Source organism: Daktulosphaira vitifoliae, unplaced genomic scaffold, assembly GCF_025091365.1.
Source record: "Daktulosphaira vitifoliae isolate Bord-2020 unplaced genomic scaffold, ASM2509136v1 Scaffold_4, whole genome shotgun sequence".
Taxonomy (NCBI): Eukaryota; Metazoa; Arthropoda; class Insecta; order Hemiptera; family Phylloxeridae; genus Daktulosphaira; species Daktulosphaira vitifoliae.
In genome coordinates this window covers 30,797,144-30,917,198 of record NW_026099575.1, presented here as the reverse complement: position 1 = coordinate 30,917,198, position 120,055 = coordinate 30,797,144, and the positions used below count along the sequence as shown (strand labels likewise).

General features: G+C 25.6%; 3 protein-coding genes and 3 long non-coding RNA genes across 9 annotated transcripts in view; 5 read left to right on the top strand and 1 right to left on the bottom strand.

Annotated features, from left to right (window-relative positions):
- Nucleotides 1-8,710: 8,710 nt before the first annotated feature.
- On the top strand, nucleotides 8,711-20,236 carry LOC126903519 (uncharacterized). Its single transcript, XR_007703521.1, has 3 exons — nucleotides 8,711-8,832; nucleotides 10,040-10,177; nucleotides 20,134-20,236. It is a non-coding gene; the product is annotated as an uncharacterized LOC126903519 (long non-coding RNA).
- A 13,445-nt stretch (nucleotides 20,237-33,681) lies between these two features.
- Nucleotides 33,682-39,920, bottom strand: LOC126903517 (uncharacterized). Its single transcript, XM_050681691.1, has 3 exons — nucleotides 39,781-39,920; nucleotides 35,176-35,285; nucleotides 33,682-34,730 (listed from the first exon to the last, which is right to left on the bottom strand). Exons 1-3 carry the CDS (start codon nucleotides 39,784-39,786, stop codon nucleotides 33,833-33,835), a joined length of 1,014 nt encoding a protein of 337 aa, XP_050537648.1. The 5' UTR covers nucleotides 39,787-39,920; the 3' UTR covers nucleotides 33,682-33,832.
- Nucleotides 39,921-40,031: 111 nt separating this feature from the next.
- Nucleotides 40,032-44,304, top strand: LOC126903518 (uncharacterized). Of its 3 annotated transcripts, none has more exons than XR_007703520.1 (4): nucleotides 40,032-40,258; nucleotides 40,676-40,719; nucleotides 42,897-43,307; nucleotides 43,374-44,304. It is a non-coding gene; the product is annotated as an uncharacterized LOC126903518 (long non-coding RNA). The 3 variants fall into 3 exon arrangements; XR_007703519.1 differs by having other exon boundaries at nucleotides 40,032-40,349; nucleotides 43,246-43,307; XR_007703518.1 differs by having other exon boundaries at nucleotides 40,032-40,349.
- A 9,448-nt stretch (nucleotides 44,305-53,752) lies between these two features.
- On the top strand, nucleotides 53,753-90,870 carry LOC126903971 (unconventional myosin-IXb). 2 transcript variants are annotated; one of them, XM_050682569.1, is made up of 19 exons: nucleotides 53,753-53,903; nucleotides 58,080-58,257; nucleotides 83,587-83,868; nucleotides 84,571-84,863; nucleotides 86,185-86,356; nucleotides 86,425-86,597; nucleotides 86,659-86,818; nucleotides 86,889-87,005; nucleotides 87,061-87,308; nucleotides 87,373-87,669; nucleotides 87,748-87,921; nucleotides 87,989-88,178; nucleotides 88,249-88,420; nucleotides 88,897-89,108; nucleotides 89,173-89,371; nucleotides 89,439-89,599; nucleotides 89,860-90,077; nucleotides 90,301-90,400; nucleotides 90,487-90,870. In XM_050682569.1, the coding sequence occupies exons 2-19, from the start codon at nucleotides 58,080-58,082 to the stop codon at nucleotides 90,642-90,644; spliced, it is 3,504 nt and encodes a 1,167-aa protein (XP_050538526.1). In that variant the 5' UTR covers nucleotides 53,753-53,903; the 3' UTR covers nucleotides 90,645-90,870. The 2 variants fall into 2 exon arrangements, with proteins under 2 accessions (XP_050538526.1, XP_050538527.1); XM_050682570.1 differs by lacking the exons at nucleotides 53,753-53,903; nucleotides 58,080-58,257 and adding an exon at nucleotides 77,576-77,936.
- On the top strand, nucleotides 74,074-76,734 carry LOC126903973 (uncharacterized). Its single transcript, XR_007703643.1, has 3 exons — nucleotides 74,074-74,743; nucleotides 74,803-74,900; nucleotides 74,978-76,734. It is a non-coding gene; the product is annotated as an uncharacterized LOC126903973 (long non-coding RNA).
- A 15,524-nt stretch (nucleotides 90,871-106,394) lies between the features above and the next one.
- LOC126905892 (fatty acid synthase-like) overlaps nucleotides 106,395-120,055 on the top strand; it is a 16,065-nt gene continuing 2,404 nt past the window's right edge. The window contains exons 1-27 of the mRNA XM_050686013.1: nucleotides 106,395-106,825; nucleotides 109,543-109,770; nucleotides 109,837-109,989; nucleotides 110,474-110,848; nucleotides 111,792-112,030; nucleotides 112,115-112,537; nucleotides 112,605-112,727; nucleotides 112,788-113,018; nucleotides 113,141-113,330; nucleotides 113,393-113,622; nucleotides 113,696-113,833; nucleotides 113,936-114,108; nucleotides 114,174-114,318; nucleotides 114,421-114,534; nucleotides 114,642-114,750; nucleotides 114,866-115,117; nucleotides 115,179-115,355; nucleotides 115,618-115,772; nucleotides 115,841-116,014; nucleotides 116,090-116,395; nucleotides 116,461-116,915; nucleotides 117,012-117,135; nucleotides 117,208-117,384; nucleotides 117,456-117,635; nucleotides 118,136-118,915; nucleotides 119,158-119,403; nucleotides 119,486-119,950. Of these exons, the coding sequence (XP_050541970.1) occupies nucleotides 106,822-106,825; nucleotides 109,543-109,770; nucleotides 109,837-109,989; nucleotides 110,474-110,848; nucleotides 111,792-112,030; nucleotides 112,115-112,537; nucleotides 112,605-112,727; nucleotides 112,788-113,018; nucleotides 113,141-113,330; nucleotides 113,393-113,622; nucleotides 113,696-113,833; nucleotides 113,936-114,108; nucleotides 114,174-114,318; nucleotides 114,421-114,534; nucleotides 114,642-114,750; nucleotides 114,866-115,117; nucleotides 115,179-115,355; nucleotides 115,618-115,772; nucleotides 115,841-116,014; nucleotides 116,090-116,395; nucleotides 116,461-116,915; nucleotides 117,012-117,135; nucleotides 117,208-117,384; nucleotides 117,456-117,635; nucleotides 118,136-118,915; nucleotides 119,158-119,403; nucleotides 119,486-119,950 (6,366 nt within the window). The 5' untranslated portion in view covers nucleotides 106,395-106,821. The remainder of the gene's footprint in view (nucleotides 106,826-109,542; nucleotides 109,771-109,836; nucleotides 109,990-110,473; nucleotides 110,849-111,791; nucleotides 112,031-112,114; nucleotides 112,538-112,604; nucleotides 112,728-112,787; nucleotides 113,019-113,140; nucleotides 113,331-113,392; nucleotides 113,623-113,695; nucleotides 113,834-113,935; nucleotides 114,109-114,173; nucleotides 114,319-114,420; nucleotides 114,535-114,641; nucleotides 114,751-114,865; nucleotides 115,118-115,178; nucleotides 115,356-115,617; nucleotides 115,773-115,840; nucleotides 116,015-116,089; nucleotides 116,396-116,460; nucleotides 116,916-117,011; nucleotides 117,136-117,207; nucleotides 117,385-117,455; nucleotides 117,636-118,135; nucleotides 118,916-119,157; nucleotides 119,404-119,485; nucleotides 119,951-120,055) is intronic.

Below are 120,055 nucleotides of genomic sequence, written 5' to 3'. Positions count from 1 at the left end.
GTAAAGTTCTTCGGGCTAATTCCAAATAACATTTTTAAGTTGCATTCGTTTCTTACGTCAAATTGATATTACTTAAGTTAAACGCGACGAAACTACTCAAAATTAAATATTTTATGACAACGTGTTCTTCTAGATCACAACATTAACGTTTATAGCTATTAATTTTTTTAATTATCTGTTTTTAAATTTATTTCACATAAATATTTTTTCTGTATTGAAATAATAAGTATAAGCTAAATAACTTTTGAAAAATTTAATAACCCATGAGTTATTAACTATTTTCGCATATTTAAAAGTATTAAACTATGTCAACAAATAAAATAATAGTGCAGTTGTATAGCCAGAATTTCATAATAGAAAAAGGGCATAGTAAAAAATATACAAAATTTCAAATTTTAGACCTGTTTTTTTTTTTGTTAATCACTTTATTTTAAAAACGAATATTGCTAACAATGAGGAGAGGCATGGCATCCTTGCCCACCTTGTTATACTGTAATATTAAAAATATCACTATCATAATTAAATGTTGTAAAACTATAAAATGACCTATGCTTGATAAAATATTAAGTTGAATTATTAATTAACTAAAAATTCTCATTAAAAAAAACAAATAGTTAGTTTTTATACAAATAGTTTACAAATTATTTTAGTAAAATGAAATGAGTAATCATTAAACTTTAATTATGTAATAAAAATTAAATAGCTAATTTTTTTACAAAAGTAGACGAATAAAAAATATACTTTTCTAAACTAAAAAAAATATTATATACCAGTTACCGAAACAATGTAATATTCTAATATTATGAAATGAACATGCGAAAGCGACAAGTCAGGTTTTTTGCACTTCCTGTAAATTCAACTTGTTGTTAACAGTAACTGACTGTTCTCCATTTTACAGTAACTAAGAGATAACGTAATTAAAATAATTATTGCCAATATTTTTTTGTGAAATGAGATTGAAATCTTTTCTATGAAATCCATTATAGCCTATTAAATATCAGATACTAAAATTGAAATGAGTAAAGAAATAGTTTATAACTGTGTCTTGTTTACACTCAATGATTACTTTGTAAGTAGCATAATATTTTTTTTAAAAGTGACCTTTTTTCCAGAAATAAATTCTTCCATTCATCAATTATATTTATAGCTGAAAGTCAATTGCGTGATAAAATAAGTATCTCATTAGGAAATTTGTCGAAATTTTTGTTTCTAAATACCTTTTAATTGCTTTAAAAAAGAATCATTATCTTAATCTATTCAATTGGCCTGGTTACGATTAATACTAGATTGGTTATTTGTCAATTAATTTTGATGAATTTATGAATTGCCTCTTTGTATAATATATCAAATTAATACTTTTTCCATTATCATTAAATAAAAAACCCAGCACAGGGGGGTCGCGGCAAAGTGATGACGTTGCATAGTTGGATCAAGTATAATGATATCTGACAGTGATTAAAATCACTATCAAAAAAAAAAACGCTTCGATGGAAATCATTAGATAGTTTTTAATTTTAAAAAATTGATAGATTATTCCAAAAGCTACATGATCTGCTAGTTCCTTTAATATCCTGATTAAGATAAAGTATGTCGAATGAAACACGGATTATTAAAAAATATTATATCTCATAAAAAAATTATGTTGATCCATACACTTTTCAAAAAATTATAGCATTATAAAATTAAAAATGTAATAAAAAACCCAGCACAGGGGGGTCGCGGCAAAGTGATGACGTGGCATAGTTGGATCAAGTATAATGATATCTGACAGTGATTAAAATCACTATCAAAAAAAAAAACGCTTCGATGGAAATCATTAGATAGTTTTTAATTTTAAAAAATTGATAGATTATTCCAAAAGCTACATGATCTGCTAGTTCCTTTAATATCCTGATTAAGATAAAGTATGTCGAATGAAACACGGATTATTAAAAAATATTATATCTCATAAAAAAATTATGTTGATCCATACACTTTTCAAAAAATTATAGCATTATAAAATTAAAAATGTAATAAAAAACCCAGCACAGGGGGGTCGCGGCAAAGTGATGACGTGGCATAGTTGGATCAAGTATAATGATATCTGACAGTGATTAAAATCACTATCAAAAAAAACGCTTCGATGCAAATCTTTAGATAGTGTTTAGTTTTAAAAAATTGGTTGATTATTCCAAAAGCTTCATAAACTGCTAGTTCCTTATTAATATCCTGATTAAGANATCTGCTAGTTGAATACAGTGACTATTTTCATCGTGAAGACAAAATAAAGTCTGAAATTTTTTTTTTCCATAATAAAGTATATTACATTAGATTTAATTTAAGATATAAATAAAAGTGTCAGACCTTCCGGAACACTTTCAAAATTTAAGTTGAAAAAGTAAATTTTTTGTGAAAAAGTAGTCATTTTGAATTCCCCCTGTAGGCAGGTAAAAAGTCAGATTTATAAAAAAAATATACCAAATGATAGGTAAAGACATCAAGCATCTATAAAAAAAAAAATTATATTGATCCATACATCTTTAAAAAATTAATAGCATTATAAAGTTAATAATATATAAAAGAATTTTTTTACAAAAATGGTATTTTTTTTATTAACTTTGATGTCTGTTTCACCATGAAGATAAAATAAAGTCCGAAATTTTTTTTTACCATAATAAAGTATATTACATTAGCTTTAATTTAAGATATATATAAAAGTGTCAGACTTTCCGGAAACTTTCAAAAGTTAAGTTGAAAAAGTTCTACTTTCTACATGCATTTTTTAAATTTTGAACCCCCCTCGTATATAGGGAAATGGTCCAATTTAAAAAAACATAATGTCGAATGAAAGATGTATATAAATAATACTTCTCATGAAAAAATTGTATTGATACATACATTTTTCAAAAAGTTATAGCATAATAAAGTTAAAAATATAAAATACAAAATCGAAAATGTTCACACAAATAGCATTTGGTGGCAATTTTCACCGTGAAGATAAAATAAAGTCCGAAATTTTTATTTTCCATAATAAAGTATATTATATTACATTTAATTTAAGATAAAAATAAAAGTGTCAGACTTTCCGAAACATTTTCAAAAGTCAAGTTGAAAAAATTAATTTTTTGTGAAAAAGTTGTCATTTTAAATCCCCCCTTGTGGGCAGATAAAAGGTCAGATTTATAAAAAAAATATATCAGATGATAGGTAAAGACATCAAGCATCTATAAAAAAAAATTATATTGTTATAATCATTATTGAAAAATTTATGATATTTTTAAGTAAAAAAGAATTGAAAAAATTTCGAAAATTAGCGATTTGTAATTTTTTTTGAGATTTTCCCCATTTACGGATAACGAGGGAATTTTTTTTCAATTTTTGAGGGTAATGTCTTCAACTAGATACGATTTGTGATCTTTTGACGTATCATTGAAAGAAATCGGTTCGGTGAGAGCTGAGAAAAAGTGGTAACAGACACAAAAAAAAAATAATAATAATAAAAAAAATAAACACATCTTAGTAAAACCAATACCTTATCAGCTTCGCATCGAAGCTAAAAAAAACGCTTCGATTCAAATCTGTAGATAGTGTTGAATTTATGAAATTGGTGGATTATACCAAGAGTAAAATTAATTACTATTTATTTTATTATTCCTGATTAGTAGTTTTTTGATTTAGAAGTATAATATATGATTAAATATCTATTCAAGCAATTAATATATAGTACATAACCTAAGCTTTAATTTGATATATGTTAAAGGACACAGTATTTCCGGAACATTTTCAAAAGCTAAGTGAAAAAGTTGATTTCTGTAAAAAAGTTGCTATTTTGAATCCCCCCTGTAAGCAGGTTCAGTGTTAGATTTTCAAAAAAATGATATCAAATGAAATGGAAGTATTTAAGGTTTCAATATAAAATAAATTATGTCGATTTATTCATTTTTCAAAATATTATAGCAGTTTTAAGAAAAAAATTCCAAAATTTACAGATCATAAAAATTGTAATTTTTTGAAAGATATGTGCATTTACAAGGAACAAGGGAAATTTTTTCAATTTTCAAGGGCAATGTCTTCAACTAGATACGATTTGTGTCTTTTGACGAATCATTGAAAGAAATCGATTTGGTGAGAGCTGAGTAAAAGTGGTAACAGACATAAAAAATAATAAAAATACATCATAGTAAAATTTTCTCATAGGATAGCCAATTGATTATCAAAGTCAAAAATTGTATACACACATATTTTATTTTTTAAATCAATAGTCACAACTAAAAATTAAGTAAATTGGCATTCAAATTTTTTATTATGATGATATTAATCAATGATTTATTTTAATTTATACAGAATTAAACTTTTCTTTGTCCTCATAGTAGAGTCTTTATTGTTCTTGATCTTTAACTATTACATTAATACATCAGGTATGATTATTATCATTTATTGAGTAAGATCAGTTAACCAATAACGAAAAATTGATTTTTTCTAAATATGATTTTTATTATAAATATTATTTGTCAATTGTAGGCAATTATAAAACAAGTAATTCATAAAATTTTTCTAAATAATACATTATATTTCTTACTTAAAATATTTTTAATTAAAAGTCGTATGTACTATTATAACACCTATGAAGATATGCTATCCTTAGGATCATACTCACCTACATACAGGAAAAAGGGGTAGCTAGAGAGCTTAGCTCTCAAGATGAAAAATTAACCCTTTTAAAAATAAAATTAGAAAAATATATACATAGTGATGTATAAAAACATTATGGTTGAAGAAAAATTAAAAAAATTGATTTAAGATAAACAAAAATTTTATACTGGTTGCCCCTATGTGTGTACCTCCTCCCCCACAATTAGTCCTGTATAGTAAGTGTGAAATCATAGTTTTCTAATAATAAATAGAATGCAATTAAAGAAGTAGTAATGATGATTAGTCTATTAAAATTTTATAAGCATGTTGAAATTTAGTTTACATAGACATGAAGTGAACAACTCGTCTTTGACCTGGCAACCACATAAATCGACGAATATTTTGCGGCGAACCCAACCGTTAAGCTAAATGACAGTGAAATTAATTTATCACTTGCTCTAATAAAACGATATATTAGACATTTAAACAAATTACCAATTAAAAAATCTTATGTTTTCTTCCCTTTTCTCCCCTTAATCCTAACTACTTGGGATCAACTATTATTTATCCTAAAATTCCACTCGACACGATCTCACACATTTAAATCTATTTTCTCTCATATCATTCACGATTGACACCACACCTATACTCCTTCTTATATGTTCCTTAACCTATCTTTTCTAGTTTTTCCACTCTTCCATCCAAGCATACTCATATGTGCTAGACTCATTCTCTGCTCCATTCTCTTGTCAACCGCCCAACACTCTCAACCAAACATCATAGCTGGTCTCAATACAGTCTTACAGAACTTTAAAAAAAAATGTACTATTTTATTTCTTCAAAATAATTATTTTTGAAGTTCAAGCGAAAAAAATTATTAAATTAATGTTTTTGCTTTATATTAAAATTATAAATTTTATACACGATATAAATACAAGTAACTAAATACATAGGTAGGCCTGTTAGAAACCCAGTTCATAAACCATGATACCATATCCATAGTGTTATTATCTATAGAAGATAATTAATATTATGCTGATAATAACCATAACAAAATTATAAGTTTTTTTATATTGCTGTTTCTTATTTATTTTACATACAAAATATCATTATCACCATAGTTTCTATTCCTTCTATTTGGGATCGGCAATTTGACGGAATTTTCTACCAACTATCGACCTGATCAAATTTCATTATGGCTGAGCGAAACAGTATAAAAAATATCAAAAACTTAATTTATATTTTTACTTAAAAGTTTTATTTTTTTTAACCTTTTAAATTTGATATTCAGGGTAGTAATTACTAAGGCGAGAAACCCTGATGTTTACATAGCCAGTACACTTGAAAAAAATCAGATGACTAAAAAAAAGATTATAGGATTAGTATATTTTGAAAATTACTCTCTTTAAAATGTTTTGGGTACGCAACTGCTAATTTGACTTATACATCTTTTTTCATGGAAAACTTACCTTGCATCTTACCTTATGCCTAATGGAAGAGAGAAGATAACGAATCTACGGGAAAAAAAAAATGTTATTTTTAAGATGTATAATTTATCTAATCATTAATTGTTTGTGTGATGTAAAAATAAATTCATTAATAATATAAGCTAATTTTATATTTGATTTTTATTTAAAAAATCATATTTGTCTAAATCATATAATTCAAAATATTAAATTTTAAATATTTAATGTTTAGTAATAATAACAATAAATTATAATTTATTCTAGTTATAGTATTTATTAATATTATTACTATTATTTTTCTGTTGTCGCAAGTTAATTTTCAATGAGATAATTATTTAATTAAATAGCTCTATAAAATTTAATTGGATATAGGAAGTTTGTAGATTTAATTGCTTTCTTTTAAAAATGAGATCCCCTCGTAATCGTAACTGTTACAATTTCATAACTTTTTATGATTATTACCATGATGTTGTGAATGTACACAAACAAACACGTTATTGTGACTACATGGTTTAGCTAAAATTATATTTTAATTATATAATTTTATTTTCCGATATAAACTTCTCACGTTTTCCTTTACTGTAAAATAACATAAAAATATAATCTCATTAAAACACGCAAAAATGATAAAATATGTCAAAAAAAAAAAAAATTAAGAATTTTTCTGAATCTTTTGGATATCAATATTGTTTATTTTATTTTTGTTCTTAGATTTTTCATGCCAAGTTACGATATACCTATGTGTTTATATGTGTATAATTTGACAATGAGCTAACTTCAACAACTAATTTTAAATTTTTCTTGAGATATTATTTGATTAGTTAAAAATTATGTAAGTGGATATGATTAATAATTGAGCCTTATTTAAGGTGTAATTGTTGCAAGTATTAAACATATTATATAATAAATATCTGCCAACGTTTTCTATATTGGTGATTTATGCATATAAGCTATTTAGATAAAATTAATAGGATACACAATATCATTTCTACGTTATCAATTAAAACGATTAAGTATATTACTTAATAATTTTAAGGTTTGGTTAATCAATAACAAGTAAAAATAAAACAATTGCTTATTCAACTGGTGGTTATAATAATAAAATAAAAATAATAAATTAAACTTCAAGTTGATACATGTTACGAGTAGTAAAAATTATTAAATAGCATGCTTAATATTTTAATTGCTCATTTGTGTAACAGTGTACATGTATATTTCGTTATAAATTATAAGGAAATGTAATATTTCAACATAATTAAAAGTAATTCAATTATTTCAATTATATTTACTTAATTTTTATATTAATTTATGTACATATTACAATTTTGTTTAATCATATATAAAGTTTTTAACAAAACCTCTAAATTTTATAATAAAATCGATTCATTTTTGACGATTATCGCTGGTTTGTTCTGTAGGGTGGATGAGGGATATATCCTCCCATAAGACACCATATAACTACCACTTAAAATATTATGATAGATTTTAATTAAATTTTTATTAATATAATTTAGTTATCATAATTAATATTTGTTTTTTTTTCGATTTTGTTACGTTATAGTATGATTGTATTTATAATTATAATTATTAGACAATAATATATATATATATATAAATAAAAATAAAACCATGATTGTAAATAAGACCTAGATCTTAAGTATATTATAGAACTTATCTATAATAGTGGTCATAATATTATTATCTATGAAAAACAATAAATATTATGCTGGTAATAATGACAACGAATTTAAAAGTATATTTATATTGTTGTTTGTCATTTATTTTACATACATATTTTCTTTTTCCAAACTAAAATTTTTAGATCTATTGTGAACCAATATGGCAAGTTACTAACATTATTGGTAAAGCTGAGCACTAACAGGTCAGAAAATTTTATTTAAGTAATTTTTTGACTTGACTAGTAATTTTTAATACATAATAAGTTTCTAACCTAGGTTGAATTTCACATTTAAAATAATTTTAATCTAACACGTTAATAATAAAAATAACTAGTTATGTTTCCATTTTTTAATTTTATGTTACGATTTCGAATTGAAGTAGTAGTTTTATTAAAGATTTACCCGTTTACCGATATTATTAATAGTGTCATAACGATAAGTATGCGTCCGTACATGATTTTTCTTTCTTTTTTTAAATTTTTTAAATATTAGAAATATTTTAATAATTTTATAATATACACATATAATATATATATATATATATAGGTAGTAATATAAGTAATGTACACTTTTTATGTTGTGTTAATATATATGTATATATGTGATACTGTCATTTTGTTAGTTTATATTTTTATTTTGCTCCACATTTTTGGTTTTATGTTCTAAAAGATTAATAATTGACATTCCAAAAAATTAAGATTATTATTTATCTACTTGGAATATTTGATCAAATTAAGTTATTTAATTTAATTTTTCAATTATCAATAATTTAAAATTTATATTTAAACTATATAAAAAGTAACTTCTAATTTCTAATCTAATTTAGTTACTTTTTCAACAAACAAATTTAGATTTATTTTTAAGTAACTTAACTTGAATAAGTAAAAAAATGACTAACTTTTCCAGCCTTAAGTATAAAAAAACTTATTTTATATTTTTATCCAGCGTAGTATGTGCTAAAGCGAGATACCCAAATACTTGCATAGAAATCATATTCGAAAAACACCTGATGACTAAAAAAAACATCATACAAGTATCATATTTTGATAAGTTCCTCCCTCATTTAAAACTTCTGGGTAAGCTACTGATTATTGTAATCTACTACTTGTCAACATATGTTATATTGATAACATTAATTTAAATTAAAAGCATATATTTTTTTAAGATTAATTTTAAAACAAGCTGAAAAAGTGTTATACTTTTGCAAACCGATATTATTTTTGTTGGTACTGAATTTTTTTCTTATCACATAATATTTTATATCGTCATAATTCGAAAAATATTCTTGAAAAATGATTCTACTAATTTTAAAATGAAGAATAGATAAAATAAATACTGTAACGACTTAAAAGACAATATTTCGAATCAAAATTTAAAATGTCATTTGTTTTTGATTACGTTTGATTATAAATATCCATTTAAATCTCAAATGATATCTGTTTTAAAGAAAAAAGTTTATAGCCAGTTCTAAACCGATTATCAAAAATTGATAGTCCAAACCATAACAATATAATACGACATTAGAGTAAAAGTTTAAAAAGGCGATGTTCAATATCTAAATAAATAAAATATAATGTTATGTTTTACATTAAGTCACTGGAAAGAATTAAAAGAAGAGGGAAAAAATTTTATTATCGACAGTCTATTGTCAATATATGTCACTATATAAACTTCTTAATTTGATTTTCTTGCCGTTTAACGTATTTATGTAAATGTATACTACGTAATATCGCGTAACTGTAGTCTTCGCCTTTATTACTAGAAGTGAATTCACATTTATTTAACACATAAATAACTTTTTAAGTTGTTCACAAATGGAAAGTGTACAAATTTATAAATAATAGAATGTCTTGATAATTATTAAAATATATATGATATACATATATAAAGGATTTAAAGAACTTTAAGTTGACCTTATTATTGAACATCTTTCTTGCTTAGATCAATAAAAATAAACATAAATGCACTAAAGTACCCTAAATTAATAGTTGTGAAAAAATTGAAAGAGGTGAAATTTTTATACATTTTTTTATTGTATCTAATGGTATTAATCATTCAATTAGCACGATAATGGATTAATATTCAAATATTATTATTAATATACTTCATAAAATTACCAACACTTAATTATTTACATTTTAGCGATCTGTCATACTACTTTTATTACTTCCATTACCATTTTTTTTATTATTTTTATTATTTTGAAGTACACTTTAATGTTCCCCAAGATACATACTTGTACATTTTTATACTTTGTTGAGTATTACATAATTCCTCTTGCAGACAGTTCAAGTAAAAGTATACCGAAAGAATAGCTGCGGAAGACAGATATCTAAATTAATGAATCACTTATGAAAACTTTGATATCTATATTATACCATTACAAATAAAGATATAAATAAGATATATTAATACACCTAAGTAAGTTTATTTTAATATTCAATATTTAATTATCTTCCTTCCGACAATAAGTAAAATTTTTGATTTGTTTATTAAAAATTCAATACAAAAATTTAAATTATGCTTCAATTAATTATGTATAAATTGTAATGTATACATAATATTTTTACATAAGCTAGTCTAATGTAAGTGTAATTATAACGCGAGAAAAAACTGTTAATAAGACTATTATCCTCATGAAATTTTTCTTTTTAACACAAATTTAGATTTATTAGCTCAAGCTACAATTTAGTTCGCATTACACAGTTATAAAGTTTATAACTATGTAATATTTCAACACTCACAATATACAGTTTATATTATAAACTGTATATTGTGAGTATTGAAACGAAAAAACTAATAAAAAATTCATGTCGGTTGACTGTTCTGTGCACGATTAATCGTCGTTTGACCACGACGAAAACTATGTGGAGCAACGTGACACGTAAAATATAAACTAGTGATGAGTTTGGCTATTTCCTAGAAGTTGACCTTGAGCGGAATATTTTTTCTTCTACATCGTGAAAAGTAAAAGTGAATAGGAACAAGCGCGTGCAGATAAACAAAATAAAAACTGATGGAATCCGAGCCATCGGGGTCGAGATGGACGTGGTCGACCGCAGCCACTGGCCGGACTTCCTTAGCGGTCGTTCGGAATATCATCGACTGAATTGCATAACTTTTTAGATTTACTATAATCTTGATTTTCTTTCGTTGTCTATCGCGTTAAGTGCATATAATAATATCGTATCGTAATGCCTCTAGCTTGGGTAGGCGTACACTGTTATGCAACTCTAACAAGAAATGGTCGACTATACAGAAACATAATATTATAAATTTGTTACTCTGTGATTTTGTATAAAATTATCATGCGGTTCAAGACAGGACTATACTTCCAGTCTGTAGAATGAAATTAGTTGCGAAACTTCAATACATTTTTACTGATTGACGGTGTCCAAACTCTAAACTGATAACAACATGATTGTAAGGTTTGCTATCTATAAGTTTGTATATTGAAAGTTGATTCAATTTACGGAAGAGGTGTATAAAGTAGATTGCAACTCTTAAAATATTTTTACTTAAAACTTGCTAAAAATAAAATTATAAACTATTACAAATTTGCCTTATTTTTATAAAAAATAAATTATTATTGTATTATAAAAAGGTAGACCATATTTAATAAAACGCCTTTTAAAAATTTTTCTTTTTAAATTCACCATAAACATTTAAGTAAAAATGAATGTTAGTATCCAAATTATACACTGGGTTTTCTGAACAAATTAAAAAAAATAAAACTATTGAAAACTCACAGTATTTTACATGACAGTGTTAGAACTTAGAAATTTTCAACGCTATGTTATTTTTTCAACGAATAATTTTGTCAATTAAATTTAGTAGACTTGAAAATATTCATTTCGATTAGAGTATTGCATAATATAATGTATTACAATGATATTCGTTTTGGTCAAAGTGCATAATATCTAAATATTGCTACAAAAAGGACTTACGCTGTAGCTCAAGTACTACGATATTGATTTTCAAAAGACAATTAATATTTAAATAGAAAAAAATAATTAGGTGAATTAGGGTAAATGTAAACAAATGGGGTAATTTTAAATACATTTTTTTTTTTAAATATTCAACTGATTTTATTTTAAATTAAAAAGTTCTGGTCCTTATAGGCGTTGTTATCATATTAGTAGGGTCTAGTTTTAAAAATTCGTGGGTACAACATAATTCAAAACTCTGGTACACTAAATAATTATTACACAACAAAAAAAGTCAGAAACCATGACTATAACTATGTTGGAATATATACGGGTGATTGATTTACCCGTTGGTCACTAAATTTCTCCTAAAATAGTATTTTTGAATATAAATAGATATATTATTTTATTTAGTATTAATTATTTGTTTATAAGTTGTTAAGTATTTTTAAGGTTTTAGAAAATCTTATTAATATTGTCGTCAATACTTTATTGTCATAATATTTATTTTTATTATAATTTTTACCCATTTTAGTTAATCATTCAAAATTTTATTTATTTTATTATTAAATGGCATACGACTAATATTTATCAGGGTCCCCTTTCCAGTATGCCTGGTTTGAAATGTACCAAATTTTCTTCTATAAATATGTTACTGCATATTTGATGTAAGTTCAAAATAAAAAGGTGTACATTAATCCAAAAAAATGTATCTACAATTACCCCAATCGTTTACAATTAAATTTTTACACTGGAATTACAGAACTTATTCTCCAAATTAGTGGAAATATTGTTTACTATAAAAGTATAGAAAATAATAAAAAGATCCGACAAAATACATAAGCACATTGGGCTAGGAAAATACTAAAAATAACATCAGACTCTGAATATTTAGATATTTTTAAAAAACGAAGACCATCGTGATTTTATTGTGAGTAACAGTGCAACGGGAGCGGAATGAGTACTTATGGTTATTAATTAAGTTAGATTGTGGAGGGATTTGTGTAGCAGGATAAGCATTACAAATAGAGGAGAAATATGTCGTGAAAAGATTTACTATTTCTTCAACGTTACTAGCTGTTGTATCATCTAAATGTAATGAGATAGGGGAATTGTTTAAGTTTTTATTATAGGAAATCCATTTCTACATTTTTTTTTGGTTCAGCTACAATACTAAATTCTGTAAGGCCTAAATCTCATTGAACACATTTTTTTAAAATAATTTTAATATTTAAAAAGTATAATATTTTTCCAAAGTAAAATTTCTAGATATTTTATGAACCAACATAAAAAGTTTCTAACATTAATGATTAATTGATTAGGTGCAAATTTAGTTAATGAATAAATATGCATTCTAAAAAATAAGAGCTTTAGATTGAGAATTAACAATTTTAAATATGTTATCCCAATTAAATAAATTAAAGAACAAATTAATTGTAGTATAGTTAGTTTTATATGTAACTTTAACTTTAGTGTAATAAAATTATTAACAGTATAATTCTGTTTTATATAATTAAGAGAAGTTTTAATGTAAGTGTGTATAACAAATGATAAGAATTTTTAACATTCTTTGAAAAATTTACCAAAATTTATAATATATTTTCTTGATATTATAATTTTGTTAGATAGACAGTACATTATACATACATGTAATATGATTGAAACAATTTCTTTTGTTTATTATTAGAGTAATAAATAATCACCACAATACACAAAAGGATGAAAACTTTTAGTAATTTCTTTATCATCATCCATGACTGCACATTTTACAAAATATTACTTTGGAAATGTCTATACTAATTGTACTTAAAACTATGCTATTAAACTTTTTTAATATTTTTATTTTTACGATTTCTTAACACGGTTTAAATGTTTAACTACTGATGTGTATAATATTTATTGACATAATGACGTATCTGGCACTGAGTATATGCTATTTGACGAATGAGACTAATTAATATGTTTGACCATCAGTTTTCGATTAGTTATATTACACTATCGTTTCCTACTTTCTCCACTGGACTTGTATCCAGATTAATAATTTATATCGTTATGATTGATAGTCTAGTTAAAAAATTTTCAGCGTTAACAGAAGTTGGGAATTTTGCCAAACTAATATGTTGTTTTTACTATTCCATTACTTATTATGTATTTTTGTGTTTGTTTACATGTACTTCGTGTTTTTTATTATATTATTGCATCCTTTACAATTATACTAACTTGTTGTGAAAAGTAAAAGCTAAAAATTAGATATAAAAACAGCATATTTTGCTTCAAATTCAAAGTATTTAATATGCACATAAATTTATCTAATGACTTTATAAAAATATAACTTTCATCAAAAAATGTTATTTAAACACTATTAATTATTGAAATTGATTACTATACACTTATAAATGAACATTATTAGTAGTGGAAATGTTCGCTATTAAAATCAATATTGATATGTATGCTTAACTAAATTCATGTTTATTTACTTTTAAAAAATTTTTATTGTAATATAAATTTTTTTAGTTGTCAATCCAAAATTTCAATGTGATAATTAGTTTATTTTATGACGTAAGGTGTAATATTTTCATCATAGAAATAATTAAAGTAATCGATAGTTCACTAAGTTAATAAGTACTACTTATTTTTAAGTAGTGCTTAACTCACCTAACGCATACCTTCACAATCACTTAGAGTAGCCACAAATCACTTAGAGATTAATGAATGCTCATTTTGGTGCATATACAATTGTGTACTTTTAGATATAACTTAAGTATAAAACTAAAACAACATTTTTAAGCTATTCTTCACCTTAAGCAATAATGTTTATAATATATTATGTTGTAAAAATTTATAAATATAAAGTCCAAAATTATATTTACTTTCATAGGCTATATAATAAATAGCCTGCATATAATATATTATATTATATGATTCGGTCAGTAACGTCACGTAGGAATCGAAAGTCCTGAGGCTACTTCTATTACGAAAAATAAAATGTTATGCCCTTAAATATATTTTGGGACAATCAAAATAACACATTCGGCTGAACACGTAATAACTTTACTTATAGGTATCTTTAATCCCGACTTAATTACCTTACTAGACACTGACATTTACTACAACATTAAATTTACAAAAGCCAATATTAAAAATATTTTCAGTAATAATCTTAAGTTTAAAGTTTATCTGTCTGTCTATTTTATATTTCTAGTGAATATCGTATGAAATATGCTTCCAACATTCAATACATTTTTTTTTTCTTTTTTGACAGTGATACCATAGTGCCATTGTATCATAATTTTTTATCATCCATAAATAATTACAAATTTAATTCACAACTTTGTAATATCGTTTGCGAAATAAAGCATAGTTACTAGCAAAAAAATAAAATAAATGTATTATTCGTGCGCTTTAATTATTATTTGATTAAAGCTACTCCATATTTATGTATTTTGAACAAACATATAAGTTAGTAAATCTGTTTGAAGCTAACAAACTACCAAGTATGATTTAAACAATTCAGAGGCATTATTCTTTCGGTGTGCGTTGTAATACTAAATAATTTGAAACGTCACTATACATAACAGTTAAATAATAGTATAAATAAATTATAGTCATAAGTGTTGTGTTATTGAAGTTTAGTCATCGTGTATAGATGTATGTAGATGATGTATTGCGACAACTTTCACTGCAAGGTCGTTCAATCGCCCTATACTATTTTTGCTGTTAATAGTTGTTCTGTGGAATGCTAAAGGAGATGAAATTTCATTCCAAGGACACCGCTGCGTGACAAAGTATCGAGATTGTTATATCTATGCAATCATCTTTTATAGTTTTTTAATTTAAATTTAATTGGCCCTATTATTCAAACAGAAAACAATGGTTGCAATTAAGTTTATTTATAAAAGGCACACATTAACTATAGGTCAATTAAAATAAAATATTTTTTTAAATTTACTTAATTATGATAGTAAATAATAAAGAAAAAAAGTTTTGAGAGTAGCTGAAGAGGCTGCAAATTCACTCTCTTCTAAAATTTTAAGAATGTTTAAAAATTATTGTTATAATATGGATATTGCTGATAATGTCTTAAATCGAACTAAAATATCTTTATTTTATACGCTTATGTTTTCTTAAACTGAGAATTAGAATACTTAACTTATGAGGATACTAGTATATACATAATTGATATTTGTAAGACAAATTTTTTCATATTATATGATATTAATTTATAATTATTATTGAAATATATAGAATATTTATATTAAATAAATGCATAATATATATGTTAGATTATAAGTTTGAAACAAAATTGAAATAGATTTTGGTTTTTTGTATGGATAACATTATACACTATTATGGTTCATTCCATTAATGTTTTCTATGTTATACAAATAATAAATAATATAAAATTTATTATTTTTTGAGAATTTAAAAAATGACTGATATGTGCATTAATTTAGCATAATGATAATGTACGCATAGTATATAGAAACAATATCAACAATTAATAAAAATACAAGTATTATAGCAACTGTCTAGTATTAATATTCGTTATGTAGGTGGTTTAACATTAAATTTATTATATTATAAAATTTTGCGTTGTTTAATACATTTTAACTTACAGTAATAAATCATATTCAGTCGAAAGTAATTGTTTTCTCCTTTAATTTTTACGTTTATGCCACATTATATAACTTATTCATTAAAAATATGTGAAGTTTCGGTGGTAAAATGAAATTGCTATATTTTTATACTTTCATTACAACCAAAGATTCAAAATATATTTTATTAGTGTTTATATATAGTAATAGTCGTACTTAAAAAAATTTTTAGCAGTAACAACGTAAGTAACATGTTGCTAGAATGTTAGATAATTTGTTATTTAGATATTATAATGTTTATAAACTAACCTGAGAAAATATTTTTGAAAATTTAGTTTATAATAAATGAATATTAAGGTATTCTTACATAGACAATTTTTAGTTAATTATCATTATTCTTTAATAATGCTATCAATTTTTTTTAATAAATAATTTTTAGCATAAATACGAAGCTAAGAAAGTATTAATTTTACTAAAATGTGTTTACATTTATCTTTTTTTTTTTTTGGCGTCTGTTGCCTCAATTTTTCAGTTTTCACCATTTTTAGCTTCGATGCGAAGCTGAGAAGGTATTGGTTTTACTATGATTTGTTTTTTTTTTGTGTCTGTTACCACCACTTTTTCTCAGCTCTCACCGAACGGATTTCTTTCAACGATACGTCAAAAGATCACAAATCGTATCTAGTTGAAGACATTACCCTCAAAAATTGAAAAATTTCCCTCATTCCCCGTAAATGGGGGAAACCTCCATAAAAATTACAAATTTAACAATCGCTAATTTTAGAAATTTTTTCAATTTTTTTTACTAAAAACTGCCGTAACTTTTTCAAAAATTAACATATCAATATAATTCTTTTTTATAGATGTTTGATATCTTTATCTATCATTTGGTATATATTTTTTGTAAATCTGACACTTAACCTGCCCCCAGGGGGGATTTAAAATGACACCTTTTTCACAAAAAATTTACTTTTTCTACTTAACTTTTGAAAATGTTCCGAAAAGTCTGACACTTTTATTTATATCTTAAATTAAATGTAATATAATATACTTTATTATGGAAAAAAAAAATTTGACCTTTGGACTTGTCTTCATGGTGAAAATGGCTACCAAATGCTATTTTTGTGTGAAAATTCTCGATTTTATTTTTTACATTTTTAACTTTATAATACTATAACTTATTGAAAAATGTATGGATCAACATAATTTTTTTATGAAAAATAATATTTTTTTATAATCCCTTTTTCATTCGACATACTTTATCTTAATCAGGATATTAATAAGGAACTAGCAGATCATGTAGCTTTTGGAATAATNCATACTTTATCTTAATCAGGATATTAATAAGGAACTAGCAGATCATGTATCTTTTGGAATAATCCACCAATCTAAAGATTTGCATCGAAATCTTTTTTTTTTTATAGTGTTTTTAATCACTGTCAGATATTATTATACTTGATCCAACTATGTCACGTCACCACTTTGCCACGACCCTCCTGTGCTGGGTTTTTTTTTTTTGAGGTACGTTAATATAGCAAAAATTATATTTAGTTAAATATATTAACCTCAAAAATTGGAAACATTTCCTCGTTTTCCATAAATGGAGGAAATTCCCAAAAATGATCATTTTTAAATTTTTTACTTAATACTGTCATAACTTTTTGAGAAATAGATAAATCAATATAATTTTTTTAAATACCTTTAACGGTATTTCTCTCTTATTAAGTATATATTTTTTTGAAAACAGGACCTTTTTTCTGATCAGAGGTAGCAACTTTTGCATGAAAAGTTAAGCTTTACTTATTGACTCTCGAAAATGTTTCTAAAATACTCTGTCCTTTAAACATATGTCAAATCAATCCTCATGTTAAATACTTTAAGTTACAAAAAAAATTTCTTGATGACTTGTCTTCTATAACGACTGTAATAAGTATTTATTCATGTATAATACTTATAAATTATAAAACTAGTTGGGATAACAGAATATAAATAAGGAAATAGAAATTGCTTTTGGAAAAATCTAGTAATTTATTTTAAAAATTTAAACACTATCTATAGATTTGCATCGAAACTTTTTTTATGATAGTAATTTTAATGACTGTTAGATATTATCTATACTTATTCCAACTTCGTCGTGTTTCCACTGTGCCGAGTTTTAATTACAATTTAAAAATATCCCAAAATATTTAGAGGTTTTATGTTTAATTATACTTAATCAAGTAAAAAAAACGATAGCACAGTGGGGTCGAGGCACAGTGTAGACAAGGCATAGATGGGACAAGTATAGATGATATTTGACAGTGATTAAAATCACTATTATAAAAAACGCTTCGATGCAAATCTGTAGGTAGTGTTTCATTTAGAGAAATTGGTGGATTATTCCAAAAGCAACATCAACTCTTATTTCTTGGATTATATCCTAAATAGTAGTTCTTTGATTTTAAAATTTAATATATGAATAAATACTAATTATAATTATTAAATTTAGTATGAAATTGATATTCAATAATTTAATATTGAAATTTTAACGGAGAAATTATAAAAATAATAAAGAAGTTGTATTTTTCTTTATTTTTACGTGTATAAAAATTTAAAGGGCTTAATAAAATAAATTTCAATAAAATCTGTTTGTTACTATAAATAAATGCACTGAACTACAAGGAACTTTCATCAGAAGCAAAAATATACCATTCTTAATAAACTTTTCGCGATGTTTTTAAATCTGCAATTAGACTTTTTCTATCACTTCTAAGTTTTAATATTATTAAAAATTAGTATTTACATATAAAAAATTCGCATCGAAGCTAAAAAATTGGCTATTTAAGCTAACTCAAATTTAAAAATTACTTTTTTGACTTTAAAAAAGTAAAAAAAATTTAATAAGTTTAATTTCTTATGTCTTATGAACTTTATTCTATGTCAATTAAATTATATAATATTCATGAAAGTCAATATATTCTCCTAATAAGATATTTTAAAATAAAATAAAATATAAAACCTAGAATTTTAATAGAAAAATAGCATATTTTTGAATAAGGTAGCCATTTGCGAATAGAAGATAGATCGTCGGGACAAATTTTTTTTTTTCATTTTATAGTACATAAAATAAGCTTTAAATTGATATATATTTAAAGGACGCGGTATTTCTGGAACATTTTCAAAAATTAAGTTGAAAAAGTTAATTTTTGTAAAAAAGTTGCTATTTTAAATCCCACCCAATGACCAGGTTAAGTGTTAGATTTCCAAAAAAATTATATCAAATGAAAGGGAAATATCTAAGGTTTTAGTATAAAAAAAATATTATGTTGATTTGTTTATTTTTGAAAAAGTTATGGAAGTTATAAGAAAAAAAAGTTAGAAAAATGACAAAATTTACCGATTTTTAAATTTGTAATTTTTTTTGATATTTCCCCCATTTACGGGGAACGAGGGAAAATGTTTCAATTTTTAAGGGTAATGTCTTCAACTAGATACGATTTGTGATCTTTTGACGTATTTTTGAAAGAAATCGGTCCNGATACGATTTGTGATCTTTTGACGTATTATTGAAAGAAATCGGTCCTGTGAGAGCTGAGAAAAAGTGGTGGTAACAGACACAAAAAAAAAACACATCATAGTAAAATTAATACCTTCTCAGCTTCGCATCGAAGCTAAAATATAAAATAAAAGTTTTGATAATGCGTATTCATAATATATCATACATATTGTCACGAGAAATTTTTTTGTAGATTAATTTTTTGTTTTTTTATGAAGTTTTTTTACTAAAAGAAATAGTAAATCAAACTATTATTAAAGAAAAATATATTCATATGCATTATGTATCTACTGAAAATTGACATTGAGTTTTATTTTATAGGATTAGTTTAGTAGAAACTATAGAATATAGTTCATACATTGTGTGTTATGTTCAACTACGTGCTTTGTATTTTCATGTCAAAATTAAAAAAAAAAAAAAAAATATCGTTTGCGAAAACAAAAAAAAAAAAAATTGTTGAATATCGCTACAATCGATATGATTTTGAAATCTACAACTTAAGGGCANGAATCAGAATGTAATAAAACTGGAAATTTTTTACAAGATAATTAGGTTTGATATTAAATGAAATTATAAAATAATAAAAACTCTTGTACCTACTAAATGTTGGCATTTTTATGACTGATTAAATATGTTTAACATAAGTTCGTGTTATTTTATATGTGCACTTTCTCCGTGTCTACATATGAACTTATTTCACCCAGAGACGCTAAACACTGAAGAATCATAAGAGGATCAAACTTTTTTATTATTTCACAAATTACAATAAACATAGATTTTATGACAGTTATGCATAAATTATTATTCATGAAGTACTTATTCTTTTATAAATAGGTTTGATTTGTTAGTAAATATCTTTTATATTTTTTATATATTTAAAAATATTAGAATTAAAAATGCATTTTATTGATTCTCTAAAGTGTCATTTATTAATCTATGCACAAATATGAGTAAATTTTTCAATTAGAATTTATGGAATTTATTTTATTTACAAATTATACTATATAATATGTGTTTATATATAAAAATTAATTTGCGATTAATCTTTTATTAATTTTTTTAGCAAAGAGAGCAGCAATATTTTATCATTCTATTGTTAAATAGAATTTTTGTTTAAATGTTTTTAGCGTATGGTTTATAAAAATTGTTGTTCTTAACGTTTCATTATGCCGTAAATAGCGCTTTCTTTATAGCCCAACTAAGTGATTAAATTGATAAATCAAGGATTATATGTGTTTTATTAATACACTATGTCTAAAACATGTTATTCGTACTCAAACAGCATTATACAATTTCACCGATCAATCGAGATTTTGCCGAAGGCGCTTTTAAAAATGTTAATTACATCATTGTAAGTAAGAGGCAAGCATACTGTGGTTCTTGTTTTTTTTTTTAGAAAAAACACTGTTATTTTTTTCAACTATCTTCCAATTCACGGGTCACTTCCTGTACAGCTCGAAGCGATCATGAATCTTCAATGCGCTCATTTAAAAGTACACAGATAGAATTGTGAGTAATCTTATGTAACAACATTGGAAACTGGGCGCAACATTTACATTACACCGAAAATCATAAGGGACTACTGGTTACCCTGTTCTAACATCTTAAGATTTAACGAATACCCATAAACTACTAAGTAGAAAATAGATCATCTTTTTAAATGACAAGAAACTCAATTCGATAGAATATTTGGGCAAATATTCTTTAAAAACGTATATTAAATGACAAAATATTTTTCAGATCATTTTAAACTTAATTTTTGTATTTGTAGCTTAATAAAACATGTTTAGTAAATAAATTTGTTGAAGTTTTATTAAATAAATTATATTTATCATAAATTAATTGATATTAAATATTGTTCTTAATCGAAAATTATTTTTTGATACCATATATGATTAACTATATATTAATGAAAACATATTTATATAACTTTTTTGTGTCTATTTTTTTGGCTTCATCTTTCTTATGTAACTATTATCTAATAATTAGGATTTCGAGGAAGTAACTTTTTCTCCCGCGGCGTTTGTGATTTTTAATTATTGTAGTTTAAAAATTTTTGTTCTAATATTTTACTTCATTGTTAAACATTGACACGGATATTTTGATTTTTTAAACTAATCTTCTTGTTTATCCTTTTATTATTTATTGATGATATTATTAAAACATTATTATTTTTACTGTCTTAGACTTAATTAAATTAATGATGATCTGATTTATTACAAGCAAAAAGTCCATATTGCTTTGCAGTTTGTATAACTAATGATATAAATTTCAAATACGTAAATAGCTATTATTAGAGATGCACATACTTGTCTATGGAACCACCTTTATTTTTACGACTGAAGATTTTTTCATAAATATTTTGTTACGCAACTTTTATATTTTGAGGGTCATATAATAATCATTGTAAACACACTAAAATAGCTTTCAGGTTCTGCGTTACACAGGTCATCGAACTATCTAATGAAAATTAAGTATATTCCTATTATATATATATATATCTTAAATGTTACTGAAGAACATAATTAAAAAATATACGTAAAGTTATGATTCAATAAAATAATTTATAATCTTTTTATCTATTTTCTTTGTATTTAACACTACAGGTTACTTAATTATGAAATTGTTCATGATGATGGTGAGTTAACTAGTTCCGTAACCAGAGGGCAGTAGAATGCTTCTAGTGAATTCTTCTTTAGTGGTTTTGTAATAATATAGTATTTATTAAGACCGGATTTAGGAATGTAGGGATTCAGTTTAATTCTATTGACGAACAAATAATAGCTTCAAAATATTTTGTCTTAAATTGTTCGTAAAAATTATAAATAAAACAAAATGTACTTAATTAAGTATGGAGGCCCTTATTTTTTTATTTGAGACTAGGTCTCCTAGTATCCTTTAAAAGAACAAGGTAGTTATTACTAATTTATAATTAGAAATGAAGAACATGAAGGTTTAAATTTGTACCCCAATTTTTATTTACTAAATTACATGAGTTGTTTAATATTGTAAGTAATGCATCTTATTTTAATATGAAAATATACACTCATAATTAACAAATTAAATCCAAAGTATTTAATACAGTATATGTTTCATTAATTCTATTAACAAAAATTAAAAAGGATTTTAATTAAGCCTCAATTATATACCAAAAGTTATTAAGATAACTTTTTAAATTTTTTTTCAATAAAATAATAATAAAAATTGTATTTGAACTATTTGACGTCAGTTCTTACATTGATTAGACAGAATATTTACACAATCTGTCATCCTGACGCAACCTCATTATAATTAAGGGAGCCAGTAAGAAGCAAAGTTTCAGTGTTCAATTTTTTAGATGGATGGCCATACAGAAACTTAAAAACTGATTTTAACCAACAACATAAAGCGCTAAAGCAGCGACTGAATTACCCCAAGGTACTACACTACACCCTAGTCTGCTTATATCAGTCAGTATTAATAATAACAATATTCACAAATGACTTAAGAAAAGATGATACACAAATAATAATAAAAATATTAGTTAGACGAAAAAAGGTTCATGGGCTTGGCTTAAAAAATTTGTCTGTAGGAGCTATAGTCTCATATTCTACTTCATAATTTTCAAGAATAGATTAAGCAAGAATCATCATTACCACATTTCTTTATCTTTCTAAAACATGTAATTAATTTGTGAAGATACTGAATATTTCTTTCTTGACAGGCCCATACAAACGACTCTAATATTATTTTTATATTACTTATGTATAAGGAATAAAATTAATTTATAAAAAAAAAGAAATTCAAAAACAATGAATTGATATTTATAAATAGCCATTATACGATGCAATAAAAATATATCATATTTAATACAGAGAACATTCATTAATAATTAATATTCTCGAATATATTAAAAAAGGAATTATTTTTCTATGTTATGTGGTTCACGAGAAAGTTTGAATGTCCAGTTCAGTAATACTAGCCGTTGCGCAATCTCACAAAGCTTCTCTTTTTTCAAAACATTTAACTTGCGAATAACGTCTACCACTGATAGATTTATTCGTGGTAGTAGCTATAGAGAATTTTCAAAAACAGTTACTTTTTAAATAACAATAGGTTGTAATTTATAACTACTACTGTCCAATCAATTGGAAATACTCACTTCTGGTTTTACTTAACGTGAAAGATAACTAATATGTAATATGTACTATTGTTAATAACAATATACAACTGTTTAACTTGAGGTTAAGTGTTGTATTAAAAAAATTTAATCTTGTTGACTTATTAATTCAAATTGCAGTATTGGAGGCTAAAATTTAACGCAGTCCATTTAAAATTATTTGACCTGAATGCAGGTATATTTTCTGTAGAATTTAAAACTGATGGATGTATACTCATCATACGATTTACCAAAAAAAGAGAAACATTATTTCCGGCATGACTTATATTGCTAATCGAAATAAACGACTGTTAATCAAAATATCAAAACAATTGCATGTGTCTTATAAAAGGCATATACGTTACTAATACATAATATATACATTATTGCATACGATACATATCTTATAAAGTAACACTGGTCTACAAGGTATAATTTTATCAAAGACGAAAATATACTTTTCTAAACAGATTTTTCGCGTTGATTATAAACCTACAGTTAGATTTTTTTCTATCAATTCTAATATATGAGATGATTACTAATTAATAAAATGATTATTTACACATGAAAAAAATTATTAAAAAAAATAACGAATTTTTTTTCAAATTATTACTTATTTTGATTTTTAATATGTTCGCAAAACTCTGTGTGAAATTTCGGTCAATAATATCACTTTAAACCAAATTTTAGTTACTTTAAATTTGATTTTTATGAAAGTCTATAATAAAACAAGTTAAATTTTTTAACATAATTTTTTTGGCTCAACTTTAAGTTTGAAATTAACATCATTAAATATAAAATTTTATGAAGATTTAAAAATGGTGTTATATAGAGTGATATGTGGTTAAAAACTTAAATAACTACTACTAAAAATAAGTTTATGAGAAAATCTCAACATTTCATTAGAATCATTATTTTAGCTTCGATGCGAAGCTGAGAAGGTATTGGTTTTACTAAGTTGTACTAAGTATGTGTTTATTTTATTTATTTTTTTTTTGTGTCTGTTACCACTTTTTCTTTTCTCTCACCGAACGGATTTCTTTCAACGATACGTCAAAAGATCACAAATCGTATCTAGTTGAAGACATTACTCTCAAAAATTGAAAAAATTTCCCTCATTCCCCGTAAATGGGGGAAACCTCCAAAAAAATTACAAATTTAACAATCGCTAATTTTAGAAATTTTAGAAATTTTTTTTATTTAAAATTGCCATAACTTTTTTAAAAATAACCAAATCAATATAATTCTTTTTTTAATAAATGCATGATGTCCTTACCTATCATTTGGTATATTTTTTTTATAAATATGACTTTTTACCTGCCTACAGGGGGAGATTTAAAATGACAACTTTTTCACGAAAAATTAATTATTTCAACTTAAATTTTGAAAATGTTCCGGGAAGTCTGACACTTTTATATATATTTTAAATTAAATCTAATGTAATGTACTTTAATTTGAAAAAAAAAAATTTGACCTTTGAACTTGTCTTCTGAACTTGGCTACCGAATGCTATTTTTGTGTGATTTTTCTCGATTTTATATTTTACATTTTTTACTTTAAAAGACTATAACTTTTTAAAAAATGTATGAATCAATACAATTTTTTCATGAGAAGTAGTATTTATATACATCTTTCATTCGACATACTTTTTTTTTAAATCAGACCTTTTCCCTATATACGGGNTATATATAGACCTTTTCCCTATATACGGGGGGCTTTAAATATTAAAAATGCATATAGAAAGTAGAACTTTTTCAGCTTAATTTTTGAAAGAGTTCCGGAAGGTCTGACACTTATATATATATCTTAAATTAAAGCTAATGTAATGTACTTTAATTAGAAAAAAAAAAATTTGACCTCTTGACTTGTCTTTGTGGTGAAAATGGCTAACGAATGCTATTTTTGTGTGAAATTTCTCGATTTTATATTTTACATTTTTTACTTTAAAAAGCTATAACTTTTTAAAAAATGTATGGATCNATTTGACCTCTTGACTTGTCTTTGTGGTGAAAATGGCTAACGAATGCTATTTTTGTGTGAAATATCTCGATTTTATATTTTACATTTTTTACTTTAAAAAGCTATAACTTTTTAAAAAATGTATGGATCAACATAATTTTTTTATAATCCCTTTTCATTCGACATACTTTATCTTAATCAGGATATTAATAAGGAACTAGCAGATCATGTAGCTTTTGGAATAATCCATCAATCTAAAGATTTGCATCGAAACGTTTGTTTTTTATAGTGTTTTTAATCACTGTCAGATATCATTATACTTGATCTAACTATGCCACGACACCCCTGTGCTGGGTTTTTTTTTTTGCGTTAATACTGAACAAATACTTTCAATAAAAATCATAGTAATAATTATTATGTAACTTTTGATGTTCTAAAAGATGTTGAAATTTAAATATTTAGATTTTAGTTAATTTTTAATCATTAAAACAAATAATTAAATTATTTGTAATAAAAATTATTGTTTATGAGACTAATGAGCACATAATTTAATTCATAAAATTTTCTAGATGGCATTATATTTTAAAAATGAAATAACATGATCATTTGATCTAGAGTATACTCTAAATTAAATTATATTGATAATTCCTTAAATATTCCATAAATATTGGCCGCTTAGGAAAGGTTGTATGTCGATACACATTTTTACTGTCCCACAAAGTCTATCCATTAATCTAGGTTGTTATATACCCTATGTTTAAATGAAATACAAAAGATTACAATTTAGTTTGATTATAAGTTACTAGAGAAAGTTGTAACTGATACAATTCTCTTATACTTTAATAATCATGAATCGATTTTACACTTTTACATCATTAAAGCAACTAAAAAATTTATCTGATATGAACTTTTTAACATTATTTTGATAACTCTATAATAATTATTCATCATTTTAATAAATATAATACGTGGTAATTTTAATCATATTTGAATGATTTAATTTAAAATTATTACTAAAACGTGAATCTATATAGCATTAATTTAATATTATTGAAGATAAATTTTTTGTGTTGCATTCCGCAATCAACTTTCGATTTTTATCACGAGTAGAATGTATTCATTAAAAAATGATAATGAATACCTTGGCCATAATTATATACTAAAATAATAAATACTTACATATTTGACTTTTAATATAGTCTATCCAGAGTTAATGACTATTTTTTTGCTCGTATTTTATTCCTATTTATTGTTGAATTGGAATAAAATATTGACCTGATTGTAATTCCATTTTTGCAAGCTAAAATGATTATTTTACTTGAAAAAATACAGTTCACATTATACTTGTANTAATCATTTTAGCTTGCAAAAATGGAATTATTCCATTTTTGCAAGCTAAAATGATTATTTTACTTGAAAAAATACAGTTCACATTATACTTGTAAAAATATATGAAATCGAACGTTTCCTCTTTAAACTAAAATAAAGTATAATAAAAACATAATAGGACAATAATTTAACATTCAAAAACAAAACGATATTATAATATTTATGGAAATGTATTTAAAAGTTGTAATAAATTTGCAATTATACTATCGAAAATATTAATTTGCAAGTCATTTTATAATATTTTCATCAAAATGTAAAATTAATAAAATAATATTTAAAATATACAGAATAATACTTTTAGTTACATTTTTTGTTCAATGAACCAATTATAAAGTATTTTCCAAATTTATCCCCTATATCTAATAAGGATAGGGACTTAATTTATTTAAATAGAAACATACATAATTAACAGGCTCCGATTAAATAGGGGTCCAGGAGAATGGTCATGGAGAAATCTATGGCCCATGAGTAATAATAAAACACGAGTGATTAAACGCTAAAACGATACATTTTTTTCATTATAATTTTTATCGATAAGCTTGAATTTTATCAATGAATAATACTATATGAAATGCCATTTATTGTTTTATTCTTATTTATTATGTTAACACAAGTCAATTGTGTAATTATTTACGAAATAATTAATCAATAGATATATTAATGATCTAATAAAAAAATTAAGACGCTATTTTTAGACATAAGGGATGTAAATTAAAACTTTAATGAACTAAACATTTAGTGTTTTTTTTTTAATCGATAAGATGGAACGAAAAAAATATTCTCGGTTACGGGAATTTTCTTTAAAATATTTTTTTACAGATTATTATGAGAGAATATATTTAAAAAAAAATGGAACTAAATAATTTCTTGAAGAATGTTTAATTAAACTTTAAAGTTATTTAAATTAATAAATATTTATCGAACATTTATGATGGAAAAATAATCCTCTTTTACTTGCTTGTAAGTACTTGCAACTGACTTGGCTAACCCGTACTAGCGGTAGTATTTGCTGACTAACTACTGATTTAGTATTAGGAGTCAGTACTTTGCTGTCATTGATGTGAGAGTTCTAAGGTAATAGTGAAAAATCACCAGTACTGATCTGGCAGTACGGAAAAATGTTATCATTCTAGACACATGACAGTATTGGTCCAATACTGGTAGCCTCTTTACTGCACCAGAACTACTAGTACAGGTGTAGTACCGTGACAATTGATAATTTCTGATAGGGTAGAGTGGGTATGTTGTGCAGGTGGGTGCAGCTCGAACTGGTGTATATTTATATTGTATACTTCAATCATGCTTTATGCCCAGTGCACTGGGCTATGTCCATAATTATTACTCACTTTATGTATAAATGTTTGTAACTCGATACATACTCAATCTATAATTATAATCAAATCATTTTTTGGAAGAAAAGTTCTAAAAACGGTTATTTTAATTTAAAAAAAAAAAAAGTATCATTTTTTACTATTAAAAACAAATAATATAATTATATTGTAGTCTAAGGATATATTAATTATAAAAATAAAAAAAAATTACACAAAATATTTAGTAGATCAAATGTTATTAGATATTTCAAAACATCGTGGATCTATATATATATATATATTTAATTATTTATTTAAATATTTATATGAAAGCTATTTAAAATCAACGCTAGAGGGCTTTAAAATCTAGATCTTTTTAAGTAAACAAACTGGAGAAATTTGATCTTATGCGTCTATGTATATTAAGTATATTTTAGTCTCAAAATAGTATCTAAATTTAAATAGTAAAAACTGGTATACATATATTATATTACCTTAAAAAGCTAAAATAATAATAATATTTTTATTTGATTTCAACAAAAAAAGGGTCCATAAAAAATTCAAGGAATTATAGTAAAAAAATAATATGAATTGGCTTTTAAAACATCATTTAAATTATCACACCTAGTGTTTATCAAGATCATATATTTGTGTTAATAATAATAAAAACAATAATAATGACTAAAAAACATTTAATATTAAAAATATATATAGAACAATATAAATAAGATAATGGTTTTGTTTTAGTATCGTGTTTTTCAATCTTTAATTAATAATTTATATTATCGATTAATCGTTTTATTCTATACTGCAATGATTGTAGTGTTTTTTTCATGTAATTTATTTTTCATCTAGGTATCTTAACAACAAATAATAATATACTAGTTAGAAAAGAAAGTGTTAATATTTCAGTTTAAAATATTTTAAGTACTTTAATACTTCATGTTTTAAGTGAAAGATCTGAAGATGTATCTTTTAGATTTATAATTTTTTTTTAATTCATAATAAATTATTTTAACTATGTTTAGAATTTATTTGTATATTTTATTGTATAATTTATTTATACTAACATATTTAATTGAAAAAACTTTGTCTTGGTTACACAATAATAACAATAACAATTAATGTAATTATAAAAGCTGAAAGTATTATAAGGTTATTGAATAATAGTGTTTCAAATAAACAGCAGGGCTCGGATACTTTATGCGTATATAATGTATATTTTAGTCATTCTGAGTACATAAATAATGAGTAGATATCCATGTTAGTTTGTCTTAACACTAAACAATGTGTGTTAATTAGAAATTTAATTTTGTGGGACGTATGATGGATTACTTCTCGTTAGAACAAAAAATATTCCTGTTTTACTGTATACATCTAAAATAATTGTTCACAGAATTAGGTGTCTTAGAAATGGTTCAAATAAATTGTATAAATGCATAAAGTTTAAAGTTGATAATCAGCTTTAAAGTTTTGATTCAAATTAGATAAAGCTTAGAATTTACATGTGACGGTATTACTATTTTTCGTATAAAATCAAAATACATTCTTCATAAATGAAATTGTTTAAATTGAGTGGTATTTCATATAAATTATAATTTATAATCTAGATTTAAATGATTTAAAGAAAAAAGAAATTTTATTGTAAAAAACATTACGTAACAAAATTAATTATTTTAATATATTTCTATAACAAAGAAGTTGAATAAAAATTGATAAGGTTATCCTTTTTCTCAAGTTTCAAAATGGAAAATAATTAGCGGAAATAATGAAATGTCAAAAAATTAATCTCTCAGTTGCTCTCCTTGATTTATCATTCAACATCTAATAATTGTTTATATGGTTTATTCATTGGATAATAGAAAAGAAACTCACTCTATTTTCAACCGATTATATGGTAATCTAGAAAATGAATGGATCTCAATAAAAAAACATAGCCAAGTTAATTTAAATAATTAATTTAAGTTAAGCTAAATAAGAACAATGCCGTTAAATTAAAATGTAATATGAAAAAATTATAATCTTAACTCAGTTTTAAAAAAGTTTATTTACTTTTTAAATCAGTTTAAGGATCTCATACAGTGTGATATTTTTTCTTTCCAATTTCCTAATTTATGACTAGAGGCTTAACCAATGAGTTCAAACATTTTTTCTGTCGTACCTTAAAAAAATTTAAAGAACTATATGTATTGTTATATGAATATATTATTTAAGGCGGGAAAAAGTTAATTTAGCCTTACTTCATTCTAGTTCGTTGACAAATAATTCTAATGCATTTTTCATCATAATTTAAAGTGTAAATATTAGCACACTCACACACAATATATTATTCAAGCTATTTGAGAATTATTCACAAATTCGAAAACAGGAGTGGCCTTAATAATAATTATTTTTGTCACATAACAATAATAATTTTATGTTGATTTAAAATATCACACTAATATTATTATGTGAATAATTGATATGACATCAATGTTGTGCATATTTTATGCCAATCTATATTAGTATTATAGTTTATAATCAACCAAAAAACAGCGTTTTAATATTTATTGGATTATTTTCATTTAAAAAAACATATACAAGCATATATTTCTACGATATTATTAATTTTTGTTTGATGGTTTTTATAAAATTAAAATTAAAAAACTAAGTTATTTCAATGGTAAATTATACTAATAAAGTTAAAAAGTTAATTAAAAACATTATTAACTAGTTAAGTTATGAAGTTAAAAAAAATTAACTTTTAAACTAATTAATGCTTATTATTATCAATATATATATATGCTTCATTTATTGAAGCGGAAAATATTGATCTTCAAGATAATTATGATAAAATAATGAGATTCTCCAATTCTAATGTTCGTACTAAAATGCTAATTTTGCAATGAACCTGATTAGAAGACTATCATTGAAGAAGACTTAAACGCTCCGGAGTAATATTACATAATATAATCTAAATAATTAAATGGAAATGCTGATGAGAGAATGGTCTACCTTGAACTTCGACATGCTTCTTATGCCTAGACGGCAATAATTGACGAGTTAAAAAAAAACCAATATGAATTTAGTAATAATCATATCCTACGTGTAGACTAGTTAAACTAGTTTCTCCTCACATCTTAAATGTCCAATATAACAGACATCGTCGTGTTTTTGCTATCACGTCATATTAATTGAACTGATCGCACAGACAAAGTGAATATTTGACAGGATGTAGTGATTTCAAACATTAACTCTCCAAAATCATAAAGAAATATTCTAGATTTGATTTCAGTAACGAGTGTCAATTATAACGTGTGTTATTGTCATTATTATTATTAGGATTACTTATTGTATAATAAACAGAGGAATAATCGATGTTACAGTGGCCATTGTTATTGAACAATAAAAAAAGAGACCACACGTTGGTTTTTTTACGTGGGGACGTCGAGCTAGTTGGACTTCACCAATTTGGGATGAGAGCCAAAATAATTATAACAGCGCTGAAAGAGGCATAGATAACGCGAATAAATATACGTGTTAAAGTGATGTAATAACGGTATTGTTAGTATCCTCCCACGATTGATGAAGTGGACGGTGTTTGTATATTTGTGTGCTATATGATGTCAGCAATGCAAGTAGTAAGCACAATATTGTGTGCCCACTCGGGCAAAACCCGAAGAAAGTCGGAAACACATGAGGTCACAGACGTATTACGTCAAATCGTCCCTATAACATTATTATATCAATTATATTACACTACACTCAGTCGAATTTTTACTTAGAACTATTACGAAATAAACATAACCTTATTTTTATACCTGCTGCTGTAACTTGATTTGATTTAAATTTCATTTTAATTACCACTTCGTTATATGGTACACGGATTTGATATCATTAAATAAAATGATGATTCATCTGATGCTGACAGAAAACTTCATTTACCCTTCATTGAGTTAATGTTAAAATTTTAAATTAATATTACATAAAAGTCAAACAAGTCTCATAAATTGTTTTTATAATTGTTAACAATATTCTTACGGTAGCTCAAAATATTAATGATAATAATAGTTTTAATATTATTAAATTATTAAGTGCAGATGTTAACAATTAATTTTATTTGTGTTATAACGTTAATGTGATAAAAAATGCCCAATCTAATAAAAGTATTTAAATAACTGTGTGTATTGTAAAAAATTTAACTTAAACATAATGTCATAGTAGAAAAATAATTTATAATACTATATACTATTTTTAAATCTTTTTCTATTCATTAGCCAATAATAGATTAAGCTTTTTTCTGAAGTATAATCTTCATAATACCTTTAATACCTATTATATAAGTAATCAAGTGTAATATCATTGTTTGAATCAACTAGTACAATTCATACACTGATACGACACCATATCTAATGAAAATAAATTATTATTAGAAAGTATATATTCTTTTTAAAATTAAATACTTATACTACATTTAATACTATTATGCAATCTAATTGCAATTAACTTTTAAATTCTTTAGATCAGTATTGCTTGTTTTTATAATCTAAGTTATTGAAGATTATGGTTCAACTAGGTTAGCCTGGATTAAAACAACGTGATATCTGGGGCCTAAGTGAAGCCTTTGTATCATTGACTTCTTTTGAACTTAATATTTTGTGTTACGCTTTAACAAAGAATTCTATGGCCTCCAAAATTTTTAGCCCAGGGGCCAGGTTCTCTTTCGATTTCCCATTAATCTATACTTATGATTGGGCATCATAAATGTTAACTTATTAAAACTATTAACAATTAAAATTCTCAATTCAACAAATTACAATAAAGATGTAACAAATAAAATTGTTATTTAGTTATAACAATACTTGCATTAACGGTGTACTAATTTCATCAGATAACAGCTATTGCTTGCGTTTACTTTAGTAGTGTACCATCTATCGGTAGAAATTTCAATTTATCCTTCGTAACACTAATACGCAAACTTTCGCCTTTCACCGATGTAAATTGTACAACACATGTGACAAATGTATTGTATACACAAAATAAATTAGGAGTAATATTTTTAAAATAAAGATTATTAAATAATTAACTAAAAAATAAACATTTGTATAATGGAATTTTATAAAAAAAATTAGACAACACATAGAATACAAAAAGCTAACAAAATTATTTACAAATTGCTGGTATAAAAAGTGATTTGATGAAAGGTAACTCTTGATGGTCCTATCAAAAATAAGTTGTTTACAAATTATTTTTTATGATAACCATAACTATCACTGCTGCCATAATCGCTTCCATGTCCATACTCATGATGATCATGGTGTTCTTCCTCAACCCAGATTTTTTCCCACACTGGCTTGTATACTTTTTTCCATACTGGTACTTGTATTTCTTTCCAAGCGGGTATTTTTACTTCTTTCCATTCAGTCTTATATTCAAGTTTCTTTTCTGTAATCCATTCTTGTTTCTTTTCTGTCCTCCAGATTTGGACTTTTTCTTCTTTCCATTCCTGTTTTTTTTCTGTTATCCATTCTTGCTTCTTTTCTGTTCTCCATATTTGTACTTTCTCATCTCTCCATATTTGTTTCTTTTCAGTTACCCATTCTTGTTTTTTTTCTGTTTTCCATACCTTAGTCCATACTGGTTTCCAAATCAACATTTTTTTCCATAAATCATGAGCAACATATTCCCAACCATGATTGTCTTTACCTAATTGTTTTGATCCGGGTACGTATTCTTTAACCCATTCTGGAACGTAATTTTTTTTCCAGTCAGGTACTTGAATTTCTTTCCAAATAGGCACCTGGATTTCCTTCCAGTCAGGCACTTGAACAATTTTCCAGTCAGGCACTTTAATTTCCTTCCAAATAGGGACTTTAATTTCTTTCCATATGGGAGTTTGAATAATTTTCCAGTCAGGAACCTTCACTTCCTTCCAAATTGGAACTTTAATTTCTTTCCATATTGGAACTTTTATTTCTTCTTGTGTTGTTTTCCAAATCTCTTGCTTTACAGTTTTGTAATCTTGTTTCCATTCTTCTTTCCATGTAAGTTTTTTTTTCCAGTAACCATGTGGTTCTTCATGATGGTGGTGTTCATAATGGTGATCATAACCGACTACGTCAGAGCCATAACCTGCGTCAGCACTAAAAACAAAGTGTTACATTTTTTAATGATAATATAATAGAAAAATGTTTTTGAAAAATTCTACTTAGAATAAGGTATTTTGTATGAATTTTGTTTATTTTTAGAGTAATTAAAAAGAAATGTTTTGTGTTTAGATTCAATATAAAGTTGAATTGAAATATGAATAAGTCTATAAAAGTTTACCTATAATTAATGTTTAATTCTTTAAAAGCTGTACATTTATAATAAATTATAAATAGATGTAATTATTATATTTTAGTTCATAGAATTTGTATAGAAGTAATATAAATTTAAAAAAAATTAACGTATTCATTAATATTACAGTTATTATTTAAAATATAACACAACATTAAAAAAAAATTATAATAAGGTTATTTTGTTAAAAAATATATAGAACCTAAATGTGTTTAAATTTAATAACAAACAATATTCTAGACAGCTCACTGTTTTTTTTGACGTTGAACAGGTTCTAATGATTTTTCTGGTGCTGGTGTAGGTAAGCATACAACAAGCGATACTGCTGCAATGGCAATAAACATTGATTTCAGTAGCAGCTGAAAAATATAATTTAAAAAACTTTTATGTTTATATAAAAAACTTATTTGTATTGTTTGATAAAAACTAAGAAGTAAGATGTTTCGGTGGAAAAAAAGGCATCTTTCTTCTCTTTCTTTGAAAACTACACCACTCGTCCAAGATAATTTGATGATTAGATATCCTACCTAGTGGACATGATCATTGGCTACATGTACTGGTAGTATTTAATTTAATATTAAGAGCAATCAGACATGTAACATGAAAGAGTCTATGAATCTCCGCCATTATTATTATTATTATTTTAATTTATCTTAATGTAATATGTTTAAATTTGATTGTGTCAAGAAGAGAAATTTTCTTTGAAATTTAAGAAAAAACATTTTTCGTTTATGATTAAAATTCACTAAACATTTTTCAAATAAAAAATCTAAAAAAGTGCATAACTCTTTAGAATGATGTTAAACCAGTTACATTCTATAAACAAAATTTTATTATAATTGTTATTAAACTAATGTAAGCACGCTTAATCATAATACATTTTTATTATTATACTAAATGGTCTTTAAGTCTATTAATCCTGATTTGAAAAATATTTAAATATTTTAAAAATATGTATAAAACAAAAAAATAAGTTATTTTAACTATAAATATGTTTAAATTAATATAAAAAAATGTCACAATAATTTCATATTTACAAATTAACTATAATTTATAATTTGTTCAATATAATAAGAATATATCTCTAAATGTAAATTTTTATAATTTTGAATATACAAATAATATTCTTGATTGACAAGTAGTTATATAAAAATAGTACATAACAGGAAACTATAAGTTTTTGCACATTAAAGCGACTTTAATGATGATTTTATCTAAAAATTATACAATTTCTTTGAACTATGGGAACTAAGTATGAATTAATTTATATTATATGAATTAACATAAAAAAATATAGATAAACATAATAACACGACAAACACATAATGATTTGTATATCCTATTTGTATGATAAAGTAAGAAACAATTAATGAACTCATTGTAACTATTTGTTCACATAATTTGTGAAAACTTTTAAAAAGAAATTAAAAATTAATTTATTTTACATTTACATGTAGCAAAAGTCGGCTTGTCTTTTTATTAAAACTCAATACAAAATTATCGGACTAATCTATGTGTTGAGCTTTTGCAGTTTACATAGTTTTAAATAATTTACACCTAAATAGTCAATTACATATAATGAAATAATAAATAAAGTTAATTAGTTATAACCAAGAGTATACCAAAGAACGTATTACAATGGATGTCAAAAAGTAAAAAGTAAAGCATAAAATGTATGCTCTATTTTTTGTCAAACTTCATCAAAAAAATAAATTAGTTCAGTCATTGAATTCGTCATCCCTCTCTCCAGTTTAAGACTTACTACCCTTCCCGGAGTATCAATAGGTAGGGTACCTTTTCGGGGAAGATCGCTATGGCCCTTAAAGGGCTGCTAAATCATAATAATAATAATTATTATTATGAATAGTACAATTATTGTACTATTCATTTATGATCAAATAATACTTGTCAAACCAATAATTTTTTTGTTGACACAATAAATAAAATTATTTGTATGATAATATTTTTATTCTCATAATAAATAGGTAAATAATTAAAAATTGACAATTTTATAAACTAAATTTGTATAAAATTGAACACAAGTTTACTCTATCAATTAAATTTACAACAGAGTAATAATTTTGTTGATTGAAATAGTATTTTTTTCATTATAGCGACCGTGTTATTCTATTATTATTTATTTATTTATTTTTAAAAAAGGGTTCATGTTCATTATGTTTTGTACAAAATAAATCTATAAAGTTGATTACATTTTATTACCTAATGTAAATAAAATGTAAATTTATAAAAAAAAATAATCATAGTAAAGTTAATACCTACTCAGCTTTTCATCAAAGCTAAAAATTTTGATACAAAACAAAATTTTTTACAGTTATAATTAATAGCGATAAAATAAATTAAAGTTAAAAACAATCGTGGATTTAGAAGAAATTTTCTTTGAGGGAAAGTGCATTTAACTATTTCTATTAATTTGAGAATTATTTTTCAAAAAGAGCACCTTTTTTTAATGAATACTACTAATTTGGGAGAGAGCATTGTGCCTATGGCTCCCTCTTGTATCAAAGTGAGATTAGAAAAAATAACTGATATAATTGACTCAATTACAATATTTAGCTACAATTAATTTAAAAATAGTTAATTAGTTTGTTAAGTTGATTCAATTGAATGAGTGAGTTCATCTAATTATTTATAATTTGTTATCGCTTTATAAACCGTAAATTCGGTTGTCCTAACTATGTATTTTAAATTTAGTAGTATTTATTAAATTATAACATCACTTGTACATAGTATAATAGCAATAAAAAGAGTTCATTAGGTGTTATTTTACTTTCAAATGGTAAATATCTTTGTAAATTGGTTTTAGATAACATTATTTGAGTAAATTACGAGATATAAACTAGGGCTGCTTGTTTCTTTATGAAAAACCCCTTACTAATTACTTTCATTGTCAATTGTATAAAAACAAACGATAGATTAGTATTATTAAAGCATTCATCATTCTCATATTTTATGAATGAACATTTTAGCATTGTCTAGAGTTAAGCGAAATTTTCTTCTGTTCTATTTGTACTATTTCTTCGAACGAAACGTAAGTAAATGCTTAATAACAATATCACGAATTGTTCATAGTTGATAGATTATGATGCAATGAGATTTTGTTTTGTTGGTATAGTTGTTTAATAGTATATTATTATAGCACTACTATACTTTTTTGATGAAACTATTGAATGAAATTGATCGACTTCAATTTCATATAAATTTGAATTATAATGATTTCATTCAATAATATTTTCTTATTGAAGAACTTGAACTTCATAAAAATTTGAATGTGTTATTGCTATTAAATTATTATGATAAGAACAATTTAACATTCTATTTTAATAATAGTTGTCATTTTATGTGGGTGTAGATGATGATGACTAACAAACATGATAAGACAAAAAATTCAAGGCATTTTACAGTGGATTACTGCCAAAAATATTATGGAGAACGAGATTGCCTAATAAGAAAATAATATGAATTGGGACACGTTTTATTGAAATAGATTCCATAAGACAGATAAGTTAAAAAATGCGTCTCTTAAGGCATATTGACTAACACACAATATATAACGATGTAATGTTAATGAAATGCTAGTAGAATAGTAGCTTCATGGTTATAAAGTATGATTCATTTAAAATGTCTAATTATAATTCAAAATTAATGAATGATTAGAATAAATATATTACAGCAAATAAACCTGTTCTAGCTGATCAACTGATAATAAAACTATTGTTTGAATGCTTTAATTATAATTTTTTTAAATTCTATTATAAACAAATGTAAGATTGTAAACGAGTGCAATTTGAAATTTACCCGAAATAGATTATTTATTCTACTGAGATAAATTCAAATTATGTGTCTATCAAAGATTATATATAATAAGAATCATCGATTTCACAGCAAAACTGCTTAACTCTACAGTTGAGATTTTTTTTTTTTAATAAAATCTCTAATTTGTATTTCTTATTATAATTATTTATTTTGAGATAATAGTATATTCATATTTTCTTCTTGAATATTTTCAAAAAATCGAGATACTCGATATTCAATAGAGACGACGATTTACTTATCTGGTTTCTTTAAATATGATAATATAATTAAAATAATAAAATGAGATTTTATAACTTCTGTTGAATGATATAAATTTTTATTATTGAATTTTACATTGAACATTGTATTTTTTTATTGTTAAAAAAATTAATTTACATAATTATCATATTTAATTTATTATATTATACATATTATATAATATACATATTTAAATATTTAATTTCTTAAATAAAATTGTCTATTAATGAAATTATTTGATTAATGAAGTTTATAACAATTAAACTAGAAAACAGATTCTTAGTTAACATCAATGATTGTATGCTTATAAATAAATGATTTCACCAAGATGAATTTTCTTTCACAAAAGATTGTTGTTATATTATATATAGATCAATCAATTATACACGTCAATAATAATTATTTTTGACGTCAAGCGTCAATTTTATTAAAAATTCTATACTAATGTTTTTTTTTACTATTTTAATATTTATAATATTAAATTAACTAGTTTCGCTACACAAATACTTTTTTTTATTATTATAATTAATAATATTATATTATACAAATAATGGTATACAATACCATTATACACATTTTTTATTTATTAATTTATTTAATTTTTAAAGTCTATTCAAACTTTGTATAAAACCGTTCTAGTAATATAAGTCTAACTTTTATTTTTTTTCGTAGAAAATATAAAAATGTTTATAATTTATAAAAAATTACTAAAAGTTTCATAGTTTTAAAAAATTTTAAATCATAAAGTAAGAATTCCAAAATAAATAAACATAATGTACTTACCAACATGTTTGAGCAAAGACGCACTTATTGAAATTAAAAAAACACACACACACAAACCAGAAAATAGAGCTTTTACTTAAAGATGGAAGATGAGCAGTGGGCAAGCACACTGCAAGCCCTAAAACGCACTGTAACGTATTGATTGGATGTGTTTGCTTTTTATATGGCTCGGTAATATTAACCAAAATAATTACGGGGACATCGTGTGTATTTTCAGTGGGGATCTTTGCATTCGATATCCAGAGAATTCAAATCTAGAACTCTTGGACGTTGGCGAAAGGACTGTAGTGCAAATGATATTTCTATGGATGTTGCAACGAGTAAAGCTGGAAAGACGAGTGCCGAATGTTTTTCTTTCAAACTGCCGCTGTCCGCTGTAGTCGACACTTCGTCTAAAAAAGTGTTATTATAAGACCTAAGGCGCATAGAACATAAACGCGATTAAACGCACATTTTTTACTCATATATGGCAGTATTGGTAATCTTTATAATAATCAATTATAATTAAAGAATACATTTTTTTTGGATTTCATTTGGTTTATCACGCCTAATAAACTCGTTATGAATATGTAAGATTTTTATTGATATCCTAAATTATTTTCTAATTAAATTTATCAAAAAGTTAATTTTTACTATATAATAAAACTTGATCAGTACTATAATAAAACTTGTAGCTAATATATTTTTAATTTTTTATCTTTATATTTAATTACATATAACGATCATATGATGAGTAAAGAATATAAAATTGCAATACTATACATTTTTTGATTTTTATTATTTAAAAAATGTTCAGTATTTTGATGTAATTAAAAAATTGAAAAATTTCAAAACAATATGTTGGAAAATCTGGGGACTAAGTCAGTTTACATATGTTTCTTTTTTTATTTTGTAGGTAGATGGTAAAACTTATTAAGTCATCACTATGAAAAAAACTGCGTAAGTTACACTTTTTATTTATGTTTTTGATATATATATATATTTATATACTTAATCTTTATTTCGGAATATATATTTTTAAATATAGAATATATAATTATTTATCATTAATTTTATTAAAATTAATATTTCTAGTAATTTTACTAAAGACAACATATAAACATGGAGGCGGTTTTTCTTTTCTAAGAAAATATTCTAACATGTTATATTTTTGCGAAGGAAATTGTTTTGATATTTATTTTATAAAAACTAACTGATTCCTCTTCGCTATCGTATTCTTCAGTGTTGTCCTTAAAACTTGCCGCCCAGAAAACGTGCACTTCGTGCCGTCATAAATGTAGCCCTGCATGACATAAACGATGCTGCTGACATTTAAAAAAAATGTTTTATTAAAAATAATACATTTGATTCTTATTTACGATCAAAATTATTAAACGAATGGTCTTATAATAATTACTCAACTTTTTTCTTATTACCTATTTCACAAAAAAGTATTAAGTTTCAATAAATGTTAAGATTACTTGTGAAATCGCAATTATCAACCGTTTTGTTTTAGTTTGCTATTTTTGAAAACTATGCTAAAAATAGTTGTTTCTGGGGCCTGAAAAAAGTGAAACATTTGTTTATTTTTTATATTTCATTAGTTATATAACAAAATAATTATAGTTTGAAACTTGTTTAATTCATAGAACAAATCGATTTGTAAGAGTATTAAGCCAAAAGTTACGACCATCAAACATAAAATTAAACTCTTATAACCAAGTCATAACACATAAACGTTTTATATAGACACCAATCCTTTAGTAGCAAATTAGTGTGCAGTTCCATCAAAATGTAGGTTATATTCGTACGAAAATAAAGAGTTCAAAAATAAACTCTCTTCACATTTTTAACATGCTTAACAAAGCTGATAATAGTTTTTATCAATTTAGAGTAAGTCACTATGAAAGTGTAAGTAAACATTATGACTCTTAACTTGGTATATTTTAACTGTTTTTTCTTTGAACATCGTGACCTTGTGATTAATGACCATTACTGTTAGTAACAGTCTGTTATTGATGTTTTTCACCAAAGTAGTTTGAAGAATATGATAACTTATTCTATTAAATCAACACGAGGCTTATAATCTTAGGTAGTTATTAATTTGTAAACGCGCGTTGAAGTCACTAGAATAATCTAAATGTGATGCTACCATCGACATACAAGCTAATTAATTATCGAAAAAAAGACCTTACAAAATATCTATAAATATATTAGATGTATGAACTATACTACACGTACTTGACATTTTGTTATGAGTTTCGTCAATTTAAACGACAGTTAAATTGGGTAAACTTTTAAAATCCAGTAGACAACCAATTGATTTATAGTCTTGTTTAAGTTAGTTACACATCGTTCGGTGTTTAATGTTTATTTTATTTATATATTTACTTCTTCAGATTATTAAGTTTAAGGTTAGTTAATTAATAAAAAAGGGAAAAATTACATTTTCTATACATTAAAAATAAAAAATAATTTAACCATGTTTATATTTCATGTAATTAAGTCAATATGTAATAGTAATTTATACGAACCGTGTTATACACGCGAAATTACGTGATAAAATATTAAAAAGACCGAAACTATCACAGTTATCATGACTGTTCAAAAATTGTTGTGTAAAACTACAGTTTTAACATTATTAGGTTACTCAAGTTTTAATGGATTTATTTATCGTCTCTAACAAAACTCATTCCATTTTTTAAGACATCTGTCTAGATTCTATTAATTGTTCAAATGAAGATTTATAGTTGAAAATTAAGTTTCTTAACATAATTACACAATTACATATATATATATGAATAGATTAATTTTTATTTATGACTTACAGGCAGGTATTCATTTAAGCTATTGCATATAATTTTTTAATGTAACACTTCTAAAATGTGACTTTTGTCATTATTAAATTATTAGAAAAAAATTATTATTCATAGTATTTGGCATTAACTTTAATCATGTATGTATTGTATAGTAAATATTAAATTGGATAAAATTAAGTTGTGAAGTAAATTAAACAAATATTCTCTTTATCAATGCATAAAATCATTTTTTTTTTTTATGATTTTAGTATAATCTGAATTTATTAGATATTAGAAACATTTAAACTCAAATAATGCAATGAGTATTGGTATTTACAGCAAAACTATTGACATTGAGATGGAAACTTGTATGTGATAAATTGAAAAACGAAATATACAGAAATGTGTTCATATTGTTCGTTCAAGAATTTTAACTACTAAACGCTCACCGACAAAGAAGTATTAATTAAACAGCTTAGGTATTGAAAGGAGTAACGAGTGTTTATGGCGGGTAGAATTATTAATGGATTTCAGTTACTAGAGTTTGTCGTGAATACTTTATAGCATAACGAGCGTGAAATCTATTTTCTGTACTTTCAAAACGCATATTCCTTAAATATTTCTTCATTCAACAAATTAATGCTGTTATTCTTATCAACATATTTGTAAAAAATAAGTGTTTTTGTAGGTGACCCGATCGTAGCTATACGTGCGGTGCATCAAGCCCGAGTTAGCCATTAGCAATTACCTGTAAGCTATAATATAATTTGTATAATATAACATGTAATATTTTATAGAACCTATATTTGTGTGCAGGATTTGTTGGGCTGCATTGAAGTCTAGTGGTAACGGTTGCGAAAAAAATACATACGTTTGGTCAGCGTTAGACGATCCGACCTATGAACTCAATCAATTACTTTGGAAATGTGTGGATATCAGCACAAATTAAGAAAAAAAAGTAAACTGTAATATTATTCGCGTAAACGCATATTATGTAAATATCTCTTGAAATATTCGATGAACACTCGCTGCTATTTTATTCTCAGTTGCATAACTTTTTTGTTTTAAGGAAAATATGAATTATAATTGCCTATTTGCAACGCCTATGGGGATTTAATTTTTGTGACGAAATTAAGATACTGACCAATATACAAAAAATATATAAACCAATGATGTACGACTGCATAATTGCACAATTCCAGCGTCATAAAAATTATTAGACCATCTTTCCAGAAAACGTTCTGGTTGAGATGCAATTATTTCATAGCTAATTTAAAAGTGCACTAGTCGAGTGTAATATGTAATTAGCTATCGGCTTTAGATAATGAGTACATGAAAGTGTCGGTACACATGCTAACATAGTACATACGTGTGTCTGTACACTTATCGAGATTAACTCACACGTGGACATAACATTGTGATGCGAGAGACATTTTGTATTGATGTTTTCTTGGTAAAAATTTATTATACTAACTGCGTAGCTCCTCAGAAACATATGCCGCGGCAGTACGGCTTATATCATTTGATCGTGTCGGTTGTAGGATAAAAAATAGCATTAAAATAGGTAACCCAGCGGCTTCCACAAAGAAGAAACGTGACTATGATTGCATTACTGGAAACTGGAAAGTGTTAAAACATAATTATGACAAATTATGAATTATAAGATATTACTAAGACACCAGTAGCAAATTTTAATCAAAAAATCTCATCAAAACTATTATTTATATCTATCTTATATCATTTTAATTAAAATTGTCATGATTTAAAATGCAAATTTATCATTTTTTAATGATTTATTTATATTATAATAATAAAACATTAATTTTGTTGTATAAATTACAAACATTCTTTGATAGTTCTTATACGAAACTGATAAACTATTGTAATTGTGTGTATATCCTAAACTTAAATTTATCTACAACAATACCTATTTTTGTTTAAAATTAATCAATGCGTCGACGAGTCTACCCCTAAATAATATATTATTTATAATGAAAAATACATACAAAATTATTATTAAATATGAAAACAAACTAAATTAGTTAGTTTTCATGTTTTATAACGTAAATATCATTGAATAAATAATGAAAATAAAATTTTAATTTATTTAATTTTAATTTTAATTTATTAAGCTAAAAAAGTCAATACTCATTACTTTTTTTTATAATATTAAAAAGTAATATTGATAGCAATACAACATGCTTGTGTTAATGTAAGGGCTTTATCAAAATGGTTAGGACATATTCATACAGATCACCATTAATATTTTACGTATGACCACCAAAGCTAAAGAGTCCTCCTTTTTCAATTTGATTACTACTATTAGGTGGATACAGTTCTTACTTATAATGTAGGAGTTCATGAACTCATTTTCCAACTGAAGTTAAATTAATTTCATCGTTTATCTAATTATTACGTAGTATGATTTGCTTGACCGAGTATGGCCTATCTTACATAATAATAATAATAATTGAAATACAGCCCGATAGATAAATCAACCCATGTTATGTGTTGCGAAACAAAAATAGTTTGAAATTGATTATTTTCGAGGATTCACATTAGTATTCTAACATAATAGTATTTTATTGTGTCCTCTGCCAAGATTCTGACTAGGATTTAAACGAAAATTTGTAAAATAAATTACTAAAAAACCGTTTGTTTTAGTGTTATAATATTAATGTCCTACATTTCTCCATCGATGTAATATATTGTCCTTGCGGATATCCCACGTTGATATTCTATTGTATTCGAAAAGCATTCGCTTTTCGCACAGTCTATGCGATTTGTATTTGATTTACTTTTATTAAATTTTTGATCAGATGTAGATTTGCTCAACTCATCTGTGTGTTGAATGTGGGTATCGTGTCTAGGTTGTCTTCCCTCGGTTAGGTGGATATAGGGAACAGCTTACGAGAATGAGTTACAATATTACTAATTTGACCAGGTCTAGGTTAACTAGCCGCACACCCACAACAAATGTTCGTCCTGCGCCGAAAAAAACACTCTCTTACAAAACAGTACATTACCTCGAGGGCCCGTACTCGTAATAATAATAATATGTAACGCGGTATTGCTTACTTTGTATTTTCCTCCCATTATTTTTTTTAGTGTCACGAATATTATTATGTTTGGCGAGCGGGAAGACATCTTTATTACGACGACCGCACCCGACCGTGTGAAAACTTTATCGAGTGCTTATATTTTTACATTGCTTATATTTTTCTTCTATGAAATTCCGCCAAGATAATAATGAACGCTTGGTCGCGTGTTGGCTATAATTATTATATTATGCAGACTTTCGCGCAACTATCTAATCTGTTATTTAAACTGAAAAGTAATCATTGTAATGTGAACTAAGTAGAATTATTGGAAAAAAAAGTCGTAGATTAAATACGTGTAATCGTGTATGAAGTATTTGAGGTAACTCGTCGCAGATAAAATTATTTAACAATTTTGATTAATTGCATCGTAATATTTTATTTATTTATACGATTAAAGCATACTCAAGCAAATAATTAATATAGACTTTTTAGAAGATAATTATACTGAAGTACGTAAAATCATAACTGTGAATATTCTGCTTTTGTTTCTTGTCAACTACTTTAACAAGAGGTTAATTATTTTTTAACTAATGGTTCCAGATAAGTTTGACATGCTGGACTGTCGATATATTATAGATTCATTTTTTTCAAACTAAGAATTACATCTAATGAGTTACGTATAATGTAATATCAGTGACTTTTTATTCATGTTTATTTCAAACTATTTATGATTATTTTTTTACCAACAAAATTGTTATAATGTCCTGAGCATTCCGTGTTTGTTTATATGAGCGTTACATGATGTAAAATATTTTAGTCTTAATCATTTAGCATGTAAGTTGCGACACAGTATGTCGTACTAAGCGATTTGTCAAGTCCAGCTAAGATTAATGTTCGAACGTTAGGATTTTAAATGTCCCTGAATGCTACTGCAATTGTTTTGAAAAATGAACCCACTTTATGAAATTTTATTTATAAAGTCACTATTATTCAATGATCGTTCAATTTAAAATACAAACGCCTACCGATACGACCATAATAATACAACTGTGTCAAATGATGAATGAAAAACAATCAGCTGAAGTATAATTATTGAACTACAGTTTATGAAAGATATCTTATGATTTTATAGCGAAATGATAAGTTCTGTTCTGTGTAATTTAATTTGATTGGAATTGATTTGTAACGAATGCATATACGTCACGAAAAAATAATTGAACCATCTAATGATATCAACAAGTTCGATTTCCAGTCTAGTTTTGTTTTTATTGTAGTTGAATAAATTCTAACGACGAGGATAGTTGTTGGCAGAGAGCGTACAGTAGTGTTTTACTTTTACTCGATAACAGTAATAGTAGCGACAATGGAACAATGTTTTATAATAGAGAGAATAGAACACAGTTTCTGTAATTACAATATTTTTCTTAACAATAGTTTGTATTGTTGGAGTTATCTAACCTAAGTGCGGAAGTACCTGTCAGACTCAAGTCTCTCAAACACGCTTTTGTACATCTACTACCCCGAACACAACAAAATGGTTGATAACTCAGTTTAAAAAACACGTATTAAACTGATAAATTGACCATTGGGTGCAAGTGTACAAATTTTATCATTAGTATTCATTCAAGTAGACATGATTTTCACATTCATACGAATAAGTATGTTATTTTATTGGAGCAGGCGTAAAAATATAAGTAAATTTAAAATAGAAATTTTATGATACTAATTTTTTTTTAGGTCTTGCTCCAAATTATAAAACATTTATATTTTAAGAAAAATAAATTTTAGTTAATTCTTAAAATAGTTGCATTGTAAATATGAGTACAACTAAAGCAAAAATGCGGAAGGTGCTGAAATTAAGTTATGCTCACAAACTCTCAAGAAACATAACTACTTACCAAGGGCATTAATAACAAAAAAGCTTATTTTTTATTTTTTATTAATAAAATGTTATATTTTCATATTTTATCGGTTCATCTTATTATCATATTTTTGATTATAACAATAACCGCAAACATGTTTCAAGTTGCTTTAAAAAAAAATGTATTTATTATTTATATTTATTACCAACTACTGATAAAAAAATCCTTAATAAAATATGGAAAAGTTATTTTCATAAAAATTACAGTGAATTAAGACTGGGGTACTGATATTTAATTGGTAGTGCTCTCAGTTTAAACTAGCGGGTGTGCTAGCTAGCATTCCCGATAGTTTAGTTTTTGATAATGCAGCATTAAGTAGAGAAAGCAAAGTAAAAAATAAATTAGTTAATATATGATCATTCCAACGAATACATAACCTTCCATATTAAACCATCTACTTCAATAGCTAGATTTCATGTTCTAATAAAAAAATATATAATTTCAACATTTACAAAACATAATTGCGTTATGTTGCCTTAGGGAGTTTAACAGATGACAAGTTAGCAGACGCCTTATGAGTTATACTACATTTAGGTACTGTCAATTATTAGATAAACCTCATTTTTTCCAATATAGTATGATTCTCTCCAATACCATTTTAAAGTATTTTAAGGATAATCGTTACACAATAATTTCCAAGTATTTGTTTTTTTTTTTTTTTAAGTAATAAACAAAATAATGCGTACATAAAAAATATTTTTTACATTAAATATATGAAATATATATTGAATAAAATTAAGCATACAAATATGTTATGACATGTCTTGATGATTATGTATTATGTAGGCCAAATAATAATTGTTATGTGCGAGTTTTTAAATTATTATTAATTACTCAATTTAGATTATTTTAGATGTATTATAGATTTAAGATTCTTTTAATATGAACCACTTGATTATTGAAAAATAAATAATTAAAATTAATAATTTTGTAGGGTTTCATTTGTTTTATTGAGAACAACTGCCTGAGTGCACTTTGCTATAATGAATAATCACATTGTACGAAGTGCATGTATTGCGCATTGTGCAGGCTGGAAGTACTGGACAGTCTGTGATATAAGTGGAAAGTTTAGGCGTCACACAACAAAACTTGTCGAAAGTTTATTGTTGTCAAATCGTCTGCATTTCCGATAAATTATTGATAAACAACATCTAAAATTATTAATAAATATCAATAAATCATAGGGCAACCATTTTTACCTTCTGAATTCCTGGTACAGAAATTGCAATATTTTAATTATCCACCGTATTCTTCAATAGAATGTGGCCATTAATAAATTTTCATCATTCCGCCGCTCGGCCATTGGACATACTGTTCAATTANACCATTTTTACCTTCTGAATTCCTGGTACAGAAATTGCAATATTTTAATAGCCACCGTATTCTTCAATAGAATGTGGCCATTAATAAATTTTCATCATTCCGCCGCTCGGCCATTGGACATACTGTTCAATTATCCGTTAGCCTGTCTAGAAATACATTTAGATTGTACATCTATATCTACGTTTGGTTGTGGATGACGTCTACATGAATTGTAGACAGTAAATACATACCTTCTGAACTCCTGGTACTATTTTTCTCGATTTTAAATAGTTGAATAATTAATAATTAGTTTTAAAACTACGCCTGGCAACGGGTGCGTAACATGTCCGTTGAGTTGCTTACTCTTAGCGCCTAATTTTATATCACGGCGCGCTGTATAACGTTATAGAGTTTTAATATTTTTAGATATTTTTTCTTTCACTTTGTCAAATAATACGACTAAATTATTTTTTAGGAGCTACATAAATCGTATATTGTCATGCTCCCAGTATGTGTTGAGACAATTGGATTTGTATATTTAAAATTATTGTTCATATGTATTTAAGTAATTTTAAATATTACGTTATACATAAATTAACGTTATATATCAATTTTTTCATATATCTTAATGCTTAACTGTTAGGTTAACATTTTTAGTAGCACTATAAAAAAAAAAACTTTTAAGAATTTAAGAAACAAAGCTAAAAAAGACGATGACGCTTTTTTGTGATTTTTAGTTATCATATAAAAAAATATATGACAATTTATACACTTTAACCTTGATGCATATTATTTTTATTATATTATTGTTAATTCTTAAGAATATAATAAAATATAGTTTATAAAAATTAGTTTATCATTAGATTTGGAAACTATCTTATAATATTTATACGACATTCAAAATCAATAAAAATAATTGATAGTTGTTGATCACTAAAATTATGTTGTTACACTATGTATTAATTAAAATAAATTATCTTTTGGAGTATGAGTACGAGTGTTTTATAAGATGATGTAAATGATAGAAAAATATTTTATATGAATATATAATATGTGATTAATTATAACTTTAATATCAATATAATATAATAATTAATATTAATAAGATTACCAGCGGTCGTCTGTGACGGGTTATATAGAGTATCCTTTTGTACTAGTAGACACTGTTTGCCCTGAGTATTATATTGACTATAGATAAACCTCTATCTGATTCCTTTCAAATTCTATGTAGTTATACCCTGAAAAAATTCTGAAAAAAATTATGTTCTATGTTTTTATGAATTCTTATTATCAAAGAAAACTATAGTTGATTTTATATAATAACCAATTTTTTAATTTTTTTTTTTTGTTTGAGATTTGTAGTCTAAATAAAATAAACCTGGAAAATTAAGCTATTATTTATTAGCTTCGATGCGAAGCTGAGAAGGTATTAATTCTACCATGATGTGTTTATTTTTTTTTTTATTAATTTTTATTTTTTTTTTTGCATCTGCCACTACTTTTTCTCGGATCTCACTGGACCGTTTTTTTTTACGTCAATAGATACGTCAAAAGATCACAAATTGTATCTAGTTGAAGGCATTACCCTTCAAAATTGAAAATTTTTCCCTCATTCCCCGTAAATAGTGGATATCCCCCCAAAAATTACTATTTTTAAAATCAGTGAATTTCGACATTTTTTTTCACTTTTTTCTAAAAATTTTCATAACTTATTGAAAATTGAACAAATCAAAATAATTTTTTTTTATATTGAACTTTTTTAAGCAATTCCCTTTTATTTGATACAGTATTTTTGAAAATTTGACCCTTTACCTGCCCACAGGAGGGGATTCAAAGTGGTAATTTTTTTACAAAACTCAACATTTGAAAATGTTTTGGGAAATCTGTATCTTTTAAATATATGTTAAAATTAATTTTATTTACGTACTAGAAGTCTAAAAAAAAAAAAACTAGTACCGACGACCTATTTTCTATTTATAAATGGCAGTCGAAGTAGAACAAAATATAAAAGTTATATTTGCTTTTGGAATAATCCACCAATGTCTTAAAATTAAACTTATCTACAGATTTGTATCGAAGCGTTTCTTATGATAGTGATTATAATCACTATCAGATATCATCTATACTTGTCCCAACTATGCCATGACTCCACTGTGCCTACCGTTTTTATTTATTACTTTTATTGTAGTTAAACGTTATTTATATATGTTTTTTAAATGTTTTGGCTCAAATGTATTTTCAATTTTAATGATTAATATTGATTTTGTTATCATTTTCTCAAGTTACATGTAAATTTTGGTATATGATGGTATTGTGAGATCTTCTAATTTTTTATCAACAAAATGATACTTTGGCCCTACTTTATTTTGACTAGAGGCAACTGCCCTCATTTCCACCCCTGTCGACTTTGGCGGCACAGTATTACATGATTTAACTATTATGTAAAACAAAATTCACAATTTTAGAGACTTAACCCCATAGTCCTTCCAGTTTTTAGCCTCGATGTGAAGCTAAAAAGATATTGATTTTTCAATGGTATATTTATTTTGTGTGTCTGTCATTCATTTTTTTGAGCTCTCCTTGAACCAATTCTTTTTATTATACGTCGAAAAATGAGTAGAGTCAAATAGGAGTAGAGATAATTACGCCCATTTAAGGCCCTCTTACAAAAAAATATAGTAATAAAAAAAATATAAGTGTAAATATCTTTAGGGAAAATTTTTTCTGGTTTTAATGTCAATGCATTAATGCATTAATATTGACAAAACGAGTTTAATAAAATTGCGTCTAACAGACGTATAAAATAAAACTCATATATCTAGAAAAAAATATTAATAACATATTTTCCGTTATAATTATACCATCAATAAGAATACCAACAAAATAAAAATTTATTTTATCCATTTATAATTAATTTACATCAATAATATCAGAAAATAATAAATAAACAATTTTGAAGATTACCTCAATACTACAACAGTAACAAGTTAATTGTATAGTGTAAATGTATATTTTTTTTATACTAGGTATTGGAATATAATATTGATATTCAAATACGTGTAGTATGATATTAATTACAGCCATCAATACTACTATTATAGCCAGTATAGAATCATGGATAATTAAATTTTAGAATTATATGATTCTTTTAATAACATTTTATAAGCGTTTCCCGCAAAACTGTTTGTTAATTGCAAGCAGTGATAGCCTAGTACACTACAACTATATTGGTAATAGAATAAAATTGAGTCGTGTTAACACAGACGTGACTTGTGTGTTATGTATAATTTCAAGATAAAAATATCAGTTATGTTTTCTAAATAACGTGTAGGTAACGATGCTATTAAGTGGTAGAGATCATGTGTATGTTAATACAACCTTTGGATGAAATTCTCTCATATTTAGCATCCTACAAAATTTTTATTCCGGTTTTTTCCTTTACCTTAACTAACAGACGATTTCATCAAAAATAATAATTCATATATTTTAATATTGCATAGATATATAAAACATCAAAATAATACTAAATCAAGTATAAGATACCCGCAGAGAAAATGTCAGTGGGTGCAAAAATTATTAGAGACAGTAATTGTCTAAAAGGCTCCACACTCCCTAAAAACAATCAAACATTAGACACGATTCCAGAATTTGTTCCTAGAGAGGTAGAAATTGTTTAGTTGCCAAAAAAAACATTTTTCTTCAAAGATATTTTCTTAATTAATAACGATAATTTAACCATATAGGTTTAAATCTGCGCTTGTCATGTATGCAATTATATAGTTATAAAGTAATCACCATGGAAATTTTTCAGATATTGAAAAACAACATATGCAATGTATACGTTTACATATATATAAATGTCATAACATCAAGAAAATTTCATATTATTAATGAAGTTCAATGTATAAAATATCGAAACGGATTAATACAAAAAATAAAAGATTGTTCTTCAAATAATACACATTTAATTAGAGAGAAATGCAGACAATTATTCTTATATTATAACATACATAATTTATTATATAAATAGCATTAAGTGAAACAGATTTTGTTGTTTGCACGCTGTTTTTTATTATCCCTGAATTAGATATTAAGTAATTTTTTATTTAGTTACGATTTATTTATTAAAAGTTAGATTATATTGACTGAAAATAGGAAAGTGTAGATATTTTCTGTTACCTATAAGAAATAAATGTCATAAGCACAAAGATTAAATCTATAATTAGTTTGTAATCTAATAAAACAATGTTATTTTTTTTGGAAATTCTTTATTAACCGGATTTATGTTATTAATAAATTAGGTAAGAATTACCTAAAGTGGAGTAAGCATAAAACATTGAGTAGTTTTTATGCTTACTGTAAAATGTGATACAATTTTTATTCATCTGCACGTCTTTATAATACATCAATTAATTATAATTGTAAATTTCTAATTTCCTGTTTTGATATGGTGAGATATAATTGAGGAAGACTGCATCATGTAAGTTAATTGAAGAGAAAACAAAATAGTCTAGTCTTGATTTTTCAAAAAGAATAAATATGAAAATGTTTTAAATATGAGTGATACGGAGCATTTGTATAATGCGGTAGTCTATTAGAAAAGTATATACTAAAAAATTGCTGGGTAACACGATTTTGATGTTTTTAATAAATACTAAGTACCGGTTTTGTGTTAGTCTACTCTTCGCACGGGTGTTGGGTACGTCGGCGGATATAATTTCATACGCACGATGACAATGATTTACTAACCTAAGATCTGTATCATAGGTTTTCTCTTCTTATGTCCTTTTATGTTTACTCAAAAAATCAACAACGAACTTTTTTTCATTCTGTTTTCCGTTGAAAAGTAACAGATGGCGTAAGAGGCAGCACATCTTTTCGAACCGGTTTGCGCGCACGCCGTCGCACATTGTGCGTGGAAAGTTGACCGTTTACTTACAAAACGTGCTTCGGATGAAGTGCGCGCGAACAGCTGTTTCTCAAAGTTATCAATAAGTATAGTTAAATTTAAAACAATGAATTCTTAAGAAGACAATTGTTATTTTGATATGTGTGTTAGATGTCCTTGATTTGAATAGCAGGTAAAATAAATTAAAATTATTTTTTAACATTTTAAATACCCTTTTAATAATTATACATATATCACTTTAATACCAATTAAAGAATATATTTTTAAAGCAGTTTTTTTTATACTTTTAATATCAATTAAAAACCATAGTTTACTCAATTATTTTGTTTTTACTATTTTAACATTTGGATACCTAAAAATTTTTTTAGAGCTCTTCATAAAAGAGTTTTAATTAATTAAATTATAAAAGTTAATTGTATCTTTCAGTGTTTCTCTATTGTTTGTCATCTATTGAGTAGCTCTACTCAAAATACTTAACTAGTATGAAAGGAAGATAATTATTTTTACTTTTCTTGGTGATTTTCAAATTTATTTAACGGAAATATATTTTATAATAAACTTTTAAATATTATCAGTCATTAAAGTCTCCCGCAATTATGTAAATAGGTATTTATCGATGAGACTAAAATGATCGAAACGGTTTTTCTTCAGTTATAAATTATATGTTTAACATTAAATGTTGAGAACATTGTTATAGGTTTCCTGCGCCAGAAAACCCTCCAAGATGTATTGTACTGATAAACTATCGTGATAATTTGTAAGCGGCTTTATAGGTATTTGTTTGAATTTATTGTTATGAACGAGAAGTCATTAATAATGTCGACAGCTACGTCCGTCTTCTTTGAATACGTAAATTTTCTCTTATTTGTAAACTTTTAAGGACTAGGTGGATAAATAATTGTTACATGGGTTATCGGCAAGGGTTATCAATGCTTTATTATATTATTGCTATTGTCATTGAAGCTATTTATGAAGCCTCAAAGTCACAATTTATAAATTTCAAAAACTGGTTTGTAGTAGATTTTTACTCGAGTATATTGTGCATGTAATATTATTTTCAAATGATTGCATTTCTCGTGTTCAGCTCTTGTGATGCTTGTACACCGTGACACGATCGTCATTAGAAGATTAGTAGCTGAACAACAATGGCATCGATTATTCACAATGACATTTTAACGTTTGACCATAATCGATACAATAACATTCAGTAGTTTAGTTCGATATCATTGTCTTATTGTATTTGTAAATTGGTCGTGGTATCAAGAGCAACTGTGCAAACATAAATTTTTAATAACGTAGGAATATCAATACGGATTCTCTACATTTCTATTTTTTGTTTATTTTAATGTTACAATGTTGCCTCAAAATTCTCACGCAGAATTTTTCAGCATTTTTTAACTTAAATTATATATTCATACATTTATTGAAGATATTTTGAAAATAGTTTAAATTTTTAACGATAAATAAAATGTTTACTTCAAATATTTAACTAATCTACAGAATGAATTATTTCAAAAGAATATCACGTTCGACTTCATATTATTTTTGTAATATTTTAATAAATAATAATAATTAATTAATCCTATCAAAATACTATTTTGATAGAAATAATCAATCATCTGTTTTTTTTGATATAATGACAAATAGAAAAACTGGATTGTGCCATTCATTTATAGTATTTAATTTTAAACTGTTACAGAAAATTCATGAGACAAATTGATCTAATTTTAATTAAACACATTTTAAGAACAAATATATAGCAACCATTTTATTTATTTATTTTTTTTTGCTTAAACACACTTATATGCATTTGGCACATAAAGTTTTTTAATAGTGTAATTTAAAAAAACAATTTTACATTTTTATAATTAATTACTAATCTAATTTAAGAACAAAAATTTGACTAATTCAATTTTTTTTTTTTTAATTTTCTAAAATTAATACTATTTCTGTAGAATCAACACGAAAATTTTTAATTTTATTAAACACAATAAAAAACGTTTTTCATAAATTCCTGGCGGGCTTATGTTGTTATTTTATTTTAAAGGTTAAAATGTCAAATCGATTAATTTTGGACATAACTGAAACATTAATTCAAAATATGAACAATCATTAAAAGATACCCATTATAACTACACAGCGTGAAGACAAACTAAACGTAGTTCGACAATCATCAGATAATCTTTCAGATTTAAAGATTATTTAATATTTTAATCAAAATAAACATTTTCCTAAGAACAATTATTAACTTAAATTAGTTTAATTGTTACAAAAGAATAAAATAATTTCCGAAAAATTTTATGCAAGTGAAGATTTTTTTAGAGTAATTAAGTTATTGATTTTCTTATAAGATAATTTAAAAAAAAAAAAACCCAGCACAGGGGGGTCGCGGCACAGTTGTGACGTGGTATAGTTGGATCAAGTATAATGATATCTGACAGTGATTAAAATCACTATCAAAAATAAACGCTTCGATGCAAATCTTTAGATAGTGTTTAATTTTAAAAAAATTGGTGTTTTATTCCAAAAGCTACTTGATCTGCTGGTTCCTTATTAATATCTCGATTAAGATAAAGTATGTCGAATGAAAAAGGGTTTATTAAAAAATATTATTTCTCATAAAAAAATTGTGTGGATCCATAAACTTTTCAATAAGTTATAGCATTATAAAGTTAAATATAATATAAATAATAAAATCGAGAATTTTCACACGAAAATAGCATTCGGTAGCCATTTTCGCCGTGAAGACAAGTCCAGAGGTCAAATTTTTTTTTTTCAAATTAAAGTATATTACATTAGCTTTAATTTAAGATATATATAAAAGTGTCAGACCTTCCGGAACATTTTCAAAAGTTAAGTTGAAAAAGTTAATTTTTTGTGAAAAAGTTTTCATTTTAAATCCCCCCCTGTGGGCAGAAAAAAGGTCAAATTTACAAAAAAAATATACTAAATGAGATAGGTAAAGACATCAAGCATCGATAAAAAAAAAATTATATTCATATGTTCATTTTTGAAAAAGTTACGGCAGTTTTTAGTAAAAAAAATTGAAAAAATTTTGAAAATTAGCGATTTTTAAATTTGTAATTTTTTTGGAGGTTTCCCCCATTTACGGGGAACGAGGGAAATTTTTTCAATTTTGAAGGGTAATGTCTTCGACTAGATACGATTTGTGATCTTTTGACGTATCGTTGAAAGAAATCCGTTCGGTGAGAGCTGAGAAAAAGTGGTAACAGACACAAAAAAAAAAAAAAACACATCATAGTAAAACCAATACCTTCTCAGCTTCGCATCGAAGCTAAAACATTGTTATATTAACTAAATAAATAAATTAAACGAACAAATAATTAATCAAAGAACTAAATTTAAAAAACGCAATAAAAAATGATTCAACATAACTAATATTTTTATCAAATTCTAAAATAATTAACATTAATACTTGTAAAATTCTTATAGGTAGGTATAACAATAAATATTTATGATTATTATTATGTGCGTGTATCTGCCCACTTTTGTTACCCATGCAAGGTATAATATCCTGGTGACGTTTACATAGGTATAGTCGATTAATGTATAAGTTGACACATAAAAATTATTATTTATATAAAATATATTCAAATATGATAATTAAAAAAAAAAATTGCTTATTTAATATGATACTGTTTTGAATAGAATGAGCATACCCAGCCCTATTTACTGATAATTGACATTACGCAACATATTATAGGACTTAGTAAACACCTACATGATTGTTAAATTAAGTGCAAATGTCCAAATATTTTTGTATATTTTGCATATTTATTTACTCCTACTAGTAGACTTAAGATACTATACTAAGATTTATTAGTAAATTTTATTATCATACAAAAATATTAACTTTCATTTAGTACCATTAGACCTTGAAAATTAGCCAAATAAAATAACAAAATTAAAAACTGCCAAAGTTTCTTGGATAAGCCAAATAGACACGGGGTACTTGCGGCAGGTGAAATCTCTCGTGTCCATCGAGACAGAACGTTGTCGAACGTGACTCGGGCCGTACCGGTTTTTTGATTTTTCATTTACTGAGACTAAAGCCTGTTATTAAAAAATTAAATAACGTGCTGTACAAAATATATTTATCTGTGTGAGTCTAAAAAAATCGTTGTTTGAGCACATCATCTACAATGGGTGTAACCTATTAACCCTTACCCTATCGAAAACTCGCGCACGCATCTATTCTCATAATTCTGTTGAGTTAATCTAACCAGTTTCCATCCGCATTAGTTTTGCATTATTCCTGTGATGTTATGGAAATGCAATGCAATGTTTTTTTATTATTTGATTTATAAATTATGCACATTATCTACAGATGTCACCTTGTACCTTGAGAGGATTTGAAACGACGCTCTTAGCCGACCAAACTTACGAAGACCGTGATGAGAAACCTCTAACTATTCAAAGGGACGTTTCTACTCTGTGTCAACACTTTTTAGCGGCTTACAACATTCGACCGGATTTTTTTTGTAAATTCCAAGGAAGAAATCGCTGTGAGTAAATTATTTAGTAATTATAATTGCATATAAGCTACATATCGAATTATCTATATTAGAGTGTTATTTACTGACTATCACAACGGATCGAGCTATTGTGGCTTAGTAATGTCATTTACGATTAGTAAAGACAAAATATATTATTAGACAGGTTTCATTTTCTTTATCGAATTCTATAAAGAATGAAATATGTTTCACTAAAATTTACATGGTATTAAGCAAAATATTATCACAACATTATTTATTACCAAAATTACAGTTCTAAATAAGTTAAAAATAATAATTATAATTGAAAACGTTTTCTAAAACAAAATATTAATTATTAAGTTGTAAAAAAAATATTTTTTTAATAATTAGAATTTAAAATTAATCACTTCCTTGAGAAATATTATAGATATGATTTTGAAAGAATTTAAATAAAAAGAAATAAGTATACATTTTACGAAAATAAGTTTTTTTGCACTTTAGATAATATCTTGAATTCCTTTTAATTATAGACTTAAATACCACTGCATTTTATGGAAAAGATAAATTATATAAATAATTATTGACGTCCTAAAAAAAATACTTATTTTAGTTTCGTTGCGATACTGAGAAGGTATTTTACTATGATGTGTTTCTTTTTGTGTTTGTTACCACTTTTTCTAAGCATACGCCGAACTAATTTCTTTCAACGATACGTCAAAAGATCACAAATTGTATCTAGTCAAAAACATTACCCTCGAAAATTGAAAAATTTCCCTCGTTTTACTTAAATGGAAAAAATCTCCAAAAAGTTACAAATTTATAAAAATCGGTTAGTTTATTTTCATAGATAAATTAGGTATTTACCTATCTTTTTATAAATTTATGCATAAATTAAAGTGTATGTAATATACTTGAATATGAAAAAAAAAAATTACGAACTTTATTTTGTTTTTATGTTGAAAATGGCTACAATAATCAAAAATATGCTATTTTTGTGTTGAAATACTTAAATTTATTTTATTTTAAAATTCCTTACAATTAGAGTACACTGATTTTCATTAATATTATAAATCTAATTGACATTGCATAGAAAGTTAAACTTCCTTAATTTTTTTTACTTCTTTAAAGTCAAGTAAAATAAATTTGAAATTTGAACTAGCTTAAAATTGCTTTATCCACCCAAAAAATGTGACGTACGTTTCCCGAGTCGGTTGGTTTTATACACTTGTCTATTTCATGTTTGAGGTATATTAGTAACGTAGTAGTACGTAAGTTTGAACCCCAAAAAATGTTCAACTCATTTGATTTTTATCTCATTGAGATTCAATAACTTCAATGAATATCAAGGACTCTATCACTATAGTTTCCCCTCGTGAGTAAAAATATATTATTCATATTAAAATTATTTTAATGTGTTTTTTTTTTGTGGTTATTATTTATTTTCTCAGCTCTCATTTGACCAATTTTTTTAACGAAACATTAAATGATCACAACTAGTATCTAGTTAAAGATATTATCCTGAAAAATTGAAGAAATAAAATCCTCTTTAACAATTAAAAAGTTGCTTAACCAGCTTTCTCCATAAAAACAATTAAAATCATTAATTTCTAATATTTTTAAACCGTAAAAATTACAATATTAAATAATAAAATAATAATTTCATACTATATTTAATTGCTCTAATAAAAATTTATTCATAAATTATATTTTTAAATCTAAGAACTACATATCAGAATATAATTAAGGAAATAGAAGTTGATATTGCTTTTGTAATTATGGACCAATTTCTTAGAATTAATTCTAATCTACAGATTTTTATATAAGCTTATCTTATGGTAGCAATTTTAATCACTGTCAGATATCGTAGTTGGGACACTTGTCCCAACTATTTTACGTCCATACTGTCTCACGAGCCCACTGTGTTTGTTTTTTGTATGAAAACGTAGAATGAAACTTATTTCCCTATAATAATAACAAATGTTTTCCTAAGATCTTTTATTGTTGTTTTTAACCATATTTGTTTAAACCATATTTATTTATACAGAATAACTTCACAACTATTTTAATATTTTAAGTCGTGAATAAACTGTCTCATTACAATATTTCTCTATAATGATAAACTATAATAGCTTTACAATAAAATTTTGGTTAAAAATCATTGTTAGTGAACTAAATGAGCTACTAAGCATCATATATAAGCCACTGCTAATGTTAAACAAAAATTTTATAGTTCCACCGGATATATTTTCTTATTTTAAAATATTCTAGGGTTAATTAATTTGGATCAAATTTTTTTTTTTATAAATTAGCTACTCTTTAATCTACTTCTTTTTATTTGAGTGTATTTGTTTTTAATTCCCAAAAACAAAAAAAAGGAATTGTTAGAATTTTGAAACTATCAGTGTAAAAGTGTATTCTTGAGACAATAATACAAACATACTTAGGCTATGCATTTTTGACATGATAATATCTAATATTTTAAAAGCAGCTTTTAACAATTCCTCTTAATATTTCTTAAACAAAAATTAAATAATCATTTATGCATAAATCTACATATGTAAGTCCATACACTCCATCGATCATTATAGTACGTGAAATTATAAATAAAACTATTACAACATGTAAAGTTTTATCTATAAATTATTATCTACAAAAAGCTTCTCATTCTTTGCTAAGTGTTGACAAAAATTTTTTTTTACTTTTACAAGAGGTAAAAAAAATCATTTTAAATATACTTATAACATTTATTTAATGTATTTATGCAATAAAATAGAATCATTTTTTAAAATTGTAAATTTATTCTTAATAATTAAAAAAACTTGTTCATTCAGAATAAATATAGACAGTCGTCACGATACGTCGAAAAGAATCTTTGACAATTACTAAAATAAAATTTTTTATTCCCATAGAGTTTGATGTTCGCTCTAAAAAAATGTTCATATTTCTTCAATTTGTCTAATATAAATGAAATAGTTTATATCCAGAGCATTAAAATACCATAGTAATAACCAAAAGAAACGTTAAATTAAATTATTCAATATATATAATCAAAATATAAATTCATAGTCTAAAAATTTAATTTTAACGGTTGAACTATAAGTATTTTTTAATTTGGTATAACAACCTAATCATCAATTTAAACACTTAAAAAAAATTTATCATACTTCATTTTAAGTTTTCAAAATAATGATGTAAGAATAAAAAATGCTGTTGGTATTGAATACGCGTGTATATATTTATCATTTTTTTATATAAAACATGTAAAGTTATGTTGTAAGCACTTTTATAGTCAGTTAAAATACTCAATAATATAAATGATATATAATTTTTAATAAATATAAATAAAATGAATAATTAGATGGAGCTTTTGATAACGTGATAAGTTTATATACCAACATTTATTTTAATAAAAAATTCCAAAAGTAAACTATATTAAAATATAATTAAATGTATATACAGTCAGTTCTATTGTCTAGTAAACAACATTACTAATAGTAGTTCAATCAACTTCTTAATTTTTCGTCTAAAATAAAGTATAACTTAATTCGTGTATATTCAATAAAAATACTTTGGCCATCAAAAAATATTAAGATATTAATATTAAAATATTAAGAAGCCATAATGATGCAAAATAAAAATAATAAGAAGCCAAAATAATTCATAAATAAAAATATAAGGACACCATAAAAATGCAAAAAATAATATTATTAAGAAACCATAAAAATGTAAAAGTAAAAATATTAAGAAGCCATAATAATTCAAAATATAAAAATATTAAGAAACCATTATATTAAAAAGCAATAATATTGCAAAAATAAAGTTATGAACCCAAAGAAACGCAAAAATTATGATGAAGCTATAAAATTATGAATATCGATTTTGTTTTGTATCATATAAATATGATTTGGGATTAAATTTCTAAGAAAATTTCAGGGATTTTTTAGATGCAAATTTTGTTTTGAATTATTCAAAATCATAATATTTTTACTGAAAATATTACTAAATGTATAATAATAGAAAAATCCGTTTAACTAAACAAAATATCTCTGCTATTATCGTAATGTAGATGATTTATTTTGTGCTGTATGAATGCTATCAGTAGCACAACTAGTGAGTAATTAAAAGATTGTTGCCCCTACCCCGAAATTAATTTCTGGTACGGAACTTTATATTACATATATTATTTTATGTGTTTATGTATTTTTATTTTGTATAATTGCATGCAATTCAGTTTGTTAGTTCAATTCTGGTTAAATAGCTAATAATAAACAATACAATTTTATTTTTTGATATTAGTATTCAATTTATTATGTGTCTTGTTTAGTTATCAATTGATCTAGAATTTTTATATATTTGTAATTTAGTAAAATTAATTACTATTAAAACGGTATATTGTGGAGGTTACAATGTAAATAATGCATAATACTTATAAATTGTACTCTCAACATTTTATTGTAATACAGAAATTAAGAAGTATTGACTAAAATAACAATTACTAATTTTAAGCTACAGCACGATTTCACATGATTTTATAAAAAATTCTCTATATTATATTTATTTATTTTATTTTCACACTTCAATAAAATACTTCTCGTAAATTCTTTTCCTTACTAAAACTGTTAAATAAACATTTAAATTCAATCTTGAAATAATTATGATTTTATAAATAATGTATCTATATGTATAATACCATAAACACCCATTTTTTCTTGATAAAATGTGTTAAGTATATGATATATTGAAACGCCGTTTATCATGTAAAACGCATCACAACATACATAATGTAACTATTAAAATATGTTCACAGATAGCGCTAAACAACTAATAAGATATTTTTCATTTACATTCATGTATTTTATAGGAACTTACACTTATCCCCATATTATTAATATAAATAATATTACATTACAAATCTTATACATCAAAATTCCTGAATTTGTTTAATTCTTTCTTTTTTTATATAGATTAAAATAGTAATAAAAAAAAGTTAAATACGCTAAAAAATGTTTGCTTTACTTAAACATTAAATTTAATAATACTCCATTTATATTAAAACTAATAAGCAATGTTTAAAAGTATTATTAAAAAAAACAATTTTAATAAAATGTTAGTTAAATAATTTTTCAATGAAAATAGAGCAGTTCAAAATTGTAGTATTAATTAATAAATTATAACGTATTTAACTTCATTATTTAAAGGTTTCTACTTTAGTAAAAGTAATAATTAACTAAAATCTTTCAAAATTGAAAAAAATTATTCTACTAAATTTTATGGTGTCATATTAAAATTAGAAATAGTTGTATTGCTTATTCAACTTAGTTGTTATTAATCATATAAAACTTCATGAGATATAAAGGTTATTTACTAAATGTTAAAATATGACCTTAGATGACTTTATTAGGATAGATGTATATATCTAATACGAAATATTAACTTTACAAAGTAATATTATGCCTTAGTTAGGAATGATTATGCTCTTGATATTATTAAAGTAAAAAACTACCTTTAATCTTACAATGCGCCTTGTTGCACATTAGCAACAATAGTTTTAATTTGTTTAATAGACATGCACTTAATTAGTAACTAATTTTAATAAATATATTATTAAAAGTAAATAGCTTTAAAAATTTGTAAAAAAGTTTGTTAGTTTTATTAATTTTCCATCGATAGTTAAATTGAAAAAATCAATCCCAGCGAAAATAAATTGTGCATTGAAGGGCTAAGTTACTAAATAAAAATTACATTATCTTTTACTTAATGTTGAAAATAAGGTTAATATTTTAAAATATTTTTTTAAGTACACGGTGATATTTAAAAAAGAGGGCACACACCCACTGCGCCATTTTATTGGTGTCGCCATTGATTTAAAATTTTATTTCCGTTGAGATTTTCTTGTATGTGACATGTATTAATGAAGAAATAATGGGAATAATAAATAGAAAACTATATTTAAAAAAAAATTTTGCATTAATATACTATGAGTATATTGTATTAATGTATATGTAAATAATAAATATAAAAGTATAATATATATTTTATTATATTATTTATATTTTTTTGAATAATGTTATTCACTGATATTTTAAAAGTCTTTATATTAATCAAAATTTTTTTTTTAATTTGTAAAAAATTTGTTTTAAAGATTTTAGATGTGTTACCAATTTATATAAATCTCAACCCTTAAATAATTATTTAGGTCATTTTATCAAATAAAGTAAAAGTTATAAAAATTATTTTTAAACGAAAACAAATTTGTTAATATTATGTACTATAATCCTAAAATAATTAATGCAAGATCTTTTCATGAAATCAAGAAAAAAATCGAAGTAACTTATTTATAATACCGAATTTATTTGATTAATAACTTTTCGCACTTACCAATGTATTAATATAAATTAAATATGCTCATATAAATTTAGTGGATTAGTCTAATTAAATAAATATTTATTAATTATGGTTATATATAAATTAAATAATACCTCAATAGGCTATTCAAATATTTTTGAAGCATGCAGTTGATAGTGAACTTGACTAATAACCAATAACCATTCAATTTGATATATTTTTGTTAGTAATTAATCGTTTACTTTTTCATCAGATTTCGTTTAAATCGTAAATTAAAATAATATAAAGAAATTTTATGTTTCATTAATTAGTTTTCTTTAGATTTATAACAAGTATTCAATAGATAACTTAAATATATCTTCGATATATTTTTAGTACCNTCAAGAAAGAAATCAAAGTAACTTATTTATAATACCGAATTTATTTGATTAATAATTTTTCGCACTTACCAATGAATTAATATAAATTAAATATGCTCATATAAATTTAGTGGATTAATCTAATTAAATAAATATTTATTAATTATGGTTATATATAAATTAAATAATACCTCAATAGGCTATGCAAATATTTTTGAAGCATGCAGTTGATAGTGAACTTGACTAATAACCAATAACCATTCAATTTGATATATTTTTGTTAGTAATTAATCGTTTACTTTTTCATCAGATTTCGTTTAAATCGTAAATTAAAATAATATAAAGACATTTTATGTTTTATTAATTAGTTTTCTTTAGATTTATAACAAGTATTCAATAGATAACTTAAAAATATCTTCGATATTTTTTTAGTACCCAATGAAAATAATATATTATATACATATCAGATGTAAAATCCAAAATGATAACATTTTGGGATTTGGTTTGTGTAAATATTTACCTGCTTTCCCAATTTAGCAGTGAATTAAATTAGCATTTAAGTGGAATTATTAAAAAAAAATTTCCAGATTCTACTTACACATCCGGTTATGTTAAACGTGTAAATATACCTGGTATAATAAGTGATTTTAATACTACTTATAATAGTGTGGGATGAATCACCCACACTATTATTTTTCACACTGTAGGTGAAAAAATCGTTTAAATTATGATAAAATTAATAGTTGAAAAAAATGTATACGTATTTTTTACTGAAAATAGCATTAAACTGAAAAGGTTTTTTTCTTTTCTTTTGAAGATCACTAGAAAAATAAACACATATATTCACTCCTGTAGTGACATAAACAAAAATGTTTGTAGATTTGTCTTGTTGGATTTGGTCGCCTATCCTGCGAGAAAACTAAAAACATCTCTGGATACGACTTATAATTTTCTTGATGAACATTAACATAATAAATTAATTGTTTAATAATATACATTTATGTATAAATAATTCTTTTTTATGATCTCCATTTATGCTCATAAACCTACTAGTTTATAGAAAAATTTGAAAGCTTAGGTTACTTAAGAAATTCCACTGTATAATTAGATATAACCGTAAGAAGTTCGAACCCTTTAAATTTCTTAACAATTTGTACTTATCTAACATACACATTTTTTACTCGAAGTGATAAGACAAATGCTATATTATTTTCTGTTCGATGTTTAAAAATGTTCATAAAAAGCAGCTTAAAAGAATTTTTGATACAAATAACAATTATATTTTGGAAAAAAAATTGAAAAATTAATGGCGTAGAATACTTATTAGTCAGTGTGGGCAACTGTTTGACAGGTAAAATTCATTTTGTGTGACTGTTTTACCTTAGAATTAATAACTTTCTGACAGAGTTAAAATATAATATTTAAATAATTTGAAAAATTAAAATTCAGAAAAAACTGAATTTTACTGTATATGTTAAATTTTGTAAATTAGTAATTCAAATATTGTCGAAAAAATGTAGAATATTTTATAGCCGATAAAATTATTGCTCATTTACTGGAAATAGTTAATATATTTTGTTTAGTTTTGGTTTATTTAATTATTATTAATTCCAAAATTCAGTAGGTAGCCGCTAATTAATCAAATGATCTAACAAATAAGAATTTTTACTGAGTAAATTAAAATATAGTTTTTACATATTAAAGTTTAATGTTAATTAAATTTTTATTTAGAGTTTTTATGAAACCTTATGCTTTCGTATTATATTTATTAAATTTTAATATCATTAATAATTGTTTCATAAGTAGAGCCCGGATTTAAATGCATTTATAAATTTTGTTTGAGTTACTTCAAAGGATTTTAGATTGTATAACTTTTTCATAATATTATATAGAAACGTAAAAATATTTTTTGGTTTAGGAGGGGAGATAAACCTTCTAATTGTTACCAAAACTATAACTTCGGTAACACACATTATCAAGTTTTCAAGTCAATTAATAAATATTCGAAATGGCTGATGGTATGTTTGGAATAACTTGAGAAAAAAATTATACGAACATTGATTTTAAATCCGGGCTCTATTTATAAGTGTTTATATGTTTTTACATGTCCATTTTGTTTTACATGCAATTTTTTCATGTCACATATGACATTTATTTATATTAACATGACTATTGCGAGTTTTTTATAATATAAAAATAATACTAATCAGACTTGTTTTTAATAGTGTGTAATGGTAAATGTTAATGTGAATATCAATCTGATTATATATGTTATAGTCAATGTAGAATTACGGTCAATGTGCACATTGACCGGATATTATAGTATTGCCCAAAGTTAAAAAAATTACAGTAGCATTTAGGTGCACTAAAACATTGTGCAACTCAAGGTGTCATAATAGTGATAAGTAACTAAAATATTTCTATTAAATGTATAAAGTAAATTATTTTTCGTGTGTTTAAATAAATAACTAAACGTATACAAATATAAAAGAAGATGTTTTCGAATGATTACGATTTGCCAATAATGAACAGTCAAAATAATCCAAATAAATTAATATTCTACATTGGCCATAATATGAGGACAAAGTATTCAAAATAATTTATGTCAATGTTTTATTGTGGCCGTAATTCTACATTGGCCGCAGGGCCAGATTTAGGGGAAGGCTGAGTGGGCTGCAGCCCAGGGGCCCCCACAAATTTGGTATACATTGGTATCACAAATATGATAATAATTTTTATTTAATAAGTAAAAAAATATATTTCCTTGTTTATATATAAGGGGCCCCCACAATACATTCCGCCCAGGGGCCACCACATACCTAAGTCCGCTCCTGATTGGCCGTAAGATTTAGAGTACATAGAAATTTTATAATGATTATAGTGAGGGATGAAACTTGGTTTTATTAATAAGGTAGCAAGAAATCTTTAAGTGTTGAGAGTACGCAACCAATGCATTATATATGTAAATTTGATATTTTAATAATATGATACATTCATATATTATGACTGAGAGCGTACACACATTCCTGTATTGAATGGTGTAATTAATGGAAAATTGGTATCATTATATAAGTAATCACCAACGCCCAAAACAGTTTTAAATCGTCTGATACTAACAGCGCTACCGTGCCGTAAAACATTCTTCAAAATACAATTTCGAATTAGAATTAAACATAACGGAATTTTTTTCAACAAAATTAAATAAAACTTATAGAAACTGCATACCTCTTCAAATATGTGTTATGTAGCTTACGTATCAAATTATATATTCCTTAAGATGTCATAAAATTAAGTAATATTGCATAGAGTCGGATTAGGACAGCTCCTGTATATGAGTTAGTACACTTTTTTTTTTAATAATTCATAAAAAAGAAAAAATTACCAACAACAAGAGTTATATAAAGCGAAATAAAAATGATTTCAAGTTTTTTTTATCCACCTATGAAATTGGATCAACACTTTCAAATCCAGATCTGTGTGTATACGATTAATATCATTATTCATATAAACTCAAGGTTTTTACTTGTATTACAAAAACTATGGTATACAAAATTAAACTTGAAATTTTTTTTGGACAACTCATGAAAAATATAGTACTTATTTCCATAACTCTATACGACCAAGTGTGACACAAAATCAAAACATGTCTTCTCCATGGACAACAAAAAATTATAACAAAATATCGAATTTTTTTAGTAAATTCCTAAACAAATTTAATAGTGGCAAATTTCGGAATGAATTAAGCTTCACCTGAGATAATTTTTGGTACCCCCGTAGGCGCATTACAGTAAGATTTGACATAGGTATAATATCGTCGTGCATAATGTGTTGTGTATGAGCGGACGTGAAGCAGACGGGGTGCGTGCGGTGTCTATAGTGACTGAGAACAAGAATGCTGAACTAGATGCTGGAGAAGGCAGTAGGTACTTATAACACGTAGATCATTGGTAGCTGCTTTTAAAAAATTTAATACTTTGCGTGTTGCCGTCGTCGTGAGCACTTTTAGCGTCTCATTGTTTCTTCCGACGGCCGCAGTTATATCTCGTATTGTAATTCTTAAGAGTACGTTTTATTGTATTGTTTTCATACTAACATCATCAAAACTATAAGTAACGTTGTTTTCAAGCTACAAAAGCCCGAAGATTTTCGTCGAGTATCGTTTCTTTCTGGTGTATTGTTATTTTGAATCAACAGTAGATCATTTTTAGAGTTAAAAAATAGAACTACTCATATGTAGTGTTGTGTTTGTTTTTTTCGAATTATTATATTTGAAAACAAATCTGAGGAAGTAGTTTTACACAAAAACAAAATTAATCAAAGAATTTTATAAACAAGAAATGTATAAACACATCTGTAGTAATATTAGCTTTATAGGCACGTGTGATGTGCAAATGATCTTTAAGACATCACTTAACAACTTATTTGGTTATGTAGAGGATTTGCAATTGAATAAACTCAGTAGATTTGGAAGTACAATTATTTAACTATGAAGTAATATTCATTATTGTTGAATACTTGTTACCTTCTTGTTAATGTAACAAATTAATTATAAAGAATATTCAATTAACCAATTGTTCAATTAATTGTTATTACGTAGACACGGAGAATAATTTACTTAACGACTTAAAATAATAATTTTGTATAAAATTTTACAAATGTATTGTGAAACAATTGAAAATATTTTTTTAATCAACTCTATAAAAAACAGTTTAAGTAAAAATAATAAAGAACGCGTTTACGACGGAGGGAGGCATATATTTCTGAAACATAATATTTTATGAATACGAGAACTTGTATTTCCATCCTTTACGCGTATGATAAATTGTTTAAACATATTTTCAATTACGTGTTTTCTATTAATTAATATTTAAGTTAAATTTTGATAAATTAAATGAATCGTAAATCATAAAAATGCTAATTGAATTTCCGTTTAATCGCTATTTTAATAGCAAATAAAATATATCTATGTACGATGATTCTGCTACAAGTTATCGTAATAAAATTAATTAAATATTATTTTTATGGTACACGGGTATAAGTAATTTTGAAAATGACAAGCATCTTCTGAGCATTAAACATAATGGAATTTAGAAGATTAAAAAATACATTTCGATTACTAGCAGCATTCTAAATTTTACTAGGAACTTTTTCGAAAAAAATTTATTTCAACAACAATTCAAAATATTATTTAATTATCGAAATGAACATTTTTAGAGAAATATAATGACATAAAAAATACTAACTATACAGTAATTTTAATGTAAATGTTTGATCTTTATTTGGAAGGTTTATCAGTTTTTATATCCGAATGAAGAATATCTTATAATAGTGTGACAACTCGTATGTATTGACCGTGATCAAGTTTACACATTTATCACCTTCCGTTGTGCAATTCGGTAGTCACGTTGAACACGTTTTAAGTTCGTCGGATAACAATCCTGTGACATATAATATTACTGTACTTGCAATTGTATACATTAGACCTATTTTTCTAATTCATCACATAAAACTCGTTTTTGAGAAAACAACCACAACACGGCATCGACACACAACATGGATGTTGTCGTTGTTTGCTATTCGGAACCAGTTTGTAGCGGCCCTGGGCTCGGACCAGAGGCTGACATTGTATGTGCGCTGGAGTCTACAATTGCTGGTAGAAATGTCAATAACCCACTTACCATAATATACGTAGCGCTCGTGCTAGAGGACTCTACGGTTCCATTATATCCACGCCCTGCGACAAGAATCGACAACGTTGAACGTACTTAACTGCGTACAAGTTTAATACTCCCAACCAAAGTGAGTCTTGAGTTGATGATAGGAAAAACACATTAAATAAATGTCCTAACTGCTATGTAGGAAGTCCAGTTGTACTTCATACATATATCGATAAATGTTAATATAGACTTGCTTCCATCTTTCACGGTAACTAAGTTTTCTTCTGTTGGTAATCGACAATTGTGCGTAAATTTAAGACATCACATAGAATTGTATTTAAGTTATTCTTATTGCTCATTCGAGTTTAAAACTTTTATATTCTTTTTCAATTTGCTTAGGTTTAAAATATGATTAAAAAATATACATTTCATTAGCAATTAGACGTGAATTTAATAACTTATCTGGGTTAGCTGTTATTTTTTTTATAAATATAAATCAAATATTTTAAATTACAAGGTCGGTGCTAGTACATACATCGGCATTTTCAAAGTAATACATGTGATTACATCGATGTTTTGTTTATCGCTTTTCACTCTTTAAACTTTTAAATTATGAAATTAAATGTCAAAATTACCAGAGTTGAATGGCAAGTTTTGGTTTATTGGTTAAAACTGCTTATGAACCAACTTAAAACAAAATTGATTTCGACTTCAATTATGATATTGAGTTTGAAGTTTACATCTAATTTTTTAGTTATGATTAAGACAAAACTAAATAAATAAATAAAAAAAAACATTTTTTTTTTTTTACCAATTATTTGTACACTTATTTTTGTAGATATATGACTATTTTTAATTACCAATATGAATTAAATACACTATATTGCTCTAAAACGTTTATATACTATTATTATAATTAAATTAATATTATAAATAGTATGTTGTATTACATTATCTAATAAATAAAAAAATCAATTAACATAATATCCATGAAATTATAATCATTAATAGTGTTATACATAATTATTAGAACAACAATATGCAACTAATATTTATACATTCTATAATTGTTTAAGGATAACTCTTAAATAGAAGTACTAGTTAGAAGGCGACTTGTATAACCTAACGAGAACTAACTACAAGAATTATAATTCGAGGTAGTAAGATAATCGATTGCTCTTTCAGCGAAAGTTAGACTTCAAGATCAAAGATAAGAGCTTATATCTTAATAAAAGGTTACTACAGCAATAATGATAAGACATGATAATGACCTGAAAGTTTATTCTGACGAAGGTGATGTCAGTCGGTTATGACGGGTAAAATAAAATAATGAATAATAGCAATAAATTACATAGAATCAGCGGGAGACCATTTTATTTATTATTGCCTGTTATAAGCGTGAACACGATTGCCGCCTTAACATTATTTCGAAACAATGTTATCATGGCTATTGATATAAGAATAATAAAAAATTACCACCTATATGTTTAAAATTTCGGTATACGAATATTTACTATTAATATCTAAATCAAAATTAACTGTTAAAATTGTAAGGTTTACGATAAAGATGAGTCTTGACTCATACTGATTGAATAATTCTACCAATTCTTATTAATGAATATAGAAATAAAAACAAATCTCGCGTGTTTAGTGAAAACGTGTTAAACTAAAAACATTAACTATTCAAAGGGATTATTTAAGTAATTATGAATTCCTTATAAAGTCGTTTATTTTTATCATTTTTTCACATAAGTTAATTTATTATTATTACAGATCGAAATCTCAATGAATTGTAAAGTATTTAATGAAATAGTGTAACAGATGAACAAAAAAAATTCTTTGTATTTTTTTTTAACATATTAATAAGTTAAAAATGGAGGCTCCTATAAAAGAAAATTTAATTTAAAGTTTTTTAACCCATAAATGATAACAATTTATTTAACTATGTATTATTAAAATATTTATTTTATATTAATGATCTCGGTGTAACTAAAATGAAATTTATTAATTAATAAAGTTCTGAACTCTGATAAGTATACTAAAAACATATTTATATTAAAATGTTGACAGTCTTTCTCTTACATTTTCAAAACATAATGACAAATAACTATAAATATATTTTATATATTTATAGTTATAATATATTATTGTACAAATTAAGTGATCTAACTATAGACTCATATTAAGGCGCATGAAGAGATTTAGCACCCCTAATTTTAAAATCATCTCGTTTATTATCTTATAAAAGTTACATATAAGATTATAAAACAAACATTTAGAGAAAAGGAAATTATATACAAATACAAAGTGCCTCACAGATATATGACTAATCCAATAACTTTTGATCCAAATATCATATTGTTTAAAATGTTTTTCAAATAATTTGTTGAGTTCTTAGACTGCGTTCAAAGCACATTTATTATTATTTATTATAAATAAGGAAAAGAAATAAGCTACAAGCATGTGGGCGCAGTTCGTATTGGTGTACGTATATTCCACCTGCGTCCATACCCACTTTATGTATTAAAATGCTAGTTAATTAAGAAGTACTCATCTTAAAATTGTTATCGACTTATAAAGTTTATTGTTAGAAAAATACTAAAAAATGGCTTTCATTAAAAAAATTAAGAAAAATTTAAATAAACAAATTTTATTATTAAAAAATGAAAAAATATATTCTTCGTAGTCTAAAGTGACTATAATTATTAAAAAAAAAAAAAATCAAGGAATTAATAATTAGAACAAAAGTTTTTGGATATGTCAAACCTGAACAATTTATACTTGTTTAAACATTTATTTATCAAATGAATGTTGAATGTATGTATATTAAGCAATTAATGAAATATTTAATAATTTTCATTATACAGTGATAATCTAATAGACCAATCGCGTGATTAAGATAAATAGAAATAAATCACATTTTTTTAAATATTTTAGTATTCATATAATAACATTATCGCATAATTATTTTTTAAATAAGAGTGAGTATTAGTTTATCTATTTGAAGTTCAAAATAAAATGTAATTTATTTATTTTTCATTCAAATAATCAGATAGTGGTGTAAAAATAATGTTTTTTTTTTTAATTTTTGTAAAAAAACAGTGGCAATTTCAGAAGTTTTACACGACTATAGTGTAAAACTATTCAAAACGCGTATATTTGTACGTTATCTAACACTTAAATCACCTTGAACTTCACATCATAGCTGCAGATAGCGCGCGATATACTCGATAAAAAATTAACTCAAGTCATTTATAAATACACACAGTATATGACAGCTACTTACAATCGTGCAATAAAGTTCAACAAAATATTCACTATTGCTTTACTTCGACTTGTGTTATGCTTGTTTTATTTATTTGTGTGAATTTATGAAAACTGTTAACGGGATTTTATATTTCAGTGAAAACAAATAAGTAAATTTAAACGAAATTTTTTTATAACCGAATAGAAATTTGTTTCAATCATAGACTACATATTTTATCATCGAAACGCGTATTAGATTTTTAATGTAACACATTTATTTTTATATAGAATTTATAATCAAGATATTTTAAGGACACTTAAATGTTTATATGTTAGGTGACTCCAATAGTAAAATAATATAGATATTATCTATAAGCATATTTAATTCCTGAGTACAAAATTCTTACGACTAAAAAATATCACGTTGTCAATGTAAAATGGGAAAAAAATGACAAGAACATCCGCTGTTAATGGACCCCAAGTTTCCTATAATCTCACAATAAACTATTAATTAAAAAAAAACAATTTAATTTTATGCATTTTAAAGTCTTAAATATACAGCCTATACCCTACTTAATTTAAACGTTTTAACAAAGAAAATAGACCTAAATACCTACACATGAAACTTAAAACTAGACATCAGACATCTGACAGTTTATCATATTACTTGGTCAACTAGAGCTAGCAATACCGACATCAATATATTTTTAGTCAGAAAATTATAATAAAATTTAGTAAAAATATTTATAGTCATCACTTTTTAATTGGCACTATAACTAGTAAGAATAAGTAATGTATTGATAATTTTTAATGCTTGGTAATAAGTCATGAGCAACCGTTAAAATTAGGTTCTCTCACGCTGAGTCTATCAAGTGGCACGTCGATAATTCTCTCAACGGATGCTATTCGGTACTAAAAACAGTAATTTTATTATTATAACTATTTATTACATGTATCTATACATAAAGGAAGGGAGCAACAGATAAGGTGTTCCTTCTTTCCATTGGGAATCGGCGGCGGTGGCGGTAAAGGTGAAAGAGAGTTCGAAGAAATACCCAAGGCACAGGTATTATATGTTTTCTTTCTCATTATTATTTTTATTCTTTATTTTTTATGTTTTATTTCTTGTTTGTTCAAAACCAGTTCTTATACTCGGCAAGGAGTCTGTATGTGCTAACGCCCCACCACCAACTTAACCACTGCACTGTATTCGTTCTATACCCTCTGTTCCATGTAGTGGCGGCATTAGGTGATATCTTATAGTGTGTGTGGCCCAGACAGGTGTAATGGCAAACACAAAAATTATCGATATTTTCAACTTAGTGTAACATCGATATAAATTATCAAAAATATTATGTAGTTTCTCAACATTTCTCTAGGACTTTGCTTCAATTAAAAAACTTCTAAACGACTGATATGGTTGATGTTAGATTGATAAACTTTAAGTAAAAAATATTCATTTGAAACGTTTAGAGTAACCAGTTATTACAAGTTACAAATATTTTAAAATCTGATGCTCCTGGCTGCAACTCTTATTCCAAGGCTGTTAAACATAACTTTAGAGCCAAAATCACACGTATTTATAGAAACCAGATTAATGTATTCACTTTAAAAATGAGAAGTCGTTTTTCTTAGAATTTGAAATCAGATCATTCGCATATAAAAAAACATAAAATTAATTGCTTATATCTTTAGGGAAGACAAATTTTGAATTAATCGTTATAAGCAACGAGACGTTTTAAAAAATGCATAACTACTTATATTTTAATGTATATTTCAACATGCATAGTTTTTTTTTTAATAATAGTAATGATGAACTATGTTTTACCACTGTAAATGTCAAAGATCAAAACGTGATACTTGGTGATGACTGTGCAATGAACGTAGCAATGGTTGTTGCTATGCGCACAGTATGACATTTATACGTGTCGAATAGCATTTACTTTGGATATGAGTGACGACAGCAGGCAATACAGCCAGAGGAAAAGAATTAAAGAGTTATACTATAAGCACCACATTTTATAAGAAATCATACTATTCGTTAACATCCCTGAGGATTGAACCCACGAGAAATAATATTAATTATTGATCTGTCTACAGAAATTTTGTTCTTAACTTTAGTATATACAGTAAACTTTTTGTTCGTTGATGTTTTATTTTTAGATATTGAGAAAAACTATATAGAGTGTTCAGTAAGTAAGGGAACGGGTTTCTATTCTGATTATTTGTAACAATTTACCTGTTTCTTTACTTACTGAACACCTTGTATATTAGTCATACAGTTTTGTTCATATATTATTACTCACATATATGTATTATAGTATAAGGCCGACTTTTCATGGAAGCCAATCCCACCGTTGGGATCCTTGTCGGAAAATAATTTTTTGTTCGTCAAAAATATGGGATAGGGTTTGATTTATTAGATGAAACAATTATACGATCCTTTGTTCGGAGAAATCCACCCTAGTTACAATCTACGGTACAGATTTGCAATGTGGTCGGATTCAATATTACTTAAACAATAAAAATTGAGTAGCTTATTACAAAACATATAGGAACCCAAAACCAATTTTATTTTAAGCATCCATTGGATAATAACTAGTCAAGTAGATATCTAAAAAGGAAGTTAAACATTATCAATTACTGAATTGAGAAATATGATCCAAGATGCTCGTAATTCATTAGAGGGTTGTTTTTTCAATATAAATGGATTTTTTAAAATCTCTCTTAGTGTTATTTAAATGGTGCCTTAGATTTCAGTAAGAGATAAGTTGACAACTTAATTGGTACTCGCCGTCTTGTCTACACTCTGAAATGTTTTTACAGTCCTAACCAGTCCATTCAAGTGCGATCCAATAATCCGTTAAGAACCTACGCGGTGATATGTTTATCGGCAACAATCTATTCCCACGATGGTTTGAATATTTTATCTGAAATTTATTAAACAGATTTTTTGAAGAAAGTGACTAGTTTATTGAATAATACAATCATACTACTGAAGCTACAATTTCCTTTATAAAAAGCCTAAAAATGTATTTATTGTAAAAAATATAAAGGTTTGCTTAGCCTATGTTTGGTATTTATATTTTTTGATTATTAGTTTTGATCCTTCTACGACGTCTTAAAATAAATATATTTTTTATGGTATAACAATTAATACACCATTTTATTAATCATTAATTAAATACTTTTTTAAAATTATGTTTCCAAAATTTCGTAGTTTTCTTATAAATTTAAACATACCTTTCTTAAAATTCATTACTGATAGAAATTAATTATGAGTATAGTAGATAAAAAACCTTAATAAGCAATTAAATTAGTTGTAATGTTATATTAAATTGAAATTTTCAATTTAGAATTTATGGATTTTGTTGAGGGTTAGAACAAATACGCGATAAAATATTGCTCAAATATTTTATTTTGTAAATTTACTGGTCCTTAGGTAGTTAGATTCTTAATAAAGAAATTTATCAAAAAATTGTTTGATAAAAGGATAGTGTGAAATTTATGTCCACTTCAGTTTCGTTTTTTATTTTACACTATAAAATCGACACAAGAACAAAGTTGATGTGATAGTTTTATAGTTTTATAATTATTTTAACCCCTGTGGTGCATCAAGAAAATAGCTCTTCATGGGAACTATGTTTCCCAACGGTTTAAGCAGTGCGCATCGTGTATCGATAGCTGGCGCCGCCACGATAGTCCAAGAGTCTTCCTTCTTTCTATCCTTACAACGCAAGGTTGCCCTCAGTTTATGTCCGTTGGCCGGCTCCGAAACAGCGATGTTGTGTTAGTATCATGTCCGTATATTAGTGTGATAGTTTTTTAATAAAATATCGACAATTGTTAAATATAGAGCTAAAATACGCGTAGCATGATTGTTCGCCGTTTATTACAGTGATAGTATTTCAAGGCTAAATTAACTTTACAGTGATGAGGACTATTATCTTTGAAATTGTTGAGTAGCATTACGATAATTGGGACGCCTTTGGCATCCATTTACTTATTATGATGACCAGCGTGGGTCATTCAAAAGTATTCATATTGGATAAATACTTCACCGAGCTACAAAAATTTTGGGAAACGGAAATTAAGCTTCAGGGTAAATTTAACATTTCGATTCTATTAATATTGTGAAATATCTTTTAGTAATGCGGCTGTTGAAATATCTGGCTAAAAATGTAGAAAAACGATTAAATTTATCTGGGATACAAATTTCATGTAGAATTATTTTTACATTATTGAATTTAATACAATTTTATTTCTTAATGTAGTGGTGCACGCGTACAGGTTGTTGATACTTCTATTGTGTAACGCCAAATTAAATTGTCAGTGAACAGGTGTGTTATGCGAGTTGTGTTGAGTTATTAAAAAAGTCCGTTAAAATTGTTACTTTGCGAAATAAGTAATCAGTTCTCTTAAATAAATCAGTGGTTCTACAAGATTGATTTATACATCGATAAAAAGTCCTTTAGTAGATTGATCTAAATATATAATTTATGCTAATATAATCTTATTCTTAAAATCGTTTTAAATAAATGATAATAAGTGTGGGTACAAACTATTTATCTTCATGTTTTTAGAATAAATTCGATCATTGACACTGATCAGGTGGACGATGTGGCCCAGACAGTGGAAAGATTCAAGGACGCAATTATGCGACCTTTACATTAAATCCGGTTTCAAGAATAAATTTTAAATAATAAATAAAAGTTCCGGTTGGTCTACAATTATAATTATCATTCAAAATTGTGTTCTATAAAATATCTGTAAAGACTTTTTTAGACTACTAATTTTTGTTTTAGCAGGTTAGCAAATTTTGCAAATGCTTCTGGTTTTTGTTTTTCTCTTGAACTACGTGGATTATTTAATATCATAGTATTTAGGCATACAAGTAGTACCGTGAATAGCCTATAAATCATCTGACAAGGTCCTGAAGTGGGTATACCCGGTCGTCGGTTCCTTTGACTTGACGTCCCGTAACAGTGCACGAAACCCACTGCACTGTATGTATCAAAAGTGTGGATTGATTATTGGTTTATTGTTGTCCCACCGTTCTCAAGGTCTAATCCTGAATACGACTGACCAGAATATATTATTTTTCTTATTCTATTCGTTCTGTCCCTCGACACACAACAAAAGAACCCTAGGAACCGTCTGCATTTAATGTACCTAAACACGCTCATGTATGACCCAAACACTGTCCATATGTGTATTACAATTTATTATTACTTTTTTTAACGCTAGAAGTTATATCAATGGTCTTTTAACGACATAACTGTAAATAGAGAAAAAATCGAAAGTAAAAAAAAAATTCAATTGCTCTTGTTCAACGAAAGGGTTATCCACACTTATAGATACATTCAAAGGTGTAATAGATTCTAATCATAAGTCTATTGTAAAATATATGGCACAAAGTTTTTTGTATGATAATTATTCTGAACTCACAGATTTGTAAATTAAAACATAATATTGTCTTTCATAGTAATTTAAAGTTTAATCTTACAAATTTCGATAGCTAAATTACTTGTAAAGCACAATGAGCTTTATCAGTTATTTATCTCTATTTATAATTTCTATTTAATAATTACTAAGATGAGATTAGTCTTTAATATCAAAATAAACATAAGTCAATATAAAACAAAGTTGCATTGTAATTTGGTTGAAACAAATTTTGTGTCTTCGCTAATATCTTTTTTATGTTACATTATACTCATAAATAATTAAGATTAAAAAGGATAATAGTACTCGAGATATATGTATGATGTTACATTTATTAATATTTACTGGCCTAGAATTTTCATGATTTTTATTAACTTGATTATGAATTACACCAACATACGCCTAAGTAACGAATTCCAGACGCTTATTACTAATGTATTAATGATAGTAATAATTTGGAGTATGTTTTGAAGTGACATGTGTTTTTCGTAGAGGTCAGCAGACGAAGAAATTATAAGTGCGCTGCTTCAGGTTCATGGTTCATCACTATTTTAATCAGAGGCCATTCTCCTCAGCCGCCCCAAGGTTTTTTATTTTATTATAACTTATTCTCTCCCTTCCCGTCTTCCTTGCGTGTGTGTACCGTTTCAGGTTTTCTTTTTACAACAAGTCAAGTGTACACACGTCGCTCATTAGTCATTTTCGGTATACATAATCGGTGCACACATAACTAAGACCAATCCGTTGCAGTGAGTGGTTTTGATTTTACGAGAGGGTCCAACGACATGGAATTGACACGTTAACCGGAGGGGTTTTCTTGATTGGTCAAGCTAAAATGAAAACATTTAAGAGATACGCATAAATGAACGTGATAATTCATGAGTGTTAACTCGAAACCTGTCCACGTACTGTTTTTAATCAAACAATCCGTCTCAGAAATAATAAATTCACACATAATTTTTATGAAGCTTAAGCAAAACTATTTATTTTAATAATATAGTTTCAAATTGATTTAAAACTGTTTAATAAAAATGTGTGACTACTATTTTTATTTGATCTTACAATGTACATGAATAATAATTTATGTATATTTCAAGTAAAATAATCTCTCTTTAACGAAAAATTGATTGAAATTTGTCCTGGAGTTCATCAAGTTTGGACTATGGTTATTCAAAAAATAATATTACATATACATAATTAATGTTAATTAAACAACATTTTCTTTTCAAATACAAATATTGTATTATTTTTTAAACTATTTATCAAATGCTGCACACATCTTACTATTTGTCTTAAACTATGATAAAAAATGACACATTTTGAAAATTGTTCATATTATAACCGTATAAAAGCGTTTAGTTTTGAGTCAATTTTTATTACTTTATTTTTTTTGTTTTTTGTTACTTTATTCGTCTAATATAATCATAACTATTTGTTTTACTACTATCAATAAAAATTATAAGTATAATCTTAAATTAAATTTAATTTATTAAGTACTCAATTAATTAATTTTACCTTAAATATTTTTCATTACTTGAAATTTAACTAGAAAATTTAATTGACTTATAAATGAAATAATTAATATCTAAACCACAAAATACATTATTGAATGCAATATTTCAATAGGGAACAAACAAATAAGTAACAAATAAACGGTAGTCTTACAGAGTTCAATACGCTCGTTTTGTTGGTAGATATATTTGTTACATGCTATCATATTTAAAGAAGTCTAAGTTAATGCTGTAAAATAAATTAGGGTCCTGTTCATCAGGTGAAATAGGGCAGGGCCATAGTCTTCATTACAGCCTTCCGGGTAATAATCACAGAAAATGTTATGAAAACCAGTTCAATTAACTACGCTGTACCAAACATTTGTGAATTAATTAAAAATAAAAAGGATATAGTGTCATGTAAATAACATTTCTTCACTTTTATATCTTGTAAAACCAACAGATGTGTTACTAACATATAATACTATAATAATATAACTCTTTTATTTTAATCTAATTATAGTATTAAATTAATGAAAATTACATTAATTTAGTTAAATTATTTCGAAATCTAATTTAAAATATACACAATGTTATTTTAAATGATTCTAGTTTATAAATATAAACGTTTAAAATAATTTTCTAATAAATTAATTTAACTACTACACTAATAATGATTCTCTTATTTGATTAATTCAAAAAATAAAACAAGTGTTGTATATTCACTGTGTTAATTTTGCATTTTGACATAAATTTGTCAATTAATTCAAATTGTATGCAATTATTAAAGAAATCCAATTCTACGTACATCAGTCAAATTAACTCCGTTGTAAGCGGTTGACACTCGTCACCCTAGTGATGTCCTTATTCTGCATATTCTCACAATAAATTTTGCGATGATTTATCATAAAAACAAGAGCTAATGATAGATTATAATAACTAGACATAACGGAGCCATAGACTTAGTTTCAATTTTAAGTGGCACAAATCGAATTTGTTGATAATTATATTTGGTTTTTGACACAGACTTCGTTTAGTTTAAACAGTCTTAAAAAATGTTCGAATTTTTATATACATGCAATGAAAGTTTTTAACGCATACAGTGTAAGGGAAAATGTTTATAAACTGGGTAAATTATCATATTAGGGCACAAATATTCAATACTTATTCTAAGTAGTGTAATTCTCGGATAATGCTACTTGTGCGTTAAAGTAATATGTATATAAAAAGTATCATACTGAAGCATTGGTATTTTTGGATCATTTCTTTTAGTGAAGATTTTTCTATTATAATTTATATATATTTTATAAAATGTGCTATTTTTTTTATATTTATTTATCTACGAAAAGACAATGGTTAAACGATTTAAAAATAATATATTATTTATATATGATAGCAATGATGCAACCAGAAAATATTTTCGGGGAGGAGGTATTATCATTCTTTTTTGCTCTCCAAAAATATTTTACTCTGAATCGCTATTTCAAAAAACTTGTATGAGCAAAAAACAAAGATTATCACGATTAAAAATTCAAACATCGTAAATCATTTTGGGTGTGGGTTACTAGACCTACCTGCTGGACACTTCACTGTAAACATTTGTCTATCTTAAAAAATCTATTAACTTTATAAGTTTCTTATAAATTAAAAATAATTTTTTTTTAACCAAATAATTTATTTTATTCGTAGATCTTATAGCAACAATAAGGTAATGTAGTTCGAGTGTTTTTACAAGAAAATATTGTTGATATTATAGGACATTAACAAAAAAAATAGATCAACTATTTTTGTTAATAATGAATTCTGATCAGACTATTTTTATAAAAAAAAATTTGACAACAAATTGGCTAATTTGGTTGTTACTCCAAGCCTTTCCAATTATGTTTTTGATTATTTTTTTAATAAAACGATAAATATAATTGAATGGATACAACACTATATAATCTGCACGTGCGATGGGAGTATACGATAATAATAAGCATAAATACCCGTTTATAATCATATGGTCGACATTTGAGATATATGTTTATAAATGACTGGTTGAAGCTAGTGTGGTCCGTATTTATAAGTACACATTGTTCGGGAATCTAACTTAAGGCCTACGCAATATTATCGCAAACATAATCATTGTTATTAAGTTTCGTGTCTCAGGTGTTCGTTGAAACTATGTAACCAAAACGGAAGGTTCTATTATAAGACTTCTAGATAGCCTATAACCTCTACTATACAGTAACTGTTAATTCTTTTAGCGCGATGCGTACCTCCTCCTAAATAGAAGTTACCATGACTCATTTTTACACTGACAGCTACAAGCTATATAATATTTTATGCAGTTGTTGATTGTTAATTTTTCTTAATCTAAATAATTGAATTTTTGACAATAAACTAGGGCACCATATAATTTTAAAATGTGGCTGGTTTCACCTGTTATTCTAAAAAGTAACAAATAATAACACATAATACAAAATCATTTGTTACTATAATATAAATAAACATCTACAATATTTTGTTAAACGAAGAATAATGGCGCATTGCTTTCAATAGACTCGCGTGTTAAAACCTCTACATTATAGTAATTAGTAAATTACTATTGAATATATAATATTCAAATAATTAAATCGATTTATATAAGATGTTAAGATATTTTACAAGTTTATATAAAATAAATTTTATGTAAAAAGACATAATAATATGTTTTTATGTATAAAATGACTGTAAAATATCAACCTGTTATTAGATTTATAATATATTTTTAATAATGTAAGACATTATATCTCACATTTTACTCGAAGTGTAGTTTAATTTTGATTTTATTTCTAGATGCGTCCTGTTCAAATGAGGCTGTACATTTACAGCAAAGACTGCGTAGCCTGAGTACCGAACTGGTTACTCTCCGGAATAGCCTTAATCAAGGTCAAGGAGCAACAAATGGTGGCCAAGGGTGTTCTTTGCAACCAATTAAACAATTGCCGGCAAATTTCACTAATAATAATAATAATGGTGCATTGAATACTGGCAAATCAGCTCCTACCAGTCCATCGAAAACTTTGTTAGCCCCGCCGGTGTTACCAAGAACCTCGTTACCCACTTTACCTATTTCAGGTAATTCAATTTTATTATAATCATACAAAAGTCGTGACAGTTATCTTTACTAATATTTAAGCGTTCAGTGTACTTGGGTAAAAATATCTCCTCCAAATTAATGTTTTTTAAAAATTGGACATTGATGATGTAACCAATATCCCATTGGTCTTTTTTATCATTTACCAATTGGAAATTGGTATAGAAATATTATCATATCTTGAGAAAAAATAAATAAATAGTTTATAATATTATCGAATCTTACTTGTTAACAATGATAATTATAACTTATGTAATTTAACTAAAATATATTATTTCTTTATTCTAGTGAAGAAAAAAGTCATGTAAAGACCATAAACCGTAAAACTTAATAATTACTATATAAACGGAACTCAACAATTTCGAGTATTTCCGGCGTCATAACGAGTATTCAATAAATGATTAATATATATTGAATGTAAAATGTAATTATAAATACAACATTAAATAAAAAAAATGTTTTTCACTACTTATCATAATCCAATCAGTACTATTTTAGTTGATATTTATTTTATTTCTGATAAATATTCTATGAATTATCGACTGTAGTTTAATTTATTTTACTGAACTACTCTGATTAAAAAAGTAAAATAACGTTTTTTATAATTTTTTTTAATAGGTTTCTCTAATAATTACCTTGCTCGTACGTGAATTAATTATTCAACTATATTTTCTGTGTTATAGATAAGCTCTTTAAAGGTAAAGATGAATTGGTATGTAATGACCAAATACCCAAATGTCTTAGTACAACATCAATTGCTACACAGCAACAACAACAACAACAGAAGACTGAAACGAACCAGCAGCAGCAACAGACGCAACGGCGGTCAAATGGACCGGCTGCAGCCGCCACAGGGTATACTACCGGTACAGGTGGGTTGACCGTTGACGGTGACCTGATCCATCTTCCTGGGCCATTGACCGAAGATGCAGTGCTTAAGGCTTTGCATAGTCGGTTTTGCACGACACAAATGTTTGTGAGTATAAAATATATCTGTTTATGCATTTTATTACCAATAATAATAAAATCCTACATTTTTATTGCCTTTCTCTTTACTGTATATAACGTTTATAAAATTATATCTTACCCATTATATTTCATTTTACATTGAACTTAAAAAATCTTTGCCCATTCAAATCCGTGAGAACAATTGCACAAAGCCGAAAATAATTTAGGGTAACTATTTTATAATTTTATCAAGAGATCGATATACAAATATTAATTTTCTTAGTTAAGAGTATGTCAAACATATAAACCCATTAACTATTTTTTATAGTAATAATTAAAATTCAGTATATATAATACTTACCTGGAATTATCTATATCATTTTATTAATTATTATTTTATCACAATCCAAGTTAATGAGAAATTGAGATCAAAGATACAGAAGTCTATAAAATAATGGGGTCTGTTGGTGGCAAAACTATCTATTAATGAAATATTGATTCATTTACGCCTACGGGAAACCTTAATTTGTTATTTTGTCAGTTATGGGATAAACGTTATATTCAGCGCTGTTAAGCCGGGTTCTAGTAAATTATAATGTAAAATAAAAACAATATATATAATAGCTTGAGGCAAGGTATACGTGCAATTATCTATCATAATAATATGAAATCGTCTTCTTCTTAAATATTGATATAAATTGACAACAAACTCCTAATTTTTAAACTGAAATAGTCTATTTTATAAATGTAAAGTTAAGTTTTCCAATTAAAACAGTTATTTAAAAACCAGTAATCGTAATTAAATAATTATTTGGTTGAAGGTATATTCTCTATAAAAAAATGTTAAATCTCACATTATATTCAGGGATGCCCGCAAAAAATTTTCTCATAGGGTGCAAAAATTATTGATAACATTTTAAACTAAGGAGGCTAATCCTTACATCCAAATGGGTTAAAGTGTCGTGATTCCTCACCTAAAATGTATTCAATAACATAATTTTTTATTAAAAATAGGACTTTTAAAAACAGGCTATTTGGATTAAGCCTAAAACTAGAAATACATTTTACTTCTCCTCTCTATGGACAGTATAAAGTCGATCTTTCTCCCAAAAATTCTACAATATCACATTGATTTACATTGACAAAAATTCAAATGCATATAAATTGAGTTGGTAGTAAGAATTAAATTAGTTTTGCATTAGTCTTTTTGTTAATGACACAAAAAATCTCAAAGAGTACAATAGAATCTCCTAGCTCCCAACCGTGCGGACCTGAATGAATTATAATTATTTTATTTGTATTTAATATTATATCTTTTTTCCTTAACTCATTTATAATATATTTTTTAGACCAACATTGGGCCCGTTTTACTATGTATGAATTCATATAAAGACGTTGGAAATCCAATGACTTTAACTAGTATGAGGGGAGCTTCATTAGATTTGAAACTGCATAAAGTAATTCTAGATGCTGTTAGACAACAAACTGAATCTGGTTACCCTCAAGCAATCATACTATCTGGCAAGTTAACAATACTATATCTTTCTTAAAATTATGATTTACTTATTTATTGTTTTTTTTTCATTTAGGTATCAGTGGTTCTGGTAAAACGTACGCATCAATGTTATTGTTAAGACAATTATTCGATGTGGCAGGTGGTGGTCCAGAAACCGATGCCTTTAAGCATTTAGCCGCTGCATTTACAGTGCTTAGATCTTTAGGCTCAGCCAAAACATCTTCAAATTCAGAGTCTAGTCGAATCGTAAGTACTCATAATTAAATACAATATTATGTATTTTTAATTGTTTTTTTGCATATTTAAGGGACATTTCATCGAAGTACAAGTTACTGATGGTGCTTTGTATCGAACAAAAATACATTGTTATTTCTTGGACCAAACAAGAGTCGTACATCCATTACCAAATGAAAAAAATTATCACATATTTTATCAAATGCTCGCTGGTTTAACTCAAGATGAAAGAGGTAAGATAACGAAATTCTTAATGAATTTAATTGTTTGATTATGAAAAAAAATTTTAATTTATTTTTACAGTTAAATTGAACTTGGAAGGATATTCCCCTTCTAATCTACAATATTTGATGCATGGCGATACAAGACAAGATGAAGTTGAAGATGCAGCAAGATTTCAGTCGTGGAAATCTTGTCTAGGTAAAAAAAAAAGAATAAATTTAGTTAATAAGTTGTTGTAATTAATTTCTCTCAGGACTTCTCGGTATCCCTTTCATGGATGTTGTTAGAGTTCTTGCCGCTGTCTTGCTATTGGGTAATGTCAATTTTGTAAATAATGGAACTGGTGAAGTTATCGCCAAAGGTGAAAATGAATTGGCTGCTGTAGCTAGATTATTGGGCATTTCGTTCCCATCATTACTCCGGGGTATTACAACAAGAACATATTCGGAAACTACTCGAGGAAACACTCAATTAATAAAAACTAGTTGCGATGCTAACATGGTAAATTTTATTTTAAAATAATTAATCTACGAAATTCAAGTTTTTATTATTATTTTCTTTTTAGGCTAATTCTATTAGAAATTCTCTAGCCAAAGCTCTTTACTGTAGAACTGTTGCTACTATCGTACGGAGAGCAAATAGCAAACGATTGGGTTCAACACTAGGAACACTCAGTAGCGATTCAAATGATTCTGTACACAACCAAGCTGATGCCGCTAGTCAACACGCTTCTACTATTGGTACAGCTGGTTCAAAATCTAGTAAATCTATGGCTGCATTGAACAATGCTGTAAATATCGCTAGACATGCAACGGATGGGTCTATAGGAATTTTAGATATGTTTGGATTTGAAGAACCCAAAGTAAGAGATCAATTAATTCTATATAATAATTAAATTTATATTTATTTTTTATAAAACTTAAACTACATAAACTTTTAGCCAAGCCAACTAGAACATCTTTGCATCAACCTTTGTGCCGAAACTATGCAACATTTTTATAACACTCACATATTTAAATCAAGCATTGAATCATGTCGGGACGAAGGAATACACTGTGATATAGAAGTAGATTACGTAGACAATGTACCTTGTATAGATCTCATTTCATCATTAGTAAGTTATTTATATTATTAAAATAAAATTATAGTAAAAGCTTTATATAATTTTATTTCATTTACAGAGAACTGGATTGTTAAGTATGTTAGATGTCGAATGTTCCATCAATGGCTCAGTTGAGTTGTATTTGAGGAAAGTTAAAAGCCAACATAGAAATAATCCAAGGCTTGTAGAATCTAAAACAATTGATCAAAGATATTTCTGCATTCAACATTTCGCTGGTAGAGTTGTTTATAATGTTACAGATTTTTTGGGTATGTTTTTTTTTATTTAAATTTTAATTATTAAAAATTGAAATAAAACAAATTGTTTTTACACATACAGAAACTAATAAAGATGTAGTGCCCGATGATCTCGTGTCCGTTTTCCATAAGGGATTATGTTCCTTTGGTTTCGCTACACATTTATTTGGAAGTGAGCTCAAAGCACTTTACAGCCTTGAAACTGTCCCAAGAGGAATAAAATTTCGAATATCACCAACATCACATTCTGATTTGTAAGTTTCAATTTAAACTATTTACTCAGTGTTCATTTTAATTTTTTTTTCATCAATATAAATACCATTACATTACATAAAATATTATTAACAAAAGCTAGAATTTCTGAAAAATAAACCATACAAATTGAGTACAATAAGTTATTTACTGAGATAATCTTAACTAAATCTATTCAATATTAAAATATTTAAATAACTATATTATATTATTTGATAAAGGGTTCAACTAACCCTATACTATTTATTAGCTATAATTTTATTATTAACTTTGGCCGACCCCAAGTAATTGGGATTAAGGCGAGGAAAAAGAAGAAGACTTTTATTACTATCTTTATAGTCGGAACATCAAGTTAGGTATTATGACAATTACCCCACACAAAAGAAAATTAAAACCATGTGTATTATAAAAAAAGAAATTATATTATGTATCACATAATATATTATATGAAATAAAAATAAGTTTTTGTTTTACTTAGATTGAATGGAAATGAACCAGTGTCTACATTAACTCAAGATTTTCATACTCGACTCGATAATTTATTGAGATCATTAGTTCATGCTAGACCTCATTTTGTGCGTTGTATTAAATCTAATGCTACAGAGACCCCTGAAAAATTTGATAGAGCTGTAGTTATGCGACAAATACGTTCATTACAAGTTTTAGAAACTGTAAATTTGATGGCGGGAGGTAAAACTGAAAACAATTTTTATTATAAAATATTTATTAAACAAATTATTTTCTATTTATTTAGGTTTCCCTCATCGAATGCGATATAAAGCTTTTAATCTAAGATATAAGACTTTGGCGCCATTCAACAAACTAATGAGGATCGACGATAGAGCAACTGATGACTGCAACTTAATATTACAGTGTATTGAAGAAAAAATTAACACAAAATATAGTGAAGTTAGTATGAATTGGGCATTTGGAAAAAGACATGTTTTCTTAAGGTACCAATTAACTAATATTAGAAATATTTCATATTAAACAGTATTTTTTATAATATATTTATTTTAGTGAGGGTGTTAGACAGCTTCTAGAAAAACTTAGATGGGAAACTCACCATAATGCGGCTGTACTTATACAATGTACCTGGAGAAGTTGGAGAATGCGTAGAAAATGGCCTGGCACCAAGAGAGTGTTACAAATGCAGCAGTCTGTTAATCCAATTACACAATGTAAATATTTTAAATAAATTATAGCATTTAAATTAAAAATTGTATAGCATAATTTTAACTCAAAAATTTAGACAATATTCATTATATAAAACTTTATTGAATATCATAAAAACTACATCACAAATAGTTGGAGTAAATAGTTTAAGATAAAAATGTAATGGATAGAAAATTATTATACATAGTTTTCATTTTTAAGTTAATCTCATAATGGAATAAATTAAAATATTACAATTAACTGATCGACGATTTACATCTCACAGGTTTAAACGGAAAGATAAATATGAATAACAGAAAAGTAAATAACATAAACAGTGCATCTGGTACACAAGTTGCAAATTATCCTATTTCAAATAATACTAATACTGCTACTCTTACAAGACCTAGACCACAACCAATAACCGGTACACCACCTCCGGATCAAACTGAAAAATTCGACCAAACAATTTTACAAACATGTAATCTAGTTGGATTAAATTTAGTAAGTAATCGTGAACTTCTAATCAACTCGAAAATCTTAAATATTAGCTAATTTAATTTAATAAATATATATATTTGTTTATTTTTAAGTTTAAGTTTCTCTATAATTAGATTAAATAAAAGGATTATGACAAATTCAAATATGGAAATAATTTGGAACATATATAAATTTAAAATTATTATGAAACTTGGGCTGTCTTGTATTAATAATGTTATGATTACAGGAACGACCTCCACCATTACCTCCTAGTCGCTCGTACACTGTATCAGGCAATACTAAAGTCGGTTATCCACAAAGTCGTATAATGAAAAAGTCATATCCAGGTAATTATTAAGAATTGTGTTTACATATTTTTATTTAATTTTGTTTGCATTGTCGAGTGTAATAAATAAATAATACGTTTTTATAGAAGAAGGAAATTGTGATGTTACTTTAATGAAAGGTGATTTGGTTATCGTAGTTGGTGCATCTAGTAGAAGAGGACATCTAATTGTTGAATATTGTAATCGAAGTCTTGACGTGCCATTCCAATTTTTAGAATTGAAGCCTAGACCTGTTGCTATATAAAAGCTGAAATTTATTTAGGCAAAATATAAAAAGTAGTATCAAAATGTTTATAGAAATAATTTTTATTGTTAATATTATTCAGGTTCTTATATAGAATATTCAAAATTTCTATTTACTTGAACCATGTATATATAATTTTTGTATTATAATAATACATCAAATTTAGTACAAATTGGTTATATTTAAACCTTGTTAATTGTATATGGTATATTATATTATGTATAATATTTATTATAATGAATATATTATAATCATTGTAATAGTATCATTAAGTTTTAATTGTCTATCGAATGCATTAAAAACTAATTTTATGGCTATAAATCATTAAATAAATATTGTCTATACATTTGTGTTTATTTTTTAATTGACCATTGATAATTATTAATATCTATGATAAATTAATTTTACTGCTACTGGTTCTTTAAAATAAAAATGATTGAATGAAACATCACATTTTTATGAAATTTGAAAATTATATTATAAGAAACAATTATTAATTTTTGTTATTTTAATAATTCGATTTTAATTGGGTTTATAAACATAAAAATCGTTTACTACCTCACAATGTGAGTACACATATTTTTAGAGGCTTAATTATTAGAATTTTTTGTTTTATTTTATTTTCATCACAGATGTGTATTAGAGGGAGTATAGGAGTCCATAACTTCCCCTTTTGCATGAACATTATTAAATTTTTTGTAATTTTTTCCTATTTTATGGTAACTCTTTAAATAATGAAAGAACCAAAAAAAAAATGGTCTATTTTAAAAATTTACCAAATAAGTTACAAAAATATATTTTAAATACATATAAGAATATTATAATCATCCTCATTATTGGCCAGATTTCATTTAAATAATGTATTTTATTTAAAACTATAAAAATATATTTAAAACATATTATTACAACACTGTATATTAATTCAATAATACGACGTAATTATATGATATAAAAATAGTATAAAAATTACAATTTTATTTTCATGAAATGAATTTTTTTTAATTTTAATCAAATTGAATTAGCATTTTATTGAATCTAACATGAAATTTTATGTAGAAAAAAAAAATGGCATAAATAGGATCTTTTCAAATTGAATGTCTTAATATTTATGAGTAGAATATATTATACAATATATTAATAATTAATTACTTGTGTCTAATATTATTTAAAATATTAGTATAAAACTAAAAAATATTTTACTCAAAAGCCACAAAAATTACTCAAAAAAAGTGGATACCTATTTCAATAACAACATTAAACACTAACTAAGTATGTGTTTAGCATTGATAATGTCAATATTACTTTTTATCAATTTTTGTGACTTTTAAGTTAAATATTTTTTATAATTGTTATGTTTTGAAAGTAATTGTTTTATTATGAATAAATAAATGCAATCAATCAAAAAATATTTTTTTTTTTTTAGTATATTCAAAATGAAAATAATTTATTTGCGAAAATATGTGCATAATTAAATAAATTCATTAAAATCTTTTTGCACCCCTAGATTAAAACTATCATAACTCAAAAAACTTTAAAGTTAGAATTACCTAATCATTTCTGCATGAACAAATATGTCGACAAAATTTCAAAACCTTTCTAATATTAAGAATTTAAATCGAAAAAGGAATTTCTATTTTCAGAAAAAATGAATACCAAAACTGAAACAGAATATTTTAAGATAAAGGGGTTTCAACAGTTTGTTAATTGACATATATCGCACAATCAATTTTTTACTACCTCTTCCCAGCCAAAAAATAAACTTTAATTTTGTAGTTATTTTGATTTTAACTACGATCTTTTCTCCTATTAACGTAGGGTAATTTTTGAAGCATTATTGAGAAAATTCAATTGTATTTACTTCTTTAAAAGTATTTATAAATAGTAATACAAATGGTTTTTCTGAATTTTTTGAAGAACATTGTCATTATTTTATTTTATGCTTAAGAACTCTCTACTCATAATACTAAGGAAATTAGCATTTTCATATGGGTAATTGAGGGATAGAACTTCTCTTAATAGAATTCTAAAAATTGTTTAATACATTTCCTCCCTCATGAGAAAAATCCAAAGACGCCTCTAACCTATAATAAATTAATATTTATCAATAAGGAGGGAAAATTTATTTACGAGAAACTTAGATTTTATTTATGACAAGAATGCGAATCAAACCTATAAAAAACTTTAGTTACATTACTTAGTTTTTAACATTTATAATGAGGAAAAACAAATCTTACTTAAGTAGCTTGAACATTTAGATAAAGAATAAAAATTAAATTATATTGAAAATAAAATGCTTACTAAATAAATACAATATAAGTTAGCTGAAAGTCAAGAAAATGCTATCAATAGGATTTTAAAGTGTCACATTAAGGTGAAAGCTAATGTAATATAATTTCTTAGTATTAATTTTACTAATGTAATATAATTTCATTTAATATACATTAAATCATTAGTTATAAGGTCTTACTCAATATTCTATTATGTATGAAAAATATTAATTAAAAAAAATACAAATATTTTTATTGTTCATATTATTATTTTTCAAGCTACAAATTTCAGTATATAAAAATGTATATAGGAAGTGATTAAAATATTAAAGAAAAGGTAGAATTTAGTCGTAACATACGCATATCTAGTTCATATAATATTTCTTAAAATATATTCATACATATTTAATAAAGGGATGTAATGAAAATAGTTTACTATTTTAGAAATATTAAATTTTACAATATGAAAATAAAAAAAACTTTTAAAATATTGATATTGTTAAACAGAGTATCTCTAAAATAACGTTTTAGAGACTCAAAACAATTATACATTACTCACGATCATCGTGAATACCTATATAATAGCTTAATTGCATATTTTAAATTATTAATTTATTAATTCGGTCACAGTCAAAGGTAAAAACTGTTTTCGTATTGTTAAAAATTGTCTAACCTTAAAATTACTTTAAGAGTTCAAAGAATTCAATACTTGTATAATACATTTAAACATTATATTTACCCAAAATTATTAATGAAAAGAAATTTTTGATTGTTTAATTATATCATAGAAAAAACTAAACTATTGAAGAAATGTAAAAATCGTTCACCTACATTTAGTGGACTTATGATAAGCGTACTTTGTCCATGTTATTCTTACTTTAAACAAAATTTTTATTTAATTTTACTATCGGTTTATTAGGATTTTTATTTACTGCGATGTTCATGAAAAAACAAAATATTGATTTTTTTTTTTTGGAAGTAGTAACTTTTTCATGTTGACGTCATAATTATGAATTGATGTTGAGCGTATCCAAAATAGTAAGGGATAAAAACTTAACCATTCCTAAGTCTTGAACACTATTTGCAGCTATGATACAGTTACACTTTTCATTTACCTTGAATTATTTTAATATAATTTTTTATTGTTCTAGTAAAGGAATCACTTTCCTAATTGAATAACAGATTAAATATTTATAAGACATTTTCAAGAACAGTTGAAAAAATATATTTTTATTCATGCCTAATTATTGTTTATGGTAACTTAAATGAGAAACAAACATTTTAGTTATATTCTGAAGCAGGTTTTTTACTTTTAAATAAAATAATGTCCACTGTGCAAAATATGATTTCAGGAAATCTCAATGTCAAAAAACCATTATGCTTATTTACGCATGTTACACAAAGTATTGCACTCTGCATTATTACATATTTGATAACCAGTTTTTCCAGTCTTTTTAGTATTCTCATTTTTTACTTGATCTGGAAATCTAAATAAATTTTAATTTAATAAAGAATTTAATTGCTTACAATATATTTTATGTAGTTTCAATCTCTATTAAAAGTATTATTATTTATTGTATGCATTATAATTTTAATGTTCATAATTATTGAATACTTAAAAGTCATAAATTGTTTGATATTATACAATAAAAATAGTGGGTAAAATACATGTAAGTAAATAGCATCATTATTTTACCAATACTTATCATGTGAATCACTATAATTAAAAAAAAAAAAAAACTAAACATTTTTTCTGTCAATAATTATAACAAGAGACAAGTTATAAATTACATCATTTAAATAATTATGGTAATATGTTTTGTTTATTTTTTTTTTTGTATTCAAATACTGAGTTATGTGATTATTGATAAAAAAAAATGGCAACTGATTATATAAAATCGTAATTAATTTCCAAAATAAATTCTTAAATAAGATTATTATTTGTATTAAAATTTATATTCGTGAGTTTTTGAGGATTCTAATAAATTAACTTTTAATAAAATAAATTAATATTGAAAATTTATTGACCCTTAAATAATTTATAACCTTATACTAGCAATAACCGACAATAAAGTAAATCAAAACTTTAATAATAATGTGAATGATAACTGATCAACGAAGCAGCATATATCAAGGTAGAAGGAAAATTTTTGTTAAACATTAAATACTTTTCCTCAATGTCAGTTCGGTCATTTGCACTTTACAAGCTAATCTCAATTATCAAGTATCAAACTATCAAATATTTTTATACTGCTAGTTCAAATTAAAAATGTATAATATTTTTAAATACATATTCAATAGTAGTTATGATAAAATTGCACATGATGATTATGCATTATTATGATAGGAAACAATAGTAACAATATTACATATGAAAAATCTTAAAATGAACATTAAAAATAACAAATTGGAGTCAATTTTGCAAAAAAAATGTACGATAGGGCCACAGATTTAACTACAAAAAATAAGTTGTATTATTGATTAAAACATTTAAAATTACTTTGTCCCAGAATTCGCCTAAAATCAATAATTCAAAGTTTAATAATATTAAAACTTTGTGATTAATATAATCAATAACAATCAAAAAGTTTTAGTCGCAAATTTTAGATCACAATATATTTTTTATTTTTCTAAACAAATTTTGATATTTTGTGATTTTGTAATGAGAGATACATTGTTCATTTTACGCCAGGCAATACTACATTGATCAAGTTGAGTTTCTATAACATTGCCACATAATTTTGGGCAGTACTATAATCCATGTCTATGTGCGCATTGACCGTAACAAATACAGAGTGGAACTGATCTAATTGACAACTCTTATAACTTTTAGTACTGACTAAAATGAACGGACAAGTTATTCTTACAAAATTGTTAATGGGTCGATAAAAATTTTAGAATTAGTACTTATTAAGTTACAAGCGTTTTAATACTTAGTGTATGTAGCATGGGTCGAGTATGCTTTATAAACATACACTAGTACGAGCTGTACCCGTACCACATACCTATGTATTAAATTTGTATCAATAATTACTCGTTCCAACATTAGTATCGCCTCTTTAATTTTTGTAAGAAAAATGCTAAAAACTGGTTATTTTGAAAAAAAATTGTTAATTAAAAAAAATGATTTTTTTATTAAAAATTAGATAACAAATAATAGTAGATACAATTTTAATGTAGTGTCAGAATAAATAAGTTATTTATTTTAAATAATCACAAAGAAATTTAAATTATTTAACAATTCGTGGAACAAATGCATTTTACCACCCCATCGAGTTTTTTCATTTTTTTTTTTTTAAAACGTGTATTTTTCAATGCTTTTTTCAAAAGTGTTTGAAAAAATTGTCGGAAAAAATTGGTTCAAAAGTTATAGCTTTTTAAAGTTGAAACGTCAAAAACTAAAAATAGCTCAAAAATTGTTTTTTTTTTGTTAATTTTTGGGATTTTTTCTCATGATACTATTGTGAAACTATAATGACGTAATTATTACATAATATCCTCATTCTAAAAATCCTAAAACCAAAATTATCTTTAAAAATAAGGATTTTCCAAATTTTTTTTTCAAAACTACACACATCAAATTTACGCAATACGAAATAAAAATAACAAGAAACTCAATTAATTCAATTTGAGCAAAAAAAAAAAAAAAGACCACGATGTGGTGTTTTACATAGAATTGTTAATTCAATAAAATAAAAGTTTTTACTGTTTATTATGTACACCAATTAACACTTGTTGTAAACAAAAAAAAAATACTATTACATTAGATATTGTTGATATTAGTTAAGTTGTTGAGGTATTAAAATATACTTACTAATATCTTAATGTTATAATGTTGAGTTATACAAACCCATTTAAATATAGTTGTGGTCAACTACGCCTGCCGGCTCCGGTGACCGATTCGAGCCCCATTGTTTGTAACAATGAGAACAATAGATACCCGTTTCCTGACTTACTGAACACCCTGTATATATATATTCTAATTACTATTAAAATTAATATATTAACACGATTTATTCTAATTAAGAGATATAAAGTATTCATTCCGATTACGAGGGATGATTCCCGTATCGTCATTTTTCGTCACTACCTCCATGTTCCGGGAGTGGGTAATTTACGCGCCTGCTGCTTTCCTTGGATGTGGTAGCCGTTTCTCAGACTCCCTCTCCGGTATCGAACCCTCATTTCTCGTTACCGTTACAACCATAACTACTATCATAACTTGAAACTAAAAAGTAAAAAATAAATATAGTTAAAAAAAACTAAAAAAACACGCTTTTAAAGGACATCGAACTAAAAAGTTAAAAATAATTTTTAAAATAAGCTTAAAACAATAATGAACGAAAAATACTAGTATTATTGTAATAAAAGCGTGGGTGCTTTGTGCCATATTTTTCGTATATTGAGCGCCCGACGCTTTTATCACAATAATACTAGTATTTTTCGTTCATTATTGTTTTAAGCTTATTTTAAAAATTATTTTTAACTTTTTAGTTCGATGTGCTTTAAAAGCGTGTTTTTTTAGTTTTTTTAAACTATATTTATTTAAATTCTATTAAAGCTTACGTTTTAACACACAATGAATATTATTGTATATTAGACAGTTAAATCCGCGACTTAAAATTTTAAACATTATAATTAGTGTTCAATGTGTCATTATTGTATATTAGAGAAATTTAAAAAACAGCTGTTGCCATATTATGGTAAAGTGTTATCGACTATTATTACTGAATGGTTAGACAAGCTTATCAACGTTACGTTTGTCAACCACCGGGCGCGCGAGCGTTTACCCTTAAAACCTCCCGAACTACCCTCAAAACAACGTCGTCACTGCTTTAATCAACGGCGCTAAAAAAAGTGCAAGTTGTGCGACGCTCTACTAATATCTACCACGTGCTCTTATCTGTAACTTGACTGTATAAAGTTCTGTCAAATAACACATTTTTTTACAGATCAGTCGCGATAACACAAAAAGGGATAAGATTGGCTGTAAAGACGGAGGGGAAGACTCAAAAAGTCATAGTGATAAAATTTCGCAATATCTAACAACGGCTGTGGTGGCAACATGTAACAATATAATATTATTGAGAAAATTCCTAACGCATTCAGATTTTAGTTATACGCTTCGCACGGCGGCAAGCAGACGTCGCTAACCGATCTCTTCAAATACAAACGCCATAAATACTTAGCAGATTGTGAGACATAATTTAATAAGTTAAAAAATAATAAAATAAATATAATATTGTCATCTCAAAGTGTTATTACTGCCAAGTGGGTTATTATATTGAAACAGAAGCAGTCAAAAGGTAGCTCGTAATTTCTTCATCTATTCAAATTTCAGAAACACACGTGAGTAAATTATGTAATATTTTATTGATTTTAAATTATTTTCACAAATAATGAGTACTTCAAACTGGCATATAATTCGTTCTTGATTTTGAACTCATTAATAAATATGAATTTCTCATCATACCGGTAAACAGTATAATATTTAAGGGAATAAGAAACCCTTAATATAAAACTATTTTACAGTTATATAACTATTACGTATAACAAGTATAAGATATTTTAGTTGTCTTTATCCATTTTTTCACAAATAAAGTCAGTGTATTACTTCAAAATTGGTGTTTTGTTAAATACATTTGTCGTTATTGTGCATAACTTGTTTAGATAATTGACCGCCGGTACACGTGAGCGACGATTGGCGGTTTCTTACATTGTTATCAAATTATCATATTTGTAATGTTATTTTTATTACACAATATACAGCATTTATTTTATCACTTCGTTCGTTTATCTCTCAGTGAATTTCATTTTCTATTTGCGACTTCAAAGTAAAAAGTCTGAGCTGTCTATACTTTTCAAGTTTAAAAATCCTATTCTCTGTACTTTCGAACAAGTGTTTTTTTTTTAACAAAATATAATTTTTCTTTATATATGTAATTTATAAATATAAATTACTCTTCATTATATTTTTTTACTAAAGGGTTTTACTTAGGGGCGTATTTACATATTTTCTGCGTGTACACATTTAAAAAATTGTTACTTTTTATAGGGGACTAGGGAAAGTCCCTCCCCACTTCGATCTTATATTTTTTTTTTTTGCATTGATATAAAAAATATGTCCAATACGTAATTACTATAATCAATAAAAAAAAATGCTGCTTCAAAATTTGTTTCTTTGGCATATGCTTACACTGCCAAAATGTAAATATGCCTCTAGTTTTACTAGAATGGTGGTTACAAATTGAAAAATTAAACTTGAACTCTAATGTAATAGAAAAGTGTAAAATAAAATATACTACTTATTTCGTAGCTACTTTTATTTTTTGGTTGTCGTATACAGTCCATGTACATGATTAGCAATATTATTAATATATAGTGATGTATCAATAGTTACTACATACATCTGAAAATGCTTTTAAATAATTATCTGTTACTTTATCTTTCTTCAAATTAAGTACCATAAAATTATTTTAATTAATATGTTGCTAACTTTAATTTTGACGATAAAAGCTGCTGACGTGTATACTCCAGAACGAATCAATGACTATCATAAATACTATACATTTTTAATTTTTCAAGGTCTTTTGTAACGTGTTATTATGTCACTTTAATAATATTATTGACAGACAACTGTCTGATAGCTCATAGGAGCCATCAGACATTAATAGTTTTTTATTTATTTATACAATTATCAAAAGTTTGGTTGATAAATATTTATTGATAGCTAAAACTATATACTGTAATGAAACTAGGTAATGTCCTATAACAATTATTGACGAATTTTCATAAGTCTCTATGTATGAACAATTTTGTTCATAAATTTATGTTCATCGTTTCATTAGTTTTATGATTATTACAGCTAATAATGATATCTTGCTTTTTAAATTAATAATATATGCCAATAAAAACAATTTTGGTTAAATTTTGTCGTTAATAATAATTCTCGTGTAAATTCAGCCTCATTGAAAATCATCCGCTAAAAATAATAAACCAACGTCAACAAATGTTAACGAAACACCTGTTTTTTTTGCGTCATAATAAAATTTGTCTACCGTATGCTAAGTATATTATACATTTTTTTACCATAAATTTTGTTGGGCCTGTGTTAAAGTGTAAATATTTAGTTATAACTAAAAATAATAATAGTTATACTTAATAGCATGTTGTACGTGGAATTTTGCAGCAATAAGATTATACAAAATAATGTGACTTCGTATGATGTTTGTTAAATGAATAAAATAAACACAATTAAATTATATATATATATATATCTAATCAAAAATAATTATTATATGGATTAATATGAATAACTATTTATTAATTTAATATATATCCAGCGATTTGGTTTTAATTTAATTGAACTGATGATCAGTTCGATTAAATTATAACATCTGTTACTAATGTTATTATCGGTATAATGATTTTTTGACATCTAATTAGATACCAGAGTTTATGAAACAAGTATGAATTCACTTTAAATATTAGTTGACTCATTAAAATGGTTATGGCATAATTTGCTAAAAATTGTTTCAATTTTTTGAGCTTGTATATTTTACATAACAATTATTTTAAGTTTACTAATTTCTTCTTTAAATACCTTATTAAAGAATATAAACAACTATAAACATTCTATTAATGTATTATATTTATCAATATTTAAACTAATAATTTATTAATTTGAAGCTTAGTTTTTGTTACTAATAATAAAAAAAAAAAAAAACACTTAAATTTGTTTTACATTACTTAAACGTGAATATTTTATAATCCCCAATTTTCAATATTATTCTAGTTTTAATAATTTAATAAATAATTAAAATTATTTCATAATTATTCTATACGCGTTTAAAGTTATATTAAAAGAATCATTAACTCTTTTTATTACAAAAATGATTTTAATTAATTATTAGTATATTATGATGAATTATTAATAGAAATTTCATTATCATTATATTTTAATTACCATTTAAATAATTTTATTCGATCTTATTTATTGTTCATTTCATAAGTTTTTTAAAATAATAAATTTTTGAATATGTTTCCCAGTAATTACTAAATTAAAGTATCATTGTCATCATAGTATAAAACATATCCTTTCATCAAGGACGTTTTTTTCGACATTGTAGTTAAACTAAATTATGGAATTAATAGAAAAAATAATACTTCTAATTGATATTGTTTCTAATATATAATTTAATTTAAAAATCTTGTAACTTGCCATCATGTTTTTTTAACCTCTTAAACGGAGTTATTCTGGGAATCCAAGATATGTCTATTGGTTAATACTTTTAAAAATTTATATGCATATTATTTATGAATAATTCTAATTGTATTGCATATATTTCTTTATGTTTACCTTTAAATGATACAATATTTCTGGTGTATTTTTGTATTTTAGACTTTTCAAATTAAGTGGTTTATTAGAAAACCATTTTAACATTCATATGCCCTTGGTAAATTATAAAACGATGTAGAAATACAATTCTTCATTTGATATTTATGATACATAATGTGTGAATATTTTGCTCTTATTGCCTTTATCGCACTTGACCCAACCCCACCTCTTACTATAAAATTTTTGATCAAATCTTAATTAATTATTTTATTTATATAATAATGAGCAAATTTACAAAGTGCACGCGATTGTTGTTTTACTCATTTTTCCTCCTTGGGACTAGGTCGTTTATTGGCCTTTTCTCCCTTTCAACAGTGAAACCGATAACAACTCCCGCCCTGCCTAATAAAATATTAGCAAAAGTTAAATTGCGATATTTGATACGCACTTAATCGTCACTGGCCGTTTAGTATCATTAGAAATTCAACGTTTGTACAGTTTAAGAGAAATAGTTTATCATTTTCATTTTTTTATCAAACAATATTCAAAACTTTTGAATAATATCTACACACTATATCGGTGTAAAGTAAGTTTTTTTATTTTTGCTAAATAAATAGTAGTTGTTATACTGAGTAGTCTAATAATTTTGTCTGAATTAGACTTGTCGAATCAAATTCTGTGATTCTTATCAAATTTTAATTTTGTTTTCAATTGAAGTAGTACTAGTGCATTGGTTAGTTCTATTTTGATTGCTGTAACAAGTCATTTGTTTTTTTTTGTCACTTGAAGAAATTGTTAAATGTTAAATGAATGATTTTTTGTGCTTGTTCCTACGGCTATTCAATTGATACAATGACCTCGTTATTTTTTATGTATTTACTAAAAATTAATTTTAAATAATAATACAAAAAGAATATTCTTTCTTTAAGAATTTATTTTATTCATGAGTAAACTTTTAAATGTATTTAATATGTATAAACTATATTAATTAATACATCTTAGTTAAATATCTTCGAAATAGACTAGTGCACATTTATTTTTAATTGCACATTCAGAATATAGATTACCTTAATGAATATAATTCAAAAACTCAATTTTATTTTACATAAACTAGAAATTAAACAATTGAGTGATTCAAGTCTAAAAACGAACTTGAAATAATTTTTGTTTCTATTCCTGTTATAGGTTGTCTTTCTGGTTTAGCATTATGAACACTATTAATAATTGTTTTACGCGTTCTTAAATTAAAACTATTACATTTAACAAATATCTACCATCTTGTTCATTTTGAAATAATTTTCTTCTTTGTTTACTGCATAAACTTCGTTGTAACATAGTTTTATCAAATAGAATGAAACAAGTATTAACAAGTAAACAACTAAAAAATTTAATATTTTTTATAACCATATGTCTTAAACAACTTTAGTTTTATTAATTTCCTCAAACTTTTATTAAGTAAAAAATTAAACAAATAATGTAAAATATAAATTGTATTAATTTTATTGAAGGTTAAAATAAATTAGTGGGCGATTATGTTAATTCATTTGTATTATTTTAAAAAATAGTATCTAGTTTGTTCAAATAGATTTGTTCATCATACAAGGCCTATTTTAATTTTTTTTACTCTAAAATCATTTGTATAATTTTACTGAAGTATTTATTATTAATTGAAGATTATACCCGTGGAGATTTTTTTTGTTTTCGTTTTAGATGTGTCCAAAATAATGATTAATGATGTTATAAAATTAGTGTAATAAATAAACAAAAAAATTAATATTAAGGTAGTATGTAAAAAAGAAATCACAAACTATCAATGATGGAAATTAATTAAATCCCCAATTACTTTTACTCGATTTTCTTATCTAGTTCAATAAATAATTATTTAGCAGTAAATTTTTATCAGGCAAAATATAAAAATAAAAGTTTGCTTTCCAGAGATCGACCTTTCCTTGTCTAGCGATTCAAGGTCACCTTATTACGTTGCGATCTGCTTCCCACGTATTGGCTCAAATTTCATCAGGAAGATTATTCTATTGATGTATACTGAATCTAATGTTAAAAACAAAGTATTTAATTTATTGTTAACCCCTAGATGTATTCTATAATAATAATAATTTTAAAGATATCTTTTATTTAGTATAATACTTTTTATTTCTCGATTTATAAATGGTTAAATATTTTTATTTCGACATTTTTTAACCTTTATAAGGGTACCAAATTTATCTTTTTAAATGGCAATACACATATATTACTAGCCTTATAATTCTAAAATGTTCATATTAAGATGATATGACTGGTCAATAATAATTTTTGAATCTGAATTTTGGGAGTTTTAAACATTTTTATATGTAGGAGAGAGGAGAAACGCGATAAAACGGTAAATAATAATAATATTATTAATATATATTATATATTACATTACCCGCACATCTAGTCTAAATTAATAATAGTTAAAATTTCCGAAATACTATTTAAAAATTCGTTATCGACCAGTCATTTTCTTGGTTTGATCATATCCTAGAACTTAATCTATTAAAATACGTATATTACTATATTAAAATATAAAGTTTTTTAAGTACCCTTATAAAGGATAAACGGTAAATCTTAAAAATATTTAACCACATATAAACTTAGAAATAAATAATTCTACACAAAATAATAAAAACATTTTTAACATTAGTGTTGTAGAAAATATTTAATGGTCAACTATATATCAATCGCTCCGTAATAAAAATTTGATTAAAAATTAATTTTTATGTTGCAAAATGTTTATTATATTTATTTTTCAATTTATGTTTAACTTTAACTTTTAACATTTAGCTTTAACTTTTTACAATGAATTCTACAATATAATCCTAGTCATCTCCGAAAAAAAGTAGTTTAGTCCCAAATTTTATTAATCACTATTATATAAAAACTTTTAAATAAAAAATGTTGTATTTATGCACAGTGTAATCATTAGCCTAGATGAATCTAAAATTCTGATGAGAAAATTTTCAGTGATACCTAGCTGTCACTTTTTTGTATTCAGTTGTAGAGTAACGACCTCATCACGTGTCGAAACATTTTGTTTAGTAATATCATTGAACAAGGTTACTTTCTAAGAATTGGGTTCACTCTTGAAAAAATAATTTTTTCGGTACAAAATAATTATAATTGTAGCAGACTATGTTATATTAAAATTTAAACCAATTTTATCTATTTTTTGTGTTTAGTTTTTAAAAATTATATTCTAAGATTAAATTGATTTTTCAGTAAGATTATAACTATAATTAACTACAATGACCGTAAAAACAAGACCACTAGTGTTTGTACTTATGTATATAAATAACTAAATTAATTGTTTAAAATATTTATTTTTCGTTTTTGTTAGAGTATTCGGAAGATAATCTTAATATTGATAAAAACGAATGATGATTATACATAACGACGGTTTTAAGAATTCCTTAAGTGCCAGTCAAATGATTTTGCCATGGGAGGGAATGTAAAACATTTATACTATATATTTTATTTGTAGTTTTATATTAAGATTTTATTAAGAACTGTTATAAATGCATAAATGTCTTTTTTCTTATTAAGCTTATTTTTTTTTATATAATTTATTTGAAAATAGTATCTCGTTGAATTTACTTACATATAAATAAAAACCAAGATTTACAACTTATTCCCCTAAATTGTTGGTTTCATAATTTTTTCACGTTAAATCTACTCAATAACTTTTAAATTAAATTATCTCATATAAAATAAATACATATTATAATGAAAATTATACATAAATGTCAAAAAGGTTATATAGATGGGGATCTCTTAATCATCCTAATCAAACCCATTCCTAATCATCTCATTTTACCGTCACTACATTTCTACCTTACGCTTGTTGTTTATAACGTTCAATTATACGTATTTATGTTATCGACATAAGTGTTATTTAGGTTGTGACCTAGTAGTAACTATGGAGATACTACGATATTAATAAGATAGTACTGATGAGTTTTTTTACTAACATCCAAAAATAATAATTTTTTATCGCTTGTTTATCGTGTAAAATGAAAACATAAACCTACACTTCTTTTTTCTCATTTTCTCATTATATGTTTGTATTTTTACTACTCATAGCATCGCAGGCATGGGTTTTAACACAGAGTGAAATGGGAGATAGAATCTCATAGTGAAAATAAATGTGTGGTAAAGACGTATTTTGGTGTAGTAATAAAAAATTTCCCCCAAGAAAAAATCTTGAGAATAATATTGACCGCAGGATATTGGTTTATTTATATATATACTGTATTTATGTATATTTTTAATTTTTTTTTATATATTTTTCTTATAATCTCTATATTCATTTGTGATGTTTTATTTTTATTTTGAATTTATTTTTGGTTGATTGCTAATTAATTTTTTTTTCCTAAATTAAAAACAATAGATAATTTGTTATTACTTCTATGAAAAAGAGTAATTCTCTTTATTATAATTTTTTTCAATTTAGTTGAATTCTTAATTTAATGTGTTATGCGAATATTATCAATATAAACTTCCTACTGTACGTTTGCTACATACAATTGCAAATATAAACAAATGATTTTCAATGTTTAAATATAGCGAACTCAACAAAATGAATACTGAATGATTCATCGGTTATTCATTCAAGAGGACATCTAGTTCATGGATAATTAGATAGCATTGTTGTCGTTAGTTTTATTTGAATAGGAACAGAGCGCACGTCAATAATAAACACAAAATAAGTTTTAACAGACATTTTTCGTTTGTTTCTAATTTCTTGTTTTTGTTTTATGTTTACTGGTTAGTATAACTTTAATTGTGCCATCAATTTTATTAGTAATGTATTAGGAAGGGGACTTCTGTAGTCCAAATATCACATGAAATAACTGATCCAGTACGTTCATTGAATGATGCACTGTAGGACCGCCTATGTGTATTGCCAGCAGAAATTCTGCGGTATTGACCTTGTAACGACAGCGCTTGAAGCGGTTAGCGAGGATACCACAACGCACCACGGCGCGGCGAGGCTCTCTACCAATCGGATCGCATATACTGGTATCACGCCACCGAGTATCCTCAGGTCACGCCATTACCTCCCCTCGCACTTAAATTAACTCCCCTCCATTTCGTCTATCCGTCAGTTTTTCCTATCGTCATAGTTGATGATCTACCGTATGATTTTATTTAGGATCTTTCGCAGTAGATTTTAAGCATCTAGACTCTAAGTCGACTAAATGAATATATCGTATACTTTAGATTTACATACTTAACCGCAGAGTTATGTGTCAATAATATTTTTTCTTAATTTTTTTTTTAATAGTGATTAATGTTTAAAAACACGTTATTTATTTGTTATTTATTAATAAACATTTCTTTCAAGTATTGAATTTTACACTAGTAAAGTTTGTGCTTTGAATTTTTAAAGAAAAGTCCATCATTTATATGGGGTTATACGCCGCGACTGCACAGCACGTGGCGTCCACATTCAAATACTAAACGAATACCATTACTATATTACATAAGTAATTAATTAACTATTCATTGAAGCCTCAAGCCCTAGCTAGACGTAATTATGGGTAAGATTATTTTTTATCAAGTAAAAAAGCGGGTATCTTTTATTTTCAGTTACATTAAAATAATTAATTTGTGAAAAATAAAATTCATATTGTTAATGCTAAAAACTTAATATATTTATTACTATGTTTTCTTTCATTCCTTAAATTATAGCATATTAAATAAACTGTATACCTATATATTTTTCAAATTATTTATTTGGTAAATCTTATTATTCAGTGTCGGATTGGGAAAAGAAAGCCTACCGAGATTTCTTAATCGTTATACGAACAATTTTTTTAATAATTATTATAAAAAATACATAAATGTATTTTATTTATTTTAATGTATTAGTCCTAAAAATTATTAGTAGTTATATCTATCATTATTTTCTGTTGACAGTAAACGATGTTCTTTATGCACATTTTAATCTTGGGTACAAACTATTTTAAGATTAAAAAATAAAATATATAATTTTAGTTTATGTGCTTAACATTATAGCTGCCTGCTCGATGAATAACTATAGTCTATAATAAAAAAATAATAATTTTAATATCTAAATATTATTTTAAAAATTAAAAGTAATGTAAAATACTATTCGTAATAAATTACTGGATTGGCATAAACAAAGCATAAGTTTATGGATGATTTTTATTTAAAAAATATTTTTTATTTTTAACTTAATAAATATTTATTTTTTATTGAGTCTATTAAATTTAAAAAAAAATTGATTGAGATTTTAATTGACAAATTCTTAAATCATAATAATAATTAAGAACGCTCCAATAGTTGGTGGAGAATCAAAAGAACATAACTCAACCAAAACAAATTATATTTTCAAACAGTATAATTAATTTTTTTGTTAAATTTATTTTTAAAACGATATAACTTTAAGGGTAATTTAACTAAAGCTTTCAACTTTAATAGTTTTATCATTGTAAAACTTTAAAAAAAATACGTTAAATATGGTTAAAGAAAAAGATAATTAATTGATACTTTCTTCTGATCCTATATCAATGAAATAAATCGCAGTATTCCAATTGATACTTGAAATAAATCTAAATGATAATTTATTAACATGAATACTGATACAATTTGATGTAATCTAGTGGTGGTTGTAGTGGGGAAAACCAGTCTGAGAAATTACAGCTCAAGTGATTTTCATTTGCTATTATGTATCACTGCCCGGATAAATTCATTTATTCTCCACCCTAAAATATATTTTATATATAAATTAACTAAATTTTTAGTGGGCTAATTCTTCAATAGGGTCTGAGTCCCTTAAGTGTGCCAGTTACCACCACTATTTGTTAATAAGATTGGACATTTTTAACTTAACGTTTTTAAGTTAATGATTTTACAACAACTAGTTATATTTATTCAATGATCTTTTCTGTTGTGCCTGAAGATCGCAATATTTTTTAGTGCTTAATTATAAACAGTCGTAATAATTATTAAAGTTGTATTCCGGTTTACAAAAAAAAATTTGATTGTTAGTCAAATTATTTATTCAAACATAAGGTGAATTGAATTTATAATTCTTTTTATAACTATTAATAATGAAATGTGATAAATCTTGAACACAATCCACTAATATATCTATAAATAATTAAAAAAAAAATTATTTACCTATACTCCGAAAAAGTACATTCTATAACCGTCGCGACTGTTTTGTAGAAAATGACACGTCGCTTAAGGGAATGCGACTATTCTTTCAGACTGATTTAAGATGACGTAAATATCTATTCTTTACGTTGGTTTTTAAAACGTCATTGGCAATGACTTATGAAGTAGAGTTCATATTATTCAGTTACACGTTTTGACCTTGATGAGAAAATTAGTTAATTTACGAATTTATACTGATACTAAAAATGAATTTACTCAATAGCATTGATCATAATGATCAAGTTTTTTTGTATTAAAATCTTTATTAAACTAAATATGTATAAAATTTTTCTGCTGAGCGTTCTAGTTGTAATATTTTTTTTGAAGATCTTTCCTTATGGACTAATCAAAATAATATTACCTGCCTTCGGAATATCCATTTATTAATAATATTATATTTTATTCAAGTCTGGAATTTTTAATTATCATTACTCTTGTGTCCTATGTTAGAGAATAAATACATATAGAGCTAAAATAATTTTGTCTTTTTTTGTTAATAATAATTATAATTTAAATATTTTTACGGTTTAACAATTTATAACTCGATATCACTATTTTAAATAATTCATTAATATACACATTGTATTGATTTTACTATTTAATTACAAAATAATATCCTTTAATAAAAATACTTATATGTTTAATGATATTGGTATTATAATGGCAACATTACACTTTTTTAAAAATAGTTTATGTTGTGATTGTAATATGTGAAATACACATAAGTTTAGTCTAAAAAGTTTTATTATGTTTTAAATATTACTATCTTCCTTTTAAATAAAAGGAAGTAAGAAAAAATAATTAATGTTTTATAGTTACTTGATTATATATGTCATTGTTATAATATAGATTACAAACTGTTATTTTAATAATATAGTTCATGAATTAACTTAATGAGTTGTAATTTGTTACATTAAGTTAATTTAATATATCTTACAACATTTTTTAACTTAAAATTATTTATTTAAAACATAAGTAATAAATATATTTACTACTAATGTTAAAACCACCATAATGGGTATAATAAAAAAATAATAAAGATAATTTTAAAATGTATACACTTTTGTCATTGTAGTAGCTGAAGGCAATATGCCAGCAAGATTTCCAGAGGCAGGTCAACAAGCCAATAATGTTACTGTTAATGGTAACTCACCATATTCCTCACACCACCTTGGTGACGATGAAATAGTTATTAGTGGTATTTCTGGGCGTCTCCCAGAGTCTAGTTCTATTGCTGAGTTCAAGGAACAGCTTTTTGCTGGTGTTGACTTGGTCACTGATGACGAAAGACGTTGGCCAGCAGGTAAAATGAAAAATACTTCTTTAGTTATAATCTCTGTTCTTTTTTTAATCATTTGTATTATGATAGGTTTACACGGTTTACCCACAAGAACTGGAAAATTAAAAGATCTAGCTCATTTCGATGCAAATTTTTTTGGTGTACATGCCAAACAAGCTGATGTAATGGACCCTCAACTTAGATTAATGTTGGAATGTACTTATGAAAGTATAGTAGATGCAGGTAATATTATTTTTACTAATTCTTTATTAATCTCGAATGTTTTAACTAGTGTTATTAAAATGTTCAAATAATATGTTTAAACAGTATTATCTAGAATATCCTTGAGGCACAATAGCATTTTTATTAATATTTTATACAAAACCATTGTATCATTTCAAATCAAATTTCCAAGGAAAATTGTATAAAATAATTAAATTTTTTTTTTTATTAATAAAAATGCATTAATACATAATTGAATTGTTAAAAATGTATATTTTTATAATAAATATGAATTTTTGTATCCTAACCCTAGAAATATGTAAAAAAAAAAAAAACACTTGAAATTTTGGTCATGCCTTCAACCAAACCACACTAAAAGATTATACATTTTTATTCCAAGAAACTACGAAGAGAACTTTTTATCATGCTCAATAATGTATAAACTATTGGAGAATATTTTTTCTAATAACACTAGTTTTAACAAAATTTATAATAAATTTGACAGGAATAAATCCAGATGTTATTCGTGGTTCAAAAACTGGTGTATTCATTGGAGCTTCTAACAGTGAAACTGATGACTATCTTAGTAGAGTTCCAGAACGAGTCAATGGCTATGGATTGACTGGTTGTTGCCGAGCTATGTTCCCTAATAGAATTTCTTATACATTTGACTTTAATGGACCCAGTTATGCAATAGATACAGCCTGTTCCAGTAGTTTATTTGCACTTTCACAAGCTGTTCATGCTATGAAAAGTGGGCAGTGTGATTCTGCTATTGTTGGTGGTGTCAATTTATTATTAAAACCTACCAATTCATTACAGTTCCACAAACTGAGTATGTTGTCACCACAAGGAATGTGTAAAGCTTTTGATGTGTCTGGTATGTTATAATTATACCTAATAATTAGTGATGGACATTTTTAAATAGTTTTTAAAATATTTTGAATAGACTTTTGAATAGTTTGAGTGACTGTTTAAAAAGAACTATTGAATAGTTTTAAAATATTTTATTAGATCTACCAAATTGTTTTTAATAGACTATCTGATAAGTTTTAAAGAAGAATGTTATTAAGTATACTTAATTATAATAAGAAGATTAATTGTAATAAATATTTTCATTACTTTAAATGAATAATTTTTTTTTTTTTTTTGTAGAATAAAAAATTTGTTTGCACATAAAAAATATTCATTAATACCAATGTTTTACGTTACACTTGATACCCTGTGTATTGTTCTCTGTCTAGCATTATTTGCTCCATTGTCTTGCAAAGGTTTAATAAAGTTAGCATGTTTTTTTAATATTTTCTTTTGTTCTATAAAAATATTTAGTAAAAAATAGTGGCAACAATATAAATAGCACTGTCCTATTTAAAAATCATACTAACTTTTTTATTATTAACATTAAAAAATCTGTTAGAATTTCTTTAAGTTGTCGGTTAATCATGAGTCATATTAAATGTGTTATTGTTATTTTAAAATTAAATAATCAGTTATAATAAATAATTTAATTATATTTCTTATAAATAGTCAAAAAATATTAATAAATTTGTTAGTTATAATATAGAGTTAGTTAATAACTCTACCAAAACTTTATTTTATGTTTTAAAATAAAAAAAATGAATGTATATATAATTTAAGTATGAAATTATACTATTAAAACTATTTAAAAAGATTAGGGAACTATTATATATTTTTATTACTCCAATAATTATTGAATGATAATTAAATAGTTTGATAGTTACTATTTAATATTTCCCATCACTACTATAAATTTTTATTAGTGAATTATGATTTAATGAAAAATACTGTATATGTAATTATAGGTAATGGATATGTTAGAAGTGAAGCAGTTGTTATTGTATTTTTACAAAAAGCTAGTATAGCCAAACGTAGTTATGCTACAATAATGGGAGCACTTACTAATACAGATGGTTTTAAAGATCAAGGAATCACATTCCCTAGTGGATCAATGCAAAATAAACTCATTCAGGAAGTTTATGCAAAATGTGGTGTAAATCCATGTGATGTCTCTTATGTTGAAGCTCATGGTACAGGAACAAAAGTAAGAATATGTATATACATATTGATGTAATAAATGTATAAATTTTTTTATATTTATTTATCATTGTTTTATGTATTTGGTTAGGTGGGTGATCCCCAAGAAGTAAACTCTATTGCTGATTTCTTCACAAAAGGCCGTTCTTCTCCATTATTAATTGGATCTGTTAAATCAAACATGGGTCACTCTGAGCCTGCTTCTGGTCTTTGTTCATTAGCTAAAATTGTCATTGCCATGGAGGCAGGCAAAATTCCAGGAAATTTGCATTTTGCCAATCCAAACCCTGATATCCCAGCATTATTAGATGGAAGATTACAAGTTGTAAACGAGAACTGGGAATTTAATGGTGGTTATATTGCTTTAAATTCCTTTGGTTTTGGTGGAGCTAATGCTCATGTTTTATTAAAATCAAATCCTAAACCAAAAACTGCACCCATTCAAAATAACGTACCTAGATTAGTAACAGTTTCAGGAAGAACCCTAGATGCTGTTAATAATATGTTGACCAATGTATGTTAAATAATTATTAAACATTTTAAATTTAACTGTTAGTTGGCTAACTTAAATTAATAATTAGATTTCCAATACACCTTTGGATGATGACTTTATTGCACTGATCCATGACATTCACTCAAATAATATTAATGGACATGGATTTAGAGGATATTCTGTTTTAGGAAAATCTATTACTGAAGTAGCTGTATGTTAATATTAAAAATTTGTTTTAATTATTTGTTTTTTGATTCTGAACTACTTTTAGGAAGTAACATCTAATAAAAGACCAATATGGTTTATTTTCTCTGGAATGGGAAGTCAGTGGGCTGGTATGGCTGAAGGTCTGTTACAATTGGAACCATTTTCAAAAGCTATTAATAGAGCAGCTGCAGTTCTTCAAGTTGAAGGTCTTGATTTATTAAGCATCATTAATTCTAAAGATGAAAAAACATTTGACAATGTTTTGAACTCATTTGTATCAATTACATCAATGCAGGTAATTTTATTGTATTTTTTCTTTTACTAGTGTATTAAAAAATTTGGCCAAATCCAAGTAGTTGGGATTAAGGTGAGAAAAGATGACTAGTGATTTAAAAAAAAAAAATTTAAAAAAAATAGGTTGCTTTAGTTGACTTATTAAAATCAATTGGTATTGAACCTGACGGTGTTGTTGGTCATTCTGTGGGTGAACTTGGTTGTGCTTATGCTGATGGTACTTTTAATGCAGATCAAGCAGTTTTAGCTGCATATTGGAGAGGTCGTAGTATTTTAGAATCTAAATTATCTACTGGATCTATGGCTGCTATTGGTAAGAATATTGTTTTCTTGCTTTTCTGTACATACATTAATCCAAAAAAATTAACTTCTAAGGTTTATCATGGGAAGAAACCAAAAAGAGGTTACCTGGAGATTTAGTTGCTGCTTGCCATAACAGTGAAGACAGTGTTACTGTGTCAGGTCCTCCTGACAGTCTTAGTGCGTTTGTGAAAGTTTTACAAACGGAAGGAATTTTTGCTAAAGAAGTTAAAAGTTCTGGATTTGCTTTCCACTCTAAATATATTGCAGATGCTGCTCCAAAATTACGTAGCAATTTAGAAAGGGTATTGTTATATTTTTAATTAAATCAAAGCTGTTAATAAAGAAATAAGTTTTAATTTTGTTTTTTTTATTTAGATTATACCAAATCCAAAACCACGAACAAAACGATGGATAAGTTCTTCTATTCCCGAAGATAAATGGAATACCCCATTAGCACAAATGAGTTCTACTGCTTACCATGTAAACAACTTGTTAGCTCCAGTTTTATTCCATGTAAGTACTTAATTTTAAAAATATATAATTATATTACAATAACTCATAATAACTGCATTTATTGAATTAATGTGTATCTTAATTTTGTTATGGTTTATTTAGGAAGCTATTTCTCATGTTCCAAAAGACTCTATTGTAGTAGAAATCGCACCACACGCATTACTTCAAGCAATCCTTAAAAGAGCTTTAGGACCAGAATGTTCTTGCATTGGCTTAACAAAACGTTCTACTAACCCTGAAGGAAACCTACCTCATCTATTATCTGCTGTGGGAAAGTAAATAAAATTTTTATTTTATTTTGTATATTTCATAAAAAAAACTACTAAAATTTTTTTTACAGATTGTATAATTCTGGAACTCAACCTAAAATTCAAAATCTGTATCCAGCTGTAACTTATCCTGTAGCTAGGGGTACTCCTATGATTCAGTCGATGGTTGAATGGGATCATTCTGTAGAATGGACAGTAGCTAACTTTGCTCAAAAGGTTAATTCTATATAATTTTAACATAATTTCAATTATATTTCAAATTAATTAATGATTTGTAGGTTATCTCTTTGTTATATTTAACTTAATATTTTTTTTTAGGATGCTGGATCTGGTGAATCTATAATCAAAATTGACTTAGGTACTGAAGAAGATCAATATTTGTCAGGACATGTGATAGATGGTAGAGTTTTATTCCCTGCAACTGGATATTTGGTACTGTACTCTTTATGAACTATTATATAAACAACAAAGCAGTTATTATTATGTTTATGGGAAATACTTGTATATTTTTTATGTTACTATTTATCTATTATTTGTAGACTCTTGTATGGAAAACTTTTGCTAAACTAAATGATAAAAATATTGAAGATTTCCCTGTTGTTATTGAAAATGCTCAATTCTTACGTGCTACTATAATGCCTAAAGATGGTAATTATACAATTTATTTTGATTAAAAAATTTAAATATCTTTTATTAAAAATAACTATAAAAATAATATTTAAATATAATTAATGTACATTATATATGATTTTTTATGACTCAGGAACTGTCAAATTCTTAATCAACATTTTTGAAGGAAATGGTAATTTTGAAATTTGTGAAGGTGGTTCTGTAGCTGTAACTGGTCGTATCTTTATTCCGGATGATATAGAAATTGAGCAACTAGAACTACCTGAACCTTATGTTGAAGAAAATAGTTTACCTTTAAAATCTGGAGATATTTACAAAGAGTTGGGCCTCCGTGGATATGATTACAAAGGAATGTTTAAAGGAGTGAAAGAAAGTGATAATAAAGGTAATATATATTATACATCATCAAATAATTATAACATTTAATTTGAAATAAAATGCTATAGGTGTCAGTGGAAAGTTGGAATGGATTGGAAACTGGATTAGTTTTATTGATACTATGCTCCAGTTCTCCATTTTAGGTTTAAAAACAAAGGAATTATATTTGCCAACTAGAATGCAAAGAATTATAATTGATCCTAAAAAACATTTAGAGTTTATTGAAGCATTACCAGAGAATTCTAGTAAGTTACAATATTATTGATTTCTTTATTTTTAATTTATTATTTTATTACTTTTTCAAAGATTTTTTGAATAATTGATTTTTACTTTATGATTTAAAAAAAAATATATTTCTTTTTTGTCATTAACTTATTGGTACATTCTCTATTTAATAAAGAACTTGCCATGTATGTTTTATTGAGTAACAAATATAGAATGTATGATACCAAGAATTTTTTTTTTTTTTTTATGATTCTTGAATTCTGATGGTAATTTTTTGTTTAGCTGTTCCAGTACATATGTTTAGAGATATTGATGTCATTAAATCTGGAGGTGTAGAATTACGTGGATTAAAAGCAAGTTTAGCTCCTAGGCGTCAGCAATCACAAGCTGCTCCTAAACTAGAAAAATACACTTTTGTTCCATATATATCTGAAAAAGTAATTGTGTATATTAATAAGTTAAAAATATTTTTAATTGCTTTATTTCTGGTTATTTATTGCTAAAGATAACACCTCCAATTGATGTATCAAGTGTTTTTTCTGCATTCCTCCAAATTGCTTTAGAAAATAGTGCTGGTGCAATGAAATTAAAAATAGTGGAGTTTGGAGCTGATAAACCATTTGAAAATATATTCATGCCAAATATAGTTAACATATTAGAATCTGAACCATTAATTACAGTAAGTGTTATAAATGTATTAAAATATATTATTTTGCTTAATTTTTTGGGTACATTAAAAAATAATTGATTTTAGTTGGATGCTACATTAGTAACTACACAATCACAAGCTTTAGCTCCATTCTTAGGACCAATGGAAGTAAAAATGGTCAATAAATCATTAGAAAATGGTCCTATTGATACTAATGCACATGTTGTGATTGCTTTTGATACTATAAAATCTCCATCTTTAGTTAAAAATTTGGGTGAATCTGTGAAATCTGGCGGCTTTATTATTTTATGTGAATCAAAAAAATTTTCGGAAAGTATTATTGAAAATAGTGAACTTGTTTTGGTTAGCAAATTAGCCGGTGAAGATAAAATGTTCTTTTTATTAAGAAAGGTAAATTTTAATATGAATTGAGATACTTAATTTAATATAAATTTTATGAAATAATTTTATTTTAGTTGAACGAAGATTTACCTATAACAGAAGTTATTCAAATTACTGAAAAGTCTTATGATTGGGTTGAGACCTTGAAAGCTGCTTTGAAATCTGCTGAAGCAGATCCTAATAAAAAATTCATTTTATATGCTCAAGGAGAAGATACTAATGGAATAATTGGATTAATGAACTGTGTAAAACAAGAACCAGGTGGTCTAAGTTTTAAATCAGTTTTTATTCAAGATCCTGCAGCACCTAAATTTTCATTGACTCATCCTCTTTATGTCGAACAATTAAATAAAGACCTACTTAGTAATGTACTAAAGCCAAATAGTGTTTGGGGTACTATGAGGCATTTAAAATTGGAAAACCAACAAGATAAACCATCTTTACAAGTTGAACATGCTTATATTAATGCTTTGACTAGAGGAGATTTAAGTAGCTTAAAATGGATTGAAGGTCCTTTAACGTACCATAAGTGAGCTATTATTATTTCTATTTGACTATTATAATACAATTTCTTTTCAAAGTAATAATTTTTTTTAATTAATCTAAAAAATCATTGAAATTAAAGGCCTGAATCTGATGCAAGTACAGAATTATGTACAGTCTATTATGCTCCACTTAACTTCCGTGATATTATGTTAGCTTCTGGTAAACTTCCACCTGATGCATTACCAGGAGATTTGGCTGGACAAGTTAGTTAAAATTCTAATTTCTAAATTCTAAATTCTTGAAATAGCAAAAACTTATTATGGTATTTTTTGTAGGATTGTATACTGGGATTAGAATTTTCTGGGCGTGACAGTAAAGGTAGAAGAGTTATGGGTATGCTTGCTGCTAGAGGATTGGCTACAACTGTTTTAGCTGATCCTGGTTTCTTATGGGTTGTGCCAGATAAATGGTCTTTGGAAGAAGCTTCAACTATTCCAGTTGTTTATGGAACTGTAAGATAATATTTAAAATTAAATTAAAACTTTTTCAACTGAACAATTGTATATAATCATTTTTGCATTAGGCCTATTATGCACTTTGTGTAAGAGGACGTATGAAGCCTGGAGACTCATTGTTGGTCCATGCTGGTACTGGTGGTGTTGGTCAAGCTGCAATTTCGATAGCTCTTCATATGGGTGTTACAGTGTATACTACTGTTGGTAGTAAACAAAAACGAGAATTTTTGAAGAAAACTTTCCCACGGGTATAAATTTAATTTAAAGTTATATTTTTTTATTGTTAAGTTTAAAAGTTTTTCACATTAATGATAACTATATAAAAATGATAATAATTAATTTCCGCGTAATTGACACAAAATTAAAAATATACATATATTTTTTTTGTAGAAATAATAACTAATAATTTTTTTTTTTTTAATTATGTGGAAAATATTTTAAAAACATGTTTTATACTAATGTGTGTAAATATGTAATTTCTAGCTTTGATCTTTAGTAATGATCAGAATGCTATAGTAATATAGCCTTAGTATTAATTTTTTTTTTTTATTAATACATAATTTGTTTAGGAGTCATGTAGTGAGCACAGCTGTCTTAAATCAAAAGCTCAAATTTTATTTTCTTCTAATATTTTTCTTATATTTCTATAATTATTTGTCAATCCATTTTTCTAAATGATACTGTTAGATGTTTCATGTTCTTATGATTGTGTTTAATACTAATTTTATATTATTTTGTAATTTTTTAGTTGACTGATAAAAATATTGCCAATTCCCGTGACACTAGTTTTGAACAACATGTTCTCAGAGAAACTAAAGGACGTGGAGTAGATCTTGTTTTAAATTCTTTAGCAGAAGATAAACTTCAAGCCTCTGTTCGTTGTTTAGCTAAAGATGGTCGTTTCCTTGAAATTGGAAAACTTGATTTATCTAACAATAGTCCACTTGGAATGTCTATTTTCTTAAAAAATACTACATTCCATGGAATTCTTTTGGATTCTTTGTTTGATGCAAAGTCTGATAATGAAGATAAAAAAGAAGTTGTTAGATTGCTCAATGAAGGAATGATAAATGGTGCTGTTAAACCACTTCCTGCTACTGTTTATAGTGAGTCACAAGCTGAACAAGCATTTAGGTTTATTGGTTCTGGAAAACATATTGGAAAAGTTGTATTAAAAATCAGAGATGAAGAATCAACATCTGTTATGAAACCAACAACTAAACTTGTTACTGCTATACCAAGATCTTACATGAACCCTGATAAAACATATGTACTTGTTGGTGGTCTTGGAGGTTTTGGCTTAGAGTTAGCTAATTGGTTAGTTATTAGAGGTGCTAAAAATCTTGTGCTTACTGCCCGAAGTGGAATTACTACTGGATATCAAGCTTTGTGTGTAAGAAATTGGACTGGAGCTGGTGTTAAAGTATTGATTTCTAAAGCTGATTGTTCAACTGAAGAAGGAGCCCAGCAGCTGATTGATGAAAGTAACAAATTAGGTCCTGTTGGAGGTGTATTCAATTTAGCTGCAGTAAGTTATTTTCTTAGACAACTTTATATTAGGCGTATTATATACTTTATATTAGAGAAGTAAAGTTTTTTTTTCTAAGGGAAATTAAGCTACATTTTTTTCCTGCGAAAAAATATCTTTTGTATAACAATGCATATAATTTTGGTAAATTTCTAATTGGTTGAACCGTCATAGTCCCTCGCCTATGCCTATTATATTTGGTAAAAAGATAATTTTGTATAATTTTTTTTTATTTAATACAGGTTTTAAGAGATGCATTTTTGGAAAATCAAACCCCTCAAGATTTTGAAATTGTTAGTAAACCAAAAGTCATCGGTACTAAAAACTTAGATGTAATTACTAAAAAATGTTGCCCAGAATTAGATCACTTCATTGTGTTTTCATCTGTATCTTGTGGACGTGGTAATGCTGGACAAACCAACTATGGCTTTGCTAATTCTGTCATGGAAAGAATTTGTGAAGCAAGACAAGAAGCTGGTCTTCCAGGAGTAAGTTTATTTTTTAGTTGTATAGCAATTAAATACATCTTTAAATTTGTTTACTTAATGATACTTGTTTTATTTTAAATAGTTAGCTATCCAATGGGGAGCTATTGGTGATGTGGGTCTAATTATGGATACAATGGGTGGAAATGATACAGTTGTTGGTGGTACTTTACCTCAACGTATGGCTTCATGCTTAAATGCTTTTGATACTTTCTTACAACTACCACATCCTGTTTTGGCATCAATGGTATTAGCAGAAAAAAGAAAGGGTGGATCTGGTGGTGCAAACCAAGTAAGCTTACTTGATGCAGTCGCCAATATTCTTGGAATAAAAGATACCAAGAACATCAATACATCCGCTACATTAGCAGATTTGGGTATGGATTCTTTAATGGGTGCCGAAATCAAACAAACATTAGAGAGGAATTATGACTTAGTATTAAGTGTTGGAGAAATTAGAACTTTGACTGTTAAAAGATTGCAAGAATTACAAAGTAATGACACTGAAATTGTTACTGACACTAATACAGTAACTGCCGGTAATGATCAGGTATGTATTATTATTATTATTTTATTAACTAAACATATTAGCTTCGATGCGAAGCTGAGAAGGTATTGGTTTTACTAAGATGTGTTTTTTTTTTTTTTTTTTTTT

Excerpts from the sequence above, each read along its gene's own strand:
- LOC126903971 (XM_050682569.1), top strand. The coding sequence starts at position 58,080 with ATGTCACCTTGTACCTTGAGAGGATTTGAAACGACGCTCTTAGCCGAC. Across the intron at positions 87,309-87,372 it reads CTAGTTGCGATGCTAACATG|GCTAATTCTATTAGAAATTC; the intron begins GTAAATTTTATT and ends TTTTCTTTTTAG. Across the intron at positions 89,372-89,438 it reads AAAAGACATGTTTTCTTAAG|TGAGGGTGTTAGACAGCTTC; the intron begins GTACCAATTAAC and ends TATTTATTTTAG.
- LOC126903517 (XM_050681691.1), bottom strand. Across the intron at positions 34,731-35,175 it reads GTTCAACGTCAAAAAAAACA|TGCTGACGCAGGTTATGGCT; the intron begins GTGAGCTGTCTA and ends CTTTGTTTTTAG.